The sequence below is a fragment of the Salmo trutta genome, chromosome 15 (genome assembly GCF_901001165.1).
Source record: "Salmo trutta chromosome 15, fSalTru1.1, whole genome shotgun sequence".
Taxonomy (NCBI): Eukaryota; Metazoa; Chordata; class Actinopteri; order Salmoniformes; family Salmonidae; genus Salmo; species Salmo trutta.
In genome coordinates this window covers 3991678-4135856 of record NC_042971.1, presented here as the reverse complement: position 1 = coordinate 4135856, position 144179 = coordinate 3991678, and the positions used below count along the sequence as shown (strand labels likewise).

General features: G+C 41.2%; 3 protein-coding genes and 1 long non-coding RNA gene across 8 annotated transcripts in view; 1 reads left to right on the top strand and 3 right to left on the bottom strand.

The window, feature by feature from the left end:
• LOC115149586 (NLR family CARD domain-containing protein 3-like) overlaps positions 1–11729 on the top strand; it is a gene marked incomplete at its 5' end in the record, with an annotated part of 11767 nt that extends 38 nt beyond the window's left edge. The window contains 5 exons of the mRNA XM_029692541.1: positions 1–182; positions 1076–2867; positions 6765–6938; positions 8254–8389; positions 11183–11729. The exon at positions 1–182 is cut by the window's left edge and continues 38 nt beyond it. Of these exons, the coding sequence (XP_029548401.1) occupies positions 1–182; positions 1076–2867; positions 6765–6938; positions 8254–8389; positions 11183–11695 (2797 nt within the window). The remainder of the gene's footprint in view (positions 183–1075; positions 2868–6764; positions 6939–8253; positions 8390–11182) is intronic.
• A 23969-nt stretch (positions 11730–35698) lies between these two features.
• LOC115149585 (NLR family CARD domain-containing protein 3-like) lies at positions 35699–45169 on the bottom strand (the record flags this gene model as incomplete). The annotated part of the gene is made up of 5 exons (XM_029692539.1): positions 35699–36265; positions 37006–37120; positions 41802–41975; positions 42247–44038; positions 44950–45169. Coding segments are annotated over 5 exons (2823 nt in total), but the record flags the coding sequence as incomplete, so codon positions are not given.
• A 21426-nt stretch (positions 45170–66595) lies between these two features.
• Positions 66596–70503, bottom strand: LOC115149691 (uncharacterized). 5 transcript variants are annotated; one of them, XR_003866943.1, is made up of 6 exons: positions 70033–70503; positions 69724–69871; positions 68745–68882; positions 68163–68476; positions 67358–68064; positions 66596–67093 (listed from the first exon to the last, which is right to left on the bottom strand). It is a non-coding gene; the product is annotated as an uncharacterized LOC115149691 (long non-coding RNA). The 5 variants fall into 5 exon arrangements; XR_003866942.1 differs by having other exon boundaries at positions 66597–67093; positions 69724–70503; XR_003866944.1 differs by having other exon boundaries at positions 66597–67093; positions 68745–68879; positions 69724–70503.
• A 14061-nt stretch (positions 70504–84564) lies between these two features.
• Positions 84565–116180, bottom strand: LOC115149688 (zinc finger protein 180-like; the record flags this gene model as incomplete). The annotated part of the gene is made up of 4 exons (XM_029692610.1): positions 84565–84884; positions 85050–85192; positions 99517–99527; positions 115635–116180. Coding segments are annotated over 4 exons (1020 nt in total), but the record flags the coding sequence as incomplete, so codon positions are not given.
• Between the last annotated feature and the right edge of the window lie 27999 nt (positions 116181–144179).

Genomic DNA, 144179 nt, shown 5'->3' with positions numbered 1-144179 from the left:
GTTCAAGAGGATTCTTAGTCCAGAACTCCCAGAAGGCTTTGAGAGTCAGAAGCAGGATGAGGAAGTGGTGGATGCTGAAGATGAGAAGCAGGAGAGCAGTGCCAGAGAGGGGGCTCTGAAGATCACACTGCACGTCCTGAGGAAAATGAACCAGAAGGAGCTTGCTGACACACTGGAGAACTGTAAGATCTGTCTGCCTCATGTTGAATGCTGTTTTAAAACATTTAAAAGCTGTAGCTAAAGTACAGCTAAAGTAGCTGTGTAACTCAATGATATTGTAGCAGCCTTAACACAACACCTAGTGACCTCATCAAGTAGCAGCAGGGATGTGTTGTGGTGATTAATTTAGAGAGAGAGAGAGAGAGAGGAGAGCAAGAGGAGAGCCAGAGGAGAGAGGAGAGCCAGAGGAGAGAGGAGAGCCACAGAGAGAGCCACAGGGAGAGCCACAGAGAGAGAGACAGAGAGAGAGAGACACAGGAAAACCTGGCTCCCTGTAGAGGAAAGGCTGTGCAACCACTGCACAACAGTAGAACCTGAGACGGAGCTGCATTTCCTGACAAAATGTAAAAAATATAAAACAATTAGAGAGTGTAATTTCCCCAAATTTGAAACCCTTATTCAAGGTTTCAAAGACTTCTCTGATGAGAGAAGGCTACCCGTCCTGTTGGGGGAGGACGCAGAGAGCTGTGGGTTGGCAGCGCACTACATTGCTGCCTGCCATAAGTTGAGGGACAGTGTCTGACAGACCAACCAACCAATCCCATTGACAATTTTGATTCTTACTATTTTCATATTGTAAGGTTGGCAATATGTACATTGCTCCGTCATGCCAATAAAGCGAATTGAATTGAGAGACAGAGGAGAGACAGAGGAGAGAGAGAGACAACATTAATAATACCAATAATAATATAATCAGTCACACCAGTCTGTAATGCATTATGAAAACATTTACACATTTATACAGTCAGATAAGAGAATAAATGATTATAATTTAAAATGTTATAACAGTCCTATAATACTGTAGTTATTAAAACAGACGTAATATTAATATCCTCTGTGTTATTTCTAGATTCAGATGAGCTTGCTGTGATTTGCCAACGTGAACTCAAATCTAATCTAAAGAAGAAGTTTCAATGTGTATTTGAGGGGATCGCTAAACAAGGAAACCCAACACTTCTCAATAAGATCTACACAGAGCTCTACATCACAGAGGGAGGAACAGGAGAGGTCAATAACGAACATGAGCTGAGACAGATTGAGACAACAACCAGGAAACAAGCAAGACCAGAGACTGCAATCAAATGTAACGACATCTTCAAACCCTTAACTGGACAAGACAAACTTATCAGAACTGTGCTGACAAAGGGAGTCGCTGGCATTGGAAAAACAGTCTCTGTGCAGAAGTTCATTCTGGACTGGGCTGAAGGAAAAGCAAATCAGGATGTTCAATTTGTGTTTTCATTCCCTTTTCGGGAGCTGAATTTGATGAAAGGGGACAAACACACTTTGATTGAACTTCTCTATCAGTTCTCAATGGAAACCAAACAATCAAGAATCTCCAACTACGACAAGTACAAAGTTGTGTTCATCTTTGATGGTCTGGATGAGTGCCGACTGCCCCTAGACTTCCAGAAGAACAAGATCTGTTGTGACGTCACAGAGTCAACCTCAGTGGATGTTCTGCTGACAAATCTCATCAAGGGAAATCTGCTTCCCTCTGCTCTCCTCTGGATAACTACCCGACCTGCAGCAGCCAATAAGATCCCTTCAGGGTGTGTTGACCAGGTGACAGAGGTACGAGGGTTCAATGACCCACAGAAGGAGGAGTACTTCAGGAAGAGATTCAGTGATGAGGACCTGGCCAGCAGAATCATCTCACACATAAAGACATCAAGGAGCCTCCACATCATGTGCCACATTCCAGTCTTCTGTTGGATTTCTGCAACAGTCCTTGAACACATGCTGAAACATAAGACAGAAGAGATGCCCAAGACTCTGACTGAGATGTACACACACCTTGTGGTGTTTCATACCAAACAGAAGAATGAAAAGTATCTTGGGAAAGAAGAGACAGGTCCACACTGGAATAACGAGAGCATTCTGTCACTGGGAAAACTGGCTTTTCAACAGCTAGTGAAGGGCAATCTGATTTTCTATAAAAAAGACCTGAAAGAGGCAGGCATTGATGTCAATGAATGCTCTGTGTACTCAGGATTGTGCACACAGATCTTTAAAGAGGAATGTGGGCTGTACCAGGACAAGGTGTACTGCTTTGTACATCTGAGCATTCAGGAGTTTCTGGCTGCTGTGTATGTGTTCCTCTCATTCATCAACAACAATGAGAATCTCATGGACAAACAGCAAACAAAGTCCAGTATATTTTCTCTGCTGTACAGAGACAAGTCTGAAGTTACTGTCTACAAGAGTGCTGTGGATAAAGCCTTACGAAGTGAGATGGGAAACCTGGACCTGTTCCTCCGCTTCCTTCTGGGACTCTCACTGGAGTCCAATCAGAAGCACTTACGAGGTCTACTGACAAAGACAAGAAGCAGCTCACAGAGCCATGAAGAAACAGTCAATTACATCAAGAAGAAGATCAGGGAGAATCTCTCTCCAGAGAGGAGCATCAATCTGTTCCACTGTCTGAATGAACTGAATGACCATTCTCTAGTGGAGGAGATCCAAAGCTACCTGAGCTCAGGAAGTCTCTCAAAACCCAACCTGTCACCTGCACAGTGGTCAGCTCTGGTCTTTGTGTTGCTGACTTCAGAAAAGGAGCTGGATGTGTTTGACCTGAAGAAATACTCCAGATCAGAGGAAGGTCTTCTGAGGCTAGTGCCAGTGTTCAAAGCCTCCAGTGCATTTCTGTGAGTACATAAAATGACATATAAAAACTAATCATCAGGAAGAAATATTCAGGTTAAAGAAAAATATGTATTATAATATGTGTATAATATTATATTGAAAACATTGAATAAATGCATTGATTTTCACATTAGTATAACAATATGACCATACAACTCTAGGAGACAGAAGAAGAATCTATATGTTTTTTGGGAGAATTAACCAAATGCATCTGCCATTGTCCTTCTACACTAAATTAACAATGTGTTTGAAGTCATGATCTCTTTGTCTCCAAAGAATAGCAGTGTGATTTTAATATGATTTGACTCTTTGCAGGCTGTCAGGCTGTGGAGTCACAGAGGAAGGCTGTGCTTCTCTGGTCTCAGCTCTGGAGTCAAACCCCTCACACCTGAGAGAGCTGGATCTGAGTAACAATGAACTGAAGGATTTAGGAGTGAAGCTGCTCTCTGCTGGACTGTAGGATCCCCACTGTAAACTGGAGACTCTGAGGTCAGTATTATCAGATATGAAAGTACTTTATGCATGTAGTTCTCCCATTTGAAAAAGTCGTAATTATTCGGACATATTACTTATAGTGTATTAAAGTAGTCATAAGTTTAGCATGTTGTCCCATATTCCATGCCTGCTGTCACATTTCTCTAAGACCCAGAAGCAGACCAGGACAAGGTGAGTAAAATGAAGGTGAGTATTTATTGGTAGTCTGTGTAATTAACAGTAACAAGAACAAAACAACAAGACTAGCTCAGGAAACATGAGGCTGATACGCTGGCACAACATACTGTTCGTTGCTAACGATCCAGCAGGGAATGGATGTCAGCTCAGGGCTTATGAAGAGGTGATGATCAGGACCAGGTGTGCAGAAGGTTGATGAGATGCAGGTGCGGGTAATCACTAGGACTCCCGCCTAACTTCGTCGCCTGGCAACCAGATAGGTTTCTGAACGCACCCTTAGACACCAAACAGAAAACAGTCAGGCAGAAACAGACTCAGGAAGCGATTCCTGACACCTGCAGTGAGGCTTGTGATTCTACTAACTTGTTGAATTCATTTGCAGTTGGTCTTGGTTGTGTTTTGGATGATGTTTTGTTGTTGTCTCTGTTATTGGTAATGGTGAGAGGTTAGCATGTTTTGTTTTAGTCTCTGTTATTGGTAATGGTGAGAGGTTAGTATGTTTTGTTGTAGTCTCTGTTATTGGTAATGGTGAGAGGTTAGCATGTTTTGTTGTAGCCTCTGTTATTGGTAATGGTGAGAGGTTAGCATGTTTTGTTGTAGCCTCTGTTATTGGTAATGGTGAGAGGTCAGCATGTTTTGTTTTAGTCTCTGTTATTGGTAATGGTGAGAGGTTAGCATGTTTTGTTGTAGCCTCTGTTATTGGTAATGGTGAGAGGTTAGCATGTTTTGTTGTAGCCTCTGTTATTGGTAATAGTGAGAGGTTAGCATGTTTTGTTGTATCCTCTGTTATTGGTAATGGTGAGAGATTAGCATGTTTTGTTGTAGCCTCTGTTATTGGTAATGGTGAGAGGTTAGCATGTTTTGTTGTAGCCTCTGGTATTGGTAATGGTGAGAGGTTAGCATGTTTTGTATTAGCCTCTGTTATTGGTAATGGTGAGAGGTTAGCATGTTTTGTTGTAGTCTCTGTTATTGGTAATGGTGAGAGGTTAGCATGTTTTGTTGTAGTCTCTGTTATTGGTAATGGTGAGAGGTTAGCATGTTTTGTTGTAGCTTCTGTTATTGGTAATGGTGAGAGGTTAGCATTTTTGTTTTTTCCTCTGTTATTGGTAATGGTGAGAGGTTAGCATGTTTTGTTGTAGCCTCTGTTATTGGTAATGGTGAGAGGTTAGCATGTTTTGTTGTAGCCTCTGTTATTGGTAATGGTGAGAGGTTAGCATGTTTTGTTGTAGTCTCTGTTATTGGTAATGGTGAGGTTAGCATGTTTTGTTGTAGCCTCTGTTATTGGTAATGGTGAGAGGTTAGCATGTTTTGTTGTAGCCTCTGTTATTGGTAATGGTGAGAGGTTAGTATGTTTTGTTGTATCCTCTGTTATTGGTAATGGTGAGAGGTTAGCATGTTTTGTTGTAGTCTTTGTTATTGGTAATGGTGAGAGATTAGCATGTTTTGTTGTAGCCTCTGTTATTGGTAATGGTGAGAGGTTAGCATGTTTTGTTGTAGTCTCTTACTGGTAATGGTGAGAGGTTAGCATGTTTTGTTGTATCCTCTTTTATTGGTAATAGTGAGAGGTTAGCATGTTTTGTTGTAGCCTCTGTTATTGGTAATGGTGAGAGGTTAGCATGTTTTGTTGTAGCCTCTGTTATTCGTAATGGTGAGAGGTTAGCATGTTTTGTTGTAGCCTCTGTTATTGGTAATGGTGAGAGGTTAGCATGTTTTGTTGTAGCCTCTGTTATTGGTAATGGTGAGAGGTTAGCATGTTTTGTTGTAGTCTCTGTTATTGGTAATGGTGAGAGGTTAGCATGTTTTGTTGTAGCCTCTGTTATTGGTAATGGTGAGAGGTTAGCATGTTTTGTTGTAGCCTCTTGTTATTGGTAATGGTGAGAGGTTAGCTGTTTTGTTGTAGCCTCTGTTATTGGTAATGGTGATATGTTAGCATGTTTTGTTGTAGCCTCTGTTATTGGTAAAGGTGAGAGGTTAGCATGTTTTGTTGTAGCTTCTGTAACTTTCTCACTCATTATTATTCATGATTCATTCATGATTTTTCTTAATCATGGCATCATCAGGATGCTTTTAGTAGTGTTTAGAAACATGTTATCTACTCACTTGTAAATAAAATGACTCCAGTCACCATCTGTAATGAACACGATGGGAGACAGAGAGCTGGTTTCAAGCGCAGGGCTCAGCAGGTGTTTATTGTAAAGGACCACAGGAGGAGGCAGGTAGCTGGGTCCAGGGGCAGGCAGAAGGTCATACACACGGGGTCCAAAAAGGCAACAGTACAGGCAGGGAAACGGCAAAAGGCATCATTAATGAGGCAGGCAAAAACTTTCATTCACGGGAGGAGTAAATTACGGGAAATGCAGCGCTCCGAATAGCCTTGTGTCACAAAACAAACAACACTTCACAATGATGGGGGTGCAAAGAACTGAACTAAATAGAGTTTGATAATGACATACAGGTGTGTGAACAGGTGATCAGAATTCAGGTGACTGGGATCTGGAGAGTGAGCTGCGTTCAGGGGATCTACGTGTTTGAGAGTGTGAGCTGGAAGCAGACGTTACACCATCCACCATTTTAATTTTGGGCACAACCCAAAACACAACCAAAACAAACTGCAAAATCAATCAACGAGTTTGAGTCACAAGCTTGATGTAGTCGCTGCGTTAAAGGAATATCGGAACAAATACTCAACTTGTGACTACTTTAAGCCACTATGAGTGAATTGGTCAGAAAACATATGACTTCTTTAAATAGGGGGACTAGATACATAAAGTGCTTTGATTTTTCTAAATGGTGAAACAGAAATGTATGAAAATATCCTCAAATAAAAGGTGACATTATATACTGTCACCTCATATGAAACAGTTGATCTGAAATCCAAAAAGTTGGAGTTTAGAGCCACATTTAAAATGTTATCTTCACTGTCAAAATAGATATGGTGTGGACTGTATACTCAATACAATCTAAATCTGATACCTCACTGTCTGTCTTTTGACTGATACTGCTTTTAAACTGGTCTGGTCAGTCTACTAAAATATTTGTACTATACATGTTTCTATCTGCAGGCAAAACGTTGATAATTTGTCATTTATAATATGATACATTCATTTCTGAATAGATATCGCAGGTTTCATGACTGATATATCTGAATATGTTGAAGAAATATACTGCTACTATTTTCACCACCAAAGAATAGCTGTGTGATTTTAATATGATTTGACTCTTTGCAGGCTGTCAGGCTGTCTAGTCACAGAGGAAGGCTGTGCTTTTCTGGTCTCAGCTCTGAGGTCAAACCCCTCACACCTGAGAGAGCTGGATCTGAGTAACAATGACCTGAAGGATTCAGGAGTGGAGCTGCTCTCTGCTGGACTGGAGGATCCCCACTGCAGACTGGAGACTCTGAGGTCAGTATTCCTGTAGTTGGTCAACAAGTGTTTTGTTGTATCCTCTGTTATTGGTAATGGTGAGAGGTTAGCATGTTTTGTTGTAGCCTCTGTTATTGGTAATGGTGAGAGGTTAGCATGTTTTGTTGTAGCCTCTGTTATTGGTAATGGTGAGAAGTTAGCATGTTTTGTTGTAGCCTCTGTTATTGGTAATGGTGAGAGGTTAGCATGTTTTGTTGTAGCCTCTGTTATTGGTAATGGTGAGAAGTTAGCATGTTTTGTTGTAGCCTCTGTTATTGGTAATGGTGAGAAGTTAGCATGTTTTGTTGTAGCCTCTGTTATTGGTAATGGTGGGAGGTTAGCATGTTTTGTTGTAGTCTCTGTTATTGGTAATGGTGAGAGGTTAGCATGTTTTGTTTTAGCCTCTGTTATTGGTAATGGTGAGAGGTTAGCATGTTTTGTTATATTCTCTGTTATTGGTAATGGTGAGAGGTTAGCATGTTTTGTTGTAGCCTCTGTTATTGGTAATGGTGAGAGGTTAGCATGTTTTGCTTTAGCCTCTAACTTTCTCTCTCATTATTATTCATGATTCATTCTTGATTTGTATTAATCATGTTATCATCAGGGTTCATTTAGTAGTGTTTAGAAACATGTTATCTACTCACTTAGACAGAAAATTACTCCAGTCACAATCCACCATTTTAATATTTGGCAAAACACAACCAAAACACAACCAAAACACAACCAAAAGAAACTGCAAGTGCAATCAACGAGTTTGAGTCACAAGCTTAAAATGTAATCATTGTGTTCAAGGAATATCAGACCAAATACTAAACGTTTGACTATGACCATTTCAAATAGGGGGACTAGATACATAAAGTGCTTTCATTTTTCTAAATGGTGAAACAGATATGTATGAAAATATCCTCAAATAAAAGGTGACATTATATACTGTCACCTCATATGAAACATTTGATCTGAAATCCAAAATGTTGGAGTTTAGAGCCACATTTAAAATGTTATCTTCACTGTCAAAATAGATATGGTGTGGACTGTATACTCAATACAATCTAAACCTGATACCTCACTGTCTGTCTTTTGACTGATACTGCTTTTAAACTGGTCTGGTCAGTCTACTCATATTTGTACTATACATTTCTCTCTCTACAATTAATAGTGTGATCTTTTATAATAATTATACATTCATTAATTTATGAATAGATTGTGGCAGGTTTCAGGACACTGATGTATCTGAATATGTAGAAAAAATATACTGCCACTATTTTCACCACCAAAGAATAGCAGTGTGGTTTTAATATGATTTGACTCTTTGCAGGCTGTCAGGCTGTCTAGTCACAGAGGAAGGCTGTGCTTCTCTGGTCTCAGTTCTCAGTTCAGCTCTGAGGTCAAACCCCTCACACCTGAGAGAGCTGGACCTGAGTAACAATGACCTGAAGGATTCAGGAGTGGAGCTGCTCTCTGCTGGACTGGGGAATCCCCACTGTAAACTGGAGACTCTGAGGTCAGTATTCCTGTAGTTGGTCAACAAGTGATAACTGTTCACCAGATCCACATGTGTTTACCAGACACACATAGTCAACACCATATGTGTTTGGACAGTGAAGCTTACAGTTTTACATTTGGTGCTATGCTCCAGCATTTTGGATTTGAGATGTTTCATATTAGGTGACAGTACAGAATGTCACCTTTTATTTGAGGGTATTTTCATACATATCTGTGTTACTGTTTAAATATGAATAGTGAATAATAACGAATAACAAAGTTATAGAGGCACAAAGATCAGAATAAATGCTAACCTCTGTTATTGGTAATGGTGAGAGGTTAGCATGTTTTGTTGTAGTCTCTGTTATTGGTAATGGTGAGAGGTTAGCATGTTTTGTTGTAGCCTCTGTTATTGGTAATGGTGAGAGGTTAGCATGTTTTGTTGTATCCTCTGTTATTGGTAATGGTGAGAGGTTAGCATGTTTTGTTGTATCCTCTGTTATTGGTAATGGTGAGAGGTTAGCATGTTTTGTTGTAGCCTCTGTTATTGGTAATGGTGAGAGGTTAGCATGTTTTGTTGTATCCTCTGTTATTGGTAATGGTGAGAGGTTAGCATGTTTTGTTGTAGCCTCTGTTATTGGTAATGGTGAGAGGTTAGCATGTTTTGTTGTAGCCTCTGTTATTGGTAATGGTGAGAGGTTAGCATGTTTTGTTGTAGCCTCTGTTATTGATAATGGTGAGAGGTTAGCATGTTTTGTTGTATCCTCTGTTATTGGTAATGGTGAGAGGTTAGCATGTTTTGTTGTATCCTCTGTTATTGGTAATGGTGAGAGGTTAGCATGTTTTGTTGTAGTCTCTGTTATTGGTAATGGTGAGAGGTTAGCATGTTTTGTTGTAGCCTCTGTTATTGGTAATGGTGAGAGGTTAGCATGTTTTGTTGTAGTCTCTGTTATTGGTAATGGTGAGAGGTTAGCATGTTTTGTTGTAGCCTCTGTTATTGGTAATGGTGAGAGGTTAGCATGTTTTGTTGTAGCCTCTGTAACTTTCTCACTCATTATTATTCATGATTCATTCATGATTTGTATTAATCATGTTATCATCAGGATTGATTTAGTAGTGTTTAGAAACATGTTATCTACTCACTTAGACAGAAAATTATCCAGTCATCATCCACCATTTTATTATTGGGCAAAACACAACCAAAACAAACTGCAAATGCAACCAACTAGTTTACAACCAAACACTAATATTTTGACTACTTTAATACGATATAAATGAATTGGTCAGAATACTTATGACTTCTTTAAATAGGGGGACTAGATACATAAAGTGCTTTCATTTTTCTAAATGGTGAAACAGAAATGTATGAAAATATCCTCAAATAAAAGGTGACATTATATACTGTCACCTCATATGAAACATTTGACCTCAAATCCAAAATGTTGGAGTTTAGAGCCACATTTAAAATGTTCTCTTCACTGTCAAAATAGATATGGTGTGGACTGTATACTCAATACAATCTAAATCTGATACCTCACTGTCTGTCTTTTGACTGATACTGCTTTTAAACTGGTCTGGTCAGTCTACTCAAATATTTGTACTATACATGTTTCTATCTGCAGGCAAAACCTTGATAATTTGTAATTTATATTATGATACATTAATTTATGAATAGATATGGCATGTTTCATGACTGATATATCTGAATATGTTGAAGAAATATACTGCTACTATTTTCACCACCAAAGAATATCAGTGTGATTTTAATATGATTTGACACTTTGCAGGCTGTCAGGCTGTCTAGTCACAGAGGAAGGCTGTGCTTCTCTGGTCTCAGCTCTGAGGTCAAACCCCTCACACCTGAGAGAGCTGGACCTGAGTAACAATCACCCAGGAGACTCAGGAGTCAGACTGCTCTCTGCTCGACTGGAGGATCCACACTTCAGACTGGAGAAACTCAAGTATGTAGAGGGTTTATGTCAATGTTCATATCAGACATGTTTGACTTATCAGGCTAGTTAAGACAAACATTCTGACCACCACTTGGACAAAGTTTTGATATGAACATATGCTGACTGTGTGTGTGTGTGTGTGTGTGTGTGTGTGTGTGTGTGTGTGTGTGTGTGTGTGTGTGTGTGTGTGTGTGTGTGTGTGTGTGTGTGTGTGTGTGTGTCCTGTGTGTGTGTGTGTGTGTGTGTGTGTCCTGTGTGAGTTTAGGTGTATCACTCAATGACTGTGTGTTTTTCTGCTTACCGCTACAGTGTGGAACATGGTGGAGAGAACAGAATGAAACCTGGACTTAGAAAATGTGAGTGTTGACTGCTGTGAAGAATATGACTAAGAATAAGTCTTAATTGAAGTTAAGTCAAAGACCACCATCATTACTGACTTGGTCATGTTAAATATCATCTGTAGTTCTACAGAAGCAGAAATCAGGGACACCAACTTTTACAAAGAGTTGCTTTGACAATGTGTGTGTGTGTGTGTGTGTGTGTGTGTGTGTGTGTGTGTGTGTGTGTGTGTGTGTGTGTGTGTGTGTGTGTGTGTGTGTGTGTGTGTAATTAATGGGAATAAGTGTGTTTTATATTACCATACAGTATAACATATGATCATTCAACACGTCTCAAGTTACCTTAACTTCTCCTTTTGATACCTAGAAACATCTCCATTAAATGAATTAGTGAAAAGTGAGTTAACATTCTAATGTGAATGATGATGATTTCTAATATTGTGTCTGGTTTCATCCATCAGATGTCTGTGATCTCACACTGGACCCAAACACAGTAAACAGACACCTCTCTCTGTCTGAGGAGAACAGAAAGGTGACATGGAGGAGAGAGAAGCAGCCGTATCCTGATCACCCAGAGAGATTTGAGGACTGTGTCCAGGTGCTGTGTAGAGAGGGTCTGACTGGGCGCTGTTACTGGGAGGTAGAGTGGAGTGGAGGGGCTGTTATAGGAGTGACATATAAAGGAATCAACAGGAGAGGATGGGGTGAGGACTGTGGTCTTGGATACAATGACAAGTCCTGGTGTCTGTTCTGCTCTGACAACAGTTACTATGCCAGGCATAATAATAATGACACTACCATAGACGTCCCCTCCTCCAGCTCCTCCAGAGTAGGAGTGTATCTGGACTGGCCAGCCGGCACTCTGTCCTTCTATAGAGCCTCCTCTAACACACTGACCCACCTGATCACATTCACCTCCACATTCACTGAGCCCCTCTACCCAGGGTTTAGAGTTGATGATGTTGGCTCAGTGTCCCTGAAATAATAACTGGACACACACACACACACACACACACACACACACACACACACACACACACACACTGGACACACACACACACACTCTCAACACACACACTGGACACACACACACACTCACACGCACGACACACGACACACTCACACACACACAAACACGACACACACACACACTGGACGCACACACACACTCACACACAGACACACTGGACACACAACACTCACACACACACACACACGACACACACACACACTGGACACACACACACTGGACACACACACACACACACTGGACACACACACACTCTCAACACACACACTGGACACACACACACTCACACGCACGACACACGACACACTCACACACACAAACACGACACACACACACTGGACACATACACACACTGGACACACACACACACACACTCACACACACACACACTCACACACAGACACACTGGACACACAACACTCACACACACACACACACACACACGACACACACACACACTGGATACACACACACTGGACACACACACTGAACACACACACACACACTGGGCACATACTCACACACTGAAACAAACACACACACTGGACACACACACACACATACACTGGGCACATACTCACACACACACACTCTGAAACACACACACACTGAAACACACACACACACACACTGAAACACACACACACACACACTCTGGACATACACACACACACTGGACACACACACACTGGACACACACACTGAACACACACACACACACACTGAACACACACACACACTGAACACACACACACACTGAACACACACACACACTGGACACACACACACACACACACTGGACACACACACACACACACACTGAACACACACACACACACACTGGACACACTCTGAACACACACACACGCACACACTGAAACACACACACACACACACTCACTGGACACACCCACACACACACACTCACTGGACACACCCACACACACACACTCACTGGACACACCCACACACACACGCACACTGGACACACACACACACACACACACTCACTGGACACACACACACACACACACTGGATACACACACACTGGACACACACACTGAACACACACACACACACTGGGCACATACTCACACACTGAAACAAACACACACACTGGACACACACACACACATACACTGGGCACATACTCACACACACACACTCTGAAACACACACACACTGAAACACACACACACACACACTGAAACACACACACACACACACTCTGGACATACACACACACACTGGACACACACACACTGGACACACACACTGAACACACACACACACACACTGAACACACACACACACTGAACACACACACACACTGAACACACACACACACTGGACACACACACACACACACACTGGACACACACACACACACACACTGAACACACACACACACACACTGGACACACTCTGAACACACACACACGCACACTCACTGGACACACCCACACACACACACTCACTGGACACACCCACACACACACACTCACTGGACACACCCACACACACACGCACACTGGACACACACACACACACACACTCACTGGACACACACACACACACTCACTGGACAAACACACTGGACACATAAACACACTCACTGGACATACGCACAAGCTCAAACGGACATACAAAAACACACTGAACACACACAATGGACAAACACACTGGACACTCACACGTGACAGGCTTGTAATATTTTCTGATCTTTTACCACTTTGCATTTTTATGATATATTTTACTGTTTGTGTTTGTACCACAGGAGGTTGGTGGGACCTTATTTGGGGAGGACAGGCTTGTAATGGCTGGAGTGGAATAAGTGGAATGGTATCAAACACGTGGTTTCCATGTGTTCCATTTCATTCACTCTGTTCCAGACATTATTATGAGCCGTCCTCCCCTCAGCAGCCTCCTCTGGTATGTACTGTCCTATATGTGAGAGAGCTCCAACAAGGAATTACAATGTATGTATTACTTTTAATACCTGCAAATGGCAAATAAACTACTGGAACTCCTTATGAATGTCTGCAGCCGACAAGAGGTGAAAATATTACCGGAATATTCTGCAAAATTGCAAAATGTTGATGAAGACGTCACTCAATCCACCCAAAACAACATGCAGTCTTTCCACAAGACTCCCATGAAGTTATAGTGTGACGTTATGAGTCGACGTTAAAGTAACATTCTCACAACATACTGCACTTGTTTTATCCTGTTTTAGATGTATCCTCTGTTTAAACATTTAAACTCTTACAATAACACCGTTAAAATACCAATGTGATCATTTCTTGTCTTTTATGTTGGAAAAACAAATTGTATAATTATATGTGGACATACGCCCCATGGTTGTACAAGTATACATGGATATATTGTACTTTTCATAATAAAACATACTTGAAACAAGAAAAAGCATGTTAATTGTGAAAACAATTTCGTTATTGATTTTTACATTGCTTCTCCATGTCTCATGTTGACGTTTGTCATGAATCTTGACCTGGAGGCAGAACTGTGCGATTTCCTCTAGATATGTCAGCTGCAAAGTCAGAATTGGCTGTGGAAAATGTTGTTTTATGGTCTTAATTTAAGGGAAGGATTAGCAGTGTGGTTGAGGTTAGGATTAAAATCTGATTGTATTACTTTGTGCCTGTGCCAGCTAGGGAATACTTTGCTGAACTGCCTCCAGGGCAAGATTCATGACAATAAATGCCAACCTGCCTCCAGGGCAAGATTCATGACAATAAATGCCAACCTGCCTCCAGAACAAGATTCATGACAATAAATGCCAACCTGCCTCCAGAACAAGATTCATGACAATAAATGCCAACCTGCCTCCAGAACAAGATTCATGACAATAAATGCCAACCTGCCTCCCAGTCGTCCCCTCCTTATCTTTACAAGGCTGCAGAACATGCAAGCTAGTGATGTGGGGGTTCTCTCATAACCCTCAGTCCCCAGGTGGGTAGATGGCAGGTTGAATAAAGAGAAGCTAGTGATGTGGGGGTTCTCTCATAACCCTCAGTCCCCAGGTGGGTAGATGGCAGGTTGAATAAAGAGAAGCTAGTGATGTGGGGGTTCTCTCATAACCCTCAGTCCCCAGGTGGGGAGATGGCAGGTTGAAAAAAGAGAAGCTAGTGATGTGGGGGTTCTCTCATAACCCTCAGTCCCCAGGTGGGTAGATGGCAGGTTGAATAAAGAGAAGCTAGTGATGTGGGGGTTCTCTCATAACCCTCAGTCCCCAGGTGGGTAGATGGCAGGTTGAATAAAGAGAAGCTAGTGATGTGGGGGTTCTCTCATAACCCTCAGTCCCCAGGTGGGTAGATGGCAGGTTGAATAAAGAGAAGCTAGTGATGTGGGGGTTCTCTCATAACCCTCAGTCCCCAGGTGGGTAGATGGCAGGTTGAATAAAGAGAAGCTAGTGATGTGGGGGTTCTCTCATAACCCTCAGTCCCCAGGTGGGTAGATGGCAGGTTGAATAAAGAGAAGCTAGTGATGTGGGGGTTCTCTCATAACCCTCAGTCCCCAGGTGGGTAGATGGCAGGTTGTATAAAGAGAAGCTAGTGATGTGGGGGTTCTCTCATAACCCTCAGTCCCCAGGTGGGTAGATGGTAGGTTGAATAAAGAGAAGCTAGTGGGGTGGGGGTTCTCTCATAACCCTCAGTCCCCAGGTGGGTAGATGGCAGGTTGAATAAAGAGAAGCTAGTGATGTGGGGGTTCTCTCATAACCCTCAGTCCCCAGGTGGGGAGATGGCAGGTTGAATAAAGAGAAGCTAGTGATGTGGGGGTTCTCTCATAACCCTCAGTCCCCAGGTGGGTAGATGGCAGGTTGAATAAAGAGAAGCTAGTGATGTGGGGGTTCTCTCATAACCCTCAGTCCCCAGGTGGGTAGATGGCAGGTTGTATAAAGAGAAGCTAGTGATGTGGGGGTTCTCTCATAACCCTCAGTCCCCAGGTGGGTAGATGGCAGGTTGAATAAAGAGAAGCTAGTGATGTGGGGGTTCTCTCATAACCCTCAGTCCCCAGGTGGGGAGATGGCAGGTTGAATAAAGAGAAGCTAGTGATGTGGGGGTTCTCTCATAACCCTCAGTCCCCAGGTGGGTAGATGGCAGGTTGAATAAAGAGAAGCTAGTGATGTGGGGGTTCTCTCATAACCCTCAGTCCCCAGGTGGGTAGATGGCAGGTTGTATAAAGAGAAGCTAGTGATGTGGGGGTTCTCTCATAACCCTCAGTCCCCAGGTGGGTAGATGGCAGGTTGAATAAAGAGAAGCTAGTGATGTGGGGGTTCTCTCATAACCCTCAGTCCCCAGGTAGGTAGATGGCAGGTTGAATAAAGAGAAGCTAGTGATGTGGGGGTTCTCTCATAACCCTCAGTCCCCAGGTGGGTAGATGGCAGGTTGAATAAAGAGAAGCTAGTAATGTGGGGGGTTCTCTCATAACCCTCAGTCCACAGGTGGGTAGATGGCAGGTTGAATAAAGAGAAGCTAGTGATGTGGGGGTTCTCTCATAACCCTCAGTCCCCAGGTGGGTAGATGGCAGGTTGAATAAAGAGAAGCTAGTGATGTGGGGGTTCTCTCATAACCCTCAGTCCCCAGGTGGGTAGATGGCAGGTTGAATAAAGAGAAGCTAGTGATGTGGGGGTTCTCCCATAACCCTCAGTCCCCAGGTGGGTAGATGGCAGGTTGAATAAAGAGAAGCTAGTGATGTAGGGGTTCTCTCATAACCCTCAGTCCCCAGGTGGGTAGATGGCAGGTTGAATAAAGAGAAGCTAGTGATGTGGGGGTTCTCTCATAACCCTCAGTCCCCAGGTGGGTAGATGGTAGGTTGAATAAAGAGAAGCTAGTGATGTGGGGGTTCTCTCATAACCCTCAGTCCCCAGGTGGGTAGATGGCAGGTTGAATAAAGAGAAGCTAGTGATGTGGGGGTTCTCTCATAACCCTCAGTCCCCAGGTGGGTAGATGGCAGGTTGAATAAAGAGAAGCTAGTGATGTGGGGGTTCTCTCATAACCCTCAGTCCCCAGGTGGGTAGATGGCAGGTTGAATAAAGAGAAGCTAGTGATGTGGGGGTTCTCTCATAACCCTCAGTCCCCAGGTGGGTAGATGGCAGGTTGAATAAAGAGAAGCTAGTGATGTGGGGGTTCTCCCATAACCCTCAGTCCCCAGGTGGGTAGATGGCAGGTTGAATAAAGAGAAGCTAGTGATGTGGGGGTTCTCTCATAACCCTCAGTCCCCAGGTGGGTAGATGGCAGGTTGAATAAAGAGAAGCTAGTAATGTGGGGGTTCTCTCATAACCCTCAGTCCCCAGGTGGGTAGATGGCAGGTTGAATAAAGAGAAGCTAGTGATGTGGGGGTTCTCTCATAACCCTCAGTCCCCAGGTGGGTAGATGGCAGGTTGAATAAAGAGAAGCTAGTGATGTGGGGGTTCTCTCATAACCCTCAGTCCCCAGGTGGGTAGATGGCAGGTTGAATAAAGAGAAAATTAGTTCAGTTTGATCTTATTAAAGACAACTGTATCATTTTTTTATTCATTTTGACATACAGCTGTCTTTAATAAGAGTTCCTAATATCTCTATCGGTCACCCCAGCGTGAGTTCCTAATATCTCTATCGGTCGCCCCAGCGTGAGTTCCTAATATCTCTATCGGTCGCCCCAGCGTGAGTTCCTAATATCTCTATCGGTCGCCCCAGCGTGAGTTCCTAATATCTCTATCGGTCGTCCCAGCGTGAGTTCCTAATATCTCTATCGGTCGCCCCAGCGTGAGTTCCTAATATCTCTATCGGTCGCCCCAGTGTGAGTTCCTAACATCTCTATCGGTCGCCCCAGCGTGAGTTCCTAATATCTCTATCGGTCGCCCCAGCGTGAGTTCCTAATATCTCTATCGGTCGTCCCAGCGTGAGTTCCTATTATCTCTATCGGTCGTCCCAGCGTGAGTTCCTAATATCTCTATCGGTCGCCCCAGCGTGAGTTCCTAATATCTCTATCGGTCGCCCCAGCGTGAGTTCCTAATATCTCTATCGGTCGCCCCAGCGTGAGTTCCTAATATCTCTATCGGTCGCCCACGGTGAGTTCCTATATCTCTATCGGTCGCCCCAGCGTGAGTTCCTAATATCTCTATCGGTCGCCCCAGCGTGAGTTCCTAATATCTCTATCGGTCGCCCCAGCGTGAGTTCCTAATATCTCTATCGGTCGTCCCAGCGTGAGTTCCTAATATCTCTATCGGTCGCCCCAGCGTGAGTTCCTAATATCTCTATCGGTCGCCCCAGCGTGAGTTCCTAATATCTCTATCGGTCGCCCCAGCGTGAGTTCCTAATATCTCTATCGGTCGCCCCAGCGTGAGTTCCTAATATCTCTATCGGTCGCCCCAGCGTGAGTTCCTAATATCTCTATCGGTCGCCCCAGCGTGAGTTCCTATTATCTCTATCGGTCGCCCCAGCGTGAGTTCCTAATATCTCTATCGGTCGCCCCAGCGTGAGTTCCTAATATCTCTATCGGTCGCCCCAGCGTGAGTTCCTAATATCTCTATCGGTCGCCCCAGCGTGAGTTCCTAATATCTCTATCGGTCGCCCCAGCGTGAGTTCCTAATATCTCTATCGGTCGCCCCAGCGTGAGTTCCTAATATCTCTATCGGTCGCCCCAGCGTGAGTTCCTAATATCTCTATCGGTCGCCCCAGCGTGAGTTCCTAATATCTCTATCGGTCGCCCCAGCGTGAGTTCCTAATATCTCTATCGGTCTCCCCAGCGTGAGTTCCTAATATCTCTATCGGTCGCCCCAGCGTGAGTTCCTAATATCTCTATCGGTCGCCCAGCGTGAGTTCCTAATATCTCTATCGGTCGCCCCAGCGTGAGTTCCTAATATCTCTATCGGTCGCCCCAGCGTGAGTCCTAATATCGCTATCGGTCGCCCCAGCGTGAGTTCCTAATATCGCTATCGGTCGCCCCAGCGTGAGTTCCTAATATCGCTATCGGTCGCCCCAGCGTGAGTTCCTAATATCGCTATCGGTCGCCCCAGCGTGAGTTCCTAATATCTCTATCGGTCGCCCCAGCGTGAGTTCCTAATATCTCTATCGGTCGCCCCAGCGTGAGTTCCTAATATCTCTATCGGTCGCCCCAGCGTGAGTTCCTAATATCTCTATCGGTCGCCCCAGCGTGAGTTCCTAATATCTCTATCGGTCGCCCCAGCGTGAGTTCCTAATATCTCTATCGGTCGCCCCAGCGTGAGTTCCTAATATCTCTATCGGTCGCTCCAGCGTGAGTTCCTAATATCTCTATCGGTCGCCCCAGCGTGAGTTCCTAATATCTCTATCGGTCGCCCCAGCGTGAGTTCCTAATATCTCTATCGGTCGCCCCAGCGTGAGTTCCTAATATCTCTATCGGTCGCCCCAGCGTGAGTTCCTAATATCTCTATCGGTCGCCCCAGCGTGAGTTCCTAATATCGCTATCGGTCGCCCCAGCGTGAGTTCCTAATATCTCTATCGGTCGCCCCAGCGTGAGTTCTAATATCGCTATCGGTCGCCCCAGCGTGAGTTCCTAATATCTCTATCGGTCGCCCCAGCGTGAGTTCCTAATATCTCTATCGGTCGCCCCAGCGTGAGTTCCTAATATCTCTATCGGTCGCCCCAGCGTGAGTTCCTAATATCTCTATCGGTCGCCCCAGCGTGAGTTTCTAATATCTCTATCGTTCGCCCCAGCGTGAGTTCCTAATATCTCTATCGGTCGCCCCAGCGTGAGTTCCTAATATCTCTATCGGTCGCCCCAGCGTGAGTTCCTAATATCTCTATCGGTCGCCCCAGCGTGAGTTCCTAATATCTCTATCGGTCGCCCCAGCGTGAGTTCCTAATATCTCTATCGGTCGCCCCAGCGTGAGTTCCTAATATCTCTATCGGTCGCCCCAGCGTGAGTTCCTAATATCTCTATCGGTCGCCCCAGCGTGAGTTCCTAATATCTCTATCGGTCGCCCCAGCGTGAGTTCCTAATATCTCTATCGGTCGCCCCCAGCGTGAGTTCCCTAATATCTCTATCGGTCGCCCCAGCGTGAGTTCCTAATATCTCTATCGGTCGCCCCAGCGTGAGTTCCCTAATATCTCTATCGGTCGCCCCAGCGTGAGTTCCTAATATCTCTATCGGTCGCCCCAGCGTGAGTTCCTAATATCTCTATCGGTCGCCCCAGCGTGAGTTCCTACTATCTCTATCGGTCGCCCCAGCGTGAGTTCCTAATATCTCTATCGGTCGCCCCAGCGTGAGTTCCTAATATCTCTATCGGTCGCCCCAGCGTGAGTTCCTAATATCTCTATCGGTCGCCCCAGCGTGAGTTCCTAATATCTCTATCGGTCGCCCCAGCGTGAGTTCCTAATATCTCTATCGGTCGCCCCAGCGTGAGTTCCTAATATCTCTATCGGTCGCCCCAGCGTGAGTTCCTAATATCTCTATCGGTCGCCCCAGCGTGAGTTCCTAATATCTCTATCGGTCGCCCCAGCGTGAGTTCCTAATATCTCTATCGGTCGCCCCAGCGTGAGTTCCTAATATCTCTATCGGTCGCCCCAGCGTGAGTTCCTAATATCTCTATCGGTCGCCCCAGCGTGAGTTCCTAATATCTCTATCGGTCGCCCCAGCGTGAGTTCCTAATATCTCTATCGGTCGCCCCAGCGTGAGTTCCTAATATCTCTATCGGTCGCCCCAGCGTGAGTTCCTAATATCTCTATCGGTCGCCCCAGCGTGAGTTCCTAATATCTCTATCGGTCGCCCCAGCGTGAGTTCCTAATATCTCTATCGGTCGCCCCAGCGTGAGTTCCTAATATCTCTATCGGTCGCCCCAGCGTGAGTTCCTAATATCTCTATCGGTCGCCCCAGCGTGAGTTCCTAATATCTCTATCGGTCGCCCCAGCGTGAGTTCCTAATATCTCTATCGGTCGCCCCAGCGTGAGTTCCTAATATCTCTATCGGTCGCCCCAGCGTGAGATCCTAATATCTCTATCGGTCGCCCCAGCGTGAGTTCCTAATATCTCTATCGGTCGCCCCAGTGTGAGTTCCTAATATCTCTATCGGTCGCCCCAGCGTGAGTTCCTAATATCTCTATCGGTCGCCCCAGCGTGAGTTCCTAATATCTCTATCGGTCGCCCCAGCGTGAGTTCCTAATATCTCTATCGGTCGCCCCAGCGTGAGTTCCTAATATCTCTATCGGTCTCCCCAGCGTGAGTTCCTAATATCTCTATCGGTCGCCCCAGCGTGAGTTCCTAATATCTCTATCGGTCGCCCCAGCGTGAGTTCCTAATATCTCTATCGGTCGCCCCAGCGTGAGTTCCTAATATCTCTATCGGTCGCCCCAGCGTGAGTTCCTAATATCTCTATCGGTCGCCCCAGCGTGAGTTTTTTATGCTCGTGATGTTAGAATGTTCTCTCCATTCCAGAATGTGATTGTTACGTCACAGCGCATTTAATCCGCGCTGCCCTCAAACCAAAGCACGCAGACTGTTTTTATTTATAGGCTGTTTCAATTTCAAATGATTTTCTAACAAGTTTTTATTTTCTAAGGACAGTTTGAATTTAGGTGTGTTCCGCCTCCTCATTCATTCACATAAAAATAGTCATTTTTTCTTTTGCGGACAATTTAATTTTTGGGACATTTCTGACCGGGACAAAATTCCCCAAGCACTTTCCAATTGTTTGTGCAGTTCAAGTCTGCAGACATTTGCTAATCTCCCGTCAGAACAGGATCTGCACACGTGTTCACATTTTCCATCTGTTGCCCTCATTGTTTTCCTTACTAATAATAACTTTGGAAATGTGTGCGTTTCTATCAAAGTAAGTGCAGTATTACGTTGTAATTGTAGCGTACTGTATGTATGGAGCATAATAGATTTGTGTATATTCTTTATAACCGCGAACACGTGAGGTAACGTTACTCATTTTATAACCTTTATGTTATATTCAATCGTGCTTAGGTAGCTAGCTACATTCTTCTATTAGCTCTGTAAAACAATGCTAGTTGCGTCGGAGAAGTATTAGCTTGTGTTGTATTTTGAAGCTACCCTGGCCTTATGACTCCCTAGTGGCGCAGCGGTCAATGGCACTGCATCTCAGAGCTACATCTCATCACTACAGACACCGTGGTTCAAATCCAGGCTGTATCACAACTGGCTGTGATTGGGAGTCCCATAGGGCAGCGCACAATTGGCCCAGCGTTGTCCGAGTTTGGCCGGTGTAGGCCATCATAGGTAAATAATAATTTGTTGTTAATTAAATGACTTGCCTAGTTAAATAAAATAAAACAAAACATATGACCATGGTTTGTTTATTTGGTCTATTCAGCATGGCTCTGTTCTGCCCTGCCTTGCCCCCTTGTGGAGCTCAAAAGTTAGTTTCTTACTGTTATAACTCAAATCTGTGATTTTGTCAATGCAATAAACTAGTTTTATAGCAGTGTTTATTATGTTATTTGTAATATTGTTTTATTGCTATATCCTTATATTGTATTCTAATTAATAATTCCTCTTTATTCTGTACTTTCAGAAACCACAAACAGTATTTGCCAATATCATAACTGGAACTGGACATCTTTCCAGCTGAAGATTGAGGACAGCTTTTGTATGCTAACGTACACTCCTTAACAGTTTTACTGGATGAAAACACAGCAAGAAAACACATAGGCCAATATGTAATAGTCGTCTATTTTATTGAAGTATTGGTAGTTGGTTCAACAACAATTTGTTTTACTAGAGGACAAAAAAATTGAATATGCATAACCCATATTTAATATTCATGCAGTGACTGAATAGTATCCTGGCATAGTATCCTGGCAGGTCACCTGTCAGGTCAGTCAGTCACTTATTGCTGCAGATGTGCTCAATAATGCTTGAGCATGTGATACTCCTCAAAGCATGGTGAAATACATAGAGGTGTATCACAAGCTAAACACATGTATTTTGTCATCTTCCTCTGCTTACTTCTCCTGGCGCCAGACAGGCAGACTTTGCAGTGCTTCCGTGTGCGACTACCTCGAGCAGCAGTTTGAGGGACTTTGCAGGGAAAATGCCGTGCAGTGAGGCGTAGGGGATTGTCTACAGCAGGGCGACCCCCCCCCCCCCAGTGGAGGGGCGCCGAAGGGTGTGGTGCTCCTCCAACAGCTCTCTCATGAGGTTCTCTCTGTATTTTTGGTAGGTAATTACTTTACCTATGAGGGAGTGGGGAGGATGAGGAAAGTTAGAGGATGATGAGGCAGTGGGTAGGTTGGTGAGATATTGTCACTGTAATTGCATAATGGATTTGTATGTGAACTGTACATCCAATTACAAAGGGTGTGGTGCTCCTCCAATAGCTCTCTCATGAGGTTCTCTCTGTATTGAGCTAGGGCTGGGCGATATGGACCAAAAGTCATATCCCGATATATTTAGGCTGAATATCGATATAAGATATATATCCTGATATTTTTTCCGCAAAGTGAGAGCAAATGTTCAGTCAAAGTCAAAGCCAGATATGACATGTCTCAAGTAGTTTTATTGAAACCGGCTATTTCAGTGAACAGTTGAAAAATCAAATGAATAAATAATTATGATGATTTCTAATATTGTGTCTGGTTTCATCCATCAGATGTCTGTGATCTCACACTGGACCTAAACACAGTAAACAGACTCCTCTCTCTGTCTGAGGAGAACAGAAAGGTGACATGGAGGAGAGAGGAGCAGCTGTATCCTGATCACCCAGAGAGGTTTGAGGTCTGTAGACAGGTGCTGTGTAGAGAGGGTCTGACTGGGCGCTGTTACTGGGAGGTAGAGTGGAGTGGGAGAGAGGAGCAGCCGTATCCTGATCACCCAGAGAGATTTGAGGTCTGTAGACAGGTGCTGTGTAGAGAGGGTCTGACTGGGCGTTGTTACTGGGATGAGACGCTTTTCCATTGTGATGTAGAAGCTCTCAATCTTGCTCTTCTGACGCCCAACAGCGAGGAGGTACGGCTACCGACCCTGCTGGTTGCGGAGATGCTCCTCCAAACTGCAGCATGACTAGGGTTGAGATCAGAAAACTGAAAATTAGACACAAGAATAATGTCTGTCTGTTGTTCTTGTTGTTGTTCTTAGTATTTATGCTTAGTATTTAATGCTACTTCATATTTCTACTCCACTAAAAACTCCACAATGTTTAGGCCGACCTACGTGTCAACATTAGTTTCTAGTTACTTTGCAGTTGGCTCTTTCAATCCAGAGAAAAAACTATAGTCTATCATAATAACTAAATATGTTACCTTGATGATATCAACAGGCTAACCAGCATTTTAAAGTCATAATTACCTCACCTTTACCAGCTGTAACATTAAAGTGGTAAACACATCAATGCATCACTAATTCTTATCCAATAACCTAATAAATATGCTTCTGAAATCTACCATCCTGTATTGTAAGTGATTTTACTTTTACCACTTTATGTTTTGTAATGAAAAAGTAAACTAATATTTGAAATATGTTTTTTTCTTTAAAGTACTTTATTTTGTGTTTTATTAATCAATTTTTGGTCAAGACAGCAGCATAAAACAAAAAACGTTGCAGACAAGACACAAAGGAAAAGAATGAAAAAGTACTATTGTAATCAGTAAAATGTGTGAATAGTCCTTAAAACACTGCACTCCCCAATAGCCAAGTGTAGTCTGACCGAAGCACTGCATCCTCAGCCGCTCGTTCAGCTCCACCGCTTTGACCACGTTGCTCCCGTTGTCGGTTGTTATAGCAACCGGATGCTTTTCTCGGGAGTTTCCCAGCTTGCGTCCTGCAAGGCCTCAGCTATATGCTCACCGGTGTGATCCTGGGGGGGGAAATAACTTGTTTTGGAGACGACACGACGCTGTTTTCATCATCATCTCAGGCTCACATGTCCTGCTCGACCACATATCGCTGGTCAACGCAAAATGGGTCCCGTTAGCGAGCCGGTCAGCAAGGCTCTGCCTGACTTCAGTGGACATTTGTGGCAGTGCTTCTCGTGCAAAGTAGTTGGGAAGCTCATATCTCGGGTCCATAGTTTTCAGTAGCTTTTTGAATCCGACTTGTTCCACAGTTGCAACAGGGACCATATCTTTAGCAATGTGATAGGACACCGCTTTAGTTATAGTACACCACTTGCCAATTTTCTTTTCATTAGGCACCACACTGCGGGAAAATGAAGTTTGCAGTGAGCTTTGTTTCGGGGCTGGAGCTTTTTCGGGTTGTCGACGGCTTGCGGCTGGGGCTTCTGCAGCGCGCAGTTTCACACACTCTTCGTATTGCAGTTTGTGCCACTGTTTTAGGTGGTGAAAAAGATTTGTAGTGCTTCTTCCACCCCTGGCTGGAACTTTTTTTATGGCACTGCCTACATATAACGTGATTTTGTTGCTCATCTGATACTTTGAATCCGAACCATCTCCAAATGACTGAGCCAATGCTTTTTCTTTTACTAACCAATTCCTCGTCAAAACGCTCCGCAGACGCTGTTGCTTCCTCCATGTTTGTTGAAGTGTCTGTTCCTGCCCCTCCGCCCTCTGTGCATGAAAGAGGAGGCGCGGGGAGCAGCGCAGAGAGCTCCGGGTCTGCAAATTTCAACTATATCGATATATGCGAAATGGTCTAATTTCATATCACATTTAAAATATATATCGGTATATTTTTTATATAGATATATCGCCCAGCCCTATTAGACTCTGAAACCAGGTTAATGGTGTGTATTAGACTCTGAAACCAGGTTAATGGTGTGTATTAGACTCTGAAACAAGGTTAATGGTGTGTATTAGACTCTGAAACCAGGTTAATAACAGATGGTGTGTATTAGACTCTGAAACCAGGTTAATGTCAGATGGTGTGTATTAGACTCTGAAACCAGGTTAATTGTGTGTATTAGACTCTGAAACCAGGTTAATGGTGTGTATTAGACTCTGAAACCAGGTTAATGACAGATGGTGTGTATTAGACTCTGAAACCAGGTTAATGACAGATGGTGTGTATTAGAGTCTGAAACCAGGTTAATGGTGTGTATTAGACTCTGAAACCAGGTTAATGACAGATGGTGTGTATTAGACTCTGAAACCAGGTTAATGGTGTGTATTAGACTCTGAAACCAGGTTAATGACAGATGGTGTGTATTAGACTCTGAAACCAGGTTAATGGTGTGTATTAGACTCTGAAACCAGGTTAATGGTGTGTATTAGACTCTGAAACCAGGTTAATGGTGTGTATTAGACTCTGAAACCAGGTTAATAACAGATGGTGTGTATAAGACTCTAAAACCAGGTTAATAACAGATGGTGTGTATTAGACTCTGAAACCAGGTTAATGACAGATGGTGTGTATTAGACTCTGAAACCAGGTTAATGACAGATGGTGTGTATTAGACTCTGAAACCAGGTTAATAACAGATGGTGTGTATTAGACTCTGAAACCAGGTTAATGGTGTGTATTAGACTCTGAAACCAGGTTAATGACAGATGGTGTGTATTAGACTCTGAAACCAGGTTAATGGTGTGTATTAGACTCTGAAACCAGGTTAATGGTGTGTATTAGACTCTGAAACCAGGTTAATGGTGTGTATTAGACTCTGAAACCAGGTTAATAACAGATGGTGTGTATAAGACTCTAAAACCAGGTTAATAACAGATGGTGTGTATTAGACTCTGAAACCAGGTTAATGACAGATGGTGTGTATTAGACTCTGAAACCAGGTTAATGACAGATGGTGTGTATTAGACTCTGAAACCAGGTTAATAACAGATGGTGTGTATTAGACTCTGAAACCAGGTTAATAACAGATGGTGTGTATTAGACTCTGAAACCAGGTTAATGACAGATGGTGTGTATTAGACTCTGAAACCAGGTTAATGACAGATGGTGTGTATTAGACTCTGAAACCAGGTTAATGGTGTGTATTAGACTCTGAAACCAGGTTAATGACAGATGGTGTGTATTAGACTCTGAAACCAGGTTAATGACAGATGGTGTGTATTAGACGCTGAAACCAGGTTAATGACAGATGGTGTGTATTAGACTCTGAAACCAGGTTTATGGTGTGTATTAGACTCTGAAACCAGGTTAATGGTGTGTATTAGACTCTGAAACCAGGTTATTGACAGATGGTGTGTATTAGACGCTGAAACCAGGTTAACGACAGATTGTGTGTATTAGACTCTGAAACCAGGTTTATGGTGTGTATTAGACTCTGAAACCAGGTTAATGGTGTGTATTAGACTCTGTAACCAGGTTAATGACAGGTGGTGTGTATTAGACTCTGAAACCAGGTTTATGGTGTGTATTAGACTCTGAAACCAGGTTAATAACAGATGGTGTGTATTAGACTCTAAAACCAGGTTAATGACAGATGGTGTGTATTAGACTCTGAAACCAGGTTAATGACAGATGGTGTGTATTAGACTCTGAAACCAGGTAAATGACAGATGGTGTGTATTAGACTCTGAAACCAGGTTAATGGTAGATGGTGTGTATTAGACTCTGAAACCAGGTTAATGACGGATGGTGTGTATTAGACTCTAAAACCAGGTTAATGACGGATGGTGTGTATTAGACTCTGAAACCAGGTTAATGACAGATGCTTTGTGCCAAACACTAAAGCATGATATTCTAATAAATCTACACCCTATTCCCTACGTAGAACACTACTTTAGACCTGGTCAGAAGCACCGTAGTGCACTACGTAGGGAATAGGGAACCATTTGGAACAGAGACCAGTAATTCCTCTGAATATCTTTCTCTTCCTCATCTGGTTTCTTTAACAGCCCTTCACTCCTCCCCTCTTCCTCCCCTCCTCCCTTTTCATTCTATTCTATCAGCCACACCACCAGCTCACCTCCACACAATCCATTTACAACTTAAAGACACACCTTGGAATAAATAACAAAGGAAAACTATTACTAGATGAAGTTTAGTGTTGGATTTTTTTATTTCCCATCACCATAAAACATATTTAATCACTGAACAGTAGCAGACCTAACTTCATCTGTTCCTGACTCTGGATAGTGGATTAAAAAGACCATCAATCTCCAATGATATTAAAGTACTATTCTGAACATTACTGATATACTGAGTGGCAAGTCCAGATATCTGCTGGTTTTATTGTTTGGTCAATAGCACCTCCTGCTGGACAGGTTTAATGTTGCTGGACTGAGCAGTATGGGAGGATGAAAGATGACACGTTTAGGGCCGGTTTCCTGGACATCTACATTGAACACGCTTTTTAGTCCAGGACTAGGATTAATCTGTGTCTGGGAAACCAGACCATATGGTTTAGTAGAAAGTAAGTGATTCCAGCTTGTAGTGGGCTGACTAGTCCTGAATTGTCCTTTTGTTCCTGGACCATTTTCCATGCAGCTCCAGGTGACAGAGAACACATGAATTAGGGCCGAGCTGATCAATGATACTGAGGAGAATTACATAGAGACAGAGAACCAACTGAGAAAACATATCAATGGTTCTGAATGACAACCAATATACATCAACACCAGACATCATGATTCATGGAAATGTACATTGTATTTTATCAAATATGAAAACCTTAAATCCCTTCAAATTCAAATCAGTCAGAAAATAAGGATTGTACATAAAACAGAGCAGAATGAATCATCACATCTGGGGACCATCACCACCAGCATGACTAGTATCTATGTGGCCCCTACTACAGTTTAACCAGCTCAGCTGTAGACTACACCAGCATGACTAGTATCTATGTGGACCCTACTACAGTTTAACCAGCTCAGCTATAGACTACACCAGCGTGACTAGTATCTATGTGGACCCTACTACAGTTTAACCAGCTCAGCTATAGACTCCACCAGCGTGACTAGTATCTATGTGGACCCTACTACAGTTTAACCAGCTCAGCTATAGACTACACCAGCGTGACTAGTATCTATGTGGACCCTACTACAGTTTAACCAGCTCAGCTGTAGACTACACCAGCGTGACTAGTATCTATGTGGACCCTACTACAGTTTAACCAGCTCAGCTATAGACTACACCAGCATGACTAGTATCTATGTGGACCCTACTACAGTTTAACCAGCTCAGCTATAGACTACACCAGCATGACTAGTAACTATGTGGACCCTACTACAGTTTAACCAGCTCAGCTATAGACTACACCAGCATGACTAGTATCTATGTGGACCCTACTACAGTTTAACCAGCTCAGCTATAGACTACACCAGCATGACTAGTATCTATGTGGACCCTACTACAGTTTAACCAGCTCAGCTATAGACTACACCAGCATGACTAGTAACTATGTGGACCCTACTACAGTTTAACCAGCTCAGCTATAGACTACACCAACATGACTAGTATCTATGTGGACCCTACTACAGTTTAACCAGCTCAGCTATAGACTACACCAGCATGACTAGTAACTATGTGGACCCTACTACAGTTTAACCAGCTCAGCTATAGACTACACCAGCATGACTAGTATCTATGTGGACCCTACTACAGTTTAACCAGCTCAGCTATAGACTACACCAGCATGACTAGTATCTATGTGGACCCTACTACAGTTTAACCAGCTCAGCTATAGACTACACCAGCATGACTAGTATCTATGTGGACCCTACTACAGTTTAACCAGCTCAGCTATAGACTACACCAGCATGACTAGTATCTATGTGGACCCTACTACAGTTTAACCAGCTCAGCTATAGACTACACCAGCATGACTAGTATCTATGTGGACCCTACTACAGTTTAACCAGCTCAGCTATAGACCACACCAGCATGACTAGTATCTATGTGGACCCTACTACAGTTTAACCAGCTCAGCTATAGACTACACCAGCATGACTAGTATCTATGTGGACCCTACTACAGTTTAACCAGCTCAGCTATAAACTACACCAGCATGACTAGTATCTATGTGGACCCTACTACAGCTTAATCACCTCAGCTATAGACTACACCAGCATGACTAGTATCTATGTGGACCCTACTACAGTTTAACCAGCTCAGCTATAGACTACACCAGCATGACTAGCATCTATGTGGACCCTACTACAGTTTAACCAGCTCAGCTTCTCTCAAGAAGATGTCTGGTAGGCCCATTTAAATACCTTTTTTGGACATTTCAAGATAGCAGATGCTTGAGTTGGGTCTATTAACACAGCTGTGAGTTGTTAATTTTTTCATTTTTGACAAAATGAGCAGTCCTGGAAGTGACAGATTTTGACTCATATTGAGTGATAAGACTCAATATGACCCAAAAATATTCTATGTTCACGCCCACTTTTTTTGCACTATCTTTGAAGGCTGTCAACTTCTTGTCAGGAGGAGAATCACTTAGCCTTTCAACTAATTTTCAAATGATAGGATGCCTATTTAAAAACCCTTTTTCAACATTTCAAGATAGCAGTTAGTTCAGTTTGATCTTATTAAAGACAAATGAATCCACTGTGTCTGCCTTTCCACTGTGAAGACAGGTTCTACTGCCCCCTGCTGTCTGTTGATGGTACTACTACTAGACACAGCGGCAGAATAAATTAAACTAGACATTTGTTTTCATCTCAAAACCAGAGAGCAACCGCTGTCCGGTGAAGTCCACACAAAGCGTATTGCATGTAACCAAACAGTTAGGTGACCTGCAGCACGGTCAAAGCAAAATATATGTTTCAGACGTTTTAGGGACGACAAAACGACTATTGCTTTAAAACAACACAGAGAGTTCAGCACCTACAGTTACGATCTGTCTTTAATTTTGCCCTTTTTTAAAACCATCAACTTGGATTAGCACAGCTAACACAGTTAGCACAGCTAGCACAGCTAACACAGCTAACACATTTAGCACAGCTAACACGGCTTACACAGCTAACACCGCTAACACCGCTAACACAGCTAACACAGCTAGCGCAGCTAACACAGCTAGCGCAGCTAGCGCAGCTAACACAGCTAACGCAGCTAGCGCAGCTAGCACAGCTAACACAGCTAGCACAGCTAGCACAGCTAATACAGCTAGCACAGCTAGCACAGCTAACACAGCTAGCACAGCTAGCACAGTTAGCACAGCGAAAACAGCTAGCACAGCTAACACAGCTAGCACAGCTAGCACAGCTAGCACAGCTAACACAGCTAACACAGCTAGCACAGCTAACACAGCTAACACAGCTTGCACAGCTAGCACAGCTAACACAGCTAGCACAGCTAGCACAGCCAACACAATCAAAGGAAGCCAAATGCTCACTGGCTTCCCTTGCCTTCAACGCTACGGGCAGCAACAATGTTATACTCTTTATGACCAGACAGCATCAGACAGGACTGAGACAGACTGTTTCACTTATCAGACAGGACTGAGACAGACTGTTTCACTGACCAGACAGCATCAGACAGGACTGAGACTACCAGTCATAATCAGGATTCTGTTTATGTCTACCCCAAAGACAACGTGTGTTGAGTAAGAACTCCCTGTGACAACCGGAAGTTGTTAAAAACAGCCATAATGAATCAGATTACATGGAGAGGGGACCTGATCCTATATCATAATGAATCAGATTACATGGAGAGGGGGGGACCTGATCCTATGTCATAATGAATCAGATTACATGGAGAGGAGGGGGGACCTGATCCTAGATCATAATTGAATCAGATTACATAGAGAGGAGGGGGGACCTGATCCTATATCATAATGAATCAGATTACATGGAGAGGGGGGGACCTGATCCTAGATCATAATGAATCAGATTACATGGAGAGGAGGGACCTGATCCTAGATCATAATGAATCAGATTACATGGAGAGGGGGGACCTGATCCTAGATCATAATGAATCAGATTACATGGAGAGGGGCGACCTGATCCTAGATCATAATGAATCAGATTACATGGAGAGGGGGGACCTGATCCTAGATCATAATGAATCAGATTACATGGAGATGAGGGACCTGATCCTATATCATAATGAATCAGATTACATGGAGATGAGGGACCTGATCCTATGTCATAATGAATCAGATTACATGGAGAGGGGGGGACGTGATCCTATATCATAATGAATCAGATTACATGGAGAGGGGGGGACGTGATCCTAGATCATAATGAATCAGATTACATGGAGAGGAGTGACCTGATCCTAGATCATAATGAATCAGATTACATGGAGAGGGGGGTTATGAGAGAACCCCCACATCACTAGCTTCTCTTTATTCAACCTGCCATCTACCCACCTGGGGACTGAGGGTTATGAGAGAACCCCCGCATCACTAGCTTCTCTTTATTCAACCTGCCATCTACCCACCTGGGGACTGAGGGTTATGAGAGAACCCCCGCATCACTAGCTTCTCTTTATTCAACCTCCCATCTACCCACCTGGGGACTGAGGGTTATGAGAGAACCCCCGCATCACTAGCTTCTCTTTATTCAACCTGCCATCTACCCACCTGGGGACTGGGGGTTATGGGAGAACCCCCGCATCACTAGCTTCTCTTTATTCAACCTGCCATCTACCCACCTGGGGACTGAGGGTTATGAGAGAACCCCCGCATCACTAGCTTCTCTTTATTCAACCTACCATCTACCCACCTGGGGACTGAGGGTTATGAGAGAACCCCCGCATCACTAGCTTCTCTTTATTCAACCTGCCATCTACCCACCTGGGGACTGAGGGTTATGAGAGAACCCCCGCATCACTAGCTTCTCTTTATTCAACCTGCCATCTACCCACCTGGGGACTGAGGGTTATGAGAGAACCCCCGCATCACTAGCTTCTCTTTATTCAACCTACCATCTACCCACCTGGGGACTGAGGGTTATGAGAGAACCCCCGCATCACTAGCTTCTCTTTATTCAACCTGCCATCTACCCACCTGGGGACTGAGGGTTATGAGAGAACCCCCACATCATTAGCTTCTCTTTATTCAACCTGCCATCTACCCACCTGGGGACTGAGGGTTATGAGAGAACCCCCACATCACTAGCTTCTCTTTATTCAACCTGCCATCTACCCACCTGGGGACTGAGGGTTATGAGAGAACCCCCACAACACTAGCTTCTCTTTATTCAACCTGCCATCTACCCACCTGGGGACTGAGGGTTATGAGAGAACCCCCACATCACTAGCTTCTCTTTATACAACCTGCCATCTACCCACCTGGGGACTGAGGGTTATGAGAGAACCCCCACATCACTAGCTTCTCTTTATTCAACCTGCCATCTACCCACCTGGGGACTGAGGGTTATGAGAGAACCCCCACATCACTAGCTTCTCTTTATTCAACCTGCCATCTACCCACCTGGGGACTGAGGGTTATGAGAGAACCCCCACATCACTAGCTTCTCTTTATTCAACCTGCCATCTACCCACCTGGGGACTGAGGGTTATGAGAGAACCCCCACATCACTAGCTTCTCTTTATTCAACCTGCCATCTACCCACCTGGGGACTGAGGGTTATGAGAGAACCCCCACATCACTAGCTTCTCTTTATTCAACCTGCCATCTACCCACCTGGGGACTGAGGGTTATGAGAGAACCCCCACATCACTAGCTTCTCTTTATTCAACCTGCCATCTACCCACCTGGGGACTGAGGGTTATGAGAGAACCCCCACATCACTTGCTTGCATGTTCTGCAACCTTGTAAAGATAAGGAGGGGATGACTGGGAGGCAGGTTGGTATTTATTGTCATGAATCTTGTCCTGGAGGCAGTTCAGCAAAGTGGTCACCAGCTGGAACAGGCACAAAGTAATACAATCTAGAGGAAATCACGCAGCTCTGCCTCCAGGTCAAGATTCATGACAAACGTCAACCTGTGACTGGGAGAGGCAATGTAAAATCAATAATGAAATTGTTTTCACAATTAACATGCTTTTTCTTGTTTCAAGTATGTTTTATTATGAAAAATACAATATATCCTTGTATACTTGTACAACAATGGAGCATATGTCAATATATAATTGTACAATTTGTTTTTCAAGAGAAAAGACATACAACAAATGATCACTATGGTATTTTAACGGTGTTATTGTAAGAGTTTAAATGTTTAAACAGAGGATACATCTAAAACAGTGTAAAACAAGTGCAGTATGTTCTGAAAATGTTACTTTAACGTCGACTCATAACGTCACACTATAACTTCATGGGAGTCTTGTGCAAAGACTGCATGTTGTTTTGGGTGTATTGAGTGACGTCTTCATCAACATTTGCAGAATATTCCTGTAATATTTTCACCTCTTGTCAGACGCCAACAGCCTAGTCGGCTGCAGACATTCATAAGGAGTTCCAGTAGTTTATTTGCCATTTGCAGGTATTAAAAGTAATACATACATTGTAATTCCTTGTTGGATCTCTCTCACATACAGGACAGTACATACCAGTGGAGGCTGCTGAGGGGAGGACGGCTCATAATAATGTCTGGAACAGAGTGAATGAAATGGACAACATGGAAACCACGTGTTTGATACCATTCCACTTATTCTGCTCCAGCCATTACAATCCTGTCCTCCCCAATTTATGTCCCACCAACCTCCTGTGGTACACACACAAACAGTAAAATATATCATAAAAAATGCTGAGTCGTAAAATATCAGAAAAGGAACCAAAAGGTTCAGACAGATAGAACTGGGATAGAAGCTGTTCTAGAACCTGTGATCCAGAAACTGATTTAACAGGCAGATAGAACTGGGATAGAAGCTGTTCTAGAACATGTGGTCCAGAAACTGATTTAACAGGCAGATAGAACTGGGATAGAAGCTGTTCTAGAACCTGTGGTCCAGAAACTGATTTAACAGACAGATAGAACTGGGATAGAAGCTGTTCTAGAACCTGTGATCCAGAAACTAATTTAACAGGCAGATATAACTGGGATAGAAGCTGTTCTAGAACCTGTTGTCCAGAAACTGATTTAACAGACAGATGGAACTGGGATAGAAGCTGTTCTAGAACCTGTGGTCCAGAAACTGATTTAACAGACAGATAGAACTGGGATAGAAGCTGTTCTAGAACCTGTGATCCAGAAACTGATTTAACAGGCAGATATAACTGGGATAGAAGCTGTTCTAGAACCTGTTGTCCAGAAACTGATTTAACAGACAGATGTAACTGGGATAGAAGCTGTTCTAGAACCTGTGGTCCAGAAACTGATTTAACAGGCAGATAGAACTGGGATAGAAGCTGTTCCAGAACCTGTGGTCCAGAAACTGATTTAACAGGCAGATAGAACTGGGATAGAAGCTGTTCTAGAACCTGTGGTCCAGAAACTGATTTAACAGGCAGATAGAACTGGGATAGAAGCTGTTCTAGAACCTGTGGTCCAGAAACTGATTTAACAGGCAGATAGAACTGGGATAGAAGCTGTTCTAGAACCTGTGGTCCAGAAACGGATTTAACAGGCAGATAGAACTGGGATAGAAGCTGTTCTAGAACCTGTGGTCCAGAAACTGATTTAACAGGCAGATAGAACTGGGATAGAAGCTGTTCTAGAACCTGTGGTCCAGAAACTGATTTAACAGGCAGATAGAACTGGGATAGAAGCTGTTCTAGAACCTGTGGTCCAGAAACTGATTTAACAGGCAGAAATAACTGGGATAGAAGCTGTTCTAGAACCTGTGGTCCAGAAACTGATTTAACAGGCAGATAGAACTGGGATAGAAGCTGTTCTAGAACCTGTGGTCCAGAAACTGATTTAACAGGCAGAAATAACTGGGATAGAAGCTGTTCTAGAACCTGTGGTCCAGAAACTGAAACTGACAGCCAGTGTGTTAAATGTGTATCCAGTGTGTGTGTGTGTGTGTGTCCAGTGTTTTTGTGTGTGTCCAGTGTGTGTGTGTCCAATGTGTATGTGTGTGTGTGTGTGTGTGTGTATATGTGTCCAGTGTGTGTGTGTGTGTATATGTGTCCAGTGTGTGTGTGTGTATGTGTCCAGTGTGTGTATGTGTCCAGTGTGTGTATGTGTATGTGTCCAGTGTGTGTATGTGTCCAGTGTATGTGTCCAGTGTGTGTGTGTGTGTGTCTAATGTGTGTGTGCGTGTGTGTGTGTGTGTGTCCAATGTGTGAGTGTGTGTGTATCACTGACACAGAGACACTGAGGCACCGTTATACCAAAGATGAAACCCTGGATAGAGAGGCTCAGTGAATGTGGAGGTGAATGTGTTCAGGTGGGTCAGTTTGTCAGAGGAGGCTCTATAGAAGGACAGAGTGCCGGCTGGCCAGTCCAGATACACTCCTACTCTGTGGGACCTGGAGGAGGGGACGACTATAGTAGTGGAATTATTATTGTGCCTGGCATAGTAACTGTTGTCGGAGCAGAACAGACTCCAGGACTTGTCATTGTACCCAAGCCAACAGTCCTTAACCCCTCCTCTCCTGCTGATTCCTTTATATGTCACTCCTATATCAGCCGCTCTCCCACTCCACTCTACCTCCCAGTAACAGCGCCCAGTCAGACCCTCTCTACACAGCACCTGTCCACAGCCCTCAAATCTCTCTGGGTGATCAGGATACGGCTGCTCCTCTGTCCTACATGTCACCTTTCTGTTCTCCTCAGACAGAGAGAGGAGTCTGTCTACTGTGTTTGGGTCCAGTGTGAGATCACAGACATCTGATGGATGAAACCAGACACAATATTAGAAATCATCATCATTCACATTAGAATGTTAACTCACTTTTCACTAATTCATTTCATGTAGATGTTTCTAGGTGTCAAAAGGAGAAGTTAAGGTAACTTGAGACTTGTTGAATGATCATATGTTATACTGTATGGCAATATAAAACACACTTATTCACATTAATTACACACACACACACACACACACACACACACACACACACACACACACACACACAGTCAAAGCAACTCTTTGTAAACTTTGATGTCCCTGATTTCTGCTTCTGTAGAACTACAGCTGAATTTTAATATGACCAAGTCAGTAATGATGGTGGTCTTTGACTTTGACTTAACTTGAATTAAGACTTATTCTTAGTCATTTTCTTCACAGCAGTCAACACTCACATTTTCTAAGCCCAGGTGTCATTGTGTTCTCTCCACCATGTTCCACACTGTAGCGGTAAGCAGAAGAACAGACAATCATTGAGTTACACATATGAACACACACACACAATCTGACGCACACACACACACACTGACAGAAAAACTGACACACACAAACAGTAACATATAACTTTGTAAGTGGTGGTCAGAATGATTGTCTTAACTAGCCTGATAAGTCAAACATGTCTGATATGAACATTGACATAAACCCTCCACATACTTGAGTTTCTCCAGTCTGCAGTGTGGATCCTCCAGTCCAGCAGAGAGCAGTCTGACTCCTGAGTCTCCTGGGTGATTGTAGCTCAGGTCCAGCTCTCTCAGGTGTGAGGGGTTTGACCTCAGAGCTGAGGCCAGAGAAGCACAGCCTTCCTCTGTGACTAGACAGCCTGACAGCCTGCATAGAGTCAAATCATATTAAAATCACACTGCTATTCTTAGGAGGTGAAAATAGTGGCAGTATATTTTTTCAACATATTCAGATATATCTGTGTCCTGAAACCTACCAAATCTATTCATAAATTAATGAATGTGTAATTATTATAAATGATCATATTACTTGCAGATACAAAAATATATAGAACAAATATTTGAGTAGACTGACCAGACCAGTTTAAAAAGCAGTATCAGTCAAAAGACAGACAGTGAGGTATCAGATTTAGATTGTATTGTGTATACAGTCCACACCATAGCTATTTTACATTTAAGTCATTTAGCAGGCGCTCTTATCCAGCGCAACATACAGTAGTGAATGCATACATTTTATTTATTTTTTCCCTACCGGTCCCCCGTCAGAATCAAACCCACAACCCTGGCGTTGCAAACACCATGCTCTACCAACTGAGCTACATTGAAGCTAACATTTTAAATGTGGCTTTATATTCCACATTTTTGATTTGAGGTGACAGTATATAATGTCACCTTTGTTTGTGGTAATTTTACTACATAACTGTTTCACCATTTAGAAAAATAAAAGCATTGACTGACCAATTGACTTACTATGTGTTAAAGTAGTCAAAAAGTTTAGTATTTGGTCCCATATTCTTTGAACTCAATGACTAAATCAAGCCTATGACTGCCATGATTAAGAAAGATCATGAATGAATCATGAATAATAATGAGTGAGAGTTACAGAGACTACAACAAAACATGCTAACCTCTCACCATTACCAATAACAGAGGCTACAACAAAACATGCTAACCTCTCACCATTACCAATAACAGAGGCTACAACAAAACATGCTAACCTCTCACCATTACCAATAACAGAGTCTACAACAAAACATGCTAACCTCTCACCATTACCAATAACAGAGGCTACAACAAAACATGCTAACTGCTCACCATTACCAATAACAGAGACTACAACAAAACATGCTAACCTCTCACCATCACCAATAACAGAGACTACAATAAAACATGCTAACCTCTCACCATTACCAATAACAGAGGATACAATAAAACATGCTAACCTCTCACCATTACCAATAACAGAGGATACAACAAAACATGCTAACCTCTCACCTTTACCAATTTATTTATTTATTTCGCCTTTATTTAACCAGGTAGGCAAGTTGAGAACAAGTTCTCATTTACAATTGCGACCTGGCCAAGATAAAGCAAAGCAGTTTGACACATATAACACAGAGTTACACATGGAGTTAAACAAATGTAACCCTCTCACCAGGCTTGAATATGACTCTCACAATATTAACATATGTAGAGTATCTCAGCAGCATGGGATGTTAGGTGAGAAGGACATCTCCAATAAGAATTCCTATTGTAAACTAACTAGGGTTATGACAATAGGGTATTAACTTAAGATGAAATGATTATAGGTTTCTGTTATTGAATCAGGATAAACCATCCCATGCATTAAATTGAAACATTTAATGACTCCACCAAGGCAACATACATAACGTTCCATATGTGTATTAAAACATTTTCAAACACAAATACATGTTCAGACACAACATCAAAAGAAATAAAAATAATAATCCCCAATGAGTCGTGCACAACCCGTGTCCAAATTAAGCACCTCACATTGTGGTTACTCACGACTTGGTAGATATTCCCTCAGCGAAGTATGGCAGTTCCATGCAGGTTTCCTCACCAAGTCCAAGGCAGCACAGCTCCCCATGCAGACAGTCCTCCTTAGTAACCGATATCCCCATGGCAGCACAGCTACCCATGCAGACAGTCCTCCTTAGTAACCGATATCCCCATGGCAACACAGCTACCCATGCAGACAGTCCTCCTTAGTAACCGCTATCCACATGGCAGCACAGCTACCCATGCAGACAGTCCTCCTTAGTAACCGATATCCCCATGGCAACACAGCTACCCATGCAGACAGTCCTCCTTAGTAACCGATATCCCCATGGCAACACAGCTACCCGTGCAGACATTACTCCTTAGTAACCAATATCCCCATGGCACCACAGCTACCCATGCAGACAGTCCTCCTTAGTAACCGATATCCCCATGGCAGCACAGCTACCCATGCAGACAGTCCTCCTTAGTAACCGATATCACCATGGCAACATGAACTCGTTAAGCTTCCCAAGCAATTATCTCCCGGTGTCACACGATGCTAGGCTAACCTCTAGACTGGCTAATACCTCCACGACGAGACAGTAGCTTCAGTCTTTACTAAGTTTTAACTAAATTATAACAACTCTTTTATTAAATAAAACATGTATTTCCCTTCATGTCTTAGTAGCTATGGGTTTTGTTGTAGTTTTGTCGTCTTCTTTTATAATTTTTCTTCACCAACCGTCCTGAGGTAAAACGTCCATCCTTTCATCAACGTCTTTTTGCCTCCCGTTAACCAGGTCAACTCCCATTGGCCACAACTTAACAAGCGACCTTATTGGTCAAAACTTCAACTTCAATGTAAAACAAACTATTCACTAATACATTAAATAAATATTTCTTCAAAAAGCATAATGCATTAACAACATTACAGTTTAGGAGCAATTCAATCATCTTTTAAATATAATACCAATTAATTATAACTAATACACTCAATACTTGGTTCAAACAAGGGTATTACACAAACATACAGTCAATAATACAGTAGAAAAATAAGTCTATATACAATGTGAGCAAATGAAGTGAAAAAAGGGAGGTAAAGGCAAAAAAAGACCATGGTGGCAAAGTAAATACAATATAGCAAGTTAAACACTGGAATGGTAGATATGCAGCGGAAGAAAGTGCAAAGTAGAAATAATGGGGAGCAAAGGAGCTAAATAAATAAATACAGTAGGGGAAGAGGTAGTAGTTTGGGCTAAATTATAGATGGGCTATGTACAGGTGCAGTAATCTGTGAGCTGCTCTGGCAGCTGGTGCTTAAAGCTAGTGAGGGAGATAAGTGTTTCCAGTTTTAGAGATTTTTGTAGTTCGTTCCAGTCATTGGCAGCAGAGAACTGGAAGAAGAGGCGGCCGAAGGAGGAGTTGGCTTTGGGGGTGACCAGGGAAATATACCTGCTGGAGCGCGTGCTACAGGTGGGTGCTGCTATGGTGACCAGTGAGCTGAGATAAGGCGGGGCTTTACCTAGCAGGGTCTTGTAGATGACCTGGAGCCAGTGGGTTTGGCGACGAGTATGAAGCGAGGCCCAGACAACGAGAGCGTACAGGTCGCAGTGGTGGGTAGTACTATATGGGGCTTTGGTTCTCCCTTTAAGAGTGTGCTCCTAATCTCAGCTCGTTACCTGTATAAAAGACACCTGAGAGCCAGAAATCTTTCTGATTGAGAGGGGGTCAAATACTTATTTCCCTCATTAAAATACAAATCAATTTATAACATTTCTGACCTGAGTTTTTCTGGATGTTTTTGTTGTTATTCTGCCTCTCACTGTTCAAATAAACCTACCATTAAAATTATAGACTGATCCTTTGTCAGTGGGCAAACGTACAAAATCAGCAGGGGATCAAATACTTTTTCCCCCCACTGTATATGGGGCTTTGGTGACAAAACGGATGGCACTGTGATAGACTGCATCCAATTTATTGAGTAGGGTATTGGAGGCTATTTTGTAAATGACATCGCCGAAGTCGAGGATCGGTAGGATGGTCAGTTTTATAAGGGTATGTTTGGCAGCATGAGTGAAGGATGCTATGTTGCGAAATAGGAAGCCAATTCTAGATTTAACTTTGGATTGGAGATGCTTGTAGTGAGTCTGGAAGGAGAGATTACAGTCTAACCAGACACCCAGGTATTTGTAGTTGTCCACATATTCTAAGTCAGAACCGTCCAGAGTAGTGATGCTGGACAGGCGGGCAGGTGCAGGCAGCAATCGGTTGAAGAGCATGCATTTAGTTTTACTTGTATGTAAGAGCAGTTGGAGGCCACGGAAGGAGAGTTGTATGGCATTGAAGCTCGTCTGGAGGTTAGTTAAGACAGTGTCCAAAGAAGGGCCAGAAGTATACAGAATAACACCAATAACAGAGGGGGTCTGATCTTTGTGCCTCTGTAACTTTCTCATTCATCATCATTCACAATTCATTCATGATTATTTATAATCATGGTAGCATCCACATGAATGTAGAAGTGTTCAGAAACATCTTCTATTCTTACTGACAATACAAGTGAAGTGACTCCAAAATGACAGGACATTATTCACCATTCAGTTTCTATTAGCAAAACATAATCCAAAACACAACAAAGACAAACTGCAAATGCATTCAACAAGTTTGTAGAATCACAAGCTTGATGTAATCACTGCAGGCATGGAACATGGGACTAAATACTAAACTTATGACAACTTTAATACAATATAAGTGAATTTGTCCGAATATGTACAACTTTTTCAAATGGGAGAACTAAATACATAAAGTGCTTTCCTTTCTTAACAGTAACACAGCTGTGTATGAAAATACCCTCAAATAAAAGGTGACATTCTGTACTGTCACCTAATATGAAACATCTCAAATCCAAAATGCTGGAGCATAGCACCACATTTAAAACTGTAGGCTTCACTGTCCAAACACATATGGTGTGGACTATGTGTGTCTGGTAAACACATGTGGATCTGGTGAACAGTTATCACTTGTTGACCAACTACAGGAATACTGACCTCAGAGTCTCCAGTTTACAGTGTGGATCCTCCAGTCCAGCAGAGAGCAGCTCCACTCCTGAATCCTTCAGGTCATTGTTACTCAGGTCCAGCTCTCTCAGGTGTGAGGGGTTTGACTCCAGAACTGAGACCAGAGAAGCACAGCCTTTCTTTGTGACTCCACAGCCTGACAGCCTGCAAAGAGATCATCATGACTTCACAAACACACTGTTAATTTAACACCAGTAGTGTAGAAGGACAATAGCATTTGGTTTATTCTCTCAAACAGCATATAGATTCATCTTCTGTCTCCTAGAATTGTATGGTCATATTGTAATACTACATTGAATATCTGATTCAATATGTTATTCAATATAATATTATATACATATTATAATACATATTTTTCCTAAACTGAATATTTCTGCCTGATGATTAGTTCTTATATATCATTTTATGTACTCACAGAGCAGCTCTGGAGGCTTTGACCACTGGCAGCAGCCTCAGAAGACCTTCCTCTGATCTGGAGAATTTCTTCAGGTCAAACACATCCAGCTCCTTTTCTGAAGTCAGCAACACAAAGACCAGAGCTGACCACTGTGCAGGTGACAGGTTGGGTTTTGAGAGACTTCCTGATCTCAGGTAGCTTTGGATCTCCTCCACTAGAGAATGGTCATTCAGTTCATTCAGACAGTGGAACAGATTGATGCACCTCTCTGGAGAAGGATTCTCCCTGATCTTCTCCTTGATGTAATTGACTGTTTCTTCATGGGTCTTTGAGCTGCTTCTTGTCTTTGTCAATAGACCTTGTAAGTGCTTCTGATTGGACTCCAGTGAGAGGCCCAGAAGGAAGCGGAGGAACAGGTCCAGGTTTCCTGTCTCGCTTTGTAAGGCTTTATCCACAGCACTCTTGTAGAAAGTAACTTCAGGTGTGTCTCTGAACAGCAGAGAAAAGATACTGGACTTTGATTGCTGTTTGTCCATTAGATTCTCATTGTTGTTGATGAATGAGAGGAACACATATACAGCAGCCAGAAACTCCTGAATGCTCAGATGAACAAAGCAGTACACCTTGTCCTGGTACAGCCCACATTCCTCTTTAAAGAGCTGTGTGCACAATCCTGAGTACACAGAGGCTTCATTGACATCAATACCTGCCTCTTTCAGGTCTTCTTCATAGAAAATCAGATTGCCATTCACAAGCTGTTGAAAAGCCAGTTTTCCCAGTGACAGAATGCTCTCTTTATTCCAGTGTGGACCTGTCTCTTCTTTCCCAAGATACTTTTCATTCTTCTGTTTGGTATGAAACACCACAAGGTGTGTGTACATCTCAGTCAGAGTCTTGGGCATCTTTTCTCTCTTATGTTTCAGCATGTGTTCGAGGACTGTTGCAGAAATCCAACAGAAGACTGGAATGTGGCACATGATGTGGAGGCTCCTTGATGTCTTTATGTGTGAGATGATTCTGCTGGCCAGGTCCTCATCACTGAATCTCTTCCTGAAGTACTCCTCCTTCTGTGGGTCATTGAACCCTCGTACCTCTGTCACCTGGTCAACACACCCTGAAGGGATCTTATTGGCTGCTGCAGGTCGGGTAGTTATCCAGAGGAGAGCAGAGGGAAGCAGATTTCCCTTGATGAGATTTGTCAGCAGAACATCCACTGAGGTTGACTCTGTGACGTCACAACAGATCTTGTTCTTCTGGAAGTCTAGGGGCAGTCGGCACTCATCCAGACCATCAAAGATGAACACAACTTTGAACTTGTCGTAGTTGGAGATTCTTGATTGTTTGGTTTCCATTGAAAAGTGATAGAGAAGTTCAATCAATGTGTTTTTGTCCCCTTTCATCAAATTCAGCTCCCGGAAAGGGAATGAAAACACAAATTGAACACCCTGATTTGCTTTTCCTTCAGCCCAGTCCAGAATGAACTTCTGCACAGAGACTGTTTTTCCAATGCCAGCGACTCCCTTTGTCAGCACAGTTCTGATACGTTTGTCTTGTCCAGTTAAGGGTTTGAAGATGTCGTTACATTTGACTGCAGTCTCTGGTCTTGCTTGTTTCCTGGTTGTTGTCTCAATCTGTCTCAGCTCATGTTCATTATTGACCTCTCCTGTTCCACCCTCTGTGATGTAGAGCTCTGTGTAGATCTTATTGAGAAGTGTTGGGTTTCCTTGTTTAGCGATCCCCTCAAATACACATTGAAACTTCTTCTTTAGATTACATTTGAGTTCACGTTGGCAAATCACAGCAAGCTCATCTGAATCTAGAAATAACACAGAAGATATTAATATTACGTCTGTTTTAATGCCTACAGTATTGTAGGACTGTTATAAAGTTTTTAATTATAATCATTTATTCTCTTATCTGACTGTATAAATGTGTAAATGTTTTCATAATGCATTACAGACTGGTGTGACTGATTATATTATTATTGGTATTATTAATGTTGTCTCTCTCTCTCCTCTGTCTCTCCTCTGTCTCTCAATTCAATTCGCTTTATTGGCATGATGGAGCAATGTACATATTGCCAACCTTACAATATGAAAATAGTAAGAATCAAAACTGTCAATGGGATTGGTTGGTTGGTCTGTCAGACACTGTCCCTCAACTTATGGCAGGCAGCAATGTAGTGCGCTGCCAACCCACAGCTCTCTGCGTCCTCCCCCAACAGGACGGGTAGCCTACTCTCATCAGAGAAGTCTTTGAAACCTTGAATAAGGGTTTCAAATTTGGGGAAATTACACTCTCTAATTGTTTTATATTTTTTACATTTTGTCAGGAAATGCAGCTCCGTCTCAGGTTCTACTGTTGTGCAGTGGTTGCACAGCCTTTCCTCTACAGGGAGCCAGGTTTTCCTGTGTCTCTCTCTCTCTGTCTCTCTCTCTGTGGCTCTCCCTGTGGCTCTCTCTGTGGCTCTCTCTGTGGCTCTCCTCTCTCCTCTGGCTCTCCTCTCTCCTCTGGCTCTCCTCTTGCTCTCCTCTCTCTCTCTCTCTCTCTCTCTCTAAATTAATCACCACAACACATCCCTGCTGCTACTTGATGAGGTCACTAGGTGTTGTTTTAAGGCAGCTACAATATCATTGAGTTACACAGCTACTTTAGCTGTACTTTAGCTACAGCTTTTAAATGTTATAAAACATCATTCAACATGAGGCAGACAGATCTTACATTTCTCCAGTGTGTCAGCGAGCTCCTTCTGGTTCATTTTCCTCAGGACGTGCAGTGTGATCTTCAGAGCCCCCTCTCTGGCACTGCTCTCCTGCTTCTCATCTTCAGCATCCACCACTTCCTCATCCTGCTTCTGACTCTCAAAGACTTCTGGGAGTTCTGGACTAAGAATCCTCTTGAACATCTTCAGCTCGTTCTTCACAAATGTCATAATTTTCTCTTCAAGCAACTAAAATAAATCAAGTAAATAAGTTAAGCAAGAGAATAAATGCTTTCTCATTAACACAATAATGAATAATTGACAGATCAACTTTACTTGAGGAAAACAAAAACAAATGTACATAACAGGACCACATACACTGAATATAGAGTCCAGGTCTGTTTGATGACTCTGGGAAGACTGACCACTGAGAATCTCTGACTCTGATCTCTCCTGTTGGTTTCTGTGGACAAAACATGAGATTACAGTTCACACACACACACACACACACACACACACACACACACACACACACACACACACACACACACACACACACACACACACACAGGGAACGATGTGGAGGGAACGATGTGTTTGTTTAATATTGTTTTAGGACTATATAAATGGATAAAAGGATTAGCCTGTGGATTATGAAAACAACAAAAGAAATGTGAAAATGGGAGAGGAGAAATGACTAGAGACAGTGTTGTTTAACTCACTGACCATGACCCATGAGTTCTTCTTACCTTTGTTCAGTAGAAAAGTCTCCCTCTCTAAACACTATAGGTTGACCCATAGACCGGTCACTCTTCATGGACACACAGCTGGGAACAGGGGAGGCTGGTCTCTCCTGCTTGATTGGACTTCAACACAACAGAGACAAACATTACATCTCTCGTCTACTCTGATCTCAGATGGGAAACATAAGAAGAGTTCCAAAACGCAACATATCACTTTACAGAAATGAGCTTTTATTGTTTAAAGAAATTATGTATTAATTATTACATCTCTCACAGACAAGGATTTGTTTACAATCTATCACTTGATGGTTTCATTTCAGAGAGACAAAAATCATGTTTTTTTTGCAAAATGCTATATATATCTGCCTCACTCTCAAATGTGACCAACAGGCTCAATTTGGTAATTAACTAAATTAACTAAATGCATATTGTTTTGGTTTATGTCAGTTTAATTGTTTGTTATGCTATAAGTGGTTATTTTATGATTGTAAGTGATAAAATTAACTAGTAATTCTCAGTAATTACTACTTTAGTAAGGAATAACACATTTTTCAGCACTACTGCAGTTGCTACATAATCCCAATAGATGGGAACATAAGACCACAATGATATTTCAGAAGATTAGTTTAGTTCTCCCTGGATACATCACCACTCCCCACGCTTCTTTCTGTCCCTTTCCACACTGCTAACGCAAGAGGAAGGACTGAAAAAGCATTTAACAGATTACTGTGAAGTAATATAATGATGATTCATGTTTATTATGACCTGTTTTTATGCTCATGTTTTACACTTCATTAATATAACGATTATCAATAAGCCTGAACATTAATTCAGTCATCTCTGGTCTAGAAAAACGTATTTTCCCAGTACATTCATCAACCAGCATCCACCTGCTCTGCCTTCTCGCACATGAAGTCAACTCAGCCCCGCTAAACAGCTGGTGTCTTCACTTCACTCTCACTCGCCTTCTCAAGGGGCATGTCGAGGTAAATTTACTAACCAGGAGGGTTGAATGATGTCATTTATTGGTGGGCTGGAAGACGCCCTCTTGTCTTTTCTATTCCGAGGTTGTTTACTCACAATATCAAATATTAACATGATTTTTTACAATGTATGTACTACTGATTATCTACCCGGGGTTCAATACCTCACTATTTTTACCTCACTATTTACACCTCACTATTCAATACCTCACTATTTACACCTCACTATTTACACCTCACTATTTACACCTCACTATTCAATACCTCACTATTTACACCTCACTATTTACACCTCACTATTTACACCTCACTATTCAATACCTCACTATTTACACCTCACTATTTCCACCTCACTATTCAATACCTCACTATTTACACCTCACTATTCAATACCTCACTATTCAATACCTCACTATTCAATACCTCACTATTCAATACCTCACTATTTACACCTCACTATTCAATACCTCACTATTCAATACCTCACTATTCAATACCTCACTATTTTTACCTCACTATTTTTACCTCACTATTTACACCTCACTATTCAATACCTCACTATTTACACCTCACTATTTACACCTCACTATTCAATACCTCACTATTTACACCTCACTATTCAATACCTCACTATTTACACCTCACTATTCAACACCTCACTATTCAATACCTCACTATTCAATACCTCACTATTCAATACCTCACTATTTACACCTCACTATTCAATACCTCACTATTTACACCTCACTATTTACACCTCACTATTCAATACCTCACTATTTACACCTCACTATTCAATACCTCACTATTCAATACCTCACTATTCAATACCTCACTATTCAATACCTCACTATTCAATACCTCACTATTTTTACCTCACTATTTACACCTCACTATTCAATACCTCACTATTCAATACCTCACTATTCAATACCTCACTATTTACACCTCACTATTTACACCTCACTATTCAATACCTCACTATTTACACCTCACTATTCAATACCTCACTATTCAATACCTCACTATTCAATACCTCACTATTCAATACCTCACTATTCAATACCCTCACTATTCAATACCTCACTATTTACACCTCACTATTCAATACCTCACTATTCAATACCTCACTATTTACACCTCACTATTCAATACCTCACTATTCAATACCTCACTATTCAATACCTCACTATTTACACCTCACTATTCAATACCTCACTATTCAATACCTCACTATTCAATACCTCACTATTACACCTCACTATTCAAGCCTCACTATTACTACCTCACTATTTACACCTCACTATTTACACCTCACTATTTACACCTCACTATTTACACCTCCACTATTACATACCTCACTATTTACACCTCACTATTCAATACCTCACTATTCATACACCTCACTATTCAATACCTCACTATTTACACCTCACTATTCAATACCTCACTATTACACCTCACTATTTACAACCTCACTATTCAATACCTCACTATTCAATACCTCACTATTCAATACCTCACTATTCAATACCTCACTATTTCAATACCTCACTATTCAATACCTCACATTTCACTACCTCACTATTCAATACCTCACTATTACAACCTCACTATTCAATACCTCACTATTCAATACCTCACTATTTACACCTCACTATTTACACCTCACTATTTACACCTCACTATTCAATACCTCACTATTCAATACCTCACTATTTACACCTCACTATTTACACCTCACTATTTACACCTCACTATTCAATACCTCACTATTCAATACCTCACTATTCAATACCTCACTATTTACACCTCACTATTTACACCTCACTATTCAATACCTCACTATTTACACCTCACTATTTACACCTCACTATTTACACCTCACTATTCAATACCTCACTATTCAATACCTCACTATTCAATACCTCACTATTTACACCTCACTATTTACACCTCACTATTCAATACCTCACTATTCAATACCTCACTATTCAATACCTCACTATTTTTGTTTCTCTCCCTAAAGCAACACAGCCCTAATAGGAGATATATAACTAACTAAAGTAATGAGTGACCATTTCAGAAAATCATGGGACATATAGTCTGTGGTTGCATGCTATTTTATGTCAATCATATTGCTGCTTGTAGCCTATAACTGATGCTTCGTGGTCTTATGCTGCCATCTATTGGAAATATTTAGCAATTAAAAGTTATTAATTTACTTACAGACATTGGTGAGGCAGCTGAGAATTAAAATAAACGGAATGTGTCCAGCCTACTGAGGAGCCCCGAAAATAATATTCAAAAGATTGGTCCTTGGACACAGAGGGGTTAAACACTAAAGTGACCGTCCATCTAGTGAAGAGAGGAGAACCGGACAGAGGTAGCCAGCATCCGTCAACGAGAGAGAAGGAGAACTACGATGCTACTAATTAGTAACTAGCTAGCTTACCGAGCTGTACCGACTAGCTAGGCTAGCTAGCAGGTCGTTCGTCTGTCCCTCGTCTCGATGACGAATCCGGTGAACCACAAAATGAAACGAGGATAGAGAGTGAAAAGGATCTGGCTACACTCATACTGTCCCTGACCGTAAAGCAAAAAGCTAATTGAACAATAAACTTCAGCGTTTCAACACTGTAACAAACTCTGTCGTTATTCCCCAAAATCACCTCAGCCCACTCTGCGCGTAACCGGACAATATGTTTGGCGCCACAATGTACGTGGACGCGGACAGTTCTGTACGTGGACAGTTCTGTACGTGGACGCGGACAGTTCTGTACGTGGACGCGGACAGTTCTGTACGTGGACGCGGATAGTTCTGTACGGGGATGCGGGAAGGTCCAGAACGCGGACATGAGCAGTGCAACACAATCAACTAAACCCAGCCTTTAAAGTAGGTTACATTAGTAATATTTATTTTTTATTATTATGTTAAACAAACATTCTACGTTTTTTTAAACAATATTTTGAGATCTGGGCCCATGTCCACAAAGCGTCTCAGAGTAGAAAATTGGTCGTATAAGTGCTGAGAATAAAGACATTTTACACTTATGGGTATAAATTAAAGCTATGCATGAAGTCTCTAGTCCCACCTAGTCGGCAGATATTTAGGACACCTCGTGAGCTGTCTTAAGTATTAAGAGTTAACAGCAGGTGTCTTGAAACATTTACAATGAATAGCAATATTACAATAATGGATACATAGACCTCCAAACATTTACAATGAATAGCAATATTACAATAATGGATACATAGACCTCCAAACATTTACAATGAATAGCAATATTACAATAATGGATACACAGACCTCCAAACATTTACAATGAATTGCAATATTACAATAATGGATACATAGACCTACAAGCATTTACAATGAATAGCAATATTACAATAATGTATACATAGACCTCCAAACATTTACAATGAATAGCAATATTACAATAATGGATACATAGACCTCCAAACATTTACAATGAATAGCAATATTACAATAATGGATACATGGACCTACAAACATTTACAATGAATAGCAATATTACAATAATGGATACATAGACCTACAAACATTTACAATGAATAGCAATATTACAATAATGGATACATAGACCTCCAAACATTTACAATGAATAGCAATATTACAATAATGGATACATGGACCTCCAAACATTTACAATGAATAGCAATATTACAATAATGGATACATGGACCTCCAAACATTTACAATGAATAGCAATATTACAATAATGGATACATGGACCTCCAAACATTTACAATGAATAGCAATATTACAATAATGGATACATAGACCTCCAAACATTTACAATGAATAGCAATATTACAATAATGGATACATAGACCTCCAAACATTTACAATGAATAGCAATATTACAATAATGGATACATAGACCTCCAAACATTTACAATGAATAGCAATATTACAATAATGGATACATAGACCTCCAAACATTTACAATGAATAGCAATATTACAATAATGGATACATAGACCTCCAAACATTTACAATGAATAGCAATATTACAATAATGGATACATAGACCTCCAAACATTTACAATGAATAGCAATATTACAATAATGGATACATAGACCTCCAAACATTTACAATGAATAGCAATATTACAATAATGGATACATAGACCTCCAAACATTTACAATGAATAGCAATATTACAATAATGGATACATAGACCTCCAAACATTTACAATGAATAGCAATATTACAATAATGGATACATAGACCTCCAAACATTTACAATGAATAGCAATATTACAATAATGGATACATAGACCTCCAAACATTTACAATGAATAGCAATATTACAATAATGGATACATAGACCTCCAAACATTTACAATGAATAGCAATATTACAATAATGGATACATAGACCTCCAAACATTTACAATGAATAGCAATATTACAATAATGGATACATAGACCTCCAAACATTTACAATGAATAGCAATATTACAATAATGGATACATAGACCTCCAAACATTTACAATGAATAGCAATATTACAATAATGGATACATAGACCTCCAAACATTTACAATGAATAGCAATATTACAATACAATAATGGATACATAGACCTCCAAACATTTACAATGAATAGCAATATTACAATAATGGATACATAGACCTACAAACATTTACAATGAATAGCAATATTACAATAATGGATACACAGACCTCCAAACATTTACAATGAATAGCAATATTACAATAATGGATACATGGACCTACAAACATTTACAATGAATAGCAATATTACAACAATGGATACATAGACCTCCAAACATTTACAATGAATAGCAATATTACAATAATGGATACATAGACCTACAAACATTTAAAATGAATAGCAATATTACAATAACGGCTACATAGACCTCCAAACATTTACAATGAATAGCAATATTACAATAACGGATACATAGACCTACAAACATTTACAATGAATAGCAATATTACAATAACGGATACATAGACCTACAAACATTTACAATGAATAGCAATATTACAATAATGGATACATAGACCTACAAACATTTACAATGAATAGCAATATTACAATAATGGATACATGGATGTTTGTAGGTCTATGTATCCATTATTGTAATATTGCTATTCATTGTAAATGTTTGGAGGTCTATGTATCCGTTATTGTAATATTGCTATTCATTGTAAATGTTTGGAGGTCTATTTATCCGTTATTGTAATATTGCTATTCATTGTAAATGTTTGTAGGTCTATGTATCCGTTATTGTAATATTGCTATTCAATGTAAATGTTTGGAGGTCTATGTAGCCGTTATTGTAATATTGCTATTCATTGTAAATGTTTGTAGGTCTATGTATCCATTATTGTAATATTGCTATTCATTGTAAATGTTTGGAGGTCTATGTATAAATTATTGTAATATTGCTATTCATTGTAAATGTTTGTAGGTCTATGTATCCATTATTGTAAGATTGCTATTCATTGTAAATGTTTGTAGGTCTATGTATCCATTATTGTAATATTGCTATTCATTGTAAATGTTTGTAGGTCTATGTATCCATTATTGTAATATTGCTATTCATTGTAAATGCTTGTAGGTCTATGTATCCATTATTGTAATATTGCTATTCATTGTAAATGTTTGTAGGTCTATGTATCCATTATTGTAATATTGCTATTCATTGTAAATGTTTGGAGGTCTATGTATCCATTATTGTAATATTGCTATTCATTGTAAATGTTTGTAGGTCTATGTATCCATTATTGTAATATTGCTATTCATTGTAAATGACCTACAAACATTTACAATAAATAGCAATATTACAATAATGGATACATGGACCTACAAACATTTACAATGAATAGCAATATTACAATAATGGATACATGGACCTACAAGCATTTACAATGAATAGCAATATTACAGTAATGGATACATAGACCTCCAAACATTTACAATGAATAGCAATATTACAATAATGGATACATAGACCTCCAAACATTACAATGAATAGCAATATTACAATAATGGATACATAGACCTCCAAACATTTACAATGAATAGCAATATTACAATAATGGATACATAGACCTCCAAACATTTACAATGAATAGCAATATTACAATAATGGATACATAGACCTCCAAACATTTACAATGAATAGCAATATTACAATAATGGATACATAGACCTCCAAACATTTACAATGAATAGCAATATTACAATAACGGCTACATAGACCTCCAAACATTTACAAGGAATAGCAATATTACAATAACGGATACATAGACCTCCAAACATTTACAATGAATAGCAATATTACAATAACGGATACATAGACCTCCAAACATTTACAATGAATAGCAATTTTACAATAATGGATACATAGACCTCCAAACATTTACAATGAATAGCAATATTACAATAATGGATACATAGACCTCCAAACATTTACAATGAATAGCAATATTACAATAATGGATACATAGACCTCCAAACATTTACAATGAATAGCAATATTACAATAACGGATACATAGACCTCCAAACATTTACAATGAATAGCAATATTACAATAACGGATACATAGACCTACAAACATTTACAATGAATAGCAATATTACAATAATGGATACATAGACCTCCAAACATTTACAATGAATAGCAATTTTACAATAATGGATACATAGACCTCCAAACATTTACAATGAATAGCAATATTACAATAATGGATACATAGACCTCCAAACATTTACAATGAATAGCAATATTACAATAATGGATACATAGACCTCCAAACATTTACAATGAATAGCAATATTACAATAATGGATACATAGACCTCCAAACATATACAATGAATAGCAATATTACAATAATGGATACATAGACCTACAAACATTTACAATGAATAGCAATATTACAATAATGGATACATAGACCTACAAACATTTACAATGAATAGCAATATTACAATAATGGATACATAGACCTACAAACATTTACAATGAATAGCAATATTACAATAACGGATACATAGACCTCCAAACATTTACAATGAATAGCAATATTACAGTAATGGATACATAGACCTCCAAACATTTACAATGAATAGCAATATTACAATAATGGATACATAGACCTCCAAACATTTACAATGAATAGCAATATTACAATAATGGATACATAGACCTCCAAACATTTACAATGAATAGCAATATTACAATAACGGATACATAGACCTACAAACATTTACAATGAATAGCAATATTACAATAATGGATACATAGACCTCCAAACATTTACAATGAATAGCAATTTTACAATAATGGATACATAGACCTACAAACATTTACAATGAATAGCAATATTACAATAATGGATACATAGACCTCCAAACATTTACAATGAATAGCAATATTACAATAATGGATACATAGACCTCCAAACATTTACAATGAATAGCAATATTACAATAATGGATACATAGACCTCCAAACATATACAATGAATAGCAATATTACAATAATGGATACATAGACCTACAAACATTTACAATGAATAGCAATATTACAATAATGGATACATAGACCTACAAACATTTACAATGAATAGCAATATTACAATAATGGATACATAGACCTACAAACATTTACAATGAATAGCAATATTACAATAACGGATACATAGACCTCCAAACATTTACAATGAATAGCAATATTACAATAATGGATACATGGATGTTTGTAGGTCTATGTATCCATTATTGTAATATTACTATTCATTGTAAATGACCTACAAACATTTACAATAAATAGCAATATTACAATAATGGATACATGGACATACAAACATTTACAATGAATAGCAATATTACAATAATGGATACATGGACCTACAAACATTTACAATGAATAGCAATATTACAGTAATGGATACATAGACCTCCAAACATTTACAATGAATAGCAATATTACAATAATGGATACATAGACCTCCAAACATTTACAATGAATAGCAATATTACAATAATGGATACATAGACCTACAAACATTTACAATGAATAGCAATATTACAATAATGGATACATAGACCTACAAACATTTACAATGAATAGCAATATTACAATAATGGATACATAGACCTCCAAACATTTACAATGAATAGCAATATTACAATAATGGATACATAGACCTCCAAACATTTACAATGAATAGCAATATTACAATAACGGCTACATAGACCTCCAAACATTTACAATGAATAGCAATATTACAATAACGGATACATAGACCTACAAACATTTACAATGAATAGCAATATTACAATAACGGATACATAGACCTCCAAACATTTACAATGAATAGCAATTTTACAATAATGGATACATAGACCTCCAAACATTTACAATGAATAGCAATATTACAATAATGGATACATAGACCTCCAAACATTTACAATGAATAGCAATATTACAATAATGGATACATAGACCTCCAAACATTTACAATGAATAGCAATATTACAATAATGGATACATAGACCTACAAACATTTACAATGAATAGCAATATTACAATAATGGATACATAGACCTACAAACATTTACAATGAATAGCAATATTACAATAATGGATACATAGACCTACAAACATTTACAATGAATAGCAATATTACAATAATGGATACATAGACCTACAAACATTTACAATGAATAGCAATATTACAATAATGGATACATAGACCTACAAGCATTTACAATGAATAGCAATATTACAATAATGGATACATAGACCTCCAAACATTTACAATGAATAGCAATATTACAATAATGGATACATAGACCTACAAACATTTACAATGAATAGCAATATTACAATAATGGATACATAGACCTACAAACATTTACATTGAATAGCAATATTACAATAATGGATGCATAGACCTACAAACATTTACAATGAATAGCAATATTACAATAATGGATACATAGACCTCCAAACATTTACAATGAATAGCAATATTACAATAATGGATACATAGACCTACAAACATTTACAATGAATAGCAATATTACAATAATGGATACATAGACCTACAAACATTTACAATGAATAGCAATATTACAATAATGGATACATAGACCTCCAAACATTTACAATGAATAGCAATATTACAATAATGGATACATAGACCTCCAAACATTTACAATGAATAGCAATATTACAATAATGGACACATAGACCTCCAAACATTTACAATGAATAGCAATATTACAATAAAGGATACATAGACCTCCAAACATTTACAATGAATAGCAATATTACAATAATGGATACATAGACCTCCAAACATTTACAATGAATAGCAATATTACAATAATGGATACATAGACATACACACATTTACAATGAATAGCAATATTACAATAATGGATACATAGACCTACAAACATTTACAATGAATAGCAATATTACAATAATGGATACATAGACCTACAAACATTTACAATGAATAGCAATATTACAATAATGGATACATAGACCTACAAACATTTACAATGAATAGCAATATTACAATAACGGCTACATAGACCTCCAAACATTTACAATGAATAGCAATATTACAATAATGGATACATAGACCTCCAAACATTTACAATGAATAGCAATATTACAATAATGGATACATAGATCTCCAAACATTTACAATGAATAGCAATATTACAATAATGGATACATTATTACCAAACAAATCAAATTTAAATTTGTCACATGTGCCAAATACAACAGGTGACCTTACTGTCAAATGCTGAATACAAGCTCTTAAACCAACAATACAGTTAACCTGTTGAGGCCACGGGTTAGCAATGAACCCTGAGACGGGATTGCTAGCAAGGCTGGAAATTCAAAACATCAAAAAACTAATAATTTCAATTTCTCAAACAATCAACTATTTTACACCATTTAAAAGATAAACATCTCCTTAATCTAACCACATTGTTCGATTTTCAAAGAGGCTTTACGGCAAAAGCATAAAGTTAGATTATGTTAGGACAATACATAGCCACAAAAGTACAAACATCCATTTTCAATTCAAGGTCAGGCGTCACCAAAAGCAGAAACCAGCTAAAATTATGCACCAACCTTTGACAATCTCCATCAGATGACACTCCTAGGACATTATGTTATACAATACATGCATTTTTTGTTCCATCAAGTTCATATTTATATCCAAAAACCGCATTTTACAGTAGCGGTGAAATTCTGATTTTTTTCTTCTCTGAAATGCTTCCGGTGAACAACGTTACAATTTTCAAAATTACTATTCAAAAACATTGGTAAATTATAATATTGTCATTCAAATAATTATAGTTTAACATTTCGTAAATGATACTGTCTTGCCAGATTTCAAAATAACTTTACTGGGAAATCACAAGTTGCAATAAACCAGGTGCTGTGCTAAGAACAATAAGCTAGCCTAATTAGCTTAGCATCATCTTGTAACCATGTAATATCAATAATACTATTGTCAATAATCCATTACCTTTGATTATCTTCATCCATTGGCAGTTCCAGGAATTCCAGGTCCACAACAAATGTGGTTTCTTTTGACAAAGTTCATAATTGATGTCCAAATAACTCCAAGTTGTTCCATGTTGTTAGCGCTTCGGTGGCTACTAAAAAGTAGCGCGGAGGGGGTGTGTGAAATCACGGCAAAAAGTTAAAAAAGTTACAAAAATAATCTATTTATGTTTGTTCAAACATGTCAAACGTTGTTTAGCATCAATCTTTAGAGCCATTTTTAACGTGAAACATCAGTAATGTTTCAACCCGACTTCACCTGTGTCTAGAAAAACGTTTTTTAAAAATGTCTCGTGTCTCATGATTGCGCAGGTGCAGGCCATAATGGAAGTGACGACATCCCACGGACGTCAACTTCAATGCATTCTAATTTGCTCCCTGTTAATCATGGAAGCTTCAAACAACTTTATAAAGATCGCTGACATCTAGTGGAATCCGTAGGAGTTGCGAACTGAATCCTTTCTCACTATGGTATCTAATAAACAATGACACTAAATAGTACAGCCACTAAATTCTCATTTTTTTAATCTATTTTTCTCAGGTTTTTGCCTGCAATATGAGTTTTGTTATACTTACAGACACCATTCAAACTGTTTTAGAAAATTCAGAGTGTTTTCTATCCGAATGTGTTAATAATATGCATATCCTAGCTTCTGAGTTGGTGTAGGAGGCAGTTAAAAATGGGCACGTATTTTTTTCAAAATTCTCAATACTGCCACCGTGGCCCGTAGAGGTTTTAAGAGTTAAAACAGGGTGCAGCCTTGACCTCTAAATCTCTTTCAATAGGAATACATTGCCTGCTGCCCTAATTCCAACCTTCCTAAGTCTGGCAGAACTACTAATAACATTTTTATTAACAGCAAGACAATTACAGTAATATATATATTGAATGAATAAAGAGATATCTTACCTTGAACCAGTAGCAGATGCCATCTTGCTCCAAGTAATTTCTCAACTAAATTTTTTCAGAATACAGCAAAGGTAACAATCCAAAATCAGCTCCTTGGAAGTGTGTTCTCTCTCAGTATAAAGTTCTATTGAGAATAATGGCCTTCTCTGGAGAAGGCCTTCTCTGGAGAAGGCCATTATATACACACTCAGATAGGCACAACCCTTTTCAACATTTAAATATCGAACCAAGAAAAAACCCTGTGTTTAAAGTTGTGTTAAATTGATCATTCAGGAGATGAGATTAACACCTTGCATTGATTGTCCATCCAAGGTGGTTGCCTACGTCATTGTTATGTTGAGGTTAGAAGATCATCAGGGTGATTCATTTCAGGGCTGGGCTCTCTTTCATTCAGTAATACAGAGGCAGGGCAATCAAAGGCTCCAACTCACTGAACTGCCCATCAGCCCAGCCATTGTTATTATTCATACTTTTCAGAACCTCTCAGACTAGAAAATATAAATAAAATTTACTATAGTGTTTTAAATTGTTTGCATGTAGAACGGCTGGTAGGAATAATAACAATGGCTGGGCTGATGGGCACTTCAGTGACTTGGAGCCTTTGATTGCCCTGCCTCTGGGAGCCTGTCCACTTGTTACATGATTACTGAGTGAAAGAGAGCCTATGAAAGTTTTCATGGAGGGTGGGTGACCCCCTTGGTGGCTGAACCTGAGATCAATGAGAGAACTTGTCAGAAAAAACGACAGAGTCCCACTTTCTCTGTCATTGTACAAAGTAGAGAGTGGGGAAAAAATGTGTACAAATGTATACAGAGGCTCTGGAATTTGTCATAAAAAAAAAAAAAAAAAAATTGTGAAAAAGGATTCAAATAAAGTTCCAACAGTACATGAGATGATCAGACTGAACCAACTGCTATCTTAAAATGTTTATTCAGTTAGGAAACAGAGGATGGATCACATAATTAAAGTTATCACACAATTAAATAATAAATCCTCACTCACACAGACAAACATGGCTTCATTATTGTTCACAGTTTATTATCATAGTTTCTCACAGATCCTGGCTTCCACTGTTAGAATGGCTGAGCGAGAGGAGGTGGGGCTTTTTTCATAGCCTGAGAGAGAGAGAGAGAGACATTCAGTTTAACTAGAGGGGCTGGGTGCGCCCCCTGTTGGCTGAACCCGGGTGGGAGGTTCCCCCTTAGCAAGCAATGGACCCCATCACACCACTGAAGCCATTAATAACTATATTCAAAAACACACCTGGTAACCTGTTCAATCACCAGGCACACGGCTCAACATGGTTCAATGACAGAGAAAAAAAAATATGTCAAAATGAATAAAAAAATGATACAGCTGTCTTTAATAAGATCAAACTGAACTAACTGCTATCTTGAAATGTTGAAAAAGTGTTTTTAAATAGGCATCCTATCATTTGAAAATTAGTTGAAAGGCTAAGTGATTCTCCTCCTGACAAGAAGCTGACAGTCTTCAAACAGAGCAATTAAAAAATTAACAACTCACAGCTGTGTTAATAGACCCAACTCAAACATCTGCTATCTTGAAATGTCCAAAAAAGGTATTTAAATGGGCCTACCAGACATCTTCTTGAGAGAAGATAAGGTCAGGGACTCCTGACTGACTCTCTGTCATGTTGAAATAGGTTCTCCTGTCTTACTTTCTGTCATGTTGAGATTGGTTTCCCTGTCTTACTTTCTGTCATGTTGAGATTGGTTAGTTCTTCTTGAGAGAACTAACCCAAAAGTAGTCCAACTAACCCAAAATTAGTCGAAAGGCTAAGGGATTTTCTAAATAGCTCAGTCTTATCACTCAATATGAGTCAAAATCTGTCACTTCCAGGAGTGCTCATTTTGTCAAAAATGAAAAAATGAAAAAATTAACAACTCACAGCTGTGTTAATAGACCCAACTCAAACATCTGCTATCTTGAAACGTCCAAAAAAGGTATTTAAATGGGCCTACCAGACATCTTCTTGAGAGAAGATAAGGTCAGGGACTCCTGACTGACTTTAATCTCCGTCATGTTGAAATAGGTTCTCCTGTCTTACTTTCTGTCATGTTGAGATTGGTTTCCCTGTCTTACTTTCTGTCATGTTGAGATTGGTTAGTTCTTCTTGAGAGAACTAACCCAAAATTAGTCCAACTAACCCAAAATTAGTCGAAAGGCTAAGGGATTTTCTAAATAGCTCAGTCTTATCACTCAATATGAGTCAAAATCTGTCATGATTGGACAGCGGGGCCATTGTTGAAGTCCCTGGTCAACGAGGTGGCAATGTCACAATCTGTGCTGCTATCAGCAACCATGGTGTTCTACATCACCATGTTACACTCGGGCCATATAACACCCAGCACCTTCTAACATTTATGGCCAATCTAAGATATATTTTATTTGAGCAGCAGGTTCAAGAGCAGCAGGGTCTAGAGCTAAATGAGAATCCCATCCCCACCTATGTGATTGTCCCACACTATGTCAGTTTCCAGCGAGCTGCTCAGGTAAGGGAATTGGTTTAACATCAATGGGCAGTTTATGAACTTGTACCTCCCTCCATACTCGCCTTTCCTGAATCCAATTGAGGAGTTTTTTCTCCTCTTGGAGATGGACAGTGTATGATAGACAACCCTCCACCAGAGTAAATCTGCTGCAAGCCATGGATTTATCCTGTGGTGATATAGGTGAGGAATCATGTCAGGGCTGGATAGGGCACACAAGAGGCTTCTTCCCCCGTTGCCTCAGGAGGGACAATATTTCTGATCAATTTTGAGCTACTATGATAGAACATGTTTTCGTTCATCAAAAGACAATGACGGAAAAATATGATTTTTTTTTAGATTAAAAATGTACTTCTCCCTGAGAATTTTGTATGTTTTGAACAATGTGTTTTCTATTTTTCGGTGTATTGTTTACTGACTGCTTGAGAGTGTATATCATTTTGATCACTTTGTTTATGATTTGAGAGCAGTGTTTGATTTTGAACACAGGTAAAACTGTTTTGAGGTGAATGTTTCATTTTGCGAGAGGAGTTAGAGTTTATGTAAATAGTGCTTGAAGATGAGGAGAGGAGAGGAGTCAGAGGTTATATAAATAGTGCTTGAAGATGAGGTTTTGTGTTTAATGTTTTCAGGAAATGGAGCAAGGTTTCAGAAATTGTGTTTTAGCAATTGAGAAAAACTGTAATGACTCTGATGAGTGTCCAACTTCAATCACCTAGGCAACAACCTTGCATGGAAATATAATAACCAGGGTGACTATAGAGTGGGCAACAGTTCATCACTCAGGAGTCAATGTCATGTCTGTTGTCTTTTTTCAGAGAGAGAGAGAGAGAGAGAGAGAGAGAGAGAGAGAGAGAGAGAGAGAGAGAGAGAGAGAGAGAGAGAGAGAGAGAGAGAGAGAGAGAGAGAGAGAGAGAGAGAGAGAGAGAGAGAGAGAGAGAGAGAGAGAGAGAGAGAGAGAGAGAGAGAGAGAGAGAGAGAAAGTTGAAAGTTGTCACAGATGCAAACAATTTAAAACACTATAGTAAATTTTATTTATATTTTCTAGTCTGAGAGGTTCTGAAAAGTATGAATAATAACAATGGCTGGGCTGATGAGCAGTTCAGTGAGTTGGAGCCTTTGATTGCCCTGCCTCTGTATTACTGAATGAAAGAGAGCCCAGCCCTGAAATGAATCACCCTGATGATCCTCTGACCTCAACATAACAATGACGTAGGCAACCACCTTGGATGGACAATCAATGCAAGGTGTTAATCTCATCTCCTGAATGATCAATTTAACACAACTTTAAACCCAGGTTTTTTTACAGGAATAATAACAATGGCTGGGCTGATGGGCACTTCAGTGACTTGGAGCCTTTGATTGCCCTGCCTCTGGGAGCCTGTCCACTTGTTACATGATTACTGAGTGAAAGAGAGCCTATGAAAGTTTTCATGGAGGGTGGGTGACCCCCTTGGTGGCTGAACCTGAGATCAATGAGAGAACTTGTCAGAAAAAACGACAGAGTCCCACTTTCTCTGTCATTGTACAAAGTAGAGAGTGGGGAAAAAATGTGTACAAATGTATACAGAGGCTCTGGAATTTGTCATAAAAAATAAAAATAAAAATTGTGAAAAAGGATTCAAATAAAGTTCCAACAGTACATGAGATGATCAGACTGAACCAACTGCTATCTTAAAATGTTTATTCAGTTAGGAAACAGAGGATGGATCACATAATTAAAGTTATCACACAATTAAATAATAAATCCTCACTCACACAGACAAACATGGCTTCATTATTGTTCACAGTTTATTATCATAGTTTCTCACAGATCCTGGCTTCCACTGTTAGAATGGCTGAGCGAGAGGAGGTGGGGCTTTTTTCATAGCCTGAGAGAGAGAGAGAGAGACATTCAGTTTAACTAGAGGGGCTGGGTGCGCCCCCTGTTGGCTGAACCCGGGTGGGAGGTTCCCCCTTAGCAAGCAATGGACCCCATCACACCACTGAAGCCATTAATAACTATATTCAAAAACACACCTGGTAACCTGTTCAATCACCAGGCACACGGCTCAACATGGTTCAATGACAGAGAAAAAAAAATATGTCAAAATGAATAAAAAAATGATACAGCTGTCTTTAATAAGATCAAACTGAACTAACTGCTATCTTGAAATGTTGAAAAAGTGTTTTTAAATAGGCATCCTATCATTTGAAAATTAGTTGAAAGGCTAAGTGATTCTCCTCCTGACAAGAAGCTGACAGTCTTCAAACAGAGCAATTAAAAAATTAACAACTCACAGCTGTGTTAATAGACCCAACTCAAACATCTGCTATCTTGAAATGTCCAAAAAAGGTATTTAAATGGGCCTACCAGACATCTTCTTGAGAGAAGATAAGGTCAGGGACTCCTGACTGACTCTCTGTCATGTTGAAATAGGTTCTCCTGTCTTACTTTCTGTCATGTTGAGATTGGTTTCCCTGTCTTACTTTCTGTCATGTTGAGATTGGTTAGTTCTTCTTGAGAGAACTAACCCAAAATTAGTCCAACTAAACCAAAATTAGTCGAAAGGCTAAGGGATTTTCTAAATAGCTCAGTCTTATCACTCAATATGAGTCAAAATCTGTCACTTCCAGGATTATCATTTTGTCAAAAATGAAAAAATGAAAAAAATAACAGCTCACAGCTGTGTTAAGAGACCCAACTCAAACATATGCTATCTTGAAATGTCCAAAAAAGGTATTTAAATGGGCCTACCAGACATCTTGAGAGAAGACAAGGTCAGGGACTCCTGACTGACTTTACTCTCCGTCATGTTGAAATATGACAAAAGCTCTAGGCTGTTTTTAACCACTTCCGGTTGTCACAGGAAGTTCTTACTCAACACACGTTGTCTTTGGGGTAGACATAAACAGAATCCTGAATAAGAAGTCTCTACCTTAATAATTGACTGAATGACACATGGTTGAGTTGCGTAATTTTCACTATCTGCAGGTGGCCATATGAAAATAGCTCTAGGCTGTTTTTAACAACTTCCGGTTGTCACAGGAAGCTCTTGCTTCACACACGTTGTCTTTGGGGTAGTCTCAGTCCTGTCTGATGCTGTCTGGCCAGTGAAAGTCTGTCTCAGTCCTGTCTGATGCTGTCCGGTCAGTGAAACAGTCTGTCTCAGTCCTGTCTGATGCTGTCCGGTCAGTGAAACAGTCTGTCTCAGTCCTGTCTGATGCTGTCCGGTCAGTGAAACAGTCTGTCACAGTCCTGTCTGATGCTGTCCGGTCAGTGAAACAGTCTGTCTCAGTCCTGTCTGATGCTGTCTAGACAGTGAAACAGTCTGTCTCAGTCCTGTCTGATGCTGTCTGGACATAAAGAGTATAACATTGTTGCTGCCCGTAGCGTTGAAGGCAAGGGAAGCCAGTGAGCATTTGGCTTCCTTTGATTGTGTTGGCTGTGCTAGCTGTGTTAGCTGTGCTAGCTGTGTTAGCTGTGCTAGCTGCATTAGCTGTGCTAGCTGTGTTAGATGTGCTAATCCAAATTTATGGTTTTAAAAAAGGGCAAAATTAAAGACAGATCGTAACTGTAGGTGCTGAACTCTCTGTGTCGTTTTAAAGCAATAGTCGTTTTGTCGTCCCTAAAATGTCTGAAACATATATTTTGCTTTGACCGTGCTGCAGGTCACCTAACTGTTTGGTTACATGCAATAAGCTTTGTGTGGACTTCACCGGACAGCGGTTGCTCTCTGGTTTTGAGATGAAAACAAATGTCTAGTTTAATTTATTCTGCCGCTGTGTCTAGTAGTAGTACCATCAACAGACAGCAGGGGGCAGTAGAACCTGTCTTCACAGTGGAAAGGCAGACACAGTGGATTCATTTGTCTTTAATAAGATCAAACTGAACTAACTGCTATCTTGAAATGTTGAAAAAGTGTTTTTAAATAGGCATCCTATCATTTGAAAATTAGTTGAAAGGCTAAGTGATTCTCCTCCTGAGAAGAAGCTGACAGCCTTCAAACATAGCAAAAAAAGTGGTCCCAAACAATATGTCAAAATGAATAAAAAAATGATACAGCTGTCTTTAATAAGATCAAACTGAACTAACTGCTATCTTGAAATGTGGAAAAAGTGTTTTTAAATAGGCATCCTATCATTTGAAAATTAGTTGAAAGGCTAAGTGATTCTCCTCCTGACAAGAATTTGACAGCCTTCAAACATAGTGCAAAAAAAGTGGGCGTCAATCATATTTGTGAACATAATCCCTAGCTGTGTATTGCCGCTTTCCATGTTGTCTGTAGCTTGTGAGGTGTGGAAACACTGTTGCTTTAATGGATTTTGTCTTGTTGCTTTTTCTTCTATGTTGCTCTGTCTGTATGCTACGTCTTGCTTGTCCTATGTTGCTCTGCGTGTGCTCACTGCTCAATGATTGTCTATTTGTAATTGTTTTTTAATAACCTGCCCAGGGACTGCGGTTGAAAATTAGCCGGCTGGCTAACTGGCTTAACTGAAACGTTGATAAATGTGCACTGTCCCTGTAAAAATAAAATAAACAGAAACCAACGTTGAGTTGAGGTGCAACCAAAAACTTGAATGATCATAGAAAAGGAAAAAGCGCAACTCTTGCTCACTATAAAAAATGCATTGCTTTATTCAAGCAAGGTTAAAAGATTAACGTTTCGGCCTAGTCTATGACGATATGCAAGTTGTGTTTGCCCAGGAAAAGGGAGACCCAGACTCACCCTGGTTCTTGAGGGTTGAAGACACCGAAAAAGTATCATTAAGTAAATGGGACTTTTCAATTCTTGAATACAAATCTTTAATGAACATGAATTTAAATACAATTGACTTGAGGATCAGAGCATGCAGGCTGACTGGCTAGCCCTGAAGGCCCTCTGCCTCTACCTCTGTGTGGTTCATAGGCACTCACATAGGCACTCACACAAAACAATATCCCACATCGCAGGTGGGACAAAAAGGACACACTAAGTATGATCCCCAATAAGAGGTAACGATTATCAGCTGCCTCCAATTGGGAACCATATACACACACCAACATAGAAATATAATACCTAGAAACCCCCCTAGTCACGCCCTGACCTAAAACACCATAGAGAACCCCGAGGGCTCTCTATGGTCAGGGCGTGACACAAGCTGAATATTGAATATAACTGTGATTTCTGTGGAATGGAAAAGGAGACCATTTTTGCATTTGTTTTTTACCTGTATTTATAGCAGAATGTTTTGGATTGACATACAGAATTTTGTTACAAAATAAATTGGGCCGGTTGTACTATTTAATGGTTTTGATATAATGATTTATTTCAGAAATTCTGACGGATAAAGATGTAGCATATTTAATTCAACTGCTAATAATACTAGGTACATTTCATATTCACAAATGCCAATGGCCTAATTCAAAACCTAACTTTTTTCACTTTATAAATGAGTTTAAACAATATGGCATCACTAACTATAATGAAAAACAAAAAGGCAATTAAAACTTGTAGTCTTAATGAATGATTTGTTTGTTTAGGATTCCTGGCAATGTAAATAGTTTGTTAGTACGCTTGTTTGCATGTGACTATTCTTCTTTTGTTTGATGATATTTGTTAATAAAGAAAAGTAAAAAAGAGTGCCCTGTATAAGTTGAAATCATATTGAACAACTACCAGAGAGAACCTTCTCTACATAGGAATTGCATACCATATTTTTTCCCATACATCAAAATAATACTTTATTGTCAATCAGCAATTACTTACTTAGATAAGGCCTCAACAAGGCCCCAGTTAATGGTTGAAAATAACTTATGTCAGTGTCAATGAGTTACACTGAGTGTTAAAATATTAAGATCACCTGCTCTTTCCATGACATATGCTGACCAGGTGAATCCAGGTTAACGCTATAATCCCTTATGGATGTCACTAGTTAAATCCACTTAAATAAGTATAGATAAAGAGGAGGAGAAAGGTTTAAAAAAATATTGTAAGGCTTGAGACAATTGAGACATGGATTGTGTATGTGTGCCATTTAAAGGGTGAATGGGCAAGACAAAATATTTACATGCCTTTCAACGGGGCATGGTTGTATGTGCCAGGGGTACCAGTTTGTGTCAAGAACTGCAATGCTGCTGGGTTTTTTACGCTCAACAGTTTCCCGTGTGTATGAAGAATGGTTCACCACTCAAAAGACAATTTGACACAACTGTGGGAAGCATTGGAGTCAACATGGGCCAGCATCCCTGTGAATGTGTTGTACACTCAGTACATTAATAGTATTGGTACCGTGTTCTTGCCGTAACCTGTAAAGCTGGAGCAGCCTGCGAGGCAGGGGGAGGTGTAGGTGATGCCATTATCTGAACACACAGGGTCCCACTCCCCAGCCAAGCAGGAGCAGTCTCTGTTACACTCTGACAACAGGCTGCCATCGTACACCAGGGGACCTGGGGGACAGAGAAAATGGCTGGTAATAATGATGTTTAAATAATTGTGTCTGAACTATCATTGACATAGGCACAGTGACAAAACAGCCAGGAATCCTGGCTCAGTAACAACCATACTGTATATTCCCACAAGAGGGAGCCCAGGAAGAGGCCCATGTGTGTTTTGGTCTAACTCTCCCTCATATTCCACTGATCAAAACTTTTGTTTTTATCAACCCACACACCCCCCAACCAACCAACCAACCAATCAGATGTCATATTTACCCGTTGTAGGACACGGTCAGACCAGCCACCTTAACGTTGTCACACTTAGCGCCAGACTGCAGAAGGAGGAGGTGGTAGGCCATGAAGGAGGTGACGAAAGACAGCTGGGCTCCAGACACAACGCCAAGCTTATACCTCTTCATCAGTAGACCTCCCAGGAATATCCCCACCGCACCCACAGGCAGGTTCACCTCACCTGGAAAAGTTATACTCACACGTCTTTAGTGCTGCCAGTGTGCTGGAGTTTCATTTCCACTCATGTTCAACAAACCTACAGGGGATGGGAGAAAACAAAAAAAATAGAATTTAATGCCATTCAACATCAATACTGACAGGATGGAACATTTCAGTTGGAGCATGTCCATGTTTCTATGGCTTCGTTAAGACAGGCAGCCCAATTCAGTAGTTTTTTGAGTAATTGGTATTTTGACCAATCAGATATGCTCTGAAAAAGAGCTGATGCGAAAATATGTAATGTGATTGGTCAAAAGATCAATTAGTGGAAAAAATATCATAATTGGGCTGCCTGTCTAAACGCATCCCTTGTCTCTCTGTCTCTGACCCAAACCTCAGTCCTTGCATCGATTACAGAGGGCTGAAAAGGATTACGATCAAGAATCGTTACCCCCTACCCGATGTCCGCCACCTTGGAGTTGGCCCTAGGAGCCCAATTCTTCACCAAACTGGACCTCCGCAACGCTTAAAATCTGGTGAGAATCAGGGAGGGAGATGAGTGGAAAACTGCCTTTAACACCCCTAGTGGTCACTGAGTATTTAGTCATGACCTTCGGAATATCAAACTCACCGGCATTTTTTCAAGCATTGATCAATGACACTCTTAGGGATATGTTGAATGGGTTCGTCTTTGTTTACCTCGACGACATCCTGATCTTCTCCAAAAACCCTTCCGGAACACATTCGGCCCTGTCCCACCTCACTCAAGCAGGTTTTTGCGGGAATCTCAAGGCTGACAGGGCATTCATAGAGCTCAAGAGACGTTTCAACTCCGGACCCATCCTCGTTCATCCTGATCCTACTCGTCCCTTTGTGGTAGAGGTGGACGCCTCGGACACCGGAGCTGGTGCGGTCCTTTCACAGCGGAACGAGGAGGACAAGAAACTGCACCCATGCGCATTTTTTATTTTGACTAAAAATGACATATCAGTTTGGATACTAGGCTGCAACAACATAGCAGCACATAAAACAATGTTAGGGCTTTGACAGTAGAGTCATGGACAAACGCCAATCAATCAGTTAATAGGAACAACTAGAAAACTGGACAGTATTGAGAGCAGACTCTGAACCACAAGAAAAACGGATCATACTGTCGTCTGTATCTAGTTTTTACTACATGAATTCTCAAGCAACTCAATGTTATTGTTGATACCCATCTCAAAGCTGCAGTCTATGAGTCCGATGAGAGAACTGGACAGGTCAAAGTGTCTCTCTGAGTGATGGCACACTTCATGTAGGTCCCTGACAGAGCTTTGGTGAAGGAGGCGAACGACGGGGCCACGATGAACTGCTGACAAACACAAGAGACAGAACATTAGTGTGTGTTTGTCCGTGTGTATGTGCATGCGTGGATGCGTGTGCAGACAGAGTGCATGTGTAGCTGAGGTGGCCTGCAAAAGTAAAAAGAACGGACACAAGTTTACGTCTGCAAAGTTCTGGCGCTTTCTTTATTCTGAAGAATGTTTTTTTCCTCTTGTTCAATTGTCTATTTTCTTGTTAGTACTTTGAAAATATTCACATCAAACAAGTGCACATTTTAAATTACACAACATAAATGCACTTTACCTAAAGCACAACTCAAAAATGTTCCACAAATAACCCTGTCTTAGTGTATGGTTTCACATGAAAACCACAATGTATTTCACATTCATACAATAGAAACACCTATATATGAAAACATAACTGAATGTTTTTCTATATACCGCTACCTCTATAGAAAACTGACAACAATACATTCAGCTTTAAGATAGTGGCACCTCCAGAAAATCGTCTCTCTCTCACTGTATGCACTAAAAGTCACAATTTTACACAAAAAAACAATAACATGTAAAACCAACTCAGAAATCCCTAACAAATGGATTCTTTATAAAAAAATCTCCTAGACAAAATCCAGTACAAGTAAGCTACTCAGTAAACATAGTCTCTGTGACTCGTAAATCGTTTTTTACCTCAGCTAGCATCAAGCTAACATATACTCTCACTCAATGTAAATCACGTTCTTCTCTCACTCAGTTCGACACAAAGCCAAAACAAAACCTTTCCTAACGTGATAATACCTTGACAGAGTTGTTAAATAGCATGTTATTACATATTGTGTATATATTTGAACGTTTGGAAGTTCTGTTACATACCTGTAATAGTAAAAAGAACAGACCCAGTTTAGCTCAGTAAAGTTCTGATCCTTATTCAGCAGAATGGTGAGCGCTTGGCCAGAACTTGCTGTTTCTCCTGCTACAACAGTGCAACAGCGCCATCTATTGGCCTGATGGACTGCTAACGCTAAAGTATTTAGAAAATGCAATTTAGATTAATTAAGACAAATACATAAACAAATTGGGAGGGAAATGAATAATAAAAGAGTGTCCGTTTTTAGTGACTTTGTTTTCAACCCATTACACAAGCACAATCGTACATGTGCATTTTAAAGCATTATTAAGAACCTTGAGTGTGGAACTGCAGGGCGTTTGTTGGCCTGCTTGTCAGGGACACACAGTTCCTGTTGGCTGGTCAGCTTCGCTCTGTCCTCTGCTGAATCACCCATCCTATCCAGTCAGATACGCAAAAACCACATCAATTTCACATGTGAACACGGGAAGTGTTCCAAAAACATGTTTTCATGTATTCTTCACATAAAATGTAAGTTGAAATCATGTGGTTTTTCTGTCAGGGCAGGAATATAAGATGCATTTTCATGTTATGTTTGATGTTGCATGATCTTGAAAATGCAATGTTCTTTGAGGTTCTTCCATTTGCTTTTCCATGTATTTCCATGTATTTTCCATTTTACATTCCCTCAGTCCTTTTCACTTTCCTTGGCAAAATCAAATCAAATCAAATGTATTTATTTAGTCCTTCTTACATCAGCTGATATCTCAAAGTGCTGCACAGAAACCCAGCCTAAAACCCCAAACAGCATCGGTAGCCCTGCCCCCTGGTAAACAGCGTATGATCGCTGGATGATTCGTTTTAAGTCTAATACTACAGGTAATGGAGAATGGAGTCGCCAATGACTAGGGTTTTCAATTTGTCAGAGCTAATGCTGGGAGCCTTCGGCGTCTCAGACCCCGTAACGGGAGGAGTAGAGACCTGAGAAAGCTCAGACCCCGTAACGGGAGGAGTAGAGACCAGAGAAGGCTCGGCCTCAGACTCCGACTCGCTGCTTAATGGGGAGAACTGGTTGAAAGTTTCTGTCGGCTTTAATCGCTGCCAAAAGTGATTCTAACGTGTATTGTGAATACTTATGTAAATTAGATATTTCTGTATTTCATTTTCAATACATTTGAGAAAAAACCTTTTCACTTTGTCATTATGGGGTATTGTCTGTAGCTGGGTGAGATGATAAAAAAACTATAATTTAATCCATTTGGAATTCAGGCAGTAAGAAAACAAAATGCGGAATAAGTTAAGGGGTATGAACACTTTCTGAAGGCACTGTATATCTGCAAGAAAGTGATAAATGAGCAACTCTTTGAAAGGGGGTCATATAAACATTGCCTTATTTAAAAAAAAAAATTGCTATCATGCTATAATCGGCATAGTTTCTCAGGCCAAATCTTCATTCTGTAAAATAAAGTAAAATACACGCTACAGGGAATGCAAAAAAAAATGGCTTCTGCAAAGCACATATACATTGTCCAATCAACATCCACACATTGATTTCATTCTTCGGGTCTTCATTCAAACACAAACACTCTTGGAATAACATGCTCTTTCAGTGTCTTGTTGCAGGTTGTGCAATGTTCAAAAGCGTGTGAGAGATTAGCATGAATGTGTGTGTATGTCTGAGGGGTCAAGTTTGGATGGTCGTACATATGCAAATAGACTAGATTGTATATTTCAGGACCATGGACAGCAGCGATATCGGCATAGTGATATCTGTCATCCAGCACCACATGACAGTAAACAGCGGCCATCTCATGTGAAGTTGGCACTGGGGAAATCCCATGTAATGAGAAACGAGGCCTAGGAGGCAAAAAGACTGAAGGAGAAGATTCCCACAGGAACTCTATGCTAAACTGTTCTGCCACATTCATTTCAAATGTTACATCTTTCGAATTGTAAATAATAGGGAATACATCTGCAAAAAATTGAAACTGACTATTCAAACTACACTGTACAGCTTTAGTGTGACTGTGCATCAAAGGTGCATCTGTAAACAATTCCGTTCTCAGATGTCTGTTTAATGTGAGAAACAAAATGAAAAACAACTGTTAGACCATTACAATGCGGACTGTCATGCATTTTTAGTATTACCAACAAGACAACGAAGTGATACGTGCCATGGACACTTATAACGGATACTTTCCCAACACCAAAAGTTCCCACGCTGAGCGATATTGTTTACTACACTATTATGCATACAATCCAAGTCATACGTTTATTGTCATTCATACTCTTATTTGTAACCGAATATCTTTGCAAAAGTGTTCATTGTGTCAATTCAGAGCTCGGAAATATTGGAATAATGTGCTTAAGGGGACTGACACTCAAGGCGTACAACAGGATAACACAACTACCACATTTTCAATTGACAATCATTTTTTTAAATGGATGTGGTCAATAGATTTCTATAGGCACATATAAACAATGTATTTAACTTATACAATATTAACTTTTTTGATGCGATTCCAAGGGGGGGGGTTGTCTCCTTTAAATTCCTCTGTGGTTGATGTAACAGATTTACATGAAAATATATTCATTGGCATTGGTATTGGTAGAGCATGGTGTTTGCAACACCAGGGTTGTTGGTTCGATTCCCACGGGGGGCCAGCACAGAAAAAATAAATAAAAAATGTATGAAATGAAATGTATGCATTCACTACTGTAAGTCGCTCTGGATAAGATGACTAAAATGTAAATGTAAAATAAATGTAGTAATAAACAGATTAGGAATATTGTTTATGATACTACAATTCTCTCAGCAAGATTCTTTTGGTCAGATATCTATGGTGATATACAATGGGGGAAAGCATGGAAAATTGCTAACATAAAGCAACACTCACAGTGTGTAGAGAGTGGTAAAGCAACACTCACAGTGTGATGGAGAGTGGTAAAGCAACACTCACAGTGTGATGGAGAGTGGTAAAGCAACACTCACAGTGTGATGGAGAGTGGTAAAGCAACACTCACAGTGTGATGGAGAGAGGTAAAGCAACACTCACAGTGTGATGGAGAGTGGTAAAGCAACACTCACAGTGTAATGGAGAGTGGTAAAGCAACACTCACAGTGTGATGGAGAGTGGTAAAGCAACACTCACAGTGTGATGGAGAGAGGTAAAGCAACACTCACAGTGTGTAGAGAGTGGTAAAGCAACACTCACAGTGTGATGGAGAGTGGTAAAGCAACACTCACAGTGTGATGGAGAGTGGTAAAGCAACACTCACAGTGTGATGGAGAGTGGTAAAGCAACACTCACAGTGTGTTGGAGAGTGGTAAAGCAACACTCACAGTGTGTAGAGAGTGGTAAAGCAACACTCACAGTGTGATGGAGAGTGGTAAAGCAACACTCACAGTGTGATGGAGAGAGGTAAAGCAACACTCACGGTGTGATGGAGAGTGGTAAAGCAACACTCACAGTGAGATGGAGAGAGGTAAACAACACTCACAGTGTGATGGAGAGTGGTAAAGCAACACTCACAGTGTGATGGAGAGTGGTAAAGCAACACTCACAGTGTGTAGAGAGTGGTAAAGCAACACTCACAGTGTGGAGAGAGTGGTAAAGCAACACTCACAGTATGATGGAGAGAGGTAAAGCAACACTCACAGTGTGATGGAGAGTGGTAAAGCAACACTCACAGTGTGATGGAGAGTGGTAAAGCAACACAGAGTGTGATGGAGAGTGGTAAAGCAACACTCAGTGTGATGGAGAGTGGTAAAGCAACACTCACAGTGTGATGGAGAGAGGTAAAGCAACACTCACAGTGTGATGGAGAGAGGTAAAGCAACACTCACAGTGTGTAGAGAGTGGTAAAGCAACACTCACAGTGTGTAGAGAGTGGTAAAGCAACACTCACAGTGTGATGGAGAGTGGTAAAGCAACACTCACAGTGTGATGGAGAGAGGTAAAGCAACACTCACAGTGTGATGGAGAGTGGTAAAGCAACACTCACAGTGTGTAGAGAGTGGTAAAGCAACACTCACAGTGTGATGGAGAGTGGTAAAGCAACACTCACAGTGTGATGGAGAGTGGTAAAGCAACACTCACAGTGTGATGGAGAGAGGTAAAGCAACACTCACAGTGTGATGGAGAGTGGTAAAGCAACACTCACAGTGTGTAGAGAGAGGTAAAGCAACACTCACAGTGTGATGGAGAGAGGTAAAGCAACACTCACAGTGTGATGGAGAGTGGTAAAGCAACACTCACAGTGTGATGGAGAGTGGTAAAGCAACACTCACAGTGTGTAGAGAGTGGTAAAGCAACACTCACAGTGTGATGGAGAGAGGTAAAGCAACACTCACAGTGTGATGGAGAGTGGTAAAGCAACACTCACAGTGTGATGGAGAGTGGTAAAGCAACACTCACAGTGTATGGAGAGTGGTAAAGCAACACTCACAGTGTGTAGAGAGTGGTAAAGCAACACTCACAGTGTGATGGAGAGAGGTAAAGCAACACTCACAGTGTGATGGAGAGTGGTAAAGCAACACTCACAGTGTGATGGAGAGTGGTAAAGCAACACTCACAGTGTGTAGAGAGTGGTAAAGCAACACTCACAGTGTGATGGAGAGTGGTAAAACAACACTCACAGTGTGATGGAGAGAGTTAAAGCAACACTCACAGTGTGTAGAGAGTGGTAAACCAACACTCACAGTGTGTAGAGAGTGGTAAAGCAACACTCACAGTGTGATGGAGAGTGGTAAAGCAACACTCACGGTGTGATGGAGAGTGGTAAAGCAACACTCACAGTGTGATGGAGAGAGGTAAAGCAACACTCACAGTGTGATGGAGAGAGGTAAAGCAACACTCACAGTGTGATGGAGAGTGGTAAAGCAACACTCACAGTGTGATGGAGAGAGGTAAAGCAACACTCACAGTGTGATGGAGAGTGGTAAAGCAACAGTCACAGTGTGATGGAGAGTGGTAAAGCGACACTCACAGTGTGATGGAGAGTGGTAAAGCAACACTCACAGTGTGATGGAGAGAGGTAAAGCAACACTCACAGTGTGATGGAGAGTGGTAAAGCAACACTCACAGTGTGTAGAGAGAGGTAAAGCAACACTCACAGTGTGATGGAGAGAGGTAAAGCAACACTCACAGTGTGTAGAGAGTGGTAAAGCAACACTCACAGTGTGATGGAGAGAGGTAAAGCAACACTCACGGTGTGATGGAGAGAGGTAAAGCAACACTCACGGTGTGATGGAGAGTGGTAAAGCAACACTCACAGTGTGATGAGAGTGGTAAAGCATCACTCACAGTGTGATGGAGAGAGGTAAAGCAACACTCACAGTGTGATGGAGAGAGGTAAAGCAACACTCACAGTGTGATGGAGAGTGGTAAAGCAACACTCACAGTGTGTAGAGAGTGGTAAAGCAACACTCACAGTGTGTAGAGAGTGGTAAAGCAACACTCACAGTGTGATGGAGAGTGGTAAAGCAACACTCACAGTGTGATGGAGAGTGGTAAAGCAACACTTAAAGTGTGATGGAGAGAGGTAAAGCAACACTCACAGTGTGATGGAGAGTGGTAAAGCAACACTCACAGTGTGATGGAGAGTGGTAAAGTAACACTCACAGTGTGATGGAGAGAGGTAAAGCAACACTCACAGTGTGATGGAGAGTGGTAAAGCAACACTCACAGTGTGATGGAGAGAGGTAAAGCAACACTCACAGTGTGATGGAGAGTGGTAAAGCAACACTCACAGTGTGTAGAGAGTGGTAAAGCAACACTCACAGTGTGATGGAGAGAGGTAAAGCAACACTCACAGTGTGATGGAGAGTGGTAAAGCAACACTCACAGTGTGATGGAGAGTGGTAAAGCAACACTCACAGTGTGTAGAGAGTGGTAAAGCAACACTCACAGTGTGATGGAGAGTGGTAAAACAACACTCACAGTGTGATGGAGAGAGTTAAAGCAACACTCACAGTGTGTAGAGAGTGGTAAACCAACACTCACAGTGTGTAGAGAGTGGTAAAGCAACACTCACAGTGTGATGGAGAGTGGTAAAGCAACACTCACAGTGTGATGGAGAGTGGTAAAGCAACACTCACAGTGCGATGGAGAGAGTTAAAGCAACACTCACAGTGTGATGGAGAGTGGTAAAGCAACACTCACGGTGTGATGGAGAGTGGTAAAGCAACACTCACAGTGTGTAGAGAGTGGTAAAGCAACACTCACAGTGTGTAGAGAGTGGTAAAGCAACACTCACAGTGTGATGGAGAGTGGTAAAGCAACACTCACGGTGTGATGGAGAGTGGTAAAGCAACACTCACAGTGTGATGGAGAGTGGTAAAGCAACACTCACAGTGTGATGGAGAGAGGTAAAGCAACACTCACAGTGTGATGGAGAGTGGTAAAGCAACACTCACAGTGTGATGGAGAGAGGTAAAGCAACACTCACAGTGTGATGGAGAGTGGTAAAGCAACACTCACAGTGTGATGGAGAGTGGTAAAGCAACACTCACAGTGTGATGGAGAGTGGTAAAGCAACACTCACAGTGTGATGGAGAGTGGTAAAGCAACACTCACAGTGTGATGGAGAGTGGTAAAGCATCACTCACAGTGTCATGGAGAGTGGTAAAGCAACACTCACAGTATGTAGAGAGTGGTAAAGCAACACTCACGGTGTGATGGAGAGTGGTAAAGCAACACTCACAGTGTGATGGAGAGTGGTAAAGCAACACTCACAGTGTGATGGAGAGTGTTTTCTTCCATTCAACCCCACTGTTGCCACCGTCAGTGACCAGAAGAAGAAACCGGAGACAATGACAGACTACAATCACACTAAGGTTTAAACAGTATCTCTACCATATACTGACACCAACTAGTATCCCCTTTATGATCTAGCCAGGTCATTACAGTATATACAGTATCTCTACCGTATACAGACACCAACTAGTATCCCCTTTATGATCTATTCAGGCCATTACAGTATATACAGTATCTCTACCGTATACAGACACCAACTAGTATCCCCTTTATGATCTAGCCAGGTCATTACAGTATATACAGTATCTCTACCATATACAGACACCAACTAGTATCCCCTTTATGATCTAGCCAGGTCATTACAGTATATACAGTATCTCTACCATATACAGACACCAACTAGTATCCCCTTTATGATCTAGCCAGGTCATTACAGTATATACAGTATCTCTACCATATACAGACACCAACTAGTATCCCCTTTATTATCTAGCCAGGTCATTACAGTATATACAGTATCTCTACCGTATACAGACACCAACTAGTATCCCCTTTATGATCTAGCCAGGTCATTACAGTATATACAGTATCTCTACCATATACAGACACCAACTAGTATCCCCTTTATGATCTAGCCAGGCCATTACAGTATATACAGTATCTCTACCATATACAGACACGAACTAGTATCACCTTTATGATCTAGCCAGGTCATTACAGTATATACAGTATCTCTACCATATACAGACACCAACTAGTATCCCCTTTATGATCTAGCCAGGTCATTACAGTATATACAGTATCTCTACCATATACAGACACCAACTAGTATCCCCTTTATGATCTAGCCAGGTCATTACAGTATATACAGTATCTCTACCATATACAGACACCAACTAGTATCCCCTTTATGATCTAGCCAGGTCATTACAGTATGTACAGTATCTCTACCATATACAGACACCAACTAGTATCCCCTTTATGATCTAGCCAGGTCATTACAGTATATACAGTATCTCTACCATATACAGACACCAACTAGTATCCCCTTTATGATCTAGCCAGGTCATTACAGTATATACAGTATCTCTACCATATACTGACAGCCTTCCATCTGACAGACACCAATTAGTATCCCCTTCTATTATGTTACATTCATATTAGATGGCAAGACTCTGTAAAATGAGGTACTTGCTGCTGGACTGTTGCAGTGTTCTACAATGTGCTCGACATGGCTGCTATCAACACGTGTTGTACAAGCAATGCCTTGACAAGACAGTCAGCAGGAGAGATTTCACGATGGATCTGGCATGTGAGCTTCGTGAGAACCACATGAACGCAGAGAAAGAAGCTACAGTCACCAAGCAGGCAGCAGGTCCTGCTCTCCCTCTTCCCCAAGCACCACAGCTCCAAGCAGGCAGCAGGTCCTGCTCTCCCTCTTCCCCAAGCACCACAGCTCCAAGCAGGCAGTAGGTCCTGCTCTCCCTCTTCCCCAAGCACCACAGCTCCAAGCAGGCAGCAGGTCCTGCTCTCCCTCTTCCCCAAGCACCACAGCTCCAAGCAGGCAGCAGGTCCTGCTCTCCCTCTTCCCCAAGCACCACAGCTCCCTCGGGGGAGAAAGAAGACACAATGACAAGTCGGCAGGTGCACACCAAACAAGGCCAATGAAACCTGTGTGCAGGGCAACCGATTTGATTTGTTTGTGGACCCAAAGCATAAAGAGAAGACGGGATTGATTCATGTGTAAAGGCACGGTACAGTGTCTGATACAATCAACAAATTATTGTTTTAATATATTTTTATAAATATATTTCCACAAATATTTTTTTATGCAATTCATCCTTTACAATTGTGCTTTTGTTTAGGAATACAGAATACATTTCATCTGCTCACCTTATTCAAATATTACCTTTTCGGTTGTTTCTAATTTGTCAAAAGAATCTGTAAATGGACTTTATTAATTACTATAACTCTTACTAATCGAATCTACAAGTACAGTTGATCAAATGGATTACACTGTAGAGTTTTTATTGTAAGGGAGATAGGACAATTTATTTTCTACATTGTAGAATTAACAATTGTTGTTATTTTACTGATATATTTCCACTAATCTTTATTAATGTAATTAATATTTTACAGTAGTTTATAGACTATTTATCAAGTGTTTATTTAACAAACCATGTTTTCACACCTTGCAACTTTCTGGATGATATGCATCTGATGCATATGATAAAGTGGACGCCTGGCAACTTTCTCTAGCAGGGACTTATATACTGAAAGACCAGGTGTGTTACGGCCGTCGTCAGAATGAGACCAAGGTGCAGAGGAGGATGTGTTCATCTTAAATGAATTTAATGGACCGATTGAACACTATACAAAAGTAAATCAAAAAACGACCAGCAACAGTTCTGCCAGGATACAAAACTAAACAAGAAAATATTCACCCACAAACCCCAAAGGAAAAACAGGCTGCCTATGTATGACTCTCAATCAGCAACAACGATCTACACCTGTTCCTGATTGAGAGCCATACACGGCCGAAACAAAGAAAACCATCAACATAGAAAAAGAAACCTAGAACGCCCACCCATGTCACACCCTGGCCTAACCAAAAATAGAGAACAAAAACCCCTCTCTATGGCCAGGGCATTACAGTACCCCCCCCCCAAAGGTGCGGACTCCGGCCGCAAAACCTGACTCTAAAGGGGAGGGTCCGGGTGGGCCTCCCTACGGCGGCGGCTCTGGTGCGGGATGTGGACCCCGCTCCACCCTCGGCTTGGCCCACTTAGGTGGCGCCCCTGGGTGCGCTGGAGGACTGGCGGGCGACCCTGGCTGTGCACGGCTGGCGGGCGACCCTGGCGGCTCCGGACAGGCGGGCAACCCTGGCGGCTCCGGACAGGCGGGCGACCCTGGCGGCTCCGGACAGGCGGGCGACCCTGGCGGCTCCGGACTGGCGGGCGGCGCTGGCGGCTCTGGCCCAGGATTCACCAGGCTGGGGAGACATGCAGGAGGCCTGGCTCTGGGCGCAGGCACAGGACTCACCAGGCTGGGGAGACCCACTGGAGGCCTGGTCCGAGGAGGCGGCACAGGATAGACCAGGATAGGGAGACCCACTGGAGGCCTGGTCCGAGGAGGAGGCACAGGATAGACTGGGCTGTGGGGAGCACTGGAGTTCTGGTGCGTAGGCTTGCCACCCCTAATCCAGGCTGAATGCCCACTCTTGCCCGGCACGGGCGGAGCGCAGGCATAGGACAAACTGAGCCCTCCCAGCGCCCCGGAGACACAGTGCGCAGCGCCGGAACAGGATAGCCTGGACCGAAACGGCGCACTGGAGACCAGACGTGCAGAGCTGGCACAATCCGCCCTGGCTCAATGCCCACACTCGCATGGCACTTGCGGGGGGTTGGCCTATAGCGTACCGGGCTATGAGCGCGCACTTGAGTCACCGTGCGCTTCACAGCATAATACGGTGCCTGACCAGTACCACGCTGCTTCCGGTAAGCACGGGGAGTTGGCCCAGAATTCCATCCTGGCTCTGCCACACTCCCCGTGTGCCCCCCCCAAAAAATGTTTTGGGGCTGCCTCTCGTGCCTGTTGCGCTCCCTTGCCTCATACCATCGCCTCTCCGCTCTCACTGCCTCGATCTCCCACTGCGGGCGGCGATACTCCCCAGCTTGAGCACATGGTCCTGCCCCGTCCAAAATGTCCTCCCAAGTCCAGGAGTCCATAATGCTCCTCTCCTGGTGCTGCTCCTTCCTCCGCTGCTTGGTCCGTTGTTGGTGGGTGAATCTGTAACGGCCGTCGTTGAAATGAGACCAAGGTGCAGCGGAGGATGTGTTCATCTTAAATGAATTTAATGGATCGATTGAACACTATACAAAAATAAACCAAAAAACGACCAGAAACAGTTCTGTCAGGATACAAAACTAAACAGGAAAATATTCACCCACAAACCCCAAAGGAAAATCAGGCTGCCTATGTATGACTCTCAATCAGCAACAACGATCTACACCTGTTCCTGATTGAGAGCCATACACAGCCGAAACAAAGAAAACCACCAACATAGAAAAAGAAACCTAGAACGCCCACCCATGTCACACCCTGGCCTAACCAAAAATAGAGAACAAAAAAACCCTCTCTATGGCCAGGGCGTTACAAGGTGGTTCAGTGTTAAAGACTGGTAGATGGGTGTTCTGATAGGCTGATAGACCAGGTGGTTCTAGTGTTAACCTCTATGGGCTAGGTGGCACCAAATCGTCCCACCTACGTAACAGCCAGTTGAATCCTGTGGCGCGATTTTCAAAACGTTTGAAATGCTATTACTTCAATTTCTCAAACATATGACTATTTTACAGCTATTTAAAGACAAGACTCTCGTTAATCTAACCACACTGTCCGATTTCAAAAAGGCTTTACAACAAAAGCAAAACATTAGATTATGTCAGCAGAGTACCCAGCCAGAAATAATCAGACACCCATTTTTCAAGCTAGCATATAATGTCACAAAAACCCAAACCACAGCTAAATGCAGCACTAACCTTTGATGATCTTCATCAGATGACACACCTAGGACATTATGTTATACAATACATGCATGTCTGTTCAATCAAGTTCATATTTATATAAAAAAACAGCTTTTTACATTAGCATGTGACGTTCAGAAAAAGCATACCCCCGGGGAAACTTCCGGGGAATTTACTAACAATTTACTAAATTACTCACGATAAACGTTCACAAAACGTGAGTTCATGGCATTGAGGAGAGAGCAGCTGTAACACAGTACCTGGTCTAGTTCATGGCATTGAGGAGGAGAGAGCAGCTGTAACACAGTACCTGGTCTAGTTCATGGCATTGAGGAGGAGAGGGCAGCTGTAACACAGTACCTGGTCTAGTTCATGGCATTGAGGAGGAGAGAGCAGCTGTAACACAGTACCTGGTCTAGTTCATGACATTGAGAGAGCAGCTGTAACACAGTACCTGGTCTAGTTCATGGCATTGAGGAGGAGAGAGCAGCTGTAACACAGTACCTGGTCTAGTTCATGGCATTGAGGAGGAGAGAGCAGCTGTAACACAGTACCTGGTCTAGTTCATGGCATTGAGGAGGAGAGAGCAGCTGTAACACAGTACCTGGTCTAGTTCATGGCATTGAGGAGGAGAGAGCAGCTGTAACACAGTACCTGGTCTAGTTCATGGCATTGAGGAGGAGAGAGCAGCTGTAACACAGTACCTGGTCTAGTTTATGGCATTGAGGAGGAGAGAGCAGCTGTAACACAGTACCTGGTCTAGTTCATGGCATTGAGGAGAGAGCAGCTGTAACACAGTACCTGGTCTAGTTCATGGCATGGAGGAGGAGAGAGCAGCTGTAACACAGTACCTGGTCTAGTTCATGACATGGAGGAGGAAAGAGCAGCTGTAACACAGTACCTGGTCTAGTTCATGACATTGGGAAAGGGACAAGGGGGATACTAAGAGGGACCAAGAGTCTGTTGATTGGTCAGTCATTGGGTTCATTTGTTTCGCAATATGTTCAAATCAAATCAAGCTTTATTTATACAGCACATTTCAGACATGGATGCAACACAATGGATTCACAGGAAACAACTAATAAAAAACAAAGAAAATAAACAAATATTTAGTACACAACAAACAGAAGACTAACAACTGAAAGACTAATGAACATTCTAAGGAAATGCCATTGATTAAAATATTCCTTGGATGTATCATCCAACCCAAAATATAACTTGTTTTTTAGGATGGGCTCTGAAAGACACTATGGGGGTGTCCACTGGAAGTTGACTAGTATCAACAACTGGGACCTAAAAGACACCCACCATGAGACCCACTAAATCTGCCCAAGAAGAGGGAAACAAAAGAAAAACCCACACCAAACTTAAAGACAGGAAGTAAACCAAAAAGGTGGAGCAACTAAAGGTGTTGACTCTCCACATGTATCAAGACAACTGGAGCACTGGGCCAGACACTCTTAAATAGAACCTGGACCAGCTCAGGTGAAACACCTTCCCACTAACGAGATGGACAAGCCAGCACAGGTGTAACACATACTGACTAACGAGGTGACACCAATCAGTGCGTCCTACGTGCTAACGAGCTAGACGTGCTAAAATCCAAACCTCAAACCATAAATGGAAAAACCAAAGCCTGTAACACCTTCCCCCTTAAGACAACAAATATATCCTACATTTTTGTTGGACAAGTTTGCTCACCACCAACAGAAAACAACTTCCATTTCACATTATAATCAACTACAATGATTCACCTTCACCAATATAAACATGGTGTCTACTGGATGTCAACAATTAAAAACACATATTTCTAAATAATATACAATAGTATCTTTTCTCCTTTTTCTTTCTATAGAATCCTAAAACCCACTAGCTTCTAGAACTCTCGTCTTCCTAAAACTCACTAGCTTCTAGAACTCTCCTCTTCCTAAATCCCACTAGCTTCTAGAACTCTCCTCTTCCTAAAACCCACTAGCTTCTAGAACTCTCCTCTTCCTAAATCCCACTAGCTTCTAGAACTCTCGTCTTCCTAAAACTCACTAGCTTCTAGAACTCTCCTCTTCCTAAATCCCACTAGCTTCTAGAACTCCCCTCTTCCTAAATCCCACTAGCTTCTAGAACTCTCCTCTTCCTAAATCCCACTAGCTTCTAGAACTCTCCTCTTTCTAAATCCCACTAGCTTCTAGAACTCTCGTCCCCTTGGAACGAGCCCAAACAAAACTCATCTCCAATACGGAAAAACATGCAGTCATAATAAATTGTGATCCATGGCAACGCACTAGCTAAACACAAAACTTTTTAACTGCCCACCCTTGAGACAATCAGCAACCAAGTTGTCCTCACCACAGACACAATTGGAAATATGAAATATTTGGTTGCTTAGTCTTATTTTCAACAGCTTTTCAATGACATTTTGCTAGGTGGGATATCCCCAATGTCAAAACACAGTGTTAACGTGTCCAAATCAATAGTCCAAATGCAGAAACAGTTTGTGATAAATTGAAAACCTAAACATAAAATGTGCTATATACACAAACATCTGCCACAATAATCATATTACTTGTATTTTTTAAAACAAGCACCTTATAAACTGCACAAGCACCAAAAACGCTGTTGTTTTGACAAGTAGCAATAAATCACTGATATCGATTAGGGGGGAAATCAGGTTGTACGTGATGTTGAAACTAACAACTAAACAAAAACACATGGAAATGGGAGATATATTTCACCTCACTGGTTAGAGGACAACCTGCAGAAGACAGTCAGCTACATTTTGGAGTGATGCATTTAAATGTAGGGACAAAGGAACGGGTCGCTAAACAAAGGAATGCAACACTTCTTCATCGATATCATGCTAAAATCATTTGTGTGACAGGAGGGAGATGAAGTTGCACGTCCTGTTAAAACGAACAGCTCAAAAAGCACACGGAATCTGGGAATAATGTGTACATCACTGGTTAGAGAACAACTTGTAGAAAACAGCTAGCTACATTTTGAAGTGTTGCATTTTGATTCAGATGCGTCACCAACGTGGTAAGTGTAACACAACTCTTTTTTTGTTAAATCTCATAAATAGTAACTCTTACATTTCAGAGCCTGGATTTTCCCCCTGAGGCTAATATCCATATCATGTTGAAATCAATAGAACAGGGGACAAACGTTTAGGGTTCTACATTGTGACATCATTAAAATACTCCTACTACAATATTAAAACATTCTACATTGTGACATTATATCATTGATATCATGAAACAACTCCTTCATGTATTTTCTGATGTTTAATCAGAGATCTTTTATCAGAGTCTCTCTTCCCACATTGATCACAGCTAGGAGATTTCTCTCCTGTGTGTGTTCTCTGATGTGATACTAGGCTGGTTAGCCAAGCAAATCTTGTCCCACATTGACTACAGCTATATTGTTTCTCTCCTGTGTGTGTTCTCTGGTGTATAGTGAGATAGCTAGACGTAGAAAAACTCTTCCCACATTGAGTACAGCTATATGGTTTCTCTCCTGTGTGTGTTCTCTGGTGTATAGTGAGATAGCTAGACGTAGAAAAACTCTTCACACATTGAGTACAGCTATAAGGTTTCTCTCCTATATGAGTTCTCTGGTGTTTAGTGAGATAGCTAGATGTAGAAAAACTATTCCCACATTGGTTACAGCTATAAGGTTTCTCTCCTGTGTGTGTTCTCTGGTGTGATAACAGGTTGCTTGACTGAGTAAAACTCTTCCCACATTGAGTACAGCTGTATGGTTTCTCTCCTGTGTGTGTTCTCTGGTGTAATATCAGGCCGTCTGACCGAGTAAAACTCTTCCCACATTGATTACAGCTATAAGGTTTCTCTCCTGTGTGTGCTTTCTGGTGCTTCTTCATATTCTGTAAAGTTGAGAATATTTTTCCACAATCTGAACAGTGGAAAGATTTCTCTCCTGTGTGTGTTTTCTGGTGTAGAGTCAGAAAGCCAGATGCAGCAAAACTCTTCCCACATTGATCACAGCTATATTGTTTCTCTCCTGTGTGTGTTCTCTGGTGTAATATCAGGCTGTCTGGCCGAGTAAAACTCTTCCCACATTGATTACAGCTATAAGGTTTCTCTCCTGTGTGTACTCGCTGGTGTCTAGTCAGATGGCAAGATGAAATATAAGTCTTCCCACATTGATCACAGCTATAAGGTTTCTCTCCTGTGTGTGTTCTCTGGTGTGATAACAGGTTGCTTGACTGAGTAAAACTCTTCCCACATTGAGTACAGCTGTACGGTTTCTCTCCAGTGTGAATTCTCAGGTGTACTTTTAGTGCTTTTAATCTTAAGTAACTCTTCCCACAATCAAAACAGTGGTGAGATTTCTCTCTTGTGTGTACTCGCTGGTGTATTTTAAGTTCTGATGAAGATTTGCAATGTTTTCCACAGTCAGAGCAGCAGATAGATTTCTTCCCTGTGGGTCTCTGCTGGTGTTTCTTGAGGTGATAGAATCTGGACAGACTCTTCTCTGCCTCTTCAGCATCATGATGTTGAGGCTCCCCAGAGGATCCATGATAGTCACGTCTCTCTCCTGTGTGAACAAGTCAGACAGATAGTTAAAGGCTCACAACAGCAGAAATCCACTGAAAAAGGTGATGCCAACAGCGTAGCCATGATACTGTACAACAATTGACGTCTGTAATGAATGTTAAAATTACTTGACAATTGTCTTAAGACAGTCAAGTGAGCAACAATAGTCATATTTAGTCTTGTTTTCACATTAGTAGTAACTAGAAATAAGTAAAAGGTGTTGAACTCCTAAGCAGTGTGCCAGGCGACTTTTGTTCTCAAATATAAGCACTTTTCTGTGTTTGCTAAAATTGCGACAAGGGCGATGCACACACAATTTGATTGCAGAAACACCTCCCTGCTAATGCAGAAACCGCTAGTTATGGATGTAGTATATCTGCCTGGAGCAAAAATGGTGAGCAAGTGGCCTAAGCTGTGCCATTAGAGATTCTGGGTTCGAGTCCAAGCTCTGTTGCAGCCGGCCGTGACCGGGAGGCCCATGGGGCAACGCACAATTGGCCCACCGTCGTCCGGGTTAGGGGAGGGTTTGGCCGGCAGGAATATTCTTGTCTCATCGCGCACTAGCGACTCATGTGGCGGGCCGGGCGCTGTGCACGCTGACCAGGTCACCAGGTGTACGGTGTTTCCTCCGACACATTGGTGCTGCTGGCTTCCGGGTTGGATGGGCATTGTGTCAAGAAGCATCGCGGCTAGGTTGGGTTGTGTTTCGGAGGTCGCATGGCTCTCGACCTTCGCCTCTCCAGAGTCCGTATGGGAGTTGCAGCGATGAGACAAGACTGTAAGTACCAATTGGGGAGAAAAAAGGGGTGAAAAAAAAAATATATATTTAAAAAATGGTGAGCTAAGATTAGTTTTCACAATGTATTCTGAATATTACAGCACTAGATCAGGAGTGCTACTCAAGGAAACTCACATTAAGCTCTGTGTCTATTCACTAATTCACCACCGTGGGGGAAAACTCAGGGGAGTTCTCATAGGCTGACAGCAAATAAAGCCTCCATTTACAGGTTGATTATGATTATTATTATCATCATTTCACACTACTTTGGATTATAAGGCTCGTTTGAATGCCCTGATTTAATATAATGTTTGTGTTATTGTCAAATGTACTACTTTATATTTAAAAACGACTTCAACCAGTAAAATGCTCATTGGCTAGTTTTCCATCAGCCTGACAATGAGGTTTTGTCCACTAAGTGTATGCCAAAATGGTCTATAATCTCACCTAACAATAACATAGACCTACTGTAGGACCCATAACTTCACCTAACAACAACATAGACCTAGGACTATAAATCATTTAATATTTCAGGTGAAACAAGGAGACTAAAATGTCTTTGTCATGACAATTCATAACCTGATCACCAGATAATTTTGTGAATAATCCCACTAGGCTACTCTGTAATGTGTTGTCATTCTAAATGTCCTGAATAAAGGAAAATAGCTCTGTGTGTTGTACAATAGCCTTTCCATCAAATAACAGTTCTCTACACATTATGAGGTAAGGATCTCTGTGTGCAAACAGACTAACGAGACCCTACTGTAAATCAAGTAGACAATAAGACATAAATATCTATTTATTTGGGATGTTGGATCCAACGTGGAGCACGGCATAACTGTCTTTACCAGAGTAATGGATGAAGAAGCACTTTGGTTGTTGTTGCATGTTGTGATGTTTGTCATTTGACTGTCATTCAGAAAATGATTTCCTGGATCAGCTGATGATAGTTGAACATGTGACTGTAACTAAACAGCTACAGTATTAAGTATTATGTGTAATTATTGAAGAACAGCGTTAATGACAGTATCCATTTGGGTGTTGTCAATAAAGTTAAGGTGACTCTCGGTTAGAACCATTGGATTTAGTAAACTGAAATGATTTAGGATTTCTGTGCCCATGAAAACTGTTTTCCCAACGTAACATAAGAAGACACTAAATGTTACGTAGTTAGAGAGCATTTCAGAGATCTGAATACAAAAAAACTGTCCCACAGCAAGATCCAGTATTTAAGTTAAAGTTCATCATATGACAAGATTAACGTTATGACTATAACTACTGTTCCCTGAAGGAGGGAAACTAGGTACAACATACTATTAAATCCACTGGCTTACTGGTGTTCTTCCATGCCGTTCATGGGAGGGGTGCGTCACTTGAGCGGGTTGAGTCACTGACGTGGTCTTCCTGTCTGGGTTGGCGCCCCCCCTTGGGCTGTGCCATGGCGGAGATCTTTGTGGGCTATACTCGGCCTTGTCCCGGGATGGTATGTTGGTGGTTGGAGATTTCCCTCCAGTGGTGTGGAGGCTGAGCTTTGGCAAAGTGGGTGGGGTAATATCCTACCTGTTTGGCCCTGTCCGGGGGTTTCATCAGATGGGGCCACAGTGTCTCCTGACCCCTCCTGTCTCAGCCTCCAGTATTTATGCTGCAGTAGTTTATGTGTCGGGGGGCTAGGGTCAGTCTGTCACATCTGGAGTATTTCTCTTGTCTTTTCCGGTGTCCTGTGTGAATTTAAATATGCTCTCTCTAATTCTCTCTTTCTCTCTCTCGGAGGACCTGAGCCCTAGGACCATGCCTCAGGACTACCTGGCTTGATGACTCCTTGCTGTCCCCAGTTCACCTGGCCGTGCTGCTGCTCCAGTTCAAACTATTCTGCCTGCAGTTATGGAACCCTGACCTGTTCACCGGACGTGCTACCTGTCCCAGACCTGTTGTCCCAGACCTGCTGGAACCCTGACCTATTCACCGGACGTGCTACCTGTCCCAGACCTGCTGTTTTCAACTCTCTAGAGAGCAGGAGCGGTAGAGATACTCTCAATGATCGGCTATGAAAAGCCAACTGACACTTACTCTTGTGTTACTGACTTGTTGCACCTTCGACAACTACTATGATTATTATTATTTGACAATGCTGGTCATTTATGAACATTTGAACATCTAGGCCATGTGCTGTTATAATCTCCACCCGGCACAGCCAGAAGAGGACTGGCCACCCCTCATAGCCTGGTTCCTCTCTAGGTTTCTTCCTAGGTTTTGGCCTTTCTCGGGAGTTTTTGCTAGCCACCGTGCTTCTACACCTGCATTGCTTGCTGTTTGAGGTTTTAGGCTGGGTTTCTGTACAGCACTTTGTGATATCAGCTGATGTAAGAAAAACATTTGATTTGATTTGTGACTAAAATTACTGTTCCCTGAAGGAGGGAAACTAGGTACAACATACTATTAAATCCACACCTCGCTGGAAGCCCCGCATTCCACAGGTGATGAGCGTGAGACTCGGATATATTCCTTAAATGATTTAATCCTTAAATTTAATACCTCACTTTCCTGACCCAGGAAGTGGCGGAGCCAAACAGGTGTTGTAACTCGTTCATAACTGGCACGCAGATCGGTAGAAATGGTAAGATAAATTGGCACTTCAAACAGAAATGGAAAAAGTTTGCCTATTTTACCGGAAACTTCAGGAGCATAACGTCAGAATTAACGAAGGCCAGCAGCAGGTTGGGAATTGGTTATTTTCTTCTGGTTATATTGACCTCTGGCTTCCTCAAGTCATTTGTGTGTGTTAATTATTTAATCAAACGCTTGAAGCATCAGTTCAGTTCAAGTTCTGCACATACAGTTGATTTTATTAAACACATGGGGTGTGTCTATATGAACAAATACACGTCATAACATTTCAACCAATCAATTGGTAGAAATAGAATACTATTTTTTTTTTTTTTTGGGACAGCCCCAGAACATAGTGCATTCAGACCCTTTTTACACATTTTGTTACAGCCTTATTCTGAAATGGATTTTTTTTTTTAAATGATCAGACACCTCAAAATGACATCACAATACCCCATAAAAGTCAGAAGAAAGTTTAGAAATGCTTGCATACCAGTGGTTGTATTTCTGTAGAACATGCCAGTAGGTTACAGTAGGTTGTATCTCTCTAGGTCATGCCAGTAGGTTACAGTAGGTTGTAACTCTCTAGGTCATGCCAGTAGGCTACAGTAGGTTGTATCTCTCTAGGTCATGCCAGTAGGCTACAGTAGGCTGTAACTCTCTAGGTCATGCCAGTAGGCTACAGTAGGTTGTAACTCTCTAGGTCATGCCAGTAGGTTACAGTAGGTTGTAACTCTCCAGGACATGCCAGTAGGTTACAGTAGGTTGTAACTCTCTAGGTCATGCCAGTAGGTTACAGTAGGTTGTATCTAGGTCATGCCAGTAGGCTACAGTAGGTTGTATCTCTCTAGGTCATGCCAGTAGGTTACAGTAGGTTGTATCTCTCTAGGTCATGCCAGTAGGTTACAGTAGGTTGTAACTCTCTAGGTCATGCCAGTAGGTTACAGTAGGTTGTAACTCTCTAGGTCATGCCAGTAGGTTACAGTAGGTTGTATCTCTCTAGGTCATGCCAGTAGGTTACAGTAGGTTGTATCTCTCTAGGTCATGCCAGTAGGTTACAGTAGGTTGTAACTCTCCAGGACATGCCAGTAGGTTACAGTAGGTTGTAACTCTCTAGGTCATGCCAGTAGGTTACTGTAGGTTGTATCTAGGTCATGCCAGTAGGCTACAGTAGGTTGTATCTCTCTAGGTCATGCCAGTAGGCTACAGTAGGTTGTAACTCTCTAGGTCATGCCAGTAGGCTACAGTAGGTTGTAACTCTCTAGGTCATGCCAGTAGGTTACAGTAGGTTGTAACTCTCTAGGTCATGCCAGTAGGTTGTATCTCTCTAGGTCATGCCAGTAGGTTAAAGTAGGTTGTATCTCTCTAGGTCATGCCAGTAGGTTGTAACTCTCTAGGTCATGCCAGTAGGTTGTAACTCTCTAGGTCATGCCAGTAGGTTACAGTAGGTTGTATCTCTCTAGGTCATGCCAGTAGGCTACAGTAGGTTGTATCTCTCTAGGTCATGCCAGTAGGTTGTAACTCTCTAGGTCATGCCAGTAGAATACAGTAGATTGTATCTCTCTAGGTCATGCCAGTAGGTTACAGTAGGTTGTATCTCTCTAGGTCATGCCAGTAGGCTACAGTAGGTTGTACCTCTCTAGGTCATGCCAGTAGGTTACAGTAGGTTGTACCTCTCTAGGTCATGCCAGTAGGTTGTAACTCTCTAGGTCATGCCAGTAGGTTACAGTAGGTTGTATCTCTCTAGGTCATGCCAGTAGGTTACAGTAGGTTGTATCTCTCTAGGTCATGCCAGTAGGTTACAGTAGGTTGTAACTCTCTAGGTCATGCCAGTAGGTTACAGTAGGTTTTATCTCTCTAGGTCATGCCAGTAGGCTACAGTAGGTTGTACCTCTCTAGGTCATGCCAGTAGGTTACAGTAGGTTGTATCTCTCTAGGTCATGTCAGTAGGTTGTAACTCTCTAGGTCATGCCAGTAGGTTACAGTAGGTTGTATCTCTCTAGGTCATGCCAGTAGGCTACAGTAGGTTGTAACTCTCTAGGTCATGCCAGTAGGTTACAGTAGGTTGTAACTCTCTAGGTCATGCCAGTAGGTTACAGTAGGTTGTATCTCTCTAGGTCATGCCAGTAGGTTGTAACTCTCTAGGTCATGCCAGTAGGTTACAGTAGGTTGTATCTCTCTAGGTCATGCCAGTAGGTTACAGTAGGTTGTATCTCTCTAGGTCATGCCAGTAGGTTACAGTAAGTTGTAACTCTCTAGGTCATGCCAGTAGATTACAGTAGGTTTTATCTCTCTAGGTCATGCCAGTAGGCTACAGTAGGTTGTACCTCTCTAGTTCATGCCAGTAGGTTACAGTAGGTTGTAATCTCTCTAGGTCATGCCAGTAGCCTACAGTAGGTTGTAACTCTCTAGGTCATGCCAGTAGGTTACAGCAGGTTATAACTCTCTAGGTCATGCCAGTAGGTTGTAACTCTCTAGGTCATGCCAGTAGGTACAGTAGGTTATAACTGTCTAGGTCATGCCAGTAGCCTACAGTAGGTTGTAACTCTCTAGGTCATGCCAGTAGGTTACAGTAGGTTGTAACTCTCTAGGTCATGCCAGTAGGTTACAGTAGGTTGTATCTCTAGGTCATGCCAGTAGGCCACAGTAGGTTGTATCTCTCTAGGTCATGCCAGTAGGCTACAGTAGGTTGTATCTCTCTAGGTCATGCCAGTAGGTTACAGTAGGTTGTATCTCTAGGTCATGCCAGTAGGTTACAGTAGGTTGTAACTCTCTAGGTCATGCCAGTAGGTTACAGTTGGTTGTAACTCTCTAGGTCATGCCAGTAGGTTACAGTAGGTTGTATCTCTCTAGGTCATGCCAGTAGGTACAGTAGGTTGTTCCTCTCTAGGTCATGCCAGTAGGTTACAGTAGGTTGTATCTCTCTAGGTCATGCCAGTAGGTTGTAACTCTCTAGGTGATACCAGTAGGCTACAGTAGGTTGTAACTCTCTAGGTCATGCCAGTAGGTACAGTAGGTTGTTCCTCTCTAGGTCATGCCAGTAGGTTACAGTAGGTTGTATCTCTCTAGGTCATGCCAGTAGGTTACAGTAGGTTGTATCTCTCTAGGTCATGCCAGTAGGTTACAGTAGGTTGTATCTCTCTAGGTCATGCCAGTAGGTTACAGTAGGTTGTATCTCTCTAGGTCATGCCAGTAGGTTACAGTAGGTTGTAACTCTAGGACATGCCAGTAGGTTACAGTAGGTTGTTCCTCTCTAGGTCATGCCAGTAGGTTACAGTAGGTTGTATCTCTCTAGGTCATGCCAGTAGGTTACAGTAGGTTGTAACTCTCTAGGTCATGCCAGTAGCTTACAGTAGGTTGTATCCAAGTGGAAACAATTGTAGTATAGCAGTATAGTATAGCTTAGCATCTCTCTCCATTGAATACAGGCGGTTGACGACAACAACCCTCATAGAATATAAACAATAGATTACAATAATAAGATAAATGCTCTCTTAGGTTTTGAAGATTTAGTTTGCCAAGTTCACCCTCCCAGGGAGTAACCGTGAGAGCCCTGTCTGTCTGTACGGGCCCTGCAGGAGTCCCATTGCCTGTGGCCTCAGCGGGTGTTGGATTGGCCTGGCCCCCTACAGTCTGCATGCCCAAACTACGGCCTGCTTTCCCCGACCAGAGTCCCCTTTCAATGAAGTAAGATACCTGTCTGTCTGTTCCGCTGGGATAATTGGACCCGTGTGGCTCAGTTGGTAGAGCATGGTGTTTGCAACGCCAGGGTTGTGGGTTCGATTCCCACGGGGGACCAGTACAAAAAATGAAAAGTATGCATTCACTACTGTAAGTCGCTCTGGATAAGAGCGTCTGCTAAATGACTAAAATGTAATGTAAATGTAAGATGTATCCACCAATCCAAAGACAGGATAGGCGGGAAATAGACAACCCACAGTGCAGCTTTGTGGACAACGACTCCCCTTGTCAGGACAGAGAGACATCTTGTCAGTATATCCATAATCTTTGGTGTAGCCAACCCAACTCTCACATGGCTCTATTGGGGGTCACGGTGTGTAGTAAAACATCACTACATTAAAATCACTACATGCCGTGAACCCCCAGTCTGCGGTCAGCAGATAGACCCTCCTCAAATATATATGTTAAGTCACTTTTTGGAAACGGAACGGAGAAAACAAGGGGTAGCTTGTTCTCTACGTCGTCTGATTCTAGACATATCAGTCATCATCCCAGGGCCCTCCGTTGAAGAGGTATTGACGAGCCAACTCCGAATATCCAAAGTTAAAAACTAATTGAAGGCGGTACTTACTGGTGTTAATCAGATCTCCTGTCTCCTCCTCTTCATCTTTCAATGTGACAGTAATCTCTCCTTCCTTCTTCACTCCAAAAACAGCATCATCCTCTTCTTCCTCTTGTTTAACTGAAACGTCTTTCTCTTCATCTTTCACTGTAACAGCCTCACTCTCTACTTCTTGTTTTACTGAGACATCCTCATCTTCCTTCTCCTCTTTCACGACAATGTTCAGCCCCAGAGCTTCTTTCTCCGTCCAGCAGACCTCCTCTTCTTTAACAGGAGGGGAGTAGTTTAGGGAGCTCATGTTCGGGGATGTTAGCTAGCTAGCTATCATTAGCGACTAGGCTAATGCTAACTTAACCAGCCAGCTACTATAGCTGACTAATAAACAATAACGTAATATTAAATTAAATAGGTTAACAAGTAGATACGACAGAAGTGTGTCTAAAACACAGTAGCTAATATAGACCGAAAGCGTATAAATATCTTGAATCTTTCGGCTATGTTGGCTAGCAAACTACCGAGGTGGTTGACGAGCTGTTTATGAAGAACCGTCCACTAGATTATACGTCACGCTGCAGCATCGCCTGAAAGACGCACATCGCCGTCTGCTGACTGGAGGGAAACGCAGTTGAGGATCACATTTTATTTTCAGATTAAGATTATTTTACATGGATTTAATTAAATAATACTATTATATTGAGACATACAAAGACCTGAATGTGTTGATTGATTAGTGCGAATATAAAATGTTTACTACAGCAAGTTAAGACAGTTTCATTAAGTCAAACCAAATCTAAATAAGTCGCCAGCTACTGTAGGTCTATACTGCTCCTACATGGTGTAACAATACATCATGTAGATGTATATAATGAACAGACTAGGTCTATACTGCTCCTACATGGTGTAACAATACATCATGTAGATGTATATAATGAACAGACTAGGTCTATACTGCTCCTACATGGTGTAACAATACATCATGTAGATGTATATAATGAACAGACTAGGTCTATACTGCTCCTACATGGTGTAACAATACATCATGTAGATGTATATAATGAACAGACTAGGTCTATACTGCTCCTACATGGTGTAACAATACATCATGTAGATGTATATAATGAACAGACTAGGTCTATACTGCTCCTACATGGTGTAACAATACATCATGTAGATGTATATAATGAACAGACTAGGTCTATACTGCTCCTACATGGTGTAACAATACATAATGTGGGGCTTTAAGGCGATGCTATTGTGACGTGTATATATAGTGGACGGAACGCTTCTTTCAACAGCAGCAACAGGGAATTTGTAGATCAGTCAGTCGAGAGCATAAAATCCATGCTGCATTGTGGGTAAATGGTGACTGGCTGACTGATTTATAAATAATAATGAGTAGTTATTTATGATGTAAGGTGATTTGTAGATCAGTCAGTCGGCAGTCGCCTGCAGTGTCGAACAAGCCCAATACCAAACCAATCAGGTGGTTGTTTGATGAAATGAAGCTTCAGACGCCATTGATGACGTGCTGCTGATAAAGTGATACAGGCATCGGTACACTGCTTTGAAGTTTACTGCTTAGCGACTTGGACACAGGCCTCGTAGCTCCGGTATCAAAAGTAACATCCCTACTGACAACAAGGCAGCAGAGTCTACCGTGCTAATGCGTTCCCACTAGATATCACGACCACACAGTATATGAAAGCATGAGGTGTGGCTGACGTTTACAAGCTGGAGCTAGATACCGAGCTAGCATACAAACTGTGTAGCACATAGTGCATTGTGGGTAGTTTAGAAGATATCCGGAAATAAGTTAACAACGCAATAACACAACTGCTTGTACATATAGGGAACCAGATCGTGACTACAACTAAGTTACTAAGTCTTTAACCACAATGTGTTGTTACACTGGTGAGTAAAAACTCATGAAAAAAAAGTGAAAACTAACGCTTCCTACACTTTAACTTGTCTGAAAATAAAATAAACATTTTACTCAACTGCGTTACCCACTCCAGTCAGCAGATGGCGGTCTGGGAATTTAAGGCGATGCTGTTGGTGTGACGTATAATGTAGTGGACGGAACGCTTCTTTCAACAGCAGTAACAGTTATTCAGCCACCTCGGTAGCTTGCTAGACAAAATAGCCGAACCAATAAAGCTCTTTAGACGCTTTAGTGTATATTAGCCACTGTGTTTTAAAACCCACTACTGTCGTCTAGTTAGTTATCCGTTTTGATTTCATATTTACGGTTTTGTTATTAGTCAGCTAGCGGGCTGGTTAAGTTAGCATTAGCCTAGCTAGCTAACATCTCCGACCATGAGGTTACTGAGCTACTCTCCTGCTAAAGAAGAGAACATCACAGTAAAACAAGAAGTAGAGGGTGAGGCCGTTACTGTGAAAGAAGAAAAATACGCGTTCAGAGTGAAAGAGGAGGAGGATGTTACAGTAAAACAAGAAGTAGAGGGTGAGGCCGTTACTGTGAAAGAAGAAAAAGACGCGTTCAGAGTGAAAGAGGAGGAGGATGTTACAGTAAAACAAGAAGTAGAGGGTGAGGCCGTTACTGTGAAAGAAGAAAAAGACGCGTTCAGAGTGAAAGAGGAGGAGGATGTTACAGTAAAAGAAGAGGAGGATGCAGTTTATGGAGTGAAAGAGGAGGAGGGGGAGATGACTGTTACATTGATAAAGGAGGAGGAAGAAGAGGAGGAAACTGGACATCTGGGCCCGGTTTCCCAAACACATCTTAAGGCGTCCAATGGTTCTAACGGTGAACTTAGCCATAAGATGGTTTTGAGAAACCGTTCCCTGATTAACACTAGTAAGTACTGTCTTAGATACAGAGGTACAAACTCTGCAGTTGTTGAACTGATGTGTGGTGTTAAAGGGGAAATATGCAATAGCTACATCCATATTGTGACTTTTAAATTATTTATTTATAGCCATTGACTCTTGAAGAATATAACACATGCTTCATGAGCTTAGTTCAACTGTTGTACCCCATCAGAATATAAGCTTTTTTTACTCCAATGTTTAGAAACAATGTAAATCAACACTGTATAGCCTCAACATGGTTAAAACTATAATGTTGATATCATGGATGGTCAGTCCTTGCATCCATAGGTCTGTCTATGAATTTGAGAGTAGTTACATTTCTCCATCATCATCTTATTACCAAACAGTGGTGGAATTACAGCGTTGTTATTGTTTCAACTGCAGATTGACAGATTGTTGTGTGGCTTTTTTTAAATCAAGGATTTATACAGAAACAAAATGGCAGCCCAGAGACCTGAGCTGTGTTAGAATACTCATACTAACCGTACTATTTGTGATGTTAACTGAGTATATAGTGTGCTTATTGGTCATAGTATGATGTAGTTAGTAGCCAAAAGTTCCTGGATGTCGTACTAAATTCGCCATAATACGAAGTATACGAGCAGTGGCCACTATTTCCGTGCATTTAGGGCCCATAATGCAATTCTTCATAAACCAGGTAGGCCAGTTGAGAACAAGTTCTCATTTACAACTGCAACTGCGTGGCTTTTCAGATTTTAAGAAAATTGGTGAAAATATGCAGTCCAACTAGAGCCGATACAAATTCTTTGCTTTAACTAATTTTGACAAATGTTAAGAAAATGTTGAGCAATGTAATGAAGTTATGACTTTTCAAATAAGTTACCTTACATGTTATTCTGGCTGACAATTTGTTAGCATGTTATTACAGCAGTATGTACCGGTATGTTATCTAGCTACCTAACGTTAGTTGGCTACTTATACGTCACACTTGCCAGTATATGAACTATATTCTATCTAACTAACTACCCAACGTTTATTGACTTGATTATTCCCGTCATTCTTAGCTAAATGGTATAGTCGTGCTTTCTCAATGGACATTCGGGTGCTTTCATAAATTCACTCTGGCTATCTACTCCAAATTCAGAGCACTCTCGTCTGAGTGTACCTGAGCGCAGTGTTTAACTATCCCTGTAAACACGCTGGAGGATTCAGTATCCATTGAAGAGCTTGAACGATTCATTGACGAGAGATACTTACATTTACATTTACATTTACATTACATTTAAGTCATTTAGCAGACGCTCTTATCCATAGCGACTTACAAATTGGTGCATTCACCTTAAGATATCCAGTGGAACAACCACTTTACAATAGTGCATCTAAATCTTTCGGGGGGGGGGGGTAGGAGGATTACTTTATCCTATCCCAGGTATTCCTTAAAGAGGTGGGGTTTCAGGTGTCTCCGGAAGGTGGTGATTGACTCCGCTGTCCTGGCGTCGTGAGGGAGCTTGTTCCACCATTGGGGTTACGAACTCAAAGAAACATGTCGCTGGTTTCAGAGGATTCCAGCATCATTGTTGTTAAGGACAACCAACCCAATCAACAAAACAAAACCAAGTTGGCCAATAGGTATCAGCGATGGAACCAAACCATCCCCTAGTAAGAGGGCAAGTGGGGAGAGGTTTACTGATATGGATGTTGAACACGGAGCTGGAAGGTACTGTAGACTCTATTAATAGCAAGGTGGAGGTGGTACAAAGGGATGCAAGGTGCTGTAGACTCTATTCATGGCAAGGTGGAGGTGGTACAAAGGGATGAAAGGTGCTTTAGACTCTATTCATGGAAAGGTGGAGGTGGTACAAAGGGATGAAAGGTGCTGTAGACTATATTCATGGCAAGGTGGAGGTGGTACAAAGGGATGAAAGGTGCTGTAGACTCTATTCATAGCAAGGTGGAGGTGGTACAAAGGGATGCAAGGTGCTGTAGACTATTCATGGCAAGGTGGAGGTGGTACAAAGGGATGAAAGGTGCTGTAGACTCTATTCATGGCAAGGTGGAGGTGGTACAAAGGGATGAAAGGTGCTGTAGACTATTCATGGCAAGGTGGAGGTGGTACAAAGGGATGAAAGGTACTGTAGACTCTATTCATGGCAAGGTGGAGGTGGTGCAAAGGGATGAAAGGTACTGTAGACTCTATTCATAGCAAGGTGGAGGTGGTACAAAGGGATGAAAGGTGCTGTAGACTCTATTCATGGCAAGGTGGAGGTGGTACAAAGGGATGAAAGGTACTGTAGACTATTCATAGCAAGGTGGAGGTGGTGCAAAGGGAGAACAAACAACTTAACAACTTGGTAGACAGATATTCAGTAAATACTAGGAATAGATTGGTAGCGAGGTTGCATAGCAACAGCATCAACTTCTGGTAGACAGGCGTAGTGCTAGTACGCTCAACTGAAAGGATCCAGTTTGTTTACAGTTTACTAACATGAACTAATAGTAGAGATGGATTGGTAGACAGGCGTAGTGCTAGTACGCTCAACTGATAGGATCCAGTTTGTTTACAGTTTACTAGCATGAACTAATAGTATAGATGGATTGGTAGACAGGCGTAGTGCTGGATTTTTTTGTTGTTATTCTGTCTCTCACTGTTCAATAAACCACCATTAAAATGATAGACTGATCATTTCTTTGTCAGTGGGCAAACGTACAAAATCAGCAGGGGATCAAATACTTTTTCCCCCACTGTATGTTGTTGTTAGGTGATATTATGTGTCCTACAGGAGGTAAACTGAAGACATGTTTATCAAATAACTCTCTGTAATTATTATTACGCGATTAAACTGATTAATCGTGTAACTGTAATTAACTAGGAGGTCGGGGCACCAAGGAAAATATTCAGATTAAAAAGTTATAATTTTCCTAATATAACTTTCAGATATTATAATATCTGATCTATTAGTCTTCTGATTAATGATGTATTTGTTTACCTCGTCAGTCTCATTCCAAACGTCGTAAATTGTTGGTTATCTGCACGAACCCAGTCTTCACTATTAGTCATACATACATCAATTGTCTTAAAATCATTTATTTACTAAGTAATTCACAGAAATGCATAACAAATGGATATCGTTACAAAGAAATGATAAAGGAATGTGCCCTTGTGGGCTAAACCAGCATGGTGGTTAGACAAAAGGTTGATAAGAGTTGATAATTATAACAATTGAAATGCTAATCCTTTGCACATGAACGCTCACTCATTCGGGAACAATTGCAATCAATATATATATTTACGCTCAGTGTGTCTTTGGGATCTTTGTTGAAAAGTTCGTTCTGTTGGAGAGGTTGTCCTCGCATTCTCTCTCTCTCTCTCTCTCTCTCTCTCTCTCTCTCTGTGTTAGAATGGATATTTCAAAGTGACATTCATTAATGTCGTTATAGGACAGATGTTTCGTCGGTCTTCGCATTCAATGATACCGAATTCCTAGCTGCAGACTAGTAATTAATATCAAAGACTTGTTATTATTCTGTCGGTATCAATAGTCTAAGAGTTTAACCACGTGGTATGGTTAAAGTTCAGACAGAGGAATGCATGGTCTCCAACCTTTAGCCACTCGTAATGGAGGTAAGCTCGGTCTGGTGATAGAAACCCTGGGTGGGGGTTATATTCGGAAAAAGGCTGTCTCATGATGCCAGGTCCCGTCTGTTCATGGGGGTGTGCCGATGACTTGGTGAAACTTTACACAGAAATACAATTCTCTCACATTAACATCTTATAATCATCCCAACATATTCCAAATAGCTTTATCCTTATTCATTCATTTTTATACAACCATTAGATGTAAGTCTCACAACTGAGGCTATTATATAAACAGCGCCATGGTAATGTGGCCGTATTGTTTCTCATGAGTTTCACAAAATTGTACCAAACGGACCAGTTCGTAGCTGGATTCTTCACCGATCTTTTATACCTTATCCAGAACATAAATGTCGTTTGGTTCTCCAGTCCTGTGAGGTGGAAGAATTCCTGGGTTCTTTCTATGAAACACACTCTGTCTCAAAACTGTGGCCATGAGGTAGGACATTCTTTTAGGAATTTACGACCGCTCTCACAGAGCCTGGGTAGGGGGAGGTAGGGGGATGGTGCATAGAAAACCCAAAGAGGGCAACGTCATGACAACACAAACATATTAACCAGGACATTCAAACGAGCCTTACGATTATAATCCAAAAGTAATGTGAAATGTACTCATAAGCAACCTCGGAATGTAGGCTGTTTTTACTGTCAGCCTATGAGAACTCCCCTGAGTTTTCCCCCACGGTGGTGAATTAGTGAATAAACACAGAGCTTAATGTGAGTTTCCTTCAGTAGCACTCGTGATAGTGAGCTGTAATATTCAGAATACATTGTGAAAAACTAAAATCTTTGCTCAACATTTTTGCTCCAGGCAGATATACTACATCCATAACTAGTGGTTTCCTCATTACCAGATATACTACATCCATAACTGGTGGTTTCCTCATTACCAGATATACTACATCCATAACTAGTGGTTTCCTCATCACCAGATATACTACATCCATAACTAGCGGTTTCCTCATTACCAGATATACTACATCCATAACTAGTGGTTTCCTCATTAGCAGATATACTACATCCATAACTAGTGGTTTCCTCATTACCAGATATACTACATCCATAACTAGTGGTTTCCTCATTACCAGATATACTACATCCATAACTAGTGGTTTCCTCATTACCAGATATACTACATCCATAACTGGTGGTTTCCTCATTACCAGATATACTACATCCATAACTAGTGGTTTCCTCATCACCAGATATACTACATCCATAACTAGCGGTTTCCTCATTACCAGATATACTACATCCATAACTAGTGGTTTCCTCATTAGCAGATATACTACATCCATAACTAGTGGTTTCCTCATTACCAGATATACTACATCCATAACTAGTGGTTTCCTCATTACCAGATATATACTACATCCATAACTAGTGGTTTCTTCATTACCAGATATACTACATCCATAACTAGTGGTTTCCTCATTACCAGATATACTACATCCATAACTAGTGGTTTCCTCATTACCAGATATACTACATCCATAACTAGTGGTTTCCTCATTACCAGATGTACTACATCCATAACTAGTGGTTTCCTCATTACCAGATATACTACATCCATAACTAGTGGTTTCCTCATTACCAGATATACTACATCCATAACTAGCGGTTTCCTCATTACCAGATATACTACATCCATAACTAGTGGTTTCCTCATTACCAGATATACTACATCCATAACTAGTGGTTTCCTCATTACCAGATATACTACATCCATAACTAGTGGTTTCCTCATTAGCAGGGAGGATTTTCTGCAACTAGATTGTGTGCGCGTTGCCCTCGTGCTGCAAATTTAGCAAACACAGAAAAGGGCCTATATTGGAGACCAATAGTTGTCTGGCACACTGCTTAGGATTTCAACAACTTTAATAACTTATTTCTAGTTACTACTAATGCAAAAACAAGACAAAATATGATTGTTGCTAAGTTGACTGTCTTAAAACTTCTTTGGGATAGGGGGCAGTATTTTCACGGCCAGATGAAAAAACTATTCCGATTTAAATTGGTTACTACTCTTGCCCAGAAACGAGAATATGCATATTATTAGTAGATTTGGATAGAAAACACTCTGAAGTTTCTAAAACTGTTTGAATGGTGTCTGTGAGTATAACAGAACTCATATGGCAGGCAAAAACCTGAGAGGTATCCAAGCAGGAAGTGGCCTGTCTGAGAATTTGTAGTTCTTCTTTTGGTTCTCTATCGAAACTACAGTATCTATGCGGTTACGTAGCACTTTCTAAGGCTTCCATTGGCTCTCTAAAGCCTTCAGAAAGCGGATTGAGGCATCTCCTGTCTCTGGGCAGAGTATAGTAGCTCAGTTTGTCAGTGGTCTGCCCGTTGACGAAGAGATTGGATATGCGCATTCACGAGACTACGCTGTTTTTTCTTTTCCTCTTTGAATGAATACACTATTGTTCGGTTGGAATATTATCGCTATTTTACGAGAAAAATACCATAAAAATTGATTTTTAACAGCGTTTGACATGCTTCTAAGTACGGTAATAGAACATTTTGAATTTTCTCTTCTCGATATGCGCTCGCGCGTTACCCTTTGGATAGTGACCTGAACGCACAAAAAAACGGAGGTATTTGGACATAACTATGGATTATTTGGAACAAAAACAACATTTCTTGTGGAAGTAGTAGTCCTGGGTGTGCATTCTGACGAAGCTCAGCAAAGGTAATACAATTTTTCGAATACTAATTCTGAGTTTAGTGTGCCCCGAACTTGGTTGGTGTCAAATTAGCTAGCCGTGATAGCTGGGCTATGTACTCAAAATATTGCAAAATGTGCTTTCGCCGAAAAGCTATTTTAAAATCTGACATAGCGATTGCATAAAGGAGTTCTGTATCTATAATTCTTAAAATAATTGTTATGTATTTTGTCAACGTTTATGATGAGTAATTTAGTAAATTGATGTGCACATTCACCGGAAGTTTTCGGTGGGAATACATTTTCAGAACATCACACACCAATGTAAAAAGCTGTTTTTTTATATAAATATGAACTTGATTGAACAAAACATGCATGTATTGTATAACATAATGTCCTAGGAGTGTCATCTGATGAAGATCATCAAAGGTTAGTGCTTCATTTAGCTGTGTTTTGGGTTTTTGTGACATATATGCTTGCTTGGAAAATGGCTGTGTGATTATTTTTGGCTATATACTCTCCTAACATAATCTAATGTTTTGCTTTCGCTGTAAAGCCTTTTTGAAATCGGACAATGTGGTTAGATTAACGAGAGTCTTATCTTTAAAATGGTGTAAAATAGTCGTATGTTTGAAAAATTGAAATTATTGCATTTTTGAGGTTTTTGTATTTCGCGCCACGCCCTTCCATTGGATATTGGCGAGGCGTTCCGCTAGCGGAACGTCTAGATGCAACAGGTTAATTGTCAAATAATTTAACAGATGTCAATTGTTGTACAACTTCATGGGTATGCTCTGGGCATCACATTTTACCTCAAATAAACAATGGATTTCTGCTGTTGTGGGCCTTTAACCATCTGTCTGACTTTGTCATTCACACAGGAGAGATACTTAACTATTGTGGATCCTCTGGGGAGCCTCAACAACCTCATGATGCTGAAGAGGCAGAGAAGAGTCACTCCAGATCAGAACTCCTCAAGAAACACCTGCAGAGACCCACATGGAAGAAATCTAACTGCTGCTCTGACAGTGGGAAAAGATTCACCTCTTCAGTAAAACTTAAAATACATCAAAGAATTCACACTGAAGAGAAACCTTTTGGCTGTAGTCAATGTGGGAAGAGTTTTATTTGGCAACCAACCCTGAAATCACATCAGAGAATACACACTGGAGAGAAACCTTATGGCTGTGATCAATGTGGGAAGAGTTTTACTACATCTAGCTATCTAACTATGCACCAGAGAACACACACTGGAGAGAAACCTTATGGCTGTGATCAATGTGGGAAGAGTTTTACTACATCTAGCTATCTAACTATACACCAGAGAACACACACAGGAGAGAAATCTTATGGCTGTGATCAATGTGGGAAGAGTTTTATTCGGCTACAAACCCTGAAATTACATCAGAGAATACACACTGGAGAGAAACCTTATGGCTGTGATCAATGTGGGAAGAGTTTTACTACATCTAGCTATCTAACTATGCACCAGAGAACACACACTGGAGAGAAACCTTATGGCTGTGATCAATGTGGGAAGAGTTTTATTCGGCTACAAACCCTGAAATCACATCAGAGAATACACACAGGACAGAATCCTTATAGCTGTACTCAATGTGGGAAGAGATACTCTGATAAAAGATCTCTGACTAAACATCAGAAAATACATGGAGTTGTTTCATGATATCAATGAATTAATGTCACAATGTAGAATGTTTTAACATTGTAGTAGGAGTATTTTAATGATGTCACAATGTAGAATGTTTTAACATTGTAGTAGGAGTATTTTAATGATGTCACAATGTAGAATGTTTTAACATTGTAGTTGGAGTATTTTAATGATGTCACAATGTAGAACCCTAAACGTTTGTCCCCTGTTCTATTGATTTCAACATGATATGGATATTAGCCTCAGGGGGAAAATCCAGGCTCTGAAATGAAAGAGTTACTATTTATGTGAATTAACAAACAGTAACTAACACAAAAAGAGCTGTGTTACACTTACCATGTTGGTGACCCACTTGAATCAAAATGCAACACTTCAAAATGTAGCTAGCTGTTTTCTACAAGTTGTCCTCTAACCAGTGATGTACACATTATTCCCAGATTCTGTGTGGTTTTTAGCTGTTAGTTTTAACAGGACGTTCAACCTCATCGCCCTCCTCTCACGCAATTGATTTCAACATGATATCGATGAGTGATGACAAATAAGTGTTGCGTTCCTTCCTGAAGATTAATTTTGTTCCAAGGGGACGAGAGTTCTAGAAGCTAGTGGGGAAAAACATTTTTTTTCTTGTTTTTAATTGTTGACAGCCAGTAGACAACATGTTTATATTGGTGAAGGTGAAGCATTGTAGTTGATTATAATATGAAATATAAGTTGTTTTCTGTTGGTGGTAAGCATTCTCTTAAGGTGTTAGTCTTTGGTTTTTCCATTTATGTTTTGAGGTTTGGATTTTAGCATGTATAGCTCGTTAACATGTATAGCTCGTTAGCACGTCTAGCTCGTTAGCACGTAGGACGCACTGAATGGTGTCACCTCGTTAGTCAGTATGTGTTACACCTGTGCTGGCTTGTCCATCTCGTTAGTGGGAAGGTGTTTCACCTGAGCTGGTCCAGGTTCTATTTAAGAGTGTCTGGCCCAGTGCTCCAGTTGTCTTGATACATGTGGAGAGTCAACACCTTTAGTTGCTCCACCTTTTTGGTTTGCTACCTGTCGTTAAGTTTGGTGTGGGTTTTTTCTTTTGTTTGCCTTTTCTTGGGCAGATTTAGTGGGTCTCATGGTGGGTGTCTTTTATGTCCCAGTTGTTGTTACTAGTCAACTTCCAGTGGACACTGAGAGCAAAACTGCAAGATTATGTTATAATTCTTTTATTGCATCAAACGGTTGTTTTATGCAACAGAATAGAGGGTTCTTATAACTATAGTGTCTGTGTTCTACTGAGGATGGGCCTCTGGTATAAAACAACACTGACAGGAGATTTACAATGTGTTTTGGGTGATAAAACCTAAAGAGACTGCATTCCAGAGCATGAGTTAATGTTTCTGTTCTATATGGTACCAGGGAGAGATGACCCCAGGGCCAGACCCTGGTCTCTACACAAAGAGTACTGTTTTTACAGCAGATGCTGTCTGCTGAGAATAATAAGTATATTTCATACAAATCTTAACCTTGTGACCCGTTCTATACATCTGTTGTTGGTCATGTAGGTTGAAAGGGGTGCATCTTGGCTGTAAAAGACCTTTGTACTTTTGTCCCGTGGGTCCACCAGCCATCATTATCGTAGGGCACTCAATTGATTCACTTTATATGTGTACGTTGTATTGACCTGCTCCTATATAAGTGAATAAAGATTTAGTTTAAGAATAACTCTGACTTGTGTGATAAGTTTGTCTCCTCAATTGATATTAAAACCTGTTGGGGATAGGGGGCAGTATTTGCACGGCCGGATAAAAAACGTACCCGATTTAATCTGGTTAATACTCCTGCACAGTAACTAGAATATGCATATAATTAGTAGATTTGGATAGAAAACACTCAAAAGTTTCTAAAACTGTTTGAATGGTGTGGAACAGGAAGTGGAAATCTGATGTGTGGAATCACTTTCAAGCCTTTGCCATTGAAACACACAGGGACTTATTAATCATTTTGCACTTCCTAAGGCTTCCACTAGATGTCAACAGTCTTTACAAAGTGGTTTGAGTCTTCTATGGTAGAAACTGACCCAAAGAGAGGCTTGGGAAGTTGGTCCATTACTACTGTGACGCGGGCGCCCATGGGAACCCTTTTGTTCCGAAACGTTTAGTAAGACAATGCAATCGTCCGCCTTGAATATTATTGAAGCTCTGGTTGAAAAAGGCCCTAAAGATTTATGTTATACAACGTTTGACATGTTTGAACGAACGTAAATATATATTTTTTGCACATTCATGACGACAAGTCCCGCGCGCTTCAGTACATTATGAGTAGCCTTCGGAACGCGCTAAGAAGAAGGAACTATTGGGATATAAATTATTAACTTTTTCGAACAAAACTACATTTGTTGTGGACCTGGGATGACTGGAAGTGCCTTCTGATGAAGATAATCAAAGGTAAGGGAATATTTACAATAGTATATTTGATTTTAGATGTCTCCAAGATGGCGCTAACATGTATTGCCTAGCCTATTTTTCTGAGCATACCACGTCATTTATTGCAAAGTGTGATTTCCCAGTAAAATTATTTTTAAATCTGGCAATGCGGTTGCATTCACGAGATGTTAATCTATAATTCTTTGAATGACAATATTATATTTCACCAATGTTTTCGAATAGTAATTTAGTAAATTGTAGCTCTCATTCACCGGAAGCATTTGAGGGAAAATATTTTCTGAACGTCACGCGCCGATGTAAAATGCTGTTTTTATATATAAATATGAACTTTATCGAACAAAAAATGCATGTATTGTGTAACATGATGTTCTAGGAGTGTCATCTGATGAAGATTGTCAAAGGTTAGTGCTGCATTTAGCTGTGTTTTGGGTATTTGTGATGCATGCTAGTTGCTTTGAAAATGGCAGTGTGATTTTTTTTGGCAGGGTACTCTCCTAACATAATCTAATGTTTTGCTTTTGCTGTAAAGCCTTTCTGAAATGTGGTTCGATTCAGGAGAGGTGTATCTATAAAATGGTGTAAAATAGTCATATGTTTGAGAAATTGAAGTTATAGCATATATTTGTATTTCGCGCAATGCGATTCCACTGGCTGTTGACTAGGGTGGGACGCAAGCGTCCCACGTTCCCAGACAGGTTAAAGAAATGAACCACCACATTTGGCGATGGGGATGTGAATCTTCACTTGGTGACTGACGACCTGGGTAAATTACCTGGCTCCTGATGACCTGGGTAAATGGTGCACGAGGGATCCCTCAAACTTGGGATCTCAGGGAGACAGCACGTCGGAAACGGAGCAAATGGACCCACCTTTGATCTGAGAGGCAGCGAGCTGAGTGGATACCACATCTCAAACCTAGTTTAAAAAAAAGAAAGAGGTGAGCGAAACACGCAAAGTGGAGTTTTTAGAAAAGCCTCGTAGGCTCTGAGTGTGTATTCCTGTGTGGAGGTGTAAACAGGGCCCAGTCAGTAGAATCTGGGTGTCTATTCCTGTGTGGAGGTGTAAACAGGGCCCAGACAGGAGGCTCTGAGGCTGAGTCAGCTATCTTTGTGAACTGGATGAAAACTAGAATCTGTGTTTACTAGTTAAGACCATTTATGATATAGTATAAGATAATTACAGGTGCACCGTACTGTTTTAAACCTGTAATTATTTTAAACCTGTACCCCATTTTAGAAGTATTGAAAGATGTACATGTATGAGTTGCATTATCCTAGGAACTAACTATGAGATAGAAATGTGAAAATATTCCTGCAGGTTAAAATATTGTTGAAAAACAACTAATTGATTAGGTATGTTTGGGAATAGCATTGTGTGACTGTGATATGAGAGTTGTGTGACTGTGATATGAGAGTTGTGTGACTGTTGTGGTGGCTAATTTCCGCATTACCAAATGAGGAGTTACAAACACACCAGTCCGAGTTAAACTACATCTTTAATACTTAAGATACTTTTGCAAAAGTTCTTGACCTTCAATAATATACTCTCTCGAATGAACCAGGAAGGTGATTACAGAATGGCTACAGGGATCTTTTATAGCAACGATACACCACCTTCAACGTACATTGACAAACCACAGATACTTAGTAACAGTTCACAAAGGTTAAGTTTTGTATGACAGATATCAATAAAACACATCAGACAGTAACTGCTATGTCAACAGGGTTCATTATATAGACCAGTATCTGGTCCCCGTAGAACTGTCCCTCCCTGTTATGGTATTGAACAAAAACACCATTTCATCCAATGGCATATATCAATTGTCAACTCTAGATACTCCCATCTCAAGCAAACCCCCTCTTGACCCCACTCCTGGACAGGCTCACTGGGGAGTGAGCCTCTAGGCCATATATTATCACAGGATAAGTGCGAGATCTAAGAGAGGACATACAAGGGTCCATTTACTGCCATAATCCTCCCCACAATAAAGAAAAGGAGGGAGTGACTTGCTCACAGACATTGTGGAGACAAGTAATTGGTTCCCCATTAATCACGCATCCCTTCACATGGTTTAAGAAATAGGTAAAGACACATTCCCATGACGACAAGTCTGACCTCTCCCCTCTCTGGGCCCCAAGTGTCTGAGCCCCAGCTAAGGTAGACGTGCAACTGAAAAGACACCAGAGTCCAATGGACACTTTCTAATGACAAGTACCTCAAATAAGCATATTATATTAATAAAACATCTTAATTATCTATGTTACCCAACTAATTCTGATTCGTCCACGACACTGTGATATGAGAGTTGTGTGACTGTGATATGAGAGTTGTGCGACTGTGATATGAGAGTTGTGTGACTGTGGAAATGAGTCTTAATCTGTTGTCTGGATAGTAACATAGAAATATGCTTAATCAGATGATTGAAATGTGGATAATAAGAGGGATGATATTTTAGAAAGCAGCGGAAGATCTATAGTTCCTGGGAGGCTTGATTTTGCCGTGGTCTCTGGGAGGTTAGAGAACCGTTGAGGATCCCATGGTCATTGTCCGGGAAACAAAAGTTTATTTTTTGTTCTGCTGGGAGTATTTTTGGAGAGCTGCTTCGTAGCTGTGGAGAGTCCTTGAAAAAGCAAATGGAATGGTTGTCGTGACTACCTGAGAATTTCTTACGTTTTATATGGATTCTGTGAATATATGAAAATATGATGAATTGTATGTGTGTACAATCGATTACTAGAGATTTGATGAAGTAATACTGGGAATATAATTAGATACAATTTAAACAACCCATATGTAGACGAATGTAGGTTTTGAGTTGGTATCTTTAATGGATCATTTGATAAAGATGAGGTTTAAGCATTATTAAACAGTCTACAAAGTCTGGGCAGTTGGATGAAACTATAAAACGCTTATTGGACTTTCTCCATCCGGGTACTACATTTGAAATAAAACTGCCCTTAAGGTCGATTTATTGAATAAACTTTTTTCCATAAAGTTAGAAAAAGCCAAGGTAACTATGTAAATGTCTCTCGGACAAGGTGACTTTTATCAATATACACTCTAAAAAGTAAAGGTTCCTGGAGTATCCTGTAGGGGTTCTTCAAATTGAAACTGTGGGGGAACCCCTAAAGTTATTTGAAGAACATTTTGTGGGAACCTCTAAGTTCTTTGAAGAACCCTCCACCCTCCCTCCATTATAAAAACATATTTTAATCATGACAATATTGATTTAAATAATTCATTGTTTATTTAGTGGCACCACAAATGTGAATTAATATTTACAAAACAATTTACCAAACAAAACACATTACCAAATTGCAACATTTCTGCAGACATGTCAGACCATAATAAATAATACATTTACTTAGTATAATGCTTTTCATGACATTTATAAATAATGATGTACAATAAAAACAACATTAAAAATGAATCACAGGTCAACTAACAACATTGTAGACTTGATGCTAAATACAGATGTTTCAGCTTTAGTGTGTATATTGTATCCACTTAGTTATGTTAGGAAGTTCTCCATCTTTATGACCGGCCCTGGTAACTTCACCCCAACTTCTCTGATCCCCAGAACACAGTCACTTAACAACATAAGTGTTCTTCTGACATTTTTGGGAAATTGAAGGGAAAATAAAAATACAGCCTTAGCAGAGCCCCAAGTCCCATGGGGACGTCCTCTAGGGCCTGGATGTTCTCCCCATCAAAGGCCAGCGGGATTTCACTCTCATGGTGAAATGGATTTCCACCGATGTGCAGTAAAGGAGTGAAGAGCGGTGAAATCTGTGTCAACAAAAGTAAGAAAATATTAATATACATTTAACAAAGAACAGAACAAATGTTCAGCTGTAGTTGTATATAAGCATGAACACCTATGTTATTGAAGAAACAGATGATTGGTGCATAGACATACCTTGTCACGGACATAAAGGCCACTCAGGTCCTCATTGAAGAGGTTGGGCAAGAGCAGAATCACTGCTGTGGTCTCCAGTCCTAGTAAAGTAAAGCAATGATCTTACTACACTTGCTAATTTTATTACAAAATACATTAGAGAAAGGGAAGGAATAAGAGCTGTTGTTGGCTTTATACAATATATGGGAAAGAATATAGTTGAGGAAATAATCCAAACCTAGTTGTGCCTAGTTAGGACATAACGTTAGCTAGCTAGCTAACGGTACTGTACTGTAGCTCATACAACGCCGACGGTCAAACCCGGCTTTCTAATATTTACGTTCATTAACTATAGTAACGTTATGGAAGATATTCACAGAAAACCATCATTGTCTTCGTTATTCATTATTAGTATGTTATATTATTATAATAAATGATTTCGAGACATATTCAGAGCCAAACATCAACACAACTTAACCTTTTTAACTGTTGTCGCATCCAAACTTGTCACCATCGTTTTCAGTTGTAATTGCGAAGTTCCCGGAAGAAGTCCAGCAACAACGGAGGTTCCTCGATGAACCCACCTTCTAACAAGTTCTTTGAAGAACCTTTTGGGGCTGTTTTTCATTGACCAAGAACCCTACGGTTCTTAGGGGATCTGAGAACAACTCCAGTTGAACCCTTCATTTTTAGAGTGTAGTCGGCTCTATTTACTCTCAGATTCAAACATGATGATTAGTATCAACGATCAAGTCAGCTGCTGCTGCTCCAATACAGTATAAGGTGAGACGTTGAACTGATATTGAACTGGGCAGTCAGCTGCTGCTGCTCCAATACAGTATGAGGTGAGACGGTGAACTGATGTTGAACTGGGCAGTCAGCTGCTGCTGCTCCAATACAGTATGAGGTGAGACGGTGAACTGATGTTGAACTGGGCAGTCACCTGCTGCTGCTCCAATACAGTATGAGGTGAGACGGTGAACTGATGTTGAACCGGGCAGTCAGCTGCTGCTGCTCCAATACAGTATGAGGTGAGACGGTGAACTGATGTTGAACTGGTCAGTCAGCTGCTGCTGCTCCAATACAGTATGAGGTGAGACGGTGAACTGATGTTGAATCATAATGATTAAGTTAATTAAAATGAATTAGTGAAACTGTTAAAAAATAGTATATGTCATATTAAATATATTAGGCTATTGTTATCATATAGAAACATAACGGAATATTGTACATCATATTAAATATATTACTCTATTGTTATCATATAGAAACATCATGGAATATTGTACATCATATTAAATATATTACTGTATTGTTATAAGATAGAAACATCATGGAATATTGTACATATTAGCATCAACATACATTATTGTTTCATTCAATTTCACATAATAAGGATATTTAATATTTTCAAGTTCAGAAGTCAGAACTCATCACCTGCTATGTAAAAGAGACAGAAGAATGCACAATGGTCAATGCTATCTGGGATCCTTGGGACATCTCTACCCTAAACCCTAACCTTAACCCCTACCTTAACCATTTTAAATGTCAACTTCAATGGGCTAGGGACGTCCCAAGGATGTATCTCTACCTGAAAATACATGATCTAAGTGATTGATAGTTGGTATTCAGCAGTCATAAAGCCTTATTTACTTTAATGAACTACTAAAATAGTGATTTTGTCAGACAGCATAGACAGCAGGACTACACTTTGACTGACTGATCCATTCATCCTTCCATCCCTCCTCAGCCTTCCTCTCCTCTGAAGACCCAGTGAGGGTGGAGCTCAGTCAGAGAGCTGTTGAGGGACTGGTTAGGAAGAACACTTCTACAGCCAGAGAGGTGAGAGGTCACACATGGTTTAGATGGTAAATATTTATGTCCCCTTAGTGGTTCATCACGTCAGCAAAAGGGAATATGTTCCATCATCCATGTTTATTTACATTAGTGCAAATTGTCCACTGATATTGGTGTAATTTCTCACCCCTTTTGGCTGTATGAAAGTTAAATTCCTCTCAGGCACAAACATTTGTTCTTTGATATTATGAAGGTCATTTGTGTCAAATGTACCTTTCCCCACTCATTCACCCCATCTCTTAACATTGCTGATGCATATTTGGTGGCCTGGCTGCATCCAGACTATGTCAAAGGCCCATCCTGGTAGATCTGAACCTAATGCAGTTTGGAGTGATTGGATGACAGAAGTCACATTTAGATGCCAGGTGTAACTGAGGCCATAGATGCTCCATATCCATTACTTTGAGTGTTTTCTATAATATGACTAAATGTGTTTCTGTGTTGCAGGGACAGTCAATAAATGGAACGGCAAGGCCACAGAACATGACATAAGCAGAGCTGTGGGAGACCACCTCAAGCCCCTGGTAGAGCCGGGGGTGGTGTTTACCACTCCACCACGCCTTCAGCAGGCTGGAAAAGTGGGATTGATACTGTTTTTCATACTAAGATGGACCAAGAGTCTGTTGATTGGTGAGTCATTGGGTTAATTTGTTTTGCAATATGTTCAAAACAAATCAAGCTTTATTTATACAGCACATGTCAGACATACAATTTTAGGATGCAACACAATAGCTTCACAGGAAAAAACTAAGAAAATAAACCAAAATATTTTGTACACAAACATATGAGGATAAAAAACAGAAGAATAACAACTGAAAGACTAATGAGCATTCTAAGGAAATGCCATTGATTAAAATATTAATTGGATGCAATATCCAACCCAAAATACCAGCTTGTTTTACTACATTGTTTGTTGTTACGTTCCCCAGCAAGAAAAATCTCAAATGTTGCTCAAATAGAAGAGGCAACTAACAAAGAGTCACTGACAACAACCACAACTAAACAGGTTGGGTTTTAGGAGGGTTCTGATAGACACTATGGGGGTGTTTACTGAAAGTTCACTAGTAACAACAACTGGGACCTAAAAGACACCCACCATGAGACCCACTAAATCTGCCCAAGAAGAGGCAAAAAAAAAAAACCCCACACCAAACTTAAAGACAGGAAGTAAACCAAAATGGTGGAGCAACTAAAGGTGTTGACTCTCCACATGTATCAAGACAACTGGAGCACTGGGCCAGACACTCTTAAATAGAACCTGGACCAGCTCAGGTGAAACACCTTCCCACTAACGAGATGGACAAGCCAGCACAGGTGTAACACATACTGACTAACGAGGTGACACCAATCAGTGCGTCCTACGTGCTAACGAGCTAGACGTGCTAACGGGCTAGACGTGCTAACGAGCTAGACGTGCTAACGAGCTAGACGGGCTAACGAGCTAGACGGGCTAACGAGCTAGACGCGCTAACGAGCTAGACGTGCTAAAGTCCAACCTCAAAACATAAATGGAAAAACCAAAGCCTGTAACACCTTAAGACAACAAATATATGCTATATTTTTGTTGGAAAAGTTTGCTCACCACCAACAGAAAACAACTTCCATTTCACATTATAATCAACTACAATGATTCACCTTCACCAATATAAACATGGTGTCTACTGGCTGTCAACAATTAAAAACAAGAAAAAAACACGTATTTCTAAATAATAATATACAATAGGATTATTTGTTTCTCCTTTTTCTTTCTATAGAATCCTAAAACTCACTAGCTTCTAGAACTCTCATCTTCCTAAAACTCACTATATTCTAGAACTCTCGTCTTCCTAAAACTCACTAGCTTCTAGAACTAGCTCCTTAATATCCGTAGTAACTTTTCACCTCACTGTGGAGCTTCTCTCTATTTTCAGGGTTCACTAGATAGGCATGTTGTTGGATCGGGGCCCAGTCCCCAATGTCCTGCTCTAGTACATTTGGGTTGGCACATCAGAATGAATCCTGATATTCTAAAAGCAGGGCAGCAATGTCAATGTAATTGTACCAAAAATTGTCAGTTGGTTGCATAAATAATTATGATTACTAAATCTTACATGAATATTAAACATGAAATATAAAAACCAAATGTACACCCCTTTGTTAATATGTATTAGCAATAATTCACTTAATGGTGAGGCATAACATTTATCTTTTGTCAGGCTTAATGTTTGAGTCATGCTTCTTCAGTAGTGGAATAAAGACAATTAGCACATGAATGTTGTAAATAAATACTGGAGTGATGTAGGATTGTTCATATAATTGATTATTGTACTGTGACTATGTGTTTAGGCTGCAAGTAAGTTATAAACAAACTTATATTGTATGTCGGGCATAGTCTTATTTTCAACGACATTTTGCTAGGTGAGATATCCCCAATGTCACAGTTTAAACGGGTCCAAATCAAAAGTCTAAATGCAGAAACAGTTTAGCAATAAATCACTGATATCGATTAGGGGGGAAATCAGGTTGTACGTGATGTTGAAACTAACACAACTAAAAAAAACACATGGAAATGGGAGATATATTTTACCTCACTGGTTAGAGGACAACCTACAGAAGACAGTCAGCTACATTTTGGAGTGATGCATTTAAATGTAGGGGTCGCTAAACAAAGGAACACAACACTTATTTGTCATAACTCATCGATATCATGTTGAAATCAATTGTGTGAGAGAAGGGAGATGAGGTTGCACGTCCTGTTAAAACTAACAGCTCAAAAACCACACGGAATCTGGGAATAATGTGTACATCACTGGTTAGAGGACAATTTGTAGAAAACAGCTAGCTACATGTTGAAGTGTTGCATTTTGATTCAAGTGGGTCACCAACATGGTAAGTGTAACACAGCTCTTTTTGTGTTAGTCACTTTTTGTTAAATCTCATAAATAGTAACTCTTCCATTTCAGAGCCTGGATTTTCCCCCTGAGGCTAATATCCATATCATGCTGAAATCAATAGAACAGGGGACAAACGTTTAGGGTTCTACATTGTGACATCATTAAAATACTCCTACTACAATGTTAAACATTCTACATTGTGACATTAATTCATTGATATCATGAAACAACTCCTTTATGTATTTTCTGATGTTTGATCAGATGTCTTTTATCGGAGTATCTCTTGTTACATTGACCACAGCTATAAGGTTTTTCTCCCGTGTGTGTTCTTTGGTGTGATGTCAGCTGGCTAAAAGTAGTAAAACTCTTCCAACATTGATCACAGCTATAAGATTTCTCTCCTGTGTGTGTTCTCTGGTGTGATGTCAGATGGCCAGATTGACCAAAACTCTTCCCACATTGACCACAGCTATAAGGTTTCTCTCCTGTGTGTGTTCTCTGGTGTAGAGTCAGAGTGCTAGATGCAGCAAAACTCTTCCCACATTGATCACAGCTATAAGATTTCTCTCCTGTGTGTCTTCTCTGGTGTATCTTCAGTTCGCCAGATTGAACAAAACTCTTCCCACATTGAGTACAGCTATAGGGTTTCTCTCCTGTGTGTCTTCTTTGGTGTATCGTCAGATGGTTAGATTTAAAAAAAAACTTCCCACATCGAGTACAGCTATAGGGTTTCTCTCCTGTGTGTGTTCTCTGGTGAAGAGTCAGATTGCGCAAGCAAGTAAAACTCTTCCCACACTCATCACAGATATACGGTTTCTCTCCTGTGTGTATTCTCTGGTGTGATATCAGGCTGCTTCGATGAGTAAAACTCTTCCCACATTGATCACAGCTAAAAGGTTTCTCTCCTGTGTGTGTTCTCTGGTGGAATTTCAGGCTGGTTGAATGAGTAAAACTCTTCCCACATTGATCACAGCTATAAGTTTTCTCTCCTGTGTGTGTTCTTTGGTGTACAATAAGATGGCTAGATGTATCAAAACTCTTCCCACATTGAGTACAGCAATAAGGTTTCTCTACTGTGTGTGTTCTTTGGTGTACAATAAGATGGCTAGATGTATCAAAACTCTTCCCACATTGAGTACAGCAATAAGGTTTCTCTACTGTGTGTGTTCTCTGATGAATTTTAATGCCTGCTGATGAGGTGAATCTCTTCCCACAGTCAGAGCAGCAGTGAGTTCTCTTCCCTGTGGGTCTCTGCAGGTGTTTCTTGAGGAGTTCTGATCTGGAGAGACTCTTCTCTGACTTGTCAGCATCATGAGGTTGTTGAGGCTCCCCAGAGGATCCACGATAGTCACGTCTCTCTCCTGTGGGAACAACAAAGTCAGACAGATGGTTAAAGGCCCACAACAGCAGAAATCCACTGTAAAAGGTGATGCCAACAGCGTAGCCATGATGTTGAACAACAATTGACATCTGTAATGAATGTAATGATTACTTGACATTTGTCTTAAAATGAGCAACAATAGTCATATTTTGTCTTGTTTTCACATTAGTAGTAACATCTAAGATTGTGTGTTTGCTGGTCTATGTTTGCTGGTGAGAAAAGATTTTTGCTCAGGGGAGTAACCTCCATTACCAGGTTGCTTATGAGTTCATTTCACACTACTTTGGATTATAATTGTCAGGCTCGCTTGAATCTCCTGCTTAATATGTTTGTGTTATCATCGCAAATCAACCGCTTTGTACTTAAAAAACACTTCAACCAGTAAAATGCTCTTTGGCTTTTTCATCAGCCTGACAATGAGGGTTTGTACACTGTTTGCCAAATTGGCCCATAACTTCACCTAACAACAACATAGACCTACTGTTGGACCCATAACTTCACCTAACAACAACATAGACCTACTGTTGGACCCATAACTTCACCTAACAACAACATAGACCTACTGTAGGACCCATAACTACACCTAACAACAAATACAGGAAAATAGCTCTGTGTGTTGTACAATAGCCTATCCATCAAGGAACAGTTCTCTACACATTATGAGCTAAGTATCTCTGTGTGCAAACAGACTAATGAGACCCTACTGGAAATCAAGTAGACAATAACACATTATAAACATCAATTTGTTAGGGATGTTGGATCCAACGTGGAGCACGGCATAACTGTCTTTACCAGAGTAATGAATGAAGAAGCACTTTGGTTGTTGTTGCATGTTGTGATGTTTGTCATGTGACTGGCATTCAGAAAAGTATTTCCTGGATCTTCTGATAGTTGATCATGTGACTGTAACTAAACATCTACAGTATTAAGAATTATGTGTAATTATTGAAGAACTGCATTAATGACAGTATCCATTTGAGTGTTGTCAATAAAGCTAAGATTAAAAAAAAAATGTATTTCACCTTTATTTAACCAGGTAAGCTAGTTGAGAACAAGTTCTCATTTACAACTGCGAGCTGGCCAAGATAAAGCAAAGCAGTGCGACAAAAACAACAGTTACACGTTGGATAAACAAACGAACAGTCAATAACACAATAGAAAAATCTATATACAGTGTGTGCAAATGGAGTACGGAGGCAAGGCAATAAATAGACCATAGTAGTGAAGTAATTACAATTTAACACTGGAGTGTTCCTGTTTCCTGCTTCCGGTCACAACTTGCAGACTTGTTTACGCTGTTGTGCGTTTTTACTTTGCTACCTGACGGTTTTTACTTTTTCATTACCGTATATTTTTACTTTTTCCCTCACTCAACTTTTTTTTTCATTCAACTTTCCTACCCCGGAGGTTTTATCTGGACATGGTTCGTCAGGACTTCAAACAGCCGAAGCTAAGTAACATTAACATGATGCCTTCTAATTGCAGTCGTTGTACTCATAATATACAGGAGAACGATCGCCTTACGGCAAGGATAGCTGTGCTGCAAGCCCAGCTTCAGACGCAATCGTTAGGCAAGGGTCATTTCAGTGTAGGAAAGGATGAAACAGCGTCTGTGCCACCAGCAAGTACAGATAGTAACGTTAGTATAAACCCCCTCGCACGGTCCCCGCAGCCGGACATCTTTCTCATGGCTTCTGGAGGGAAACGCTGTAGGAATGCTCAACCGGTGTCGCTTATTCAGCCGACAGAAACTTTCAACCGGTTCTCCCCGTTAAGCGAGTCGGAGTCGGAGGCCGAGACTTCTCTGGTCTCTGCTCCTCCCGCTGTGGGGTCTGAGACGCCGACGGCTCCCACCATTAGCTCTGACAAATTGAAAACCCTAGTCATTGGCGACTCCATTACCCGCAGTATTAGACTTAAAACTAATCATCCAGCGATCATACACTGTTTACCAGGGGGCAGGGCTACCGACGTTAAGGCTAATCTAAAGACGGTGCTGGCTAAAGCTAAAACTGGCGAGTGTAGAGAGTATAGAGATATTGTTATCCACGTCGGCACCAACGATGTTAGGATGAAACAGTCAGAGGTCACCAAGCGCAATATAGCTTCAGCGTGTAAATCAGCTAGAAAGATGTGTCGGCATCGAGTAATTGTCTCTGGCCCCCTCCCAGTTAGGGGGAGTGATGAGCTCTACAGCAGAGTCTCACAACTCAATCGCTGGATGAAAACTGTTTTCTGCCCCTCCCAAAAGATAGAATTTGTAGATAACTGGCCCTCTTTCTGGGATTCACCCACAAACAGGACCAAGCCTGGCCTGCTGAGGAGTGACGGACTCCATCCTAGCTGGAGGGGTGCTCTCATCTTATCTACGAACATAGACAGGGCTCTAACTCCTCTAGCTCCACAATGAAATAGGGTGCAGGCCAGGCAACAGGCTGTTAGCCAGCCTGCCAGCTTAGTGGAGTCTGCCACTAGCACAGTTAGCGTAGTCAGCTCAGCTTTCCCCATTGAGACCGTGTCTGTGCCTCGATCTTGGTTGGGCAAAATTAAAAATGGCGGTGTTCGCTTCAGTAATCTTACTAGTATAAAGACCTCCTCCATTCCTGCCATTATTGAAAGAGATTGTGATACTTCACATCTCAAAATTGGGTTACTTAATGTTAGATCCCTCACTTCCAAGGCAGTTATAGTCAATGAACTAATCACTGATCATAATCTTGATGTGATTGGCCTGACTGAAACATGGCTTAAGCCTGATGAATTTACTGTGTTAAATGAGGCCTCACCCCCTGGTTACACTAGTGACCAAACCCCCCGTGCATCCGGCAAAGGCGGAGGTGTTGCTAACATTTACGATAGCAAATTTCAATTTACAAAAAAAAAAACAATGACGTTTTCGTCTTTTGAGCTTCTAGTCATGAAATCTATGCAGCCTACTCAATCACTTTTTATAGCTACTGTTTACAGGCCTCCTGGGCCATATGCAGTGTTCCTTACTGAGTTCCCTGAATTCCTATCGGATCTTGTAGTCATAGCAGATAATATTCTAATTTTTGGTGACTTTAACATTCACATGGAAAAGTCCACAGACCCACTCCAAAAGGCTTTCGGAGCCATCATCGACTCAGTGGGTTTTGTCCAACATGTTTCTGGACCTACTCACTGCCACAGTCATACTCTGGACCTAGTTTTGTCCCATGGAATAAATGTTGTGGATCTTAATGTTTTTCCTCATAATCCTGGATTATCGGACCACCATTTTATTGCGTTTACAATTGCAACAAATAATCTGCTCAGACCCCAACCAAGGAAGATTAAAAGTCGTGCTATAAATTCTCAGACAACCCAAAGATTCCTTGATGCCCTTCCAGACTCCCTCTGCCTACCCAAGGACGTCAGAGGACAAGAATCAGTTAACCACCTAACCGAGGAACTCAATTCAACCTTGCGCAATACCCTAGATGCAGTTGCACCCCTAAAAATTAAAAACATCTGTCATAAGAAACTAGCTCCCTGGTATACAGAAAATACACGAGCTCTGAAGCAAGCTTCCAGAAAATTGGAACGGAAATGGCGCCACACTAAACTGGAAGTCTTCCGACTAGCTTGGAAAGACAGTACCGTGCAGTATCGAAGAGCCCTCACTGCTGCACGATCATCCTATTTTTCCAACTTAATTGAGGAAAATAAGAACAATCCGAAATTTCTTTTTGACACTGTCGCAAAGCTAACTAAAAAGCAGCATTCGCAAATGGAGGATGGCTTTCACTTCAGCAGTAATAAATTTATGAACTTTTTTGAGGAAAAGATCATGATCATTAGAAAGCAAATTACGGACTCCTCTTTAAATCTGGGTATTCCTCCAGGGCTTCATTGTCCAGAGTCTGCACAACTCTGCCAGGACCTTGGCTCAAGGGAGATACTAAAGTGTTTTAGTACTATATCTCTTGACACAATGATGAAAATAATCATGGCCTCCAAACCCTCAAGCTGCATACTGGACCCTATTCCAACTAAACTACTGAAAGAGCTGCTTCCTGTGCTTGGCCCTCCTATGTTGAACATAATAAACGGCTCTCTATCCACCGGATGTGTACCAAGCTCACTAAAAGTGGCAGTAATAAAGCCTCTCTTGAAAAAGCCGAATCTTGACCCAGAAATTATAAAAAACTATCGGCCTATATCGAATCTTCCATTCCTCTCAAAAATTTTAGAAAAAGTTGTTGCGCAGCAACTCACTGCCTTCCTGAAGACAAACAATGTATACGAAACGCTTCAGTCTGGTTTTAGACCCCATCATAGCACTGAGACTGCACTTGTGAAGGTGGTAAATGACCTTTTAATGACGTCAGACCGAGGCTCTGCATCTGTCCTCGTGCTCCTAGATCTTAGTGCCGCTTTTGATACCATCGATCACCACATTCTTTTGGAGAGATTGGAAACCCAAATTGGTCTACATGGACAAGTTCTGGCCTGGTTTAGATCTTATCTGTCGGAAAGATATCAGTTTGTCTCTGTGAATGGTTCGTCCTCTGACAAATCAATTGTAAATTTCGGTGTTCCTCAAGGTTCCGTTCTAGGACCACTATTGTTTTCACTATATATTTTACCTCTTGGGGATGTCATTCGAAAACATAATGTTAAATTTCACTGCTATGCGGACGACACACAGCTGTACATTTCAATGAAACATGGTGAAGCCCCAAAATTGCTCTCGCTAGAAGCCTGTGTTTCAGACATAAGGAAGTGGATGGCTGCAAATTTTCTACTTTTAAACTCGGACAAAACAGAGATGCTTGTCCTAGGTCCCAAGAAACAAAGAGATCTTCTGTTGAATCTGACAATTAATCTGGATGGTTGTACAGTCGTCTCAAATAAAACTGTGAAGGACCTCGGCGTTACTCTGGACCCTGATCTCTCTTTTGAAGAACATATCAAGACTGCTTCAAGGACAGCTTTTTTCCATCTACGTAACATTGCAAAAATCAGAAACTTTCTGTCCAAAAATGACGCAGAAAAATTAATCCATGCTTTTGTTACTTCTAGGCTCGACTACTGCAATGCTCTACTTTCCGGCTACCCGGATAAAGCACTAAACAAACTTCAGTTAGTGCTAAATACGGCTGCTAGAATCCTGACTAGAACCAAAAAATTTGATCATATTACTCCAGTGCTAGCTTCCCTACACTGGCTTCCTGTTAAGGCAAGGGCTGATTTCAAGGTTTTACTGCTAACCTACAAAGCATTACATGGGCTTGCTCCTACCTATCTTTCCGATTTGGTCCTGCCGTACATACCTACACGTACGCTACGGTCACAAGACGCAGGCCTCCTAATTGTCCCTAGAATTTCTAAGCAAACGGCTGGAGGTAGGGCTTTCTCCTATAGAGCTCCATTTTTATGGAATGGTCTGCCTACCCATGTGAGAGACGCAGACTCAGTCTCAACCTTTAAGTCTTTACTGAAGACTTATCTCTTCAGTAGGTCCTATGATTAAGTATAGTCTGGCCCAGGAGTGTGAAGGTGAACGGAAAGGCTGGAGCAACGAACCGCCCTTGCTGTCTCTGCCTTGTCGGTTCCCCTCTTCCCACTGGGATTCTCTGCCTCTAACCCTTTTACAGGGGCTGAGTCACTGACTTACTGGTGTTCTTCCATGCCGTCCATGGGAGGGGTGCGTCACTTGAGTAGGTTGAGCCACTGACGTGGTCTTCCTGTCTGGGTTGGCGCCCCCCCCTTGGGTTGTGCCGTGGCGGACATCTTTGTGGGCTATACTCGGCCTTGTCTTCGGACGGTAAGTTGGTGGTTGTAGATATCCCTCTAGTGGTGTGGGGGGCTGTGCTTTGGCAAAGTGGGTGGGGTTATATCCTGCCTGTTTGGCCCTGTCCGGGGGTATCATCGGATGGGGCCACAGTGTCTTCTGATCCCTCCTGTCTCAGCCTCCAGTATTTATGCTGCAGTAGTTTATGTGTCGGGGGGCTAGGGTCAGTCTGTTACATCTGGAGTATTCTCTTGTCTTATCCGGTGTCCTGTGTGAATGTAAATATGCTCTCTCTAATTCTCTCTTTCTTTCTTTCTTTCTTTCTCTCGGAGGACCTGAGCCCTAGGACTACCTGGCATGATGACTCCTTGCTGTCCCCAGTCCACCTGGCCATGCTGCTGCTCCAGTTTCAACTGTTCTGCCTGCGGCTACGGAACCCTGACCTGTTCACCGGACGTGCTTGTTGCACCCTCGACAATTACTATGATTATTATTATTTGACCATGCTGGTCATTTACGAACATTTTAACATCTTGACTATGTTCTGTTATAATATCCACCCGGCACAGCCAGAAGAGGACTGGCCACCCCTCATAGCCTGGTTCCTCTCTAGGTTTCTTCCTAGGTTTTTGGCCTTTCTCAGGAGTTTTTCCTAGGGAGTTTTTCCCAGCCACCGTGCTTCTTTCACATGCATTGCTTGCTGTTTGGGGTTTTAGGCTGGGTTTCTGTACAGCACTTTGAGATTTCAGCTGATGTACGAAGGGCTATATAAATAAATTTGATTTTGATTTGATTTGAGTGATAGATGTTCAAGTAGAAATACTGGTGTGCAAAAGAGCAAAAAAACGTAAATAAAAACATGGGGATTGTTTTCACCTCCGGATGAAAAGCGTGCCAAAGTAAACTTGGTAGATTTGGATAGAAAACACTCTACAGTTTCCAAAACTGTTAAAATAATGTCTGTGAGTATAACATAACTGATATGACAGGTGAAAACCTGAGAAAAATACATCCAGGAAGTGGGATTTTGTTGTTGTGGTAGTGTTCCATTGACTGCCTATACAGATTCCATTGACTTAGGTCTCAAATTGCACTTCCTATGGCTTCCACTAGATGTCAACAGTCTTTAGAAATGGTTTCAGGCTTGTATTCTGAAAAATGAGAGTGTAAGACCACTCTGAATGAGTAGACCATTCAGTGTCCCATAGATTTTTCATGCGCGAGACCGAGAGCGCACCTTTCTTGTTTACCTTTTATATTGACGACGTTATTGTCCGGTTGAAATGTTCTATATTATTTAGGCTAAAAACAACCTGAAGATTGATTATAAACATCGTTTGACATGTTTCTACGAACTTTACTGATACTTTCGGATTTTTCGTCTGGCTGTTGTGATTGCCTTTGAGCCTGTGGATTACTGAACAAAACGCATGAACAAAACGGAGGTTTTTGGATATAAAGAGAGACTTTATCGAACAAAACAAACATTTATTGAGTAAATGGGAGTCTTGTGAGTTGCAACGATATGAAGATCATCAAAAGTAAGTGATTCATTTTATTCGTATTTCTGAGTTGTGTAACTCCTCTACTTGGCTGGTAACTGTTTGTAATGATTTGTCTGCTGGGCGCTGTTCTCAGATAATCGCATGGGATGCTTTCGCCGTAAAGCCTTTTTGAAATCTGACACCGTGGTTTGATTAACAAGAAGTTAATCTTTAAACCGATGTATAACACTTGTATGTTTTATGAATTCTTATAATGAGTATTTCTGTTTTTGAATTTGGTGCTCTGCAATTTCACTGGATGTTTGCCATGTGGGATGGTAGCGTCCCACACCCCCTAGAGAGGTTAAGCATATCCCAGTTTAGGTCACCTAACAGAACAAACTCTAAAGATAGATGAGGGCCAATCAATTCACATATGGTGTCCAGGGCACAGCTGGGAGCTGAGGGGGGTCTGTAACAGGCGGCAACAGTGAGAGACTTATTTCTGGAGAGATTCATTTTTTAAATTAAAAGCTCGAACTGTTTGGGCTTAGACCTGGAAAGTATGATAGAACATTGCAGGCCATCTCTGCAGTAGATTGCAACTCCTCTCATTTTGATGGAAAATGTTGTAGTTGGGGATGGAAATTTCAGAATTTTTGGTGACCTTCCAAAGCCAGGATTCAGACACGGCAAGGACATCAAGATTGGCGGAGTGTGCTAAAGCAGTGAGTAAAACAAACTTAGGGAGGAGGCTGCTGATGTTAACATGCATGAAACCAAGGCTTTTACGGTTACAGAAGTCAACAAATGAGAGCGCCTGGGGACACACAGGGCCTGGGATAACGTCTACATCACCCGAGGAGTAGGATGAGGGTACGGCAAAAGGCTTTCAGAACTGGTCGGCTCTTTCCAGTCAGGTTATGTTGACGACTGGCTCCCTCCAGTCAGGTTATGTTGACGACTGGCTCCCTCGTAATTTGTGTGTCTTATTTATTTAATCAAACAACGTGCTTAAAGCATCAGACAAGTTCAGTACATACAGATTTTATAAAAACACATGGGGTGATTGGTAGAAAGAACAGATGACTCTTGGTTGACCAAGATGTATTTTAGTTGGGGACAGCACTAGAACATGATGTTGGGGCTCCAGAGTGGACAGCACTAGAACATGATGTTGGGGCTCCAGAGTGGACAGCACTAGAACATGATGTTGGGGCTCCAGAGTGGACAGCACTAGAACATGATGTTGGGGCTCCAGAGTGGCACAGCGGACACTGCATCTCAGTGCTTGAGGCGTCACTACAGACACCCTGGTTCAAATCTAGGCTGTATCACAACCGGCCGTGATTGGGAGTCCCATAGGGCGGCGCACAATTGGCCCAGCGTTGTCCGGGGTAGGCAGTCATTGTAAATAAGAATTTGTTCTTAACTGACTTGCCTAGTTAAATAAAGGTTACATTTAAATACATTTAAAAAATAGAGTTTCCTGACAATCCATTTTTTACAAATCCGGCAAGGCACCAATTTTGAGAAGGGTTTAAAACAAAGGTTTCAAACCAATTCATGAATGTAATTGAATCTAGGTATGTCTTGCCTTTAATGTAATGGCATGAAAAACAATTGGCTGAATATTATACAATGACTTATCAACAGCTCTAATAATTTGCCTCCACAGGAAATCTACACTGGCAATTCTAGAATATACTATATAGCCCAGAAACCTGGTTAAACTATCATTATGACATCATGGATGAATTCTAGAATATACTATATAGCCTAGAAACCTGGTTAAACTATCATTATGACATCATGGATGAATTCTAGAATATACTATATAGCCTAGAAACCTGGTTAAACTATCATTATGACATCATGGATGAATTCTAGAATATACTATATATCCTAGAAACCTGGTTAAACTATCATTATGACATCATGGATGAATTCTAGAATATACTATATAGCCTAGAAACCTGGTTAAACCATCATTATGACATCATGGATGAATTCTAGAATATACTATATAGCCTAGAAACCTGGTTAAACTATCATTATGACATAATGGATGAATTCTAGAATATACTATATAGCCTAGAAACCTGGTTAAACTATCATTATGACATCATGGATGAATTCTAGAATATACTATATAGCCTAGAAACCTGGTTAAACTATCATTATGACATCATGGATGAATTCTAGAATATACTATATATCCTAGAAACCTGGTTAAACTATCATTATGACATCATGGATGAATTCTAGAATATACTATATAGCCTAGAAATCTGGTTAAACTATCATTATGACATCATTGATGAATTCTAGAATATACTATATATCCTAGAAACCTGGTTAAACTATCATTATGACCTCATGGATGAATTCTAGAATATACTATATAGCCTAGAAACCTGGTTAAACTATCATTATGACATCATGGATGGCCAGTCCTTGTATTCATAGTGTAGTGAATTCAGGGGGTTGCCCTGAGCTGAACGCAAACCTGGGTCCAGCAACTGTCAAGCCAACACCTTATAACTGTTACGCAAAGATGTCTGAACTTCTTGAAGAGGTCGCTAGGTGTTGGGTTACGGTTGCTACAATAGCTTTCTCTATGAATGTGAGAGTGGTTACACTTCTCCTTCCCCCATCCCTCAGCTGTTTACCAAACCAAGCCTCTGGGCAGCCATTTTGTTGCTGTTTAAAAAACCCACACAACCCAGCAATCTGCAGTTCAAACAATAACAAATCTGTCATTCCTCCACTGTTTTGGTTATAAGATGACTATGGGGCTGGAGAAATGTAACTACTTTCAAAATTCATAGACAGACCTATGGATGCAAGGACTGACCATCCATGATATCAACATTATAGTTTTAACCATGTTGAGGCTATACAGTGTTGGTTTACATTTCTAAACATTGGAGTAAAAAAAAAGCTTATTTGGGGTTCTGATGGGGTACTACAGTTGAACTAAGCTCATGAGGCATGTGTTATATTCTTCAAGAATCAATGGTTATAAATAACTAATATAAAAGTCACAATATGGATGTAGCAATTTCAGATTTCCGATTTAACACCAAACATCAGTTCAACAACTGCAGAGTTTGTGCCTCTGTATTTAAGACAGTACTTACTAGTGTTAATCAGGGAACGGTTTCTCAAAACCATCTTATTGCTAAGTTCACCGTTAGAACCACTGGACGCCTTAAGATGCGTTTGGGAAACCGGGCCCAGATGTCCAGTTTCCTCCTCTTCTTCCTCCTCCTTTATCGGTGTGACAGTGATCTCCTCCTCTTCCTCTTTCACTCCATAAACTGCATCCTCCTCTCCTTTTACTGTAACATCCTCCTCCTCTTTCACTCTGAACGCGTCTTTTTCTTCTTTCACAGTAACGGCTTCACCCTCTACTTCTTGTTTTACTGTGATGTTCTCTTCTTTAGCAGGAGGAGAGTAGCTCAGTAACCGCATGGTCGGAGATGTTAGCTAGCTAGGCTAATGCTAACTTAACCAGCCCGCTAGCTGAATAATAACAACAACACCGTAAATATGAAATTAAATCGGATAACTAACTAGACGACAAAAGTGGGTTTAAAACACAGAGGCTAATATACACTAAAGCGTCTAAAGAGCTTTATCGGTTCGGCTATTTTGTCTAGCAAACTACCGAGGAGGCTGAATAACTGTTGCTGCTGTTGAAAGAAGAGTTCCGTCCACTACATTATACGTCACACTAACAGCATTACCTTAAATTCCCAGACCGCCATCTGCTGACTGGAGTGGGTAACGCAGTTGAGTAAAATGTTTATTTTGTCAGACAAAAAGTTAAAGGGTAGGAATAAGGGACATCGCTGGTCCTAAAATATTCATTAGCCCCCCCCTAAATAAATCAATATCAGTCAATATATTTTTTCTGTGATTTATTTTTTTCGTGAACCGTTCCATCGCATCTTAAACTTCCTACCAGGCCGACACTAGGACCAGGGGAGGCTGCTGCTGCACTAGTGACTGTTAGACTTTCTTCAGCAAAGATGGAGGACAGAAATACTAGGAGAGAGGGGTACCCCTACACAGAACTGAACTGGATCAAAGATGGCGGACAGAAATACTAGGAGAGAGGGGTACCCCTACACAGAACTGAACTGGATCAAAGATGGAGGACAGAAATACTAGGAGAGAGGGGTACCCCTACACAGAACTGAACTGGATCAAAGATGGCGGACAGAAATACTAGGAGAGAGGAGTACCCCTACACAGAACTGAACTGGATCAAAGATGGCGGACAGAAACACTAGGAGAGAGGGGTACCCCTACACAGAACTGATCTGGATCAAAGATGGCGGACAGAAATACTAGGAGAGAAGGGTACCCCTACACAGAACTGATCTGGATCAAAGATGGCGGACAGAAACACTAGGAGAGAGGGGTACCCCTACACAGAACTGATCTGGATCAAAGATGGCGGACAGAAATACTAGGAGAGAGGGGTACCCCTACACAGAACTGATCTGGATCAAAGATGGCGGACAGAAACACTAGGAGAGAGGGGTACCCCTACACAGAACTGAACTGGATCAAAGATGGAGGACAGAAATACTAGGAGAGAGGGGTACCCCTACACAGAACTGAACTGGATCAAAGATGGAGGACAGAAATACTAGGATGGAAGCAAATGTAAGGGATTATAACTTCATAACGAATCATGCAGAAACATGTACAGTTGACAGGAATGTTAGTTAATGTAGAGACAAACGATTATGCTTTTTTTTTTATCGTAAAGTTCATTTACGAAAATTGCGATTTAGCCAGCTAGCTGACTAGCTAACATTAACATTAACCAGCTAGCTGACTAGCTAACATTAACCAGCTACCTGACTAGCTAACATTAACCAGCTAGCTGACTAGCTAACATTAGCCAACTAGCTGACTAGCTAACATTAGCCAGCTAGCTGACTAGCTAACATTAGCCAGCTAGCTGACTAGCTAACATTAGCCAGCTAGCTGACTAGCTAACATTAGCCAGATAGCTGACTAGCTAACATTAGCCAGCTAGCTGACTAGCTAACATTAACCAGCTAGCTGACTAGCTAACATTAACCAGCTAGCTGACTAGCTAACATTAACCAGCTAGCTGACTAGCTAACATTAACCAGCTAGCTGACTAGCTAACATTAGCCAGATAGCTGACTAGCTAACATTAGCCAGCTAGCTGACTAGCTAACATTAGCCAGATAGCTGACTAGCTAACATTAGCCAGCTAGCTGACTAGCTAACATTAGCCAGATAGCTGACTAGCTAACATTAGCCAGCTAGCTGACTAGCTAACATTAGCCAGCTAGCTGACTAGCTAACATTAACCAGCTAGCTGACTAGCTAACATTAACCAGCTAGCTGACTAGCTAACATTAGCCAGCTAGCTGACTAGCTTTATGGGTGTTGTGACATGAGTATGAAATTGTAATTCTGGTTGTTTTAGGGACTCCTGAAACAACCAGCAAACCAGGCTGTCGTTTTGTGAAACAGTGGATGTATAGAATCTAGCCAGCTGAAGAATTTACTGCAAATTGAATGTACAATTGTGTAAGCTTGCCTTGCTGATATTTGCCATGCAGATAGATGAAATAACGTAGCTAGCTATGTTCTTGCTTATTGTGCAGTGGATGATTCAAATACCTGTATGCCTATGGATGTGTAGCTAGCTATCTAGCCGATCTGTGTATGGACCCAAACGTTTGCTACACATATTAGTTCAGAACCTATGAACCTCAGCTATCATAGCCAGTTGTATCAACTTCAAAACAGCCTGAATGACATTAATGAAGCCTATGGATTGAGTAGAATATAATATCATGTTGTGCCAAGGATGCAAGTCGTATATACATGTAGTTATTACCATGCATGAGATCCCCACATTGTAGCCTGTACATTTAATATATTCACTGATCATGTACTCTACCTTGGCAAATAAAGGTGCAGTTTAGGTATGAATGTCTTCGAGATTATTTTTCAGTCATATCCAATACCAGGAGTATCAAATTCCAGTCTTTGAATGACGCTGCGTCTGCATGTATGTATTACAATTATACACTTCAACAGTGTTTACCAATCTTGGTCCTGGGACATCAATGGTTACACATTGTAACTAATAGACTAGAAACAGGATTTAACTAGTTAATTCATATATACAGAAATATAATGTTAAAAAACAGAACACTACACTTCCTATGTATCATGTAAATACTCTAACACTGGTTCATCTCAACATCTAATGTCCTTCATCTGCATTGATCTGATAAACACAGGATAGGTGGAGCATTTCATCAAATTACACTTCATTTCAACCAGTAGAGAATGTGAAACGCTTTATTGAAAAGCTCATTATACAAGTGTTATAAATACAAGTTTCAATCTGTCCTTCAATGCACATCTGTTGTGCATTATAAAAACAGAGGAAGAAAGAGGAGGTGGTGAGAGAGGTGTAAAAGACAGAAAGGGAAAGAGGTAAGCACATAGGAGCAGGGAAGGCAGCACATGATTAATGAATCACAGTGCTACATAAATATTCTCTCAGTTCATCACAATTACATAATAGTGTCTCTCGTCGGCACAAAGGTTCTTAAAAGCAGGTGAGGTGGTGATGATGGGACTGGGGGTTGGCATCCTCTCACATCAAAACATACCTGCAGACGAGAGACAGATGGAGAGAGAGAGCATGTTTTAACCTTGTGTTATTATTTTTTATTCTAACATTGTTAGTCATCAATCAGGAGGTGAAATAAAAAACTGACCTGGGATCATTAACTCTGGGACTACTGCATCTCTATCTGTATTTCAATGTAAAGCATCTCTTTAATAATACTTCCTGTATAATATAAACTGACCTGGGATCATTAACTCTGGCACTACTGCATCTCTATCTGTATTTTCAATGTAAAGCATCTCTTTAATAATACTTCCTGTATAATATAAACTGACCTGGGATCATTAACTCTGGGACTACTGCATCTCTATCTGTATTTCAATGTAAAGCATCTCTTTAATAATACTTCCTGTATAATATAAACTGACCTGGGATCATTAACCCTGGGACTACTGCATCTCTATCTGTATTTCAATGTAAAGCATCTCTTTAATAATACTTCCTGTATAATATAAACTGACCTGGGATCATTAACTCTGGGACTACTGCATCTCTATCTGTATTTCAATGTAAAGCATCTCTTTAATAATACTTCCTGTATAATATAAACTGACCTGGGATCATTAACTCTGGGACTACTGCATCTCTGTCTGTATTTCAATGTAAAGCATCTCTTTAATAATACTTCCTGTATAATATAAACTGACCTGGGATCATTAACTCTGGGACTACTGCATCTCTATCTGTATTTCAATGTAATGCATCTCTTTAATAATACTTCCTGTATAATATAAACTGACCTGGGATCATTAACTCTGGGACTACTGCATCTCTGTCTGTATTTCAATGTAAAGCATCTCTTTAATAATACTTCCTGTTGACCTGACCAAGTGACCTCTCACCTCTGATCATGCTGTGCCCTCTATGTAGCCAGTTCAGATGCAGGAGGGGTTCACCGACACAGCTGATGTAACCTAGAGGATTTAGGGAGAAGGGGAGAGAGGGATGAAGTGAAGGAGAGAGACTGTTATTGAGAAAATAAGGTAGTTAAAGCGACAGTGTTCAACAGGAATCTCTGTGTGGCCTCACCTGGTGTCCACACCACACTAAGTGGCTGCAGAGTACTTTATGCTGAAAAACATGAACGGACCCACAAGGACAAACAATATAGCGTAGTTATAGAAATAATGAAGTGTCTTACTATTCTCCATGGTTGGCCCTCTTGCCTGTTCTTTGAAGGTGGAAGGAGCCACAGTTATACACCTGAGCCTGCTTACAGCACAACACAATCCATCAATCAGATTGATACATGAGTGTGTAGGTGTGGGTTATAGGGTGTCTAATTGTTCTACATTTTTTCAATATGGGTGATTTAAAATAGCCTGTTTTGTTTTTGCACAGACATCACACCCTTACTTAAACATCACCCTCACATGAGAAGTAGGAGAGAAACTGTGAATTGAATAACTGCAGTTGACATAGCTCAGTAAATGGAAAAATACTCTTATTGCAATGTGAATGGCTCTTAAAAGAGCCTTTGGTTGTGCATAGTGTAGTCTATGGTGTTGCCAGGGAACAGCACCCTCTTTGAAGAAGTAGGAGGTGAAGATCTCCTGCACACGGATTGCCTCTCTTGCTGCGTTGTTGGACCCCATCCTTGAAACATCCTGCAGAGCAGCAGACTCCTCTGGCACACGGCGGCGAACTGCAGATCCCCTCCTGGTCCTCGTGTCCATCCATTGCTCTTCATTGGGACCTCTTCATATGTAGACTGGCTTTCATAGAGCTCTTTATCTGAGGACAGAAAACCTCACAAGAAACAGACTTCATTATAGTCAAATTACACCACACTGAATATTATGTTTCTATTATCTCCGTCCTCACTTCTAGGGACAGGAACTACACAAAAGTACCTGCCCTATCCAGAATAGCCTCCTCTCTCACTGACAGTTGGGGCTGCTATCCTTTCACCCTCCTCCATGGCTGTTAGCTAGCTACCTACAAATGCATTTGGAGTTTGTTTTTTACAGTGATAAATACATCAAGATAGATAGCTAATATGAAGTTAGGTAGATGGTGATATTTCATTCACTTAGCTATCTATCTATCTATACAGTATTTGAAGTTGGCTAGATAGCTAGCTGATTTAGCAGCTCATCTGAGTTAGCCTGCACTGAAGCTAGTTAGCTAATAATACATCGTGTTTTTTTTACATTTTCAAAACCTATTTATTTACTTACTTGACTAGGTTCTTCCAGCCATGTGGACAACTGGAAACAGGGCAGTAAAGTTTGTCACCAGAGTGATTTAGAGGATATTACTATTGAACTATGTACCCATTTAATAACCAGACCTTCATACAAACTTGCTCTGCTGAATTCTTGATGGAGTCACAATGGGCGGCCTAAGAGGCATCTAGTCCATCTGCTGACTGGACGCAGTTCAGTAAAATGTACATTTTATCTTCAGACAACAAGTTAAAGTGTAGGAAGCATGAGTTTTTACTCACCAGCGTAACAACACAGTGTGGTTAAAGACTTAGTAACTGAGCTGTAGTCACGATCTGGTTCCCTATAAGTGCAAACAGTTATGTTTCTGTTTTAAATTTACTAAATTAAAATTACAAATTTACATTTTAAATGTTTTCTTTACTCAAGTATTACAATTGTTTTTTTAGGGGTGTCGGGTGGAAGCTGTCTCCGTGTAACAGGGAATTCCTGTCCGTCGGCTTCCTGTATAGGTCTGTGCTAAAACCACCCCCCTCCCTCTTAGTCAAAATGTCCAGACAACTTGTTTAAGTTAAAGTATTGTCCAACCATCGGGTAACTTGTTTCATGCTCATCAAAGGTGAGGGTGAATTTCAGATGTTCACTGCTTGTATTGATGAAGGAGTGGAATCGTTTAAGTTCCTCTGCTGTCCCCTGGAATAGATGGAACACGTCATCAAGGAAGTCTTTTTCAGAGCCTGATGAGGTGCTAGAATGGATTGTTAGGGCTGACAATCACATTCTTCTCAAACAACCCCACATACAGTTTGGCATAATTAGATGCTATTTTTTAAACTACAATGACCATAATGCACTGCGTGCCTACTTGTCTTGTCTGTGTTTCTTTTACACCTGCTATCTAAAAGAGAGAAGAATGCATTATGGTTAATGCTATCTGGGATCCTTGGGACATCCCAACCCTAAACCCTACCCTTAACCCCCTACCTTAACCATTTTAAATGTCAACTTCAACGGGCTAGGGACGTCCCAAGGATGTATCTCTACCTGAAAATACATGATCTCAGTGATTGATAGTTGGTATTCAGCAGTCATAAAGCCTTATTTACTTTAATAAACTACTAAAATAGTGATTTTGTCAGACAGCATAGACAGCAGCTCTACACTTTATTGACTGATCCATTCATCCTTCCATCCCTCCTCAGCCTTCCTCTCCTCTGAAGACCCAGTGAGGGTGGAGCTCAGTCAGAGAGCTGTTGAGGGACTGGTTAGGAAGAACACTTCTACAGCCAGAGAGGTGAGAGGTCACACATGATTTAGATGGTAAATATTTATGTCCCCTTAGTGGTTCATCACGTCAGCAAAAGGGAATATGTTCCATCATCTATGTTTATTTACATTAGTGCAAATTGTCCACTGATATTGGTGTAATTTCTCACCCCTTTTGGCTGTATGAAAGTTAATTTCCCCTCAGACACACACATTTGTTCTTTGATATTATGAAGGTAATTTGTGTCAAATGTACTTTTCCCCACTCATTCACCCCATCTCTTTATATTCAGTGGCCTGACTGGATCCAGACTATGTCAAAGGCCCATCCTGGTCGATCTGAACCTAATGCAGCTTGGAGTGATCAGATGACAGAAGTCACATTTAGGTGCCAGGTGTAACTGAGGCCATAGATGCTCCATATCCATTACTTTGAGTGTTTTATATAATATGACTAAATGTGTTTCTTTCTGTGTTGCAGGGGCAGTCAATAAATGGAACAGCAAGGCCACAGAACATGACATAAGCAGAGCTGTGGGAGACCACCTCAAGCCCCTGGTAGAGCCGGGGGTGGTGTTTACCACTCCACCACGCCTTCAGCAGGCTGGAAAAGTGGGATTGATACTGTTTTTCATACTAAGATGGACCAAGAGTCTATTGATTGGTGAGTCATTAGGTTAATTTGTTTCGCAATATGTTCAAATCAAGCTTTATTTATACAGCACATGTCAGACACCCACTATATCTGCCCAAGAAGAGGGAAACAAAAGAAAAACCCACACCAAACTTAAAGACAGGAAGCAAACCAAAAAGGTGGAGCAACTAAAGGTGTTGACTCTCCACATGTATCAAGACAACTGGAGCACTGGGCCAGACACTCTTAAATAGAACCTGGACCAGCTCAGGTGAAACACCTTCCCATATATTCCTTCCCTTTATACACAATATACACAAACATCTTCCACAATAATCATATTACTTGTATTTATTTAAACAAGCACCTTATAAATTGCTCAAGCACCAAAAACGCTGTTGTTTTGACAAGTAGCAATAAATCACTGATATCGATCAGGGGGGAAAATCAGGTTGTACGTGATGTTGAAACTAACACAACTAAAGTAAAACACATGGAAATGGGAGTCATATTTTACCTCACTGATTAGAGGACAACCTGCAGAAGACAGTCAGCTACATTTTGGAATGATGCATTTAAATGTAGGGGTCGCTAAACAAAGGAACGCAATACATTTGTCATCACTCATCGATATCATGTTGAAATCAATTGTGCGAGAGGGAGATGAGGTTGCACATCCTGTTAAAACTAACAGCTCAAAAACCACACGGAATCTGGGAATAATGTGTACATCCCTGGTTAGAGGACAACTTGTAGAAAACAGCTAGATACATTTTGAAGTGTTGCATTTTGATTCAAGTGCGTAACCAACGTGGTAAGTGTAACACAGCTCTTTTTTTGTAAGTCACTTTTTGTTAAATCTCATAAATAGTAACTCTTCCATTTCAGAGCCTGGATTTTCCCCTTGAGGCTAATATCCATATCACGTTGAAATCAATAGAACAGGGGACAAACGTTTAGGGTTCTACATTGTGACATCATTAAAATACTCCTACTACAATGTTAAAACATTCTACATTGTGACATTATTTCATTGAAATCATGAAACAACTCCATGTATTTTCTGATGTTTAGTCAGACATCTATTATCAGTGTCTCTCTCACCACATTGATTACAGCTAAAAGATTTCTCTCCTGTGTGTGTTCTCTGTTGCAAAGTCAGCTGGCTTGATGTAGTAAAACCCTTCCCACAATGACTACAGCTACATTGTTTCTCTCCTGTGTGTGTCCGTTTGTGTATATTCAGGCTGTCTGAACGAGGAAAACTCTTCCCACATTGATCACAGCTATAAGATTTCTCTCCTGTGTGTGTTCTCTGGTGTAGAGTCAGAGAGCCAGATCGACCAAAACTCTTCCCACATTGATCACAGCTATAAGGTTTCTCTCCTGTGTGTGTTCTCTGGTGTAGAGTCAGAGAGCCAGATCGACCAAAACTCTTCCCACATTGATCACAGCTGTAAGATTTCTCTCCTGTGTGTGTTCTCTGGTGTAATGTCAGCTGGCAAGATTGGCCAAAACTCATCCCACATTGACCACAGCTATATGATTTCTCTCCTGTGTGTGTTCTCTGGTGTTGAGTCAGATGGCAAGATCGACCAAAACTCTTCTCACATTGATCACAGCTATAAGGTTTCTCTCCTGTGTGTATTCTCTGGTGTAGAGTCAGAACGCTAGATGTAGTAAAACTCTTCCCACATTGGTCACAGCTATAAGATTTATCTCCTGTGTGTATTCTCTTATGTAGAATCAGAATGCTAGATGTAGTAAAATTCTTCCCACATTGACCACAGCTATACGGTTTCTCTCCTGTGTGTATTCTCTTCTGTAGAGTCAGAATGCTAGATGTAGTAAAACTCTTCCCACATTGATCACAGTTATAAGATTTCTCTCCTGTGTGTATTCTCTGGTGTTGAGTCAGATGGCAAGCTCTACCAAAACTCTTCCCACATTGACCGCAGCTATAAGGTCTCTCTCCTGTGTGTATTCTCTGGTGTAGAGTCAGAACGCTAGATCTAGTAAAACTCTTCCCACATTGATCACAGTTATAAGGTTTCTCTCCTGTGTGTATTCTCTGGTGTTGAGTCAGATGGCAAGCTCTACCAAAACTCTTCCCACATTGACCACAGCTATAAGGTTTCTCTCCTGTGTGTATTCTCTGGTGCACTGTCAGCTCTCCAGATTGACCAAAACTCTTCCCACATTGATCACAGCTATAAGGTTTCTCTCCTGTATGTATTCTCTGGTGTTGTGTCAGATGGCAAGATCGACCAAAACTCTTCCCACATTGACCACAGCTATAAGGTTTCTCTCCTGTGTGTATTCTCTGGTGCACTGTCAGCTCTCCAGATTGACCAAAACTCTTCCCACATTGATCACAGCTATAAGATTTCTCTCCTGTGTGTATTCTCTGGTGTAGAGTCAGATGGCAAGATCGACCAAAACTCTTCCCACATTGACCACAGCTATAATGTTTCTCTCCTGTGTGTATTCTCTGGTGTAGAGTCAGAATGCTAGATGTAGTAAAACTCTTCCCACATTGACTACAGCTATAAGGTTTCTCTCCTGTGTGTGTTCTCTGATGAATTTTAATGCCTGATGGGGAGGTGAATCTCTTCCCAAAGTCAGAGCAGCAGTGAGTTCTCTTCCCTGTGGATCTCTGCAGGTTTTTCTTGAGGTGTTCTGATCTGGAGACACTCTTCTCTGCCAAGTCAGCATCATGAGGTTGTTGAGGCTCCCCAGAGGATCTACGATAGTTAAGTATTTCTCCTGTGTGAACAACAAAGTCAGACAGATGATTAACGCCCACAACAGCGGTAATCCACTGTAAAAGGTGATGCCAATAGCGTAGCCATGATGTTATACAACAATTGACTTCTGTAATATATGTTAAAATTATTTGACATTTGTCTTAAAATGAGCAAGAATAGTCATATTTTGTCTTGTTTTTACATTAGTAGTAACATCTAAGATTGTAGGCTAGAAATAAGTTATTCATGTTGTTGAACCTCTAAGCAGTGTGCCAGACGACCTTTATTTAACCAGGCAAAAACCTGAGAAGATTCCAAACAGGAAGTACCCTCTCTGACCATTCCTTGGGCTTTTTGGCTCTGTTTAAAGAAAATTGAGGATCTTTGCTGTAACGTGACACTTCCTACGGCTCCCATAGGCTCTCAGAACCCGGGATAAAGCTGAACGATGTAATTCCAGCCGCTGGCTGAAAAACATTAGCGCGTTTGGATGGTGGTCGATCAGAGGGCCATCAGACTGAGGCTCGTGCACGAGGGGATCCCATGCTTTTACTTTCTCTCTCTTTGAACGTAAACACGCTTTCCCGGTCGGAATATTATCGCTTTTTTACGAGAAAAATGGCATAAAAATTGATTTTAAACAGCGGTTGACATGCTTCGAAGTACGGTAATGGAATATTTAGATTTTTTTGGTCACGAAACTCGTCGGGCGCGTAACCCTTATTTACCCTTTCGGATAGTGTCTTGAATGCACGAACAAAACGGCGCTATTTGGATATAACTATGGATTATTTGGGACCAAACCAACATTTGTTATTGAAGTAGAAGTCCTGGGAGTGCATTCTGACGAAGAACAGCAAAGGTAATAACATTTTTCTTATAGTAAATCTGACTTTGGTGAGTGCTAAACTTGGTGGGTGTGTAAATAGCTAGCCCTGTGATGCCGGGCTATCTACTCAGAATATTGCAAAATGTGCTTTCACCGAAAAGCTATTTTAAAATCGGACATAGCGAGTGCATAGAGGAGTTCTGTATCTATAATTCTTAAAATAATTGTTATGTTTTTTGTGAACGTTTATCGTGAGTAATTTAGTAAATTCACCGGAAGTTTGCGGGGGGTATGCTAGTTCTGAACGTCACATGCTAATGTAAAAAGCTGGTTTTTGATATAAATATGAACTTGATTGAACAAAACATGCATGTATTGTATAACATAATGTCCTAGGGGTGTCATCTGATGAAGATCATCAAAGGTTAGTGCTGCATTTAGCTGTGGTTTGGATTTATGTGACATTATATGCTAGCTTGAAAAATGGGTGTCTGATTATTTCTGGCTGAGTACTCTGCTGACATAATCTAATGTTTTTCTTTCGTTGTAAAGCCTTTTTGAAATCGGACAGTGTGGTTAGATAAAGGAGAGTCTTGTCTTTAAAATGGTGTAAAATAGTCATATGTTTGAAAAATTGAAGTTTTTGTATTTTTGAGGAATTTGTAATTCGCGCCACGCCCATCATTGGCTATTGGAGCAGGTGTTCCGCTAGCGCAACGTCTAGATGTAAGAGGTTTTAACACAGTGTCCAAAGAAGGGCCAGATGTATACAGAATGGTGTCATCTGCGTAGAGGTGGATCAAGGAATCACCAGCAGCAAGAGCGACATCGTTGATATATACAGAGAAAAGAGTCGGCCCGAGAATTGAACCCTGTGGTACCCCCATAGAGACTACCAGAGGTCCGGACAACAGGCCAGGTCGATGAAGACGGCTGCACAGTACAGTCTTTTATCGATGGCAGTTATGATATTGTTTAGTACCTTGAGCGTGGATGAGGTGCACCCGTGACCAGCTCGGAACCTGGATTGCACAGCGAAAATGGTGGGATTCGAAATGGTCAGTGGTCTGTTTGTTAACTTAGCTTTTGAAATCTTTAGAAAGGAAGGACAGGATGGATATAGGTCTGGAACAGTTTGGTTCAAGAGTGTCACCCCCTTTGAAGAGGGGGATGACTGCAGAAGCTTTCCAATCTTTATACGAAAGAGAGGTTGAACAGACTGGTAATAGGGGTTGCAAAAATGGCGGCAGATAATTTTAGAAAGAGGGTCCAGATTGTCTAGCCCAACTGATTTGTACGGGTCCAGGTTTTGCAGCTCTTTCAGAACATCAGCTATCTGGACTTGGGTGAAAGAGAAGCGGGGTAGGGTTGGGCAAGTAGCTGTGGGGGGTGCAGTGCTGTTGGCCGGGGTTGGGGTAGCCAGGAGGAAGAGAAATGCTTATTGAAATTCTCGATTATCGTGGATTTATCGGTGGTGACAGTGTTTCCTAGCCTCAGTGCAGTGGGCAGCTGGGAGGAGGTGCTCTTATTCTCCATGGACTTTACAGTGTCCCAAAACCTTTTGGAGTTAGAGCTACAGGAAGCAAATCTCTGTTTGAAAAGGCTAGCCTTTGCTTTCCTAACTGACTGTGTGTATTGGTTCCTGATTTCTCTGAAAAGTTGCATATCGCGGGGACTATTCGAGGCTAGTGCAGTACGCCACAGGATGTTTTTGTGCTGGTCGAGGGCAGTCAGGTCTGGAGCGAACCAAGGGCTATATCTGTTCTTAGTTCTACATTTTTTGAAAGGGACATGCTTATTTAAGGTGGTGAGGAAATCACTTTAAAGAACAACCTGGCATCCTCTACTGACGGGATGAGGTCAATATCCTTCCAGGATACCCGGGCCAGGTCGATTAGAAAGGCCTGCTTGCAGAAGTGTTTTAGGGAGTGTTTGACAGTGATGAGGGGTGGTCGTTTGATCGCGGACCCGTAATGGATTCAGACAATGAAGCAGTGATCGCTGAGATCCTGATTGAAAATAGCAGAGGTGTATTTGGAGGGCAAGTTGGTCAGGATAATATCTATGAGGGTGCCCATGTTTACAGATTTAGGGTTGTACCTGGTGGGTTCCTTGATCATTTGTGTGAGATTGAGGGCATCTAGCTTGGATTGTAGGATGGCCGGGGTGTTAAGCATATCCCAGTTTAGGTCACCTAACAGAACGAACTCTGAAGATAGATGGGGGGGGGGCAATCGATTCAGATATGGTGTCATGGGCACAGCTGGGCGCTGAGGGGGGTCTGTAACAGGCGGCAACAGTGAGAGACATTTCTGGAGAGATGATTTTTTTAAATTAGACGCTCGAACTGTTTGGGCTTAGACCCGGAAAGTATGATAGAACTTTAAGGCCATCTCTGCAGTAGATTGCAACTCCTCCCCCTTTGGCAGTTCTATCTTGACGGAAAATGTTGTCGTTCGGGATGGATATTTCAGATATTTTGGTGGCCTTCCAAATCCAGGATTCAGACACGGCAAGGACATCAAGGTTGCTAAAGCAGTGAGTAAAACAAACTTAGGGAGGAGGCTTCTGATGTTAACATGCATGAAACCAAGGCTTTTACGGTTACAGAAGTCAACAAATGAGAGTGCCTGGGGACACACATGGCCTGGGTTAACCTCTACATCACCCAAGGAACATAGGACTAGGATGAGGGTACGGCTAAAGGCTATCAGAACTGGTCGTCTAGTGCGTTGGGAACAGAGAATAAAAAGAGCAGATTTCTGGGCGTGGTAGGATAGATTCAAGGCATAATGTACAGACAGGGGTATGGTAGGGTGCGGGTACAGTGGAGGTAAACCTAGGTGTTGAGTGACGATAAGAGAGGTTGCATCTCTGGAGGCACTAGTTATGCTAGCTGAGGTCACCGCATGTGTGGGAGGTGGGACAAAAGAGTTCTCTGAGGCATGTTGAGTGGGACTAGGGGCTCCGCAGTAAAATAAAACAATGATAACTACCCTAAACAACAGTATACAAGGTATATTGACATTAGAGAGAGACATAAAGCGAGGCATATAGCAATCACAGGTGTTGATTGGGAGAGCTCGCTAAGACAACAACGGGTAAGACAACAGTTAATCAGCTAAGACAACAACAACAGGTAAAATGGCAATGAATGGGCAGATAGGGTCGGTTAACTACACACAGGGCCTGAGTTCGAGGCTGGGGCCGACAGATAAACAAAATGGAGTACTGTGATTAATGAACAGTCCAGCAGGCATCAGCTATGTAGCCAAGTGATCATAGTTTCCAGTGAACAGCAATATATGAACCAGGGAAGCCGTTAGGTAGTCGTTACTACGCTAGCCGGGAGATGCGCCTGGCTCGGGGCTAACTGGTGCTAGCTTAGAGACAAGGGCATCACCGACGCCTGGCAAAGGCCGGTTGAGGGAACATCGGACGGAATTGCGTCGGCAGACCAGTCGTGATGGATCGGCGGTGCTCCGTGTCGACAAAGGGTCAAGGCCAATTGGCAAGAGGTATTGTAGCTGGAGTAATTTTGTTTGGTAGCCGGGAGATACACCCGGCTCGAGGCTAACTGGTGCTAGCTTCAGGACTATAGCCAATCTGGTGCAAAGGTCCAGAGGTTACGGTAGGAATCCGGTGATGTAGTGGCTTCTTGTCGTCTCAGTGAAGAATCTGGGAGGCATCAGCTGTGTAGCTGAGTGATCATAGGGTCCACTGAGCAGGCCGGGAGATTGGCCTGGCTCAAGGCTAGCTTCGGAGCTGGGCCACTCGGTAGCAGCTAGCTAGCTGCGATTATCCAGTATAATGGTCGGCTTTTCACCAAAAACACTCACAAACTTTTACAGATGCACAATCGAGAGCATCCTGTTGGGCTGTATCACCGTCTGGTATGGCAGCTGCTCCGCCCATAACCGAAAGGCTCTCCAGAGGGTAGTGAGGTCTACACAACGCATCACCAGACACTTTAGGAGCATAACATCAGAATATACGAAGGCCAGCAGCAGCGGGAGGAGAAGGCTAAGGAAGAGTTTTTTTTCTGATGGTTAGGCTATCTTGTTTCAGAGGGGTGTCATCAATAGCCCATAATGACAAAGTGAAAACAGGTAAAAGACAAAAATACCTTATTAACTTAAGTATTCAGACCCTTTGCTATGAGACTCAAAATTGCTTTCAGGTGCATCTTGTTTCCATTAATCATCCTTGAGATACATCTACAACTTGTTCGGAGTCCACTTGTGGTAAATTCAATTGATTGGATATGATTTTGAAAGGCACACACCTGTCTATATAAGGTCCCAAAAAAACCAAGCCATGAGGTCGAAGGAATTGTCCGTAGAGCTCCGAGACAGGATTGTGTCGAGGCACAGATCTGGGGATGGGTACCAAAAATAATTCTGCAGCATTGAAGGTCCCCAAGAACACAGTGGCCTCCATCATTCATAAATGGAATACTCTTCCTAGAGCTGGTCACCCGGCCAAACTGAGCAATTGGGGGAGAAGGGCCTCGGTCAGGGAGGTGACCAAAAACCTGATGGTCACTCTGACAGAGCTCCAAAGTTCCTCTGTGGAGATGGGAGAACCTTCCAGAAGGACAACCATCTCTGCAGCACTCCACCAATCAGACCTTTATGGTACAGTGGCCAGACAGAAGCCACTCCTCAGTATAAAGCATATGACAGCCTGCTTGGAGTTTGACAAAAGGCACCTTAAGACTCTAAGACCATGAGAAACAAGAGTCTCTGGCTTGATGAAACCAAGATTGAACTCATTGGCCTGACTGCCAAGAGTCACGTCTAGCGGAAACCTGGCACTATCCCTACGGTGAAGCATGGTGCTGGCAGCATCATGCTGTGGGGATGTTTTTCAGCAGCAGGGACTGGGAGACTAGCCCGTAAAGTATTATGTGAAATTATTTTGATGTGATATGAAAGTACAGCAATTTATGCTTCTAGAAACGTATCGCAATTGAGAATCGATTCACATTTAGATGGAATAGTTGCCTATTTTAGCTGCCAGAGCCAGTCTACCTCTGAAAATAACATACAGTCCTTGGACCTTGAGGAGTAACGGGGGCAGCAATCAGCAGTAGAAACAATAACAAAGCGTACTCCCTGCCCGTTTCGGTAAAAAGCTGAGGGATGGGGCTGGAGAAATGTAACCATCCATGATATCAACATTATAGTTTTAACCATGTTTTGAGTATATACAGTGTTTATATTTACTGACAAACATTGGAGTAAATAAAAGCTTATATTTTGGGTTCTGATGGGGTACGACAGTTGAACTAATCTCATGAGGCATTTATAAGTGAATTCTTCAAGAAACAGATGGATACATATCATTAATGTATAAGTCCCAAAATGGATGTAACAACTGCTGATTGCCCCTTTAAGAGACCATCTTGGGCTAATCTAATAGGAGATATTGAGGACTACAGTATTTCAGGCATTGTCATTGGATGCATTTGATCAATTGTTAACGTGTTGTTGATGGTCCACTCTTGATGTTCTACACGTTACAGTGTAGCTTCAGCCATTCCTACAGAACAACATTAAAGTGTAGAACCCCTTTACTGCATATTGGTTCAACGACTGCAGAGACGGTACTTACTGGTGTTAAACAGATCTCCAACCTCCTCTTCTTCCTCCAATGTGACAGTCATCTCCCCCTCCTCCTCTTTCACTCCAAAAACTACATCCTCCTCTTTCTCTTCCTCCTCTTCTTTCACAGTAACATCCTCCTCCTCTTTCACTCTGAACGCGTCTTCCTCTTCTTTCACTGAAACGTCTTTCTCTTCTTCTTTCACGGTAACAGCCTCACCCTCTACTTGTTTTTGTATTGTAACATCTTTCTCTTCCTCCTCCTCTTTCACTAGAGTTTCTTTCTCCGTCCAGCAGACCTCTTCTTCTTTAGCAGGAGGAGAGTAGCTTAGTGAACTCATGGTCGGGGATGTTAGCTAGCTAGCATTAGCGACTAACCTAGTTCTAAGCTAACTTAGCAAACCAGCTAGCTGACAAACAACGTAAATATATAATTAAATGTGCCAACAAGTACATACACCAGAAGTGTGTTTAATACACAGCGACTAATATACACCAAAACAGTGTAAAGAACGTGAATGTTGTAGCTATGTTTGCTAGAAAGCGACCGAGGTGTCTGACTAGCTGTTGTTGTTGAA